Here is a 121197-nt window from a genome sequence, read left to right as displayed (position 1 = left end):
GAGTAGAGAAAGAAAACAAATAAGAGAAATAAGGAGAGGGGAAGAAAATAACGTTCAAGTACTTAAGGTTGGGTACACTAAACGACACCGTTTTGGTCAAAGCTTTTAAGGTTTGAAGATAAGCTCAAAACGACATCGTTCTACAGAGAGTGAGACTGCCTCTCTAGGTCTTTAAACGTGCGTCTTGCAGGAAGGGCTTGGTGGGCTGCAGTAGCTTAGGTCTCTTTCACAGGCCAATAACTTGGGCTACTTCTAGCCCGATAAGGTAAAAACCTTTTTCCTTTCCTTTATGGATTTGTTGTGGCTTGGGTTGTTTGAGTCTAGCCCTTTTCATTTGGTTAAAAATGTATTATTTGATGATATAGGATTAATTTAAATTATTTTAGCATAATATTCTAAAAATTTTTAGATGATATTTTAAGGTCAGAAAAAAAAAAACAAAACAAAAGCTATAAAAATAATAATAATAGCAGGAAAATATTAAAAGTGTTTTAAATATGTTTAGCTATAAAAAGAACTTAAACTTAGATGAATATTTATTTATATAAAAAATATAAGATATATATAAAAAGAAAGTGAACGTTTGGATAAAATATAATCATGGCGCTAGATTTAGCTAAGATAAAAATATAAAAAAAGAATAAAAATGTTTAGTAAAAAAATAACAATAAAATAAAGTAAAAAGAGACTTAAATAGAAAATATCTATTAAAAAATAGAATAGACTTTTATAAATGAAAAGGAAATAGAAGAGAAAGAAAATACGTATGTTTAATCATAAATAAAATAAGTTAGGAATACAGTAGAAATAAAATACTTAGGTATACAAATTTATATATATATAGGTATATGTAAGAAATAAAAGAATATAACATAGTATAAAATTATAAATATAAAAATAAAATGATTGTTTTAGGGTCAATATCGATAATAGAATATTTATTTGGAAAGCGAGAAGTTGCAATTCCGAATAAATGTTTCTAGGCTTGGGATTTCGATTAAAATCCCACCAGTACGATGGGTGGGTTTTAATTTCGAATCTCGATGTTTATTGATTCTAAGCAAATGAAAAACCTATTAACTTAATCAAATAAAAGCATAGAAACAAAAAGAAACAATGAAATAATAAAAATGATAAATATAATAATACAATAAATACAAAAGGGAATTAATGAAAGGTTTAGTCTTAAAATATATAGGACTATGGAAAAAAGGATAATGTTCATAATGATGAATAAATAGTATAAAATAAAATTTTCAAAGATAATAAACTCATAATAATAATGAAATATAACTAAAATATAGAAAACAAATGCATATAATCATAAAAAATAGATTTATAAAAAAATAATAAAAAATTTTAAATTATAAGAAATATATGCATAAATAATAATAATTATAAAATAAAATCTTTGATTAAAGAAAAAACCTTTAGGTACAAGAGAGTTCCAGGAAAGTTAAGAATGAATACTGAAATTATTTAGGCATGTTACACATCATCATTGTACTGTTAAATGTCATGGCATGTAGACATATTCTATATACGAGCATAAACCTAGATGATGAGACTTTTCGAAGGATCTTGCGAAGGTGAGTTTCTTCAAAAAATTTTCTAGGTGAAGAGATACTTCCGAGTCTTACTAGTACAATAAGAGGGCTCGGAGAATATCTTTAATAAAATACTTTTGCTCGTAATAGGTTCGCATTCATGAAACTATTATTTTTAAAAAACACAAATGATTACCCCGATGATGGGATTTATTTGTTAAACTTGCGAATGCGAGTTTTTGGATAATTATCTAGGTTAGACAATATCGTCAGATCCCACTAGTATGATGGGCGAATAAATGAAATATCCTCAATAAAAGGTTTTAGTCTGATATTATTTGGATTTTATACCATGCATTTTATAATTAAATCATGTGCACGCCACACTCGTAAAACTAAATCAAATATTTTAATTTGCTAATAAAATAAAAGATAATATAAATAAACAATAATTAAAGGAACATAATGAAATAAATTTAAGGATTAAGGCTCCAATGTGATAATCATTCATGAAACGGGCGTTATAGGATGTTAATCCTTCCTAATGCGTAATTGTACTCTTGGACTCAACTCTAAAAATCGTAGACTAGTTTTTAAGACCTGAACTCAACTCTTGAACTGAACTCCTGAACTTTTGGTAGACCTAAAGTCAAGTTAGGATCTCGTACAAAGTTAATAAGTGATCAATCGCACCTAGATAAAAAAAAGATTGATGGTGATTTTTAAATTTTTTACATCTAACGGTCGAGTTTTTGAACCGATACGTTACGACAGGATTAACTGCAATCTATTGATCTGAAGTTCCCTATAGTTTATGAATTTTCATTTTGCATTACACAACATTACCACTTATATTTTGGTATTAAACAGCATAAATTCAATAATTGACTAGTAAGAAATATGTAAACATTTAATTGAATCATACTCTTCGACTGCAAGTGCGTTGAGATTTTAGATTTCAAAGCGTGGTTGTTTTTAATTTTAATATTAAAATTAAACATTTAATTCAATGGTTGGCTCTCTTTATATCCTTGGAAGGTTTGATAGAGAAAAAAAAGCGTACTCGGTGAAGTCATCTTCATTGGAAAAAACAAAAGTAAAGTACGTGTAATTGTGAAGGAAAATGTTGATTCAAACCAAAATGAGTAAATGCATTGGAGAAAAGATTCAAAGAGGGAGGCTGCTGCCTTTGTTCTAAATTAATTATTACTACAAGACAAACTTAAATAAGAAATATAAGACAAGAATTTTGCACAACAGATCGTTTTGGAACTTGTGCCATCTGTCACCTTATGATTGGGATCACGTGTCCCTGGCCCCCACCTGATATGAGCGCGTGTGCGTGTGGAATTCCACTCAAACGTATAACGCATCAACCTATTGTAGCCACTGTTACATTGCTCAGCTACGCACTGTGTTTGATTCAGTAAGGGTTGACACGTGGAATAATACTATTTGATAGAGGTTTAGACCCGGTTAAAAGCAGCCGCGCATTTCCAATAGCCAGGGTGTCCAAACACTAATTGATCCTGATTTTGCTTGTTGTGAAAGGAAAAAATGTGGTGCTGTTATTATTATTTCAATGATTTTATTACTCATAAACAATAGCTATTTATAAACTTATTATTTATTACTCTTTTTATGTCATTTTGTGAGAGATTGAATTGAATTGTATGGGTATTGAATAAATTAATCCAAAATTGCAATAAATACAAGAGTTTTTTTTCCCACTATCAAATTAAAATAGTTTTGAATTGAGTTCAAAAAACTACTTATTGATAAAGGGTACATTGATTAATGGAGTTTTATTTAAAGATGTTCATAGATAGGGCATCCGTTGTTTTAGATATATCTTATCTTAAACTTTAATAGACATGGTACTTAAATCTTATAAATATTTGATTCAATTTTAAAATTATTACTCAATATTTTAAATTTATCTATTAAATATTTAATTAAAATAAATTTAAAGTTATTTTTATGAATATTATTGATAAAAATTAAAATTTAATAAATGAAAGCTAATTCATAAAAGTAAATTAAATTTTAAAATTATATTTAAAATAATTAATAAAATTTTAATAAGTATTACCTTTATTATAAAAATTATATATATACTAAAATTTAATATTAAAGAATTATTATTTATAATCGTGTTTGGGTAATGGATAACTTAAGACCACTACCCAAACACTACTGAACTTGTGATTTATGGTAGTTTTACTACACGAATCCTACCACAAATTGATTATAGAGTATCCTAATTTCACTTAATCAAGTCAAGTAATACAAAACACTCATATTACAAGATATCCGTTGACATCCCTAATTTACTAATAACCCTTCTTTGCAAATAGCAATATTTGGAGCATTTTGACTAAAAAATATATGTTATCAATAACTTATATCAATGGGAGCATAAGAAACCTTTAGCTTAATTGCTGGTAGTAATTTTAAGTTTCATTAGTACTTTTTAATGTGAATAAAATAATAAAAAAATCATTTAATCTGTTTGGATATATAGTTGTTGTTTTACCATTAAAAGGGAAAATATGTTAGGGCTCATTCTTTTATTTTTGATGAAATGTTAGGGCTCATTCTTACTTATATGTTGACATGTTTCAAAGGTGCTTGTATCCAATTTAATAAAGAACAAAACACAACTAGCCAAAATCTTTCTGTTATATGTAAGAGTATAAAGAATGTTAATTTTCTAACTTAACATTTATACTTAAACTGCATTTCCCTTATCAATCACAATTGGTTTAATTTGGAAGATTGTTAGTTTGAGAAGTAAATAATTACCACAATGTTTAAAATTTTTTTTGAACTATTTGAAAAAAATTAAATTTTTTTTTTATTCTTTTATTACATTCAATCAAATTCATATATTTTTATTTTTAACCAATTAAGCTATTATAATTAATGGTTGACTAACTGTTATTAGTTAAAATATCACTTATTATTTTATATCTACATAACGCTGATATGAAAAATGAAAAATACCATATAGTTATGTTATCATTCATTATGGTATGTTAGCATGCTACGTCAACGTTATATAGTATAAAAAATAACAAATAACGTTTTAACTATGACACTTAATAAACCATTAGATACAAAAGTTTACTTGATTTAAATAAAATAAAAATATAAAAATTTGATTGAATGTAATAAAAAATTAATGACTTATTTTAAATAATTGAAAGACTTTTTTTAACTATCATGCCTAAACAATTTTAAGTGAAATTTTATTCATGATTAATCTTTTGTATTATTTAATAAAAAAATGATTTTCAATATTTTTGTTTTAACTTAAGATTTAAAATAATCCATTGATTTTCGAATTTATTTAAAAAAGAAAAAAATTTGCATTCTATGTTTATCACTTTAGCCAAGCCCTCCACTCCACTATGTTAGCGTCATGAAACTTAATATGAAGCAGGGAAGGAGGAGGTGGAGTCGCAATATTGACTAATTTTTTGTAACAAAAATAATAAAAAGAAAAGAATTTGTGAATTAAGCCATGTAATGAGTTAGGATATTGTTTTAAACAAAATCTGATTATAAAAAGTTAGATAAAGTGGACATCAATAGAAAAACATCCAAGTTATGATAATATCTCAATATGAGTGGCTTTAAATCAAGCATGGAAAGGAAAAAAAACAAAGAGGATTAAGGATTCTAAGTATTCACATTGAAAACACAAAAACAATAAAAAGAGAAGAAAAAAAATGGGTGGCAAGAGAGCACACGCGCAAGGCTTGAGGGAGCAGATAATAAATAGGGGAAGGGAAGAGGGAGAAAGAAAGGGTGAGAGATGGTAGTGCCACGTGGGACACTACCTGGCGTACAGCCTTGGCATCATTCCAAAATTCCCCCATTTTTCCCCCTTTGCCTATGGCGCTCCTCTTCCTCCTCCTGCACCTTCACCTCCACCAATCTCTTCTTTCCCCAATCTCTCTCTCTTTAGATCAAACCCATATTATCATTATTCGTCCTTTGATCGAAAACTAGCCTCACCCGATCAAGCAGAGAGAGAAACCACAAATAAAGTTTCTATCTTCTTTTTTTTTCGAGCCCCATTTTTCAGGTACTTTTTTTTTCTTTTTTTTAGCTTTGGATTTAATTTATCTCTGACTAAAGCTGATTTAGGTTTCTTTTATTGAATCCGGAACTGCTAAATTTGGAAGCTTTGCTGGGTTTTGTTTCAGCTGTTGTTCATTGATTTAGTTGAGTGGTGGCTTTTTTGTTTGCTTAGTTGGATTCAATTTAGGTTCTTTTTCCTTGGCTTTCTGGGTCTCTGAAAATTTGGGAGATTTGATGATTTCTGGTACTCTTCTTGAGTTACCGGATGGAGAATCAATCTGTTTCTGGTGTTAAAATTAGTGAACTTGTATATTGGTTTCCATTTTGGTTAGAATTTTGGACACTGTTAAATTTCATGGTGTGAGTTGAAACCTTCCCATGTGTAATAAAGGAATAGTTGATCACCAACAGCAGCATAATAATCAAGCTGTGTATTTGATGGATTCACCTTCATCGACCCCAGCATCTGCCCCAGCTTCCACCCCTAGTTCCAATGATGAAACCCCACGTGTAAAATTCTTGTGTAGCTTCTTAGGTAGCATTTTGCCTCGACCCCAAGATGGGAAATTGAGGTATGTTGGGGGAGAAACGCGAATTGTGAGCGTGCCGAGAGATATTAGTTATGAGGAGTTGATGACTAAGATGAGGGAGCTTTATGATGGAGCAGCGGTGTTAAAGTATCAGCAACCTGATGAGGATCTTGATGCTTTAGTGTCTGTTGTGAATGATGATGATGTGATTAACATGATGGAAGAGTATGAGAAGTTGGATTCAGGCGATGGGTTCACTAGGCTTAGGATTTTTTTGTTTTCACATCCTGACCAAGATGGTTCATCACACTATGTTGACGGGGATGAGAGGGAGACTGAGAGGAGGTATGTCGATGCTTTGAACAGTTTAAATGAGGGTTCTGATTTTAGGAAGTGTGACTCTCCTGTGATGGCTCCAGTAGCCGATGATATTCATTTAGCAGCAGAACAATTTTTTAACAGTATGAGTATTGATGGTGGCCTTCATAGTCAGAGGAGTGGTGAGATGTCGATGCCACCATATAACTTACATCATCTTACGATTCCTCACGTGGGGTCTGGGCAACTCCAGCAACCAGTTCCTCAGAGGTACAATGAAATGGAAGGTCCATGGAGTCCTGCTTACTATTCTCCTAGGCACCATGGACACCATGATCCTAGAATGCTATCAGAGTTTCCACCTTCACCATCTTCTGCTCGCTACCGGGTACCATTTCCAGAGTTACCAGACAAATGCTTGGATAGAATGCCTGAAGAATATGTGAGGCAGCAATTAAATCATCATCCCCAATACGAACACCAGCCACAATTTTCGGATAATGTAGTATGGATGCCACCTGGAGCTATTTCTGGTGATAAGGCTGGTGGTTTTCCTGGTAACATACTTCATGGTCATGGTGTTTACGAAGGGAACCACATCTGCGAGCACTGCAGGGCTACTTTCAGCAGAAATCAACCACCACATTTGGAGCATCCCAACATGGGAAATGGAGTTCCCCAGGTTAATAATCCATGTGCTGAATGCCCCCCAAATCGGGAAGCTTTCTTGCTGAATGCAGATGGAAAATTGCATCATGGGTTTTATTCCAAAGATCAAAGTGATCCCCGTTCTGCTTATGGTGAAACAAACAGTCATGAAAGAGGATGGGTTCTGCAGCACCAACTGAACCCTCGTGTTGAGGAAGCAAGAAATCATGTACCTGGAGCTGGAAGATTGAATGACCACTATGTTGTAGATGGTCCTGGCATGAGTTTACCTCTTGGGCATGCTAGTTTAGCTGATGGCCATCATCTGCCCTCAAATTATGTTCATCACCGAGCTGGACCTGAATTGGGGAATGAAGTCTTTCATGATCAAGCTGTGGTTGCTTCATCCCACCTGCACATTCCTCCTGAAGAACGCGGGGTTCGATATGGGAATTATCCTTACCCATATGGAGGTGATAATGTTTACCCAGCGTCACATGGACATGTACACACACAGTCTTTATGGAGAAATGTTCAGAACCCAACTCATGGTGCTCCTGCTTATGAAGCATCTGGCTTGCCCCAGCAAGTAAATGGTACAGTTAACTCAGCATTTGTGAAGGGTCCGGTGGAAGCTACTGCAAGGCTTTGTCTTGGAACAGATAGTCAAAATCCTTGGGTTGAGTCGTCACCAAAGATGCTGGGTTTTGATGGGACTGCTGTTTCAGACAATGCTTATGCTCACCCTCTCAAGATTAACGCTGGTCCTCATGGTCAGGAAACTCGACACTCTGTCACTATAGAACCAGTTCGATCCCCACAAGATATGCTCAACTTGGCCACTTCTATAGAACCTGTGCAGTCATCAGATCAATCTTCAACTTTAATTCATGATAAATCTGTTTCTGGTAACAATCCAACATCACGAGATGATTCTAATGCAACCGGTGCATTGAGGATTGAGGAGAAAATTGTTCCAATAGAAGATAAAGAAGCAAATTATGCAGCAGAGATTGAAAAGTCTAATGTTCCCAGTATGTGCTGTCCAGAGCAAAACAAAATTACTGAAAATGAATCTAAAACACCATTCCTTGATTCTAGCATTTCAAATTGCTTAAAATTTGCTGAAAAGTGTGGTGACCAGTCACAAGCTGGTGGAAAAGATCCTAGTGCTGCTGAAAATTCAAAGCTATCTGTAAACCGTCTGAGTTTCATACCAGAATTTGTTGCTTCGGTTAAAAAAGCAGCTTTAGAAGAGGTAGAAGAAGTTAAAGCAAAAGCTGAAGATGGTGACTCCGTGAAGCATGATGCAGTTGAAAAAGAAGCGGCTGCAAATGAATCTGAATCGGTGGTGAGATTGAAGAAGATTTTCTTTATTGAAGAACATCTTGTAATGTTATATTTTTCTTCTTCTAATATCTGTTTGCACTCTAGAATGCCCAAGGCGAGTTGGAATTGGATTCTGATAATGACAACATAACCCCTTCCAAAATTGAGCCAACAAAGGCTGAAGCTGAAGCTATTGCAAGAGGCTTACAGGTAATTGTTTTTTTCTTTTTACCCTTGTAATTAACTTTATTTTTTTCTCATTATTGTTTCTTCTAGACCATTAAATTTTTTTACTTTTTTATACATGTTTTGTCACCATTTTGGGATGGTATTTGCATTGTACTTGCAGACGATAAAGAATGATGATCTAGAGGAGATCCGAGAATTAGGCTCTGGAACATATGGGGCTGTTTATCATGGCAAATGGAAAGGTTCTGATGTAGCAATCAAGAGAATTAAAGCCAGCTGCTTTGCGGGAAGGCCTTCTGAAAGAGAACGTTTGGTAATAATTAGTATATCTTTGTATTTTTCTTTCATACCTTGTTTTTAGGTTTTATCCCCTTGAAGTTAATACCCGTGTGTGGTGGCAGTTAAAGCAAGGATATTTGTGGGACATAGTTCAGTTGTTGGTTTTTATTAAGTTCCTCTTAAGGATTCTATTTTCAAGAGCTCTTATGATGAATTCTTTATAACATTTGCTGAAATGATCTCATTTATATGATATTTTTATTCTTTTCATCAAATTGATCAATAGAATCTCTTTCTTTTTGCTGCCATAGATTGCGGATTTCTGGAAAGAAGCTTTGATATTGAGTTCATTACATCATCCAAATGTTGTTTCTTTCTATGGTATAGTACGTGATGGCCCTGATGGATCCTTAGCTACTGTTACAGAATTCATGGTTAATGGATCCTTGAAGCAGTTTTTACAGAAGAAGGACAGGTAACCATGTTGGTAGCTATGTGGTCAGGTTGCCTTTTGAGCATCTTTATTGCAGTTTGTTCTAAGAATTGTTGTTGTTTGCCCAAGAATACACCTTTTTTTGTTTATAGTAGTAAACAAGTCAGAATGTAATATATTCTTTAAGTAATATGTGTGATATAATACTGTTATTGAGCAGGACTATTGATCGTCGTAAGAGACTTATCATCGCAATGGATGCTGCATTTGGAATGGAGTATTTGCATGGAAAGAACATTGTCCATTTTGATTTGAAATGTGAAAATCTGTTGGTAAATATGAGAGATCCACAGCGTCCAGTGTGCAAGGTATTTTGTCTTATAAATTGTTTCTGGAAGCCAAACTTTAATTTGGGTTAGGTTTGGTTGTATAGAACGTTTGTTCTTGTTTATTTATTTCTTTTGTTCTGCAAAACTTTTATGTTCTTCCCAAAGTTTCTTGAAAATTCTGGATGTTATTGTCAGCTTGCTGTGATTTCTTTAACAGTGGAATTTTGGTAAAAGTTTCAACCTGAGATCATTTCTTCAGCATAGGCTCTTCTCACCTTGGTCTTCAATTGTTATATATATATATATTATAAATTTTCTTTCAAGCACAGTAGTGTTAGTTTTCCTCTGATGGTCAATGGAGTTGGAACTCATACAGTGCATGCATACCCTCTTAGATTGGCGATTTGGGCTTGTCAAAGGTTAGACAACATACATTAGTGTCAGGAGGTGTTCGCGGAACTCTACCCTGGATGGCACCTGAGCTTTTGAGTGGTAAAAGTAACATGGTAACTGAAAAGGTATATTATATATAGACTACAGAAAATCTGGGAACAGATACAGCTGTTTTCAACATGAGTGTTTGTTTCCTTTGCTTTTTAGGGCATATTATTTGACAAATATATTAATGTTTCATTCATTTCTGTGCTTCAGATTGATGTCTACTCTTTTGGGATTGTTATGTGGGAGTTATTGACTGGTGAAGAACCTTATGCAGATATGCATTGTGCTTCTATAATTGGTAAGTGCCATAAATCTTAGTATCTTGTATGTTGTGAGTGATTTGCTACAGTCTTCTGTGCATTCTGCACAATCTATGTTACTTCAACTCTTTACTTTATTGTGACACATAGTCGGGTACACATATTGGACATGTCCATCAACTTATGCATTTGGCTGTGAGGAAACTCTTATGGAAAGTCGAACATTCCTTTGTTGGATGTGGGTATATGCCTGACACTCCTAACCATGGCCAAGCACTGTGGCAATGATTATTTCTTGTGTAATTGTTAACTAGGTTTTATTTGGATTTCTCTCGTGTGTTTACTGTTTAATTTTGTTTATCAACTCTTTGTTTGATAGCTGCGAAAAGGGGAGGAAAAATAAAGAAAAATATTTCGGAGAGATGTTTATATTATCTTGTATCTGAAAAACTATAATGGACATACTGGTGGCATATACATGACATATTTGTCTCATATTAGAGATAACAAAATTATTCTTCTTTACATGTTGGCGTATCTGGACTGATTAGATATATGTTCTGCCTTCTTGGAGGCATATAAGTTTGGATTGGATACTAATATAGATTGGATATAGATCGCCATGTAGGCATCATTTTAGTTTATGTTTGAGGGAAGGGGAATTTGTGCAATTTCTTGAACACATTCAGAAGTTGATCTCTTAGTAAAGCATCAGTTTCTGTGAGGATATGCCAATGTCACCATGTATGCTGTGCAGCTTTGGGTTAAAGTTTTTATATCTAAGAAAAAATGCAATGTTGTAATTGTCTGTTGCCTTTGAACAAAGTCTTGATCGAAATGCATGTCTTGTGACTAGAATTAGATCTTCAATAACTAGAAATGACCTGAATAATGTTCTGTTATTTCAGATTATCTAAGTTTTTGGTTACTTTGATATCTTATGCGACGTTCATTTCTTGAGTTCTATGCATGGATAACATCCATATTTGCACACTTCACATGCATGCGGAGAAAGAAAAGGGGAAGGGTCTTTGGGGTGGGGGGGTAGCTATGCAAAGTATGGGGAGAGGAGATTCCTTATTAGGGAATCTGAATCCCTTGCTGATTCTGAGTTTTTCTTGCTGTCTTTGCCTTTAGGCTTAAGGTCAAAGCTACCTTGTTCTGTTCTTCAATAGTAATTGCTTAGTATATTCTTGTATAATCGATGCTATCCCTGATTTGCTGCTATTGGACCATGAAACTTTTGGTTTATTATCATGTTGAACTTATACTTATATATAATCTTTAGGTGATGTTTTTCAATCCCCTTTTAATACAGTACAGGAGAAAGAGGGCAAGGAGAGAAGAGAGGGGAAAAATAATAGAAAGCAGAAGGCAGAGAGAAAGAGAAAGAAACTAGAGGGGAAGAGACTGCTTTCAATGTCTATTTATGGGAAACGTTTTGAAACAATGTGTTAATAAGCATTTCTAATAAAAGCATAGCCATCCTTCTAACAAATAGGGGAAGTCCCATTGATTACCCTAAACATAAATGAAACCCTAAAAATGCCTTAAAGGTGATCCTCCAATATTGATTTGTAAAAGCAATGGCCCTCATCGGAATTATCATGTCTTTGTCAGGGACAAAGTTTTAAATTTTAACAAATTAGTTGTTGAAGCATGGTTCACAATGGTAACACTAGTCTGTAAATCTGGCAAATTTCTGATGTCTTTTGCACATATGCTTTTAAGAGGTTAAACAATGAAAATTGTTCTTAAGTAGGAGTGTTTTCATTTCCATTGAATTAAAGATGCCAAGAAAGGTTAGCTTCAATATCATTCATTTACTGTTCATTGGAGGATCTGTCCTGCTGATCAATCAGCAATTACTTTCTATGAGAGGAGAAAAAAGTGACTACTGTTATTTTGGTTTTCTTTTGTTTGTAGGTCTGCGTTTGATGCAGTTCCTTGATAAAAGAATTTAGTATTAACCTATGAATGGATCTCTATTTGTGAATATTTCTGAAAATAACTACTAAGTTGTTTGTTATATGAAAGGAAAGGGAAATCAATATTCAGATGAATGAGTCTGGACTTGTAACTCTCTTTAATATAGTTGAAAGGATCTTTTTTCCATTTAAGCAAGCTATTTCTTTAGTATGCATGTTTTTGGAAGTCGCATTCAGATTATATTTTTAGATGTGAACTTGGCCTGGTAATAATATATTGACTTGATCTCTTCCAACATTTTCTGTTATTATGCAGGGGGAATTGTAAACAACACGTTACGTCCAAAAATACCGTCATGGTGTGATCCTGAATGGAAGGCTTTGATGGAAAAGTGTTGGGCCTCTGATCCAGCGGAGAGGCCTTCATTTTCAGAAATATCTCAAAAGCTTAGGAACATGGCTGCTGCAATAAATGTAAAATAAATCTAATCTTGAAGCAAGGAATTTCACTTTCGCACCATCATACTGGGAAAAGTTAAAATAAGAAACCCAGTTGCTGCAGTTTAAGTTCGTCCACTGGTTAAGCTAATAATTACACTATGCCATGGTTCTTCTTATTGTACTGCCACGAGTTATTTCAAGAGTGCAAATATATACACTCTGGGCTGATTATACTCAGGGAGACTACAAAACACACAAAGGAGAGCCATGAACGTACATTTGGGATGTGAGTTTCACTTACTACAATCTAACCTTAAATCTTGCACAAAATGGTTTCTCATGATCATTAACAGGTTTCAACTTCCCCACTCAGGACCCTTGCTATTTTGAATGTGATCAAGATGGTGTTACTGTGGGTGAATGCATCTGTCCGTTGGAGGTGGGACTCTGTTTTTTTGAAGATCTGTATAGTTTATTCTCACTAATAATGCATAGCACTGGCGAATTTCAGATACACTAGGAACCAAATTTGTTATTAATCGTTTTGCCCTTATTATTATTATTTTTAAACCAAGAGTTCATATTTGTATGGTGTAATTGGTTCTCAGATGTATATGGTTACTTTTCCAGGCAGGTCCCATTCAAATACTGATTCTGGCTGTGTGAACCTGGAATGCTTCAGTACAGCCCTTGCTCAGATGTTAAGCGTTTTAAGTCTCCATTAGTATTTAACTTATTTGAGAACTTAAAAATAGTGTTCCGTATGAATTTGCACTGTAAAAATTAATGAAACATTGAACTATTGTTTGCAGTTTTATGGAATTCATTTAAAAACTGCAGAGCTTCAGTGTACAACTCCACATTGCATAATTCTGATGGCAATTGTATCTCTGGTTATAACTTGGTGCTTGTTCATAGAAGAGAAGAGGGTATTCAGGCAGCGAATGCTTATAAAGATCAGAGGATTGTTTGTCTAACACATTAGTTGATTGGTGAGTGACACTTCTTACTTCCAAGTTAGGTTACTGTTGTCCCAGCAAATATTGAAAGAAGGAAAGATCGTAAAACATACTACTACTTGACAGTAGGTACCATGCGTGGAGAAAGGGCCTACATGCCTTACCAGCTCAAGTCAAAGTTAACTAAGACATACATGAAATAACCTCCATTACAGGGTGACAAATAAGACTACCTCGATTACAGGGTGACAAATAAGACTGTCTTATATCAAGACATTTACATTATTAATTTGTAATAGCATATAAGATTCCCCACCAAAAAAAAAAAAAATGCACAATATCAAGAGCAAATCCTGTTTGGTTGATGTCTGTACCCTGCATGTCCCACTTTCACTGACCTAGGTTATAGCGATACTAACTAAGAAGCACAATCAAGAGTGAATATTCAAACATTTGATTGACTTTAATTCTTTCTCTTGAGGTTCTTATTTTATGGAAATGAGGCATTGATATGATAGGTTAGAAGGGTTTTTAAAGCTTTCGCAAATGATTAAAGAAATGAGGTGAAGTAGGAAGCATGGCATCACCAACTCTGCAAGCCAAGCTAAACTCCAGAGGGTCAAATAGTGTGACACCATCATCCCCAACCCCAACCCCTTTGGCCCTCTACAAATCCTGTGTTGCTATCTTATTCTCATGCACCTAACACGCGGGGAAAGACTTTTTGTTCACAAGTCAAAATTTCCATGTGCCATTGACTTGTTGCATTTATATTCCCTGCAAAAGTATGACCTCAACGTACTTGAGGGCTACGGATGTTAGGTTCTGGACTGTGAATATGAAATTGCAGAGTAACACCACTCGGCGGATTCTGGTTTGTTACATTCGAATTCTCGGAAATCCCCCTCTTTTTCTTACCTGTTGATTTTCAAAAGATTTATCCAAGCCAACCACTATGTTAGTTCTTTGTTCTTTGTCCAAAGGTCAGAAAGAGTCTCAATTTCTAGTACTCGAAATTATGGTCCCATGACTACTTAAACAAGTGTGATGCAATCTGGGGCATTTTTCCATTGAAATTAAGCATGCATTCTCTTAAGGTGAGTAACCTACTACTGTAACCAGACAAGAAATTAATCAAAAAGGAAAAAAAAAGGAAAGAGCTCAGTCGCAATGCTCCACATCATGAAAATGTAAGACTAATTATCTCTAGAAATCAGTCTCCCGTGGACAAAATTTGTTGAACTTTTGCAAGGAAAAACAACCAAATACCAAACTAGACGCAATTTCTGGGAAGAGGTCAGGTCATGTCAATTCCTTGGATGCTCAAAACGAATCGGTTTGTACCCAAAAATAAGAATAAAGAAAGGAACAAGGGTTGACAATTGTCGGTAACTTAAGGCAGGGGTTAAAGATTGGAAACCCATTTGAGATCAGCAGCTGCGTCCGTTTGTTGCGTCGTTTTCCTTTATTTTACAAAAAGTGCATGGAAGATAATGACAGCTTCATTGATTAACTTGAACAAGTCGCTAGTACATATTGTTAGGAGATAAGCAAGTCATTGCTGTCTTATTCCAAACAAGAATTAGCCACTAATTGCATGCATCATTGTCAACTTGGCTGACGATGATATTAACGAACTTTCTTTCTTCTTTCCGGAAATTTTATCCTTGGTAAATTCAATCTTATCTTCATCTTTGGTATTAGAAAAGATGATTCTAGACAGCACAGGTGGCTTTAGACATCAATAAAGTAACATGAGCATCATGTCATATAATATGATACTAGTTAGCTTCTTTCAACTTAGTTATTGTCCTTAACATCACGCCTAACATTCAGCCTAATGGTGTCCATTTTTCAAATACCGAGACAAACCAATAGTATTACTTTCAGGTTTAACCCCTTTAATTGTGTTAGACATGGATTTGAATGTCTTTCATATTAAGACACGTGGCACTATCTTGACCATCCTCGTGGCATTATGCTTTCAATTGAAGCATCACACCTAGATATTCACACCAATATTAATTGGTAAAAGTGTTGATTGTGAATGGATAACGGATTTATATTTGATGTAATATTATGTAGAGAAAATTATGAAAAATAACCTTCTTCGTAAGCTCAATTCAAAAATATCATTTTTTATAATTTTAATTATTTTTGATCAATTTTTGGCATGATTTGATAATAATACCCTTTAAACAATTTCAGACAAATTAAAATAGTTTCAGTTTCCTCTCTCCCACCATCCAGATAAAAATTTCAAAATTAAATCTCGATTTCTCTCTCTACTCAAATAAGTCTATCTCGTCATCCAATTCGCAGATGACATCAAACTCTTTCTTATTTTGTTTTATTTTTGTGGATGGTGGATCTTGAGGTTCTTAAGGGCGAACAACGATTTTGCTCTTTGCAAGCAGCGATTTTGCTCAGGGAGAAAGAACAATTAAAGCATGTTTGATGGGTTTTATGGTGGTTCACTATTTTGTTGTGTTTGAGATTGAGATGATTGTTAAGCATATTTGCTAGGAATTTTGATTTTTTTATGAGATTTTGAATTGAAATTGTTCGGGAAATATTTTGTAAAGAGGGTATATTTTGTTTTTGTATAAGGAGAGTGAGCAAGGCCTCCCGATAGGGATATATTTTCTCTTACTTTGGAGGGTTATGGAGTTTTGTAACCTATCTTTTATGAAATGCACAATTTCATGGCTTAGCAAAAAAAAAAAGTATGTGTTTTAAGTTCTTGAGTTTATTGGTTTATTTATAAAACTCTAAAATTGAGTTTATTGGTGTTTAGGTATTGCATGACTTAATCACCGTGTGATTAGCTTTTAGTTATTACGTGATTGGTTTTAGACATTACGTAATTAGTTTTTAGGTATTGCGTGACAGATTTTTAAGTAATGCCTAAGTCATGCAATGCCTTATCAAAAACTAGTCACGCAATGCCTTATCAAAAACTAATAATGTAATGCCCAAAGTTAGTCACGCAATGTCTATCAACTAGTCATGTAATGCTTTATCAGAAACTAGTCACGTAATGCCTTATCAAAAACTAGTCACGCAATGCCTAAAGTCAATCACGCAATGCCTTATAAAAAACTAGTCACGCAATGCCTTATCAAAAATTAGTCACGCAATACCCAAAGTCAGTCACGCAATATCCAAAGTTAGTCACGTAATGTCTAAAAACTAGTCATATAATTTCCAATAATCACTAAAACTACTGAATTTCATTTAACAAGATCAACAATTTCAAACGATACATCATATTCCATTTAACAACATAATTAACGAATATGAATGCTCAGAATGTTCCAAAGTTTTTTTTCATATATCAAAAATCACTCTAAAATACTTAAAAATGCTCAAAACGCTCACAGGTTTTTTTTGTGTATCAAAAACTACTCCAAAATGCTCAAAATGCTTAAACGTTTTTCTTTCTGATAAGGAATACTCCAGAGATGAATAGTTTGGTGAGAAAAACTCAAAAAATATGAGTCAGTTTGAGGCGTAAACCTAAACATACTTGACCCGTTAATAGGTTTCGGGTTGAGACGCGGAGCCTAATAAATGGATTGATTTCATTAAGGGTAATTTTGTCCAAATTTTAATTCTCTTGGCTAAAAACAGTTAAAATTATGAGAAGGTATATTGTCAAAAACACGTTATGCATAGAGCCTATTTAAAAAAAGAACTCTATTATTTAATAATAATTATTTATTATCTTTTAATTATGTATATATATCACTTTGTAAATGTGTAAAAGTAAAAGTTTAAACTTTTTTATAATAAAATTTTCAAAATTATGAGTATTTATTTTTCAGTGTTCTCAACTTTTAAATTTATTAATTAACAAGGTGATAACATGGGGTTCACTACTTAGTATATAGAAATTATATATCGACAGCGCATCAAATGTAAACCCCATTGTGAATAGGACTCTTTCTTTATGTTACATTACTTCTCTCTCCACCCTTATTACTCTTCTTAAACAATTACTGACTCGATTGTTGGAGAAGGTGTGTCAAGCCAACTCTTACACTACCACTCACTTTTCATTGTATCATAAGGCTCCAATCATCACATAAGGACTCGTCTACTTGCATTTTAGGTATAAACTTTAAACATGGTCTTTCAGGCTTCAGGTTTAATCCTTAACATTTGATATTTTCATTGAAAGTCGATCTCAAGGATTCCTTTTTACAAAAGAGCACTCACAGACATCACAAGATACCTTGACCAAGGTGCCAACATGGATGTCATCCTAAACAAATGAATTTGAGCACTCCTATTATCCAAAATGGTCAAGATCTAGTGATGGTGGAGGACATTACAAAACTTCAAGAAGAGGCGAGAAACTTGACATAAGTACAAAATTTGTTGTTATTCACGAAATTGATGTGAATCAAAATGCCTTTCACTAAATCTATGTAAACTGAAATCACCTTTACCAAACTTATGCAAATTTAGGTGCTCTTACAAAATAATGTGAATGAGGAGGAGAGTGTGAATATGATGTGGAAATCCAAAAATGTGATGGGAAAGGGCCGACCGTCCATGCATCATAATGCAAAATGAACATAAAAACAAAATAAAAATGTAGCAAAAATAAACAATCAAAGTTAGCCTTTCCACCTAAGGTCACTTGCATGGTTTTTGGATGATATGCAATATAATAAAACACATATGTGATCTAGTCATTACGTTGGGGACAAAGGAAAGTTTGATTCCTTGTTCAAACTCCACCAAACAGCCCCTTTGAGAGACCTCACACCAAGCCCGATTGTAGCAAACCAAAGCTGTCCAAGACATTCTTATACAGCCTCTAACGAAAGTCCACATGGTGAATGGAGAAATCCCTACAAGAGGGTGGGTTGCCAAGCTTTCAACGTGCTAGCAAGGATGTGTTTTGAACACTTTTCCCTTCCTTTCACCCTAGTCGAATAGCATAAGAGAAAAACAAATTTTCCTTTACACACATACAAGGGGAGGCAACACTACACACTAGTAAAGAATGGTAGCTAGGTTACTTTGTATGAGTAGCTTAAGCAAGGTATTTATATCTTAGACCAATTTCAACCCTAATAACTCTTTTTATGTAATTGTTAATTGGTCCTTGCACTTAATTAAATCTTTTAATTAAGTTTAATAGAAGTTCATAACTTTTAGTTTTGATTAAGTCTAACTTAATCACCTTTCCCAATTTAATTTCAATATTCACTTTTTGTGTGTGACCCATTAAGCTTCCAACATGTTGGCAATGACCTTAAAATGTAATCCATGAATTAAATTTACAATTAGATAAATTCAAACTACTTTGAATTTATCATTGATCATATAAATCACTTTATGATCATTGACTAGGAACGAGATCTAGCTACCTAAATGTTAGAAGAATCAAGATGGTTTGACTCAACCTTTTAGTTATTAGTCTCTCAATGCCATTCAATCCTTTCATCATGTATCTTAGAAAGCTTAAGAACATGGTGAAGTGTCAACTTCTAAACCTTCCATGTTAGTTATGACATTGATTAGCCATCATGGATTATAGGAAACACGTTTCCTAAAATCCATTATGCTCTAGCCAGAGTTTTCATATAGGTGAACTTAAGGCATAAACAATTGAGATACATATTTTTAATCACTCAAAGTGATGAATCCTATTTTGACCACTTATTTGCCTTCATATGTCTCATGCTACACCTAAAAGCATATTGTTTAAGCATCCTTGGTAGGACTTGTAAGGATGAAATCAAACTATAGTAATCCTCGCATAAGACAACCTGGTGTCTCAAGTCTGAGGATCACTTGTATAACTCTCACATGAACATATACTTCATTGACACTAGAGTGAAGTGCCAAATGGAATCCTCATGTCGGATTATGTTTAAAGAACTTGTTCCTAGAACAAGTACCTTAATTCTAGTTTCAAGTATCCCTATATTTCAATCTATGAGATCGATTACTTATTTTTGAAGTAAGGAACATAGAATAGTCTTTAAGCATCATTGATGTCTAGTCTTAATGATACATCTAGGAACAGTTTAGAGATTATGCTTTGATGCATAAGAATCTCATAATTGTAACACTTTACAATTCTCTTACAAGGTATGTTAATCTCATGGATTGCATCCAATAGATTTATAAGCATAGGCTTATTGATGAAGGAAAACTTCTAATCATTTAGTATGAATAATATGATTGTATGATTGGATTTAAGCTTTAACCAAACCAATTGGCTACAGGGCTCATTCCAACAAGATGCAACTAGTTGGAAACTATCACCATTGAAGTAGGCTCTCAACAACCCATTAGTTCACAAAGTTAATACATTCTTACTAGCACTTCAAAAACAAAACTTGTATAAGAAAAATTTGAACAGTCTTAATATGAGAAATTGTAACACATACTAGATTTAAAGGATAAGTTGGAAAAGAAGAGAGAAGTTGATTAGATGGACAAGAGGCTTGAAGATGTCAAAAGAAAAATGGAAGTAATGGAAAAGAAAGTAATTTCAAACAATTCTCATTTCTTCGATTTATAAATATTGAACAACTCCCTTTTACCAAAGAGATAGACAAAATCTTACCTCCAAAAGGTTTTAAACTTCTAACCACAAAGACTTATGATGGCATGTCAAATTTGATTAGTCACTTGGAAATGTTATGAGCTAACATGTCTATCCAAGGGGTAAATGATGCCATCATGTGCAAGGCTTTCCTAGCAACTCTAAAGAAGGTTGCCGGATCTTGATATTCCTCATTTAAATCGAGGTTCATAAGTAGCTTTAAAGGATTGATATATCACTTCGTGAGTGATATACATCAAAAGAAAATCTCCATTAGCCTCATGTCAATGAAGAAACAAAAAGGGGAATCTTTAAGGAACTACGTCGATAGGTTCAATGTTGAATCACCTCAGTTCAAGGATTTAGATCACATCAACTTTTGTGAAAAGATGCAAAAATTTTGGCATTCAATTCACTTTGGTTAAAGACCTCTTTAAAAGTGACCTAAAAATATATGCATATTGTCAATGAAGTTTTGTTTCAATGGCAAAGAGAGGCATGGAACCTTGAAATCTTAGGTCCAAATCTTATGATATGTGGGTTCGGCCTAAGTTAGAATTATCCAAATATATGTTAGTTGGTTTGCCTATTTGATTTATAATTTAATTGATTTTTTATATAAAATATAGCACTTGATTATAATTGATGATACGATAAAAGAAATAACGGAAATCCTAGGTTGTAGGGTGAGTTCTTTACATTTAAAATATTTAGGGATCCTTATAGGAGCAAATCCAAGGAGTGCTAAAACTTGGGAACCAATAGTGAGAAAGTTCAGAGAACAATTGATAGGATGGCAAAAGAAATATTAGTCTTTTAAAGGTAGAATATTCTTATTAATTCGGTATTGAATTCTCTACCTATATACTACCTTTCTATTTTCAAGCACCTAAAGGTGTAATATCACAAATAGAGGAATTAAGGAGAGCTTTTCTTTGGGGTGGAAGTGAGAATAATAAAAAGCTTGCCAAAGTTAAAATAGAAGTTAGTGTGCTTAATTTAGAAGAATGGTTGGTTTATTAAGGCTTTCAAATTTGGTGCAGAAGAATATTGCTTTGCTTTGTAAATGGTGGTGAAAATATGAAAATGACCAGAATGACTTTTGGAATAAGTTGATTTGTGAGAAATATAGAGAAGGAGTTCTGTGTTGGTTACCATCATGTAATCAAATAGGGAAAATGTCTAGTGCGTGGAGAAATGTCATTTGTTTGCAAGAAAGGGAGAGGATTGATAAAGTAATAGGAAATGAGAGTTGTTGGATTATAAAGGATGGACGTAGAATCTCTTTTTGGTCTGATAAATGAATCTTTATAACTTTCCCTTAGAGGATTTTTTTTCAAGACTATTTGCAATTGTGAAGAATAATTTTTTTTTTTTTTTTGAAAATCAACTGTGAAGAATATATTTGTAAAGGTACGAAAGTTTTGGAATGTTAATAGTGAGTGGGAGTTAGATTTTAGGAGAACTTTTTTTGAATAGGAGAAGGAGAGCCTACAAGAATTGTTGGAAATATTGCAAGGAGTGGTTGCTGATGACAAGAAAGATGATATGTTAATTTGGGAGCTTGATAAGAAAGGAAAATTTTCGGTGAAGGAAGCTATAAGTGCTTTAGGGTATCAAGCCCATGGGAAAATTATAGTTTGGTATTCATTTATCTGGAAAATTACAATTTCCCCCGAAGTTCAGTGTTTTCTTTTGTTGGTAATGTTGAATAGTATTCCTACAAAGAACTTTCTTAAGATTAGGGGAATTTCTTTTGAACAGGATAATGTCTCATGCTTGCGGTGTAGACGAGTAGAGGAAGAATGTGTGTGTATCCTTCTAGCATGTAAATTTTCATGGGAAATGTGGAGCTTGATTTTCAGTTGGTGGAACTTTCAATGGGTGGCTCTTGGCTCTATACGGTCTTTAACAGAGATATGTGAAAATCTTTTCTCCAATAGCACATTGAAAAAGAGATGGATGGTTGTGATGGGTACTACATTGTGGTCTTTGTGGCTTGCAAGAAATGATATGGTGTTTAACAATAAGAAATGGGGGAAAAGTGAGGTGATTTTTCATGATTAAGATGAGATCCAAGTTTTGGATTAATGCTTTTGAGAAGGAAAATTCTATTGAGGATGTTTGATGGTGGAATATGCCTTGGATAATTAAATGGCTTCAAGTTGTCAATAATCCGAGAAGAGAGGTTGTTTGGATTCCACCAAATGAAATTTAATGTTGATGGATTAGTTAGGGGGAAACCAAGGGCTGTCAAGGTGTGGGGAGCACTTAGAGATTGTAATGGTAATGTACTGGGTTTGTTTTTTAGTCCTTAAGGAGAACAAGAATCTAATTATGTAGAAATTTTTGCTAATCAAATTGCTTTATTGAGTCAAACTCATGTGTTGCACTTTCATGGGTTCTTAACTTGGATTCTAGGCTATGGACTTTGTAGAAGTTTTTTGTTGATATTAACAGGTTGTGGAAGCTGATTGGTGACGTCGAATACAAGCAAATTTACAAGGAGGCTAATCATTCCGTAGATGCACTTGCAAAGATGGGAATGGATTAACTTAACATGATCAGTACGTGTTGGTGATTGGATATGTGCGGTAAACAAGCATAGACAAAGGTGGAGCCTCCTTATAGGATGCCCCCCCCCCCCTCTCCAAAATTTAAAAATTATTTACGTATTATATAAAATTTTTTAAATTTCTTATAAATGTTCTTAATTACCCCCCAAAATAATTTTTTATTTAATAATTAATACAAATAAAGAATAACAAAATAATTTTATATGCTCGACTTAATTTTAAAGTTTTTTTAGTTTATATTATTATATTTATATTTATTTTATTTACTCATATATTCTAAATCTCTATAGATTTTTTTTTCATAAATTTCTACGAATCATCAATCATATTTTTTTTATTATGTCATATGTGGATTCTATTTTCTACTTGTCATGTTTTTCTTTTTTCTGTTATGTGAATTTTATTTTTTATGATTTTAATCTTTAGAAATAAATAAATCATTATATAATTCTCAAATATAAATTACAATATTGTATTGTTGCTTAGAATTTCATCAATATATTATTTTTTATTTAGAATAACTAATCTATTCTAGCATGTATGTTGAAAACTTTAAGTAATAAGGATAGACATACAAATTGATAGAATGAAATAATTGTATTTTTTTCAATACAATTTTATTTATTATTTATTTTTAATGGCTCTCAAAATAATTTTTTATTTAATAATTAGTTTTATTCTTCAAACTATTTTGATAAAATTAGAGTCATTATGGTTAGCATATTGCTAGTTAAGCCCAACAAATAAATTCTAAATTAATATGTTAAGCCTATCAAAATTTAAAAAAAAAAGTAAGTTTACTAATCCAAATCCATTAAGTTTTAATATAAATTTAAGCCTATCTTAATATATTATATCTTAATAGTCCAACCTAATAGTCTATAATAACATATTATATCTTAATAGTTTAATCCAATAACCCAATATGTTAATTAATAATTTAAGAGACAAATAGAAAATAAGAAGAGAGCTAGAACACACAAAATAAAGAGGTAATTCATTTGAATTTGAAAAATTATTTTCTCTTCCACTCGTATGCCCAAAGAGTGAGAGAGACTTGTTTTATAGTTCCATTCAGTCATATATATAAATGACACCATCATTCTTGTTAATGCGTATTTTTTTGTATGTTCAATGTTTTTTGAATTTTATTTAATTTTTTAAATGAATGATAATTGAATCATATTTAAAGGTCTCTTTAACTGTTTAATGTCTCTTTCTGTTTAACCATTCTTTTGAAAATGCTCTAACTTTGCCCATGAGCATAGACATATACTTGTTCAGGACCGGTATGCATAGTTGTTTTGGATTTAAGATGCAGAATGCTTCATGGCTTTAGGTGGTTATATTTTGATTCTATCATGATTTTTGTGGCCTTATGTGTTATGGAGTTATTATAATTTATTCATATGTGGACAAAGATGTGTTTATATTAGGTGTTTTCTTTTCCAATTCATTGTTCTGAATTGTGATGCTGCACAAATTTTTCCTATTCATGAAAGTAATTGTTTGTGTAAAAAAAAAAAAATGAATTAACTTGTATTTGCAACTTCATGAAAAGAATGCAAAGGGAAAATTTGTGAGCATGCACCAAAATGAAACAAGAAATCTGATAGAAGTGGATTTTTATTTTTTTTGGAGATATACATGGGAGAAATCCGAGAGATATAAGAGGACTAAAACCATCGACCCCATCCCTATCCCTCTTAAAGAGGAGAATCAATTGTTAAGCTAAATTAATTTGAATGTTATAAGAAGTAAAAGTTACAGCAATAATGTAGCTAACTAAATATGTATTAACGCTGGATTTGGCCATTGTGGCTTAGTTTGAGTACGCACACTGTGTTAAATGCATATGCATAGGTGATATAGGTCTAGTTTAGATCCTCAAAGGAGGGGTCAAAAAGCAAAATGGATGACCCAATCCCTAGAACATGAAGGCCTAAAAAATATCCATTAACTATCTGACACTGCTTCTCATAGGGATTGGGAAGAAACTTTAGATCTTTACAGAAATGAGGAATAATTTTGAGTTTATTACTCTAGAAAAAGCATTCGAACTTCAGTTCAGTTTGGAAGAAGGAACACTTTTTATTAAAATATGCAAACACTTTTCATTTTGAAATAGTAGACCCTTTCAATATAATAGAAAGATTCAATTCGTGATCATTTTCAACTACCAACAGAGTTTATTGGTTAAAATTACATCTTCAACTCTCAATTTCCACAGGTTCAAGTTTTGTTGCTGCAATCTTTTGTATTTTGGCTAGCGTTTACCAGTTCAATTTTTGGATTATTTGAGATACTTTAATACAATACTTTGGCTTGTAATTAACAAAAAAAAAAGAAGCATTTGCAAGTCTTAATTTCCTGACTCTAAACCCTGTTTAAGATTGCTTTGTGTCTAAAGTATAGACTTATTTGCCTGGGCTACAAATGTTGATACTTTTTTTTTACCGACTAGTAAATCTTGCGAGCATTTCTTCGTTTTAGTATATATAGCGTTATCATTTACTGGTCCTATCGACCTTTTTGTATTTAATTACTGTGGCTAAAGGTGATAAGAAAACGCATCCAAAAGCTAAGATGAATACATCTGCTATTTGCATTAACCAATGCACCTCGAAACTATTTAATCAAGTTTTATTGAAATCTCAAACTACCCAATTCCCATATTGTTCCCAAAATGCAAGTAGCTTATCCATGAACTTGAATCAACAGTACAGGCAACAGAGCCAACCAAGAAGAAATTATTATCCAACAAACGAAAGTCAACCAACATTTTATAAGTATGTTATTATGTAAAATCAAAGTTAAGTGCCCTGGTCTAACTGATATACATATAGAAATCTTCACTAAAGCAACCAATTATTTTTGCACTTTGCATCAATCATTAATCCATATTATTATTGTAAGCAGCCAGTAATCATCCAAGCTTATCTTCTTCTCAAAGGAAACGCCCCCCCCCCCCCCCCCCCCCCCCCCCACCCCCTCCCCCACCCACCATCTTTACCAGCTCTCACTCAAGAGTCTTAAGCTTTGGTCTTATTGATGATGAAATGCAAGTGTATGTCAATGCATAGATTCTAGAGTTAAGGGAAAAGACAAGCAGAAACATGTTTTTTTTCCATCTCTAAAAGATCTGAGTCCAGATTCATTAAGATATTAGTATTTTAAGGGTGTGAGTTGCTTTTGAATTTTGATTGTTTTCCTCTTGTTATTTCTATGTAGTTGAGGTTCTGGACATCCTTTCTTTCTTCTCCTAGCTTAATAAAATCCCCAGGAAAATATTATAGTAAGGAACCCAAGGTCAATGAGTGGTGCTACTTCTAAAAGGTTTGAATACTCAATTCTCTTCCCTTTGGCATTTTCTTCCTTACTTTTTTTAAAGTATTGCCTTCGCCTATTTTTTTAATTAATTAGACAGCAACCCTAGCTAGCCAACTTGTAGTTGTAATAGTTAGGCCTTGATAAAATTATTAGTGCAATAATATCAACAGGCGTCAGGTTCTGGTAATATTCTGACTATTTACTTTTAACTGTGAGATGATACAATAAATTTGACCTTAACATTTTTCTTTTGTTTTAAATACAATTTGTCTTATTAAAATCCATTTTAGAAGAGCTTATTATATATTTTATATTTTTTTATTGTATTCTTTAGCAATATTTTTTATTGTAATGCATGCATTACAACGCTTCAGTATAATATTTTAATAATAATTTCTCTTAAAGGTATATTTAGATACTATTAATTAATTAGGTAATACTTATATATAGCTACTAAAGATGAAGAAATGCAAAAATAATATATATAATACTATAATGTACTCTTTAAATTTCATAGTAAAAAATTTATATTATTGAAAATAGGTGAGTGAAATCTCAACTTAGTTGTATTCAAAAATTAATATGAACCGGTCTTAATTTATTTTTTCTATTGGCCAAAAGTAAATTATAATTTTAAGTAATCTAATAAGTACATCATAAAAAAAAGGAGAAACCCTTGCAACCTTGTGTGCAGTTGATTGCTTATTCTATACAAGTAGAGAAGCAAGATATATACCTTGATATTTAGACAATTACCATCAACAAAATCCTTTCTGAGACTTTTTATAACCATTTAATCAATACAATTGACTTTTTTTGAATAAAAAAAATCAACAAAAGCCTCAAAATACAAAAACAAGAAGCGGGAGAGACGAGGAACCATTTGTCGGCTTTTTCTCTCGCATTGACAAAGTGCATAATGAAAGGGGAAAATATGTTTATAAAGTTTCACATGGCACTCTTTATAATTAGTCATCACCTGCGAGGATGATGTCTATGGCTTTGATGGACTTGGTTGCTTTTATAGGCATTTTTCTTCTATATGTCTGCGTACTTAGATTAGATTTCAATGGTAGCTAAGTTGTTTTCTATGACTATCATGTGTCCACCGTCTACCATGATTGACACTTGGAGAACAATAATAGTACGAAGAATGACGACATGGTTTGGGGTCGCTTGGTCATATTTTGGACTTGATTGTAGTCGCAAAAGCAGTTTCTAGCTAGATTGGCAACTGCTTTAATGTTTCCCAAGTGCAATTCACCCAAACATGTATATTTAGCATTGGAATTTGTAGTTTAAATGGTGTTTGAGGTCTCAAACACAGTTTCAAATGGGAACTAAGCTCACTGCATGCGTGGTGTCCAAAAAAGCATGATTTAAAATAATAATCACCTGGTTCAACTTTATATTGAATTTGTTTGGTTGTATATATGTTAGTTGTTGATTGATTTGTATGTTTAATGGTTTTTTATTATATGAGATGTAATATTTTATTTATAATTATAATCACTACTTATACATATAACTTTGTTAAAAAAAAAAAGAAATTCACTATGTGGTTCTATATCTAAGCAGCCATTCCAGCAGGGTGGCAAGGCTAGCCAGCTAATTCAAAGCAGTATTTTCACCGCATCAAGATTTTTTCTTTGACTTGAGGATGCCCGAAAAGGTGTTATAGCAATATGAGTTGGCTACACCTCTTAGCAAGTCTAAATCGGGTTGTAATTAAGCATATGCTATCAACTTTATTAGGTACTAAAAAATAATATGGAAAAATAAAATACTGCACATGTTTATCAAAAGAAGATGTATCTTGTACTTGCAAGTAAAATCAAGTGGATGGCAGAATATGTAAGAAAATGAAGTTTCTTTTTGTGGAACAATGAAAGTTGTTTTGCTTTACTTGGTGCAAGAAGAAAGAAAAGTTAATTGTTTTGAGAAAAGGATCTTAGAAAAATGGTTGCCAGTCTCAAATCCTGAATTTGCCCAACACTGGTTTAATTACTGTCGTCATAGATTGTTACTTTTCCAACTAACCTACGTACCTTGCTCTCATAATAATATACCATTTGACCACAGATCTTAACAGTTGGCTGTCATTCCAAGAAAGTTCCCTGTACAAATCAATGATCAAATCATTCATGATACTTGGCCTCAATTCAAGTAGCTCTCTCTTTGTCTGTTGATGTAATTTGCATATAGCAGCCAATGATGTGTATTAATTAATTTCCCATATACAATAGTCTAATTAAGCATAGGTTAATAATGGAACAATTCAACGACATAGAAGACAAACTGAGAGAGAGAAGGCCTTTTTTTCGTCAAGCACCTGCAGCATATTGGGTCCATATAATAAACTAATGAAGCTGAGGAAAAAGCAGTGCAATTTAAAATGCTAAAGAAGAAGAAAATTTGTGATATACATTGTCTACTTGTACGAATAGTTTAATTACAGAATAGATGAGCAAACTAATCCAAAAAGGAAGAGAGAGAGAATAAGACCTTGCTCGAACCCTAGAGAGAAGAGAAATTGGGTTGAATAATGAGGGTGAGAGAGGGGGTAAGGTGTGAGACTTTTTGTCCTCGTAAAAGCCTCACGTCACACGCTAATTCTTACCTATAAATCTTGCTCTTTCCTTTCCCCATTTTCCCCAAACACCTAAGCAGCTTTTCCTTGCTATTCTTTTGCTTCAAGAGAGGAAAAGAAGAACACTTTTTTCGGACGAGATGGGTCGAGCTCCTTGCTGTGACAAAGCCAACGTGAAGAAAGGACCATGGTCACCTGAAGAAGATGCTAAGCTCAAGGCTTATATCGAGAAGTATGGCACTGGAGGCAATTGGATTGCTCTTCCTCAGAAAATTGGTACCTTCCCAACATAATTTTTCTTTTCTTGTTTCTACGGGGGAATTTATTTGCATGTTCCTAAAGATTGATTAGCTTGACCTTTTTTTTTTGTTGGGTAATAATCACAGGCCTCAAGAGATGTGGAAAGAGTTGCAGGCTCAGATGGCTGAATTATTTGAGACCAAACATTAAGCATGGAGGATTCTCTGAAGAAGAAGACAACATCATCTGCAGCCTCTATATAAGTATTGGAAGCAGGTACATATCTTCATTTTTTCCTCTCCCACTTTTATGCTTCGGTGGCTTGTTTTTTTCTTCTTTGTCCTCGATACCTTCACAAACATATATGCAAAACCTGCACCTTGTGCTTTCTTCCTAGCTAGGGTTTCTACAATTCTGCTTTTGTTATTGCTTTTTCATCTTTGCCGGTTGAGGGTGATATTGAACAGAATTGGCTCTACTTTTTAGGTGGTCCATAATTGCAGCCCAACTGCCTGGACGAACAGATAATGATATAAAAAACTACTGGAATACCAAACTGAAGAAGAAACTACTTGGGAGGCGCAAACAATCTAACATCAATAGGTTGTCGTCCTCGAATCAGGACCCCGACGAGGTCAATACTGCAAATGATAGTCAATTCTCACAGGGTTTGAGCAACTCAGCCTTGGAACGACTGCATCTCCACATGCAGCTTCAAAGTCTTCAGAATCCTTTCTCTTTCTACAACAACCCTGCTCTATGGCCTAAGATTCATCCCTCGCAAGAAAAGATGATCCAAAGCATCCAGTCCTCAAATGGAAGCCCTAACCTTCTTATGCAACCTCTCCTGCCAAACCCTCAACCTGAAAATGAACGAACTGCTGATTTCTATGACCAACCTACTGCAGCTTCTGTGGCACATCAGCAAGATTATCCAAAAAGCAGCAATACCAAGGGACTTGAATTGGATAACTCTTTGGATGGGATAACTACATCCGATGGCTCGGATCCCTTTGGTACCGGGAACAATTTGATGGACTCAGCCACCGTGCAAAAGGCAGATGGCCATCATCATGGAACAGCACAATCAAATGCGGCTGTTCAGCCAGTTTCAAACTTCCAGGCTGAGCTGGATGAGTTTCTGAATAACAAAACAGCTGGTTATGTACCACAGGAAGACCAAATGACTGAATTTGATTGCTTCAAGGAGATGAATGGTGCAAAGGACAGCCTGATTTGGTGGTCTAATGACTTTGATGCAAAATCAGCTTCTTCCAACTCTTGGGATTCAACTTCTGTGCTTCAATCCAGTGGAATGTTTCAAGATTATGAATTAGCGTATAATATGTAGCGAGAGAGAAAAAAAAAAAAAAAGAATAGGGATTGGCTCAAGTTTATTTGTGGTGGACATAAGATGTGGAAGACTGGATTTCATACAGAGGTCTTGTAAATTGTGTGAATAATAAAAGTTAATTTCCTTCTCAGTGTCTTTGCCAAATCTGAATATGTATGGCTGTAAGTGCAGTTGCTTTACCTTCCTTGTAGAACTTCAAACAATAGTAATCTATTCTATGCTACTTGAGTATGGTGTGATAACCAATATAGCATCAGACTTAGTACGTTCATCTAGGGATTTTTTTTCTTCAAGAAAAAAACCATACACCAAGATCAATCACATGGCATACATTAATTTTTCCTGATAACAAAAGGTTATCTCATTTTGATTTCAGATATGCAAAATCATTAGAAGTTCGAAATGCTTCGAGACTACTGACAAAGGTCTTCCATGGAATATTCGAAAATAATAGAATGAGTGGTTTTTCTGGCTCCGCTTTGGAAGAATCTATAAGTTCATTTTTGATATTTATGTTGGGTTTATAGCATGATCAGCTCAAAGAAGATAAACATATGTCTTCATGGATATGGCAAATAAAACACGAGACAGACATCGTATTCAAGCGTGACTTACCATTTGTTATAAGACCTAAACAAGTTTCTTGTTCTGTATATGTATGGAAATCTTTGAAATTTGCCTTTAAGTCTGTAGATCAAATAGTTACCAGGGCATGGAATGTTCCAAATAATCTTTAGAGTTTCTTGTTTCATGGAGAATCTCATGAAGTTAACCTAAAATCTTTTATCTAAGTTCCATGGATTCAAGTTTAACTTGAACGACTGCTATCCTTCATTAAAATAATTGAAATTCAAAGTTTACCAAATCTCCTCTCCCCATTCCTTATAGCAAAAGAAGAGAAATGTGTTAGAAGATCACACGGATTAAAAAGAAGAAATGAAATAAGCCGGTGCATTCCAAAAAGGAAAAAGGTAAATTAGAAGGAGCATGTGTTCATTCCCCCAAGCAAGAAGTAATACACTTTGTAAAATAGGAGGGACCTACTACCCTAGCCTGGTTTGCGTTGCTGCATCATGTGCAGCAAGGTTTCAACTTTGAATAGAATAGATAAAACAATAAGCAAAGCCATTTGGAACTCTAGTGCAATGGCCTATTGTCTTGTTCCCTCTCTTCCAAGATTCCGTGGAGAGAATAACCTGATTCACATTCGCATTTCAAGGAGTTTGAGTGCCTTTCCTGCCTTTGGAAATATATATGGACAATATATCCATATTTAATTCAGTGGCGGAGTAAGGGCTAAGCTTTTTTTTTTTTTTCTCTTTTTTGGTGGTGTAGAAGCCAGAAAGTTACTGGGCACTTGAAAATTTACGCAAACAAGGTAGTTTAGAAATTTTATTTACTTTTTGGTCGGCAAACCGTATAAATGAGATCACTGGAGCTCATAGTTTATTTCACCTTTGTACTGCCAATGACAGAGAAGAAAACAAACTGACTTGTTGCTTGCACAAGGAACATGCATCTTCCCCTAATAGCCTAGCTACTCCAAATGTGCATTGTTATTATGGATCTTTACAGTTTGTTTGAATAAAGGAAATGTTATAGGCTATCACACTTAATTTTTCAATAGTTGGAAGGCATGGGAATCTGCCAAGGGACCTCTAATTTTTAGATGTAATTAATGTTTTTATTACTATTTTAAAAAAGAAAAACTTTTATAAAAAAAAGGAGGCATGAATGTTTTACAAGTAATTAAAAATGAACTTCATGATATCTCACTTTTCTTCTTTTTAATATTCGTTTGATGAAACAATTGGGTTATGAGATGATGATTCATGAAAGCTGTTCTGTCCTTACTGATGTTCATATTACGGGCGCTTCTCTGAGGCTAAAACCTTGTGGGCCTACATTTTTTGTCCACCTCTACTTTTGGACTTTTTAAAAGTCCAGAACAATGGGCTGGGCTACTGAGAAATGCGGTGAGCGTGGATCGAACACGCGACCTTTAGATCTTCAGTCTGACGCTCTCCCAACTGAGCTATCCCCGCTTCTTGATAACATTTAGCTTAATTTTTTTATTCAAACAAGCCACCATGAAGGGTGATTAATTTTTGATTAAAATCAAATTAAACGAACAAAATTTTATTAATTTGGTTAATGATCTTTGTTGGTTCAATTAATTCACTCAGTTTCAATTTTGATTTTTTTTTCCGAATAACTGAATTAACCACTATAAATGACCAATCAAAAAGCGGTGGTTCATGGAATCAAAGACTCTATCAACCGAGCCAAGACAACTTGTTTTGTTTAACTTGCTGTGCATTAGCCTTTATAATTAAGCGTCCAAGTAAAGTTCCAATTAAGGAATAAACTTTTTATTGTGTTTATTAATCAAAATTTTAAAACAATCTTCCTATAATTAGCCCTTAACTACAAGTGTAATCCTATTATATTCATCATGTAATCAAAATATTTAATAAATTTTTTTCACTTCAATATCTTGACAAAAAATATAAAAGAGTTATGTATAACTTTAATCAATATGTAATTTAAAGTAATAACAAGAAAAAAAGTAAAGAAAATAATAGGAATATAAATTTTGGAGGAACTTTAAATTAGATTAATAAAGAACTAAATCATTTGAAAATCTTAAAAATCTTATTGAGCTTATACCAAATCAAATACTAACATTTTAAAAAAATTAGAGTGGATGATAAGTGAAAAAAAATGAAAACACTTATTAATTAATTAGTACTTGTATAGTAGATGATCTTGTAATTAAACTGTTGATGGAAATTATGAATCAAGTTCTAAAAATTCAATTATTACTATTTATACTCTGCATTTTAATTTTAAAATAGATTATTTAGATCCTATTAATAAATTAAATTACCAAAATAGTTTCTTGTTGTGTCTTTTTTACTTTTCCTCTTTTTTCTTTTGTTATTGATAAATATTTTTTGATACTTACTTTTGTCATTATAATCTACCTACTACTACTTTTGTTTTAAAAAAAAATTGAGATTGAAAAGTGAGGAATGAAAAAATAATAAAGAAATTTAGGGGAAAGATATGAAAAACTCAAAACATCGTTAATCTTTTGTTTAATTTAGATACTGAAAATTAAAAATTTGATCTAAAACATAGTATTGCATACTTTCATAATAATTTGAAAAATTATAAATTTAAAATAAGAGTTTTGGTCTATAATTTGGAGGTCAAGAAGCACAACTTAATATGGTTAACATTTTAATGTATTTTCATTTATGTTTGTTGTAACATCTTTTTAATGTGTTTAACCATGTTTGTTGGAACTTTTTAATGTTATTAGGTGTTAGGTCAAAGATAATGAGTTATCTAAAAGAGGGGATGAATTGGATTTCTAAATTTTTTTTTCAATAAATTAAATTTACCATGAAGATATATCAAAAGTAAATTGATTAACAAATCAATGAGCAAGTAATAGAAAGCAAATGAAACTAATATAAAAAGTTAAGGGCATGCTTGGTTGGGGGGAATGGAATAGCCATTCCTCTCCTATTCTCATTCTTGAGATAAAACTGCATTTGGTTTAATGAAATGGCTATTCTTCAAAATAACCATTCCTAAAGAAGTCTAAATAGCCATTACCAAGGCCCTCCTTGGTAATAGCTATTCCAAACAGTTGGGAATATGAAAAGAAGTTGATTAGACAAATATGTCATTTTATAAAATAAAAAATTACCTTATAAAAAAGTACTAAACTTATTTTTTTTCTCTCTTCCTCACTCCTCTCTCTAAAGCACAAACAATAAAATTTTTTTTACTTCATTTTCAAAAAAAGAGTAATGAAAATATTTAAATATTATTTAATATATTAATATTATTTCACTATAATAAATATTATAAAACATATTACTTAATATTATTATTTGAATATAATAAATGTAATAAAGAATATTATTAAGTATTATTTAAATTTAATGAAGAATATATTTTATGTTTTAATATTAAATATTATTTAATTATAATAAAAGGTTTAACTATCTTTTAATACAAAATATTATTAAATTATAATAAAAATATATTTGTATTTTGATGAAAATATTATTTAATTATAGTAAAAGTTATTTTGATTTTATTACTCATAATATTTTTATCTTTTAACAAAACAAATTTTTTAATTTTAATAAAGAGTATTTATTTCTTATCATAGTTTTTTTGTTTTTTAATTAAAAAATCTTTAAATTTTAATAAATGGTATTTTTATCATTTACCCATTATTCTTTAACCATTCTTAAAATTATTCCTGTCAATCAAATAATGGAATAAGTAATAATAGCAATTTCTATCCTAGTTCATTCCCATGAATCAATTTATATAATAACTATTCTTCCTCTATTCTATTCTCTTGGAATGGCTATTCTATTCTCATTCTATTCTTTTCAGTGAACCAAGCATGCTATAAGGGTAAAGAGAATTACAAAACTGATTTATAAAAGTTCAACCCTTTCTCTTAGTGACTACATCCTCTTTATACAATCCACTATTAATTTCCAATAAATACAAATACCCTTTCAAGGTTTAGATACGACCCTTTTTTCTCCCTTAACTTGTTAAGGAGTCTAATTCACTATTGATTTCCAATTAATACGAATACCTTATCAAGGTTAAGATAGAATTTTCCTATCCTTTCAAGGCTAATATAGAATTTCACTATCTTTTCAAGGTTAAGATAGATCATCTCTTAAAAAAAAAAAAAATAGAACATCAACCCTTTCTCTTAGTGACTACATCCTCTTTATACAATCCACTATTAATTTCCAATCAATACAAATACCCTTTCAAGGTTTAGATACGACCCTTTTTTCTCCCTTAACTTGTTAAGGAGTCTAATTCACTATTGATTTCCAATTAATACGAATACCTTTTCAAGGTTAAGATAGAATTTTCCTATCCTTTCAAGGCTAATATAGAATTTCACTATCTTTTCAAGGTTAAGATAGATCATCTCTTAAAAAAAAAAAAGATAGAACATCTCTACCTTTTCAAGGCTAAGGCATGATAGAAACTCTCTACTTTTTTAAAACTAAGATAAAACCTCTCCTATATTTCAAAGTGAAAGGCAAGAAGCATTTCAAAAAAAAAAAAAAAAGTGGAAAGCAAGAATACATCTAATATGTGGATATTACTTAGCGAGTACAAATTTTAAAGAGATAATGGCAATAAGACGAATAAAAAAAATTAAGAGTGAAAACTGTAATGAAATTTTGATCACTTGAATACTTAAAGGCTTAGAAGAAGGATATAAATGCTTGCTTTTAGCTTGGTTTTTCTTTTTTTCTCTTCTTCATAAATCTCTTTACTTGTTCGTGTGTTTCTTTTCTTCGCTTTTCTTTTACATAAATGAGTTGAGGAAGAGTGAAGATCTTTTTATAGTTAGAAAGAGTGTTGGAGCCCATGGAGATCATTAAATGATGAAGAAAGTCGATGCTTGGCCGAAAAATATGTTTAACAGTTATATGGGATTGATCCCTTCCTCATGGGATCAATCCTCTCTTGCAGAGTTCGCAGTTATGTGAGTGGGGGATCAAATCCCCTTCCCAATAAAAAGAAATTTCTAAATCTAATATGCTAAAATAAGTCTCAAGCATGAACAACTTTTATGACATTGGCCAAAAAAATAAAAAATTTTAGGAAAAAATATCGACAGATCTTAAGTTTTAATTAGAATTTCACACGAGTCCATTAGTATGGAAAATGAATATTTTGTCTCAAAAATTATTTTTCGTTGGACACATAAATTATTGGTGGGAAGGGGGGGTTTTATACGGAATTCAAGAATAGGCAAAATTGGCTTCAAGGCGAGCCTTTCAAATAGACGTCTATCTTTAAGACATATTTCGCCCTCACCACTCGGTATGCAAAGGAGAATAATGCGAATAGTCTCAAGGACACAATGAAGCCAACGTCTAACTTCGTATTGCACTTACGAAGTAAATCGCTACATACACCCAAGGGCTTGCAAAGTTGTTTGGCCTTAGAACTGACTTTTTGCAACTAGTAGATAATAAGAAATTCAGAATATCTTGAAGATGGTGGAAACTTTAGTGTTTATGTTTATAATAAAGCATAACACTTTTCTTGCTATTGCTCTTGCTTTGCTTCTGATTTTGGTGTGTCTTGGTGTGTTTTGGTGTTTCTTTTTTCTGTGTCTAAAATGGTTGGCACCAAGCCCTTTATATAGGCTTACAAGTGTCTTTTCTTCAAGGACACAACCTTTTCATAAAGACATCTCTTTGTCTAGAAAGCATCTTTATGATTTTTGCCAACACAAATTTTAGATATAATTATTGTTTCAATAGTCATCTTATGAATAAATAACTATTCATCCTACAAATTATAACCTTTGATTTATATCTTGAAACAATAATTATTCACTTTAACTTTTGAGCAATGGTGTCTTTTCAATCATGTCTCCTAACTTTTGGATATGATTTTTCAAGAGATATAACCATTCACATGAAAACATGTCTATATCTAATAGACACATTATGTCAATTTTTGTAACATAACTTTTGAGCTAATGATAGCTTTTCCATCATGTGAAATAACTTTTAATTTTGAAAATACACCAACAATCCCCCACCATTTTTAAAATTTCAAATACCAACAACTTTGGGAAACTTGTGCATAAATGAAGGTATCCTGCAGATTTGAACCTTCACTTAGTGAGTGTGGTTGGTTCTAGTATGAATTGAGTGGTTGACCAAGCATTGAACCATCGATTCTTCATTGACTAGTCGGGCCACTAAACACACACAAGCTTCCTTGCTCACATTGTATCTAGTTTTGCCAACACGTTTATGGCCATGTATTTTGCATCCATTCATGAGTGTTGTCAAAGTCAAGCCTTTAACTCCTAGAAGTGGCCGCACTTTCACTCATATAGGTAGCCCTCATCGAAAGTACCCTGTAATTATAGTACTTCAACATAAACATTGTCATGACTCGAAACTCCCATCGAGCCCGTGACAATCACCGCGAAGTCTCATCAGACATTATTTACCCCGAATGCTGACCGAAACCTTGCAAGGCTTTCGGATAAGTTTTCTTACCTCCCTTGTGATCGACAGTAACTAAAATCGTGTTTTGAAATGATATGGACCATTTTCTCATCCAAAAACAATGAAAATTTATTTTTGTCTCACAGGGATATTTTAGTCATTTTTCATCGAAAATCTCAAAACTTGCTAAAAATATAGTAAATAAGCAGAAAATATATATTTAGTGATTTAAAAATAAATTAAGTATCTAAAATGTTCATTTGAAGTGAAAATTTGACCATTTGAATATAATAAAAATATTCAATAAAATAAACTATTTTCTTGTAAAATAATTTTTATAAAGCTATCGGTAAATAATTCTTATAGCGTAAAAGTTAATTATATTCATATATACTATAAAGCAAATAACCAAAGCATAAAATTACTTTTACAACGACACGTGGGCCCACATCCAACCAAAATGCATCAGAAGCTAAAAACCTATAGCTTTTGCTTATTCAAGTCCAAATGAAGGTCATTGTCAAAGTCAGCTAATTATGAAATTCCCTGAGCTTGAAATGTGAGGAAAGGAGAGTGGTGAGATTATAAAATTCCAGTGAGTAAACAATTACCATCAAAAGCATCTAAAGCCGAGTAGATAGAGACAATATAAAAACGTTATATCTTAATAATGTTCATAACGTAAAATTCGTTTCAATCTATACCAAACAATTTCTTTTCGTCAAAATTTCCCGGCTTATGAATTTCTTAAACTTGGCCCCTGCCAGAATCATTCTCGCGAGTACCTTCATCAAGGTATCCCACTGAGACCGTCAAGGCAGTTAAATGTCCCATACCCATAAACATATTTTTGCATCTGACACACAACCGTTCCTTGGCGTTGGCTGAGTCTCACTCTCACGTGGTGGCCCGAATGTGAGGTGCACTCAAATCTTACCTCAGGAGATACTTCATCCAACATTTCCCCTCGGAGGTAGGTATATAATTAGGTTACCGTGCCCCTCTCACAGGCAGTCCACGGAAACCCCCACCATTGTAGTGACCGTTTAATATACCACCAGACCTATAAAATTTTCAGTAGCATAATATGGCAAATAAAATGTAATCCAGTCTACCAATACTAATCCAAAACTGTTCATATATTTCATGCCAACCCCAAAAATTTAGCCATCATGCTACCATAGTGTCATAAGCCACAATTTCAATAACATATAAAATCATAAATTCAACACAGTCTCCATATACTCAATTTTCCCAAAACAAGATTTGATTTCAAAACCAATATAAATATTATTTTTATTAAAAACCATTTTAATTGAAAAACATAATATTTTATAATTTAAACTCACCATTCAATAAAAGTATCAAACAAGTATAATTACTCTAGATATTTAAGACGATAAATTGTTCATTCATAGTATTAGGAGTAAAAATACTCCTATTTTCAGTCCGTAGGTACAGTCATTTACCCGTATCTAATGGCTCACCACCTAGCCATAATCTATGACACATATTCCAAGTAAATTGTGTCTAACAGTCATAAGCTATTTCATACTCGATATATATATGCATGATATGAAATGAAAAAAATGCACGGGTAGCCATCTAGACTCAGTATTGGCCTAATTCGATTTTTCATCCGATAAATTGGCCAATGCATCCAATTTCACTCCAATTTGCTCCATTTCTTTTTCAATCCCTAAATTCACCAAAAACTATTATTTTTAATCAAATCACCTAGAATAACATCTCATTCTTCCTCATTATTCACTTAAAGAATTCGGCTATTGATGGGCACCAAACCTTTGGTGGTTTTCTTCACTTATTTTCATGCTACACATCATTAATCACCTAAAAACACTAACATACCTAAAAATCAAACCAATCCAAGATCATTCTCTCTCCATACCCATTTTGACCAGCCATGAATTCACCATGAAAGCATGTTTTTCAACCATGGAAATTAAGGGAAAATGCATGGATAAGGTAAATCACTAGCAAAATCAAAGAAATTTTACCTTTGCTTGATCAAATCCTTGAATTCCAACACTTTCTTTTTGATTTTTCCCACCTAAGGTTTGTTCTTCCTTGGTTTCTCTTCTCTTCTGGTTTGGCTGACCACTATGGGAGAAATGGGCTGATTTTTATGCCTTTTTATAAAGAAACAATAAAATAATAAAAGCATGACACATGGCATTTCCTTATTGGTTCAAATTTTAAATATTTGACTTTTAATTATTTAATTCTCCACCACACATTTCTCATATTTATCCATTTCCATAATGAATAAAATCCCTTGGTCTTGACAGGTATCGGGGGTGAAAATTTACAGTTTTGCCCCCGGGGTGACAAAATTACCATTTTACCCCTATACTCTAAATTATACCGGAATTAAAATTTTTCACTTCTAAACCTCAAATCATACTCCAATAAGTCAAATGGGACCAAAAAATATTTTCTAAAAATTGTCATTTTGTTCCCAAGTGGTAAATGACCATTTTGCCCTTAGATAGTGAAAAATCCGGTTTGACTCCAAATTGATCCTTGAATTCCAAATTACCATTTTGAGTCATCCCTGGACTGTGAAACTCTTAATTTCACCTTAAAATTCCTATTTGAACTAGTTCGAGGCTTAATCGATTTAATGGTACCATTAGGGGCAATATCATCTTTTAACGATTTCTCAAACTTCCTAAATATGCAAACATTCTATTGAGCATGTAAATGACGTCGTAATTATTTTATAGAATAGGGTTTGACATACATGTTATGGGTCTATTAAGAACTTTCCGTTCAGCCTTACCTTATACATTACGGGAACTAAGTACTATACACCTTGGGATGGAAAATATAATTTAGTGCTTGCAACCACCATGTGGTAGAATGGTTAGTACCCTATCATAACGTGCCGGGTCCGGGAACCTGACCGCTAGTCGTGGAGTGATTTGGGAGTAATATAACTAGGAGTCACCACTAATCATATTTTTTAGGTGCGATTGGCCACCCTATTTTATTCTTATTCAACGAAATCCTAAGTTAATTCTAAGTTCGTCCAAAGAACGATAAACTGGTCTACGTATCTTTTAGATTTGGGTTCGGGAGTACGGTTATGCACAGGGAAGGGTTAACACCTCTGTGACGCCTGTTCCACGAACGACACCATTTAATCATATATTATCTTGACCCATTCTTATGTTTTCTTAATTATTATTTATTTATTTCATCTTTTATTAGAATATTTTATTTCATTTTTTACGGGTTTAACATGCAGATGATGCAATTGTGAAATGCATGACATATAATCGGGATAATGCCAAACGAAAATCTTTTATTAAGTGTATTTTCTGAATCCTCCCATCATATTGGTGGGATCCGGTAGTATTCTCTCACCTAGGGAAATACCTTAGCAATTAGTTTTTACAAGTTTACTAGGCAGATCCCATCATCGGGATAGTCATTTGTGAGTAAAAAAAAAAAAATAGTGTTTTCATGAATGCAAATCCTAATACGGGTAGAAGCCTTTTATTAAAAATATTTCTCCGAACCCTCACATCGTACTGGTGGAGCTCGAAGGTATCTTTTCACCTAGGGAGTTTACAGATGAAACTCGCCTTCGCAAGCTTTCTCGGAAAGTCCCATAATCGGAGCTTATACTCGCATACAGAATATATCTATATGCCCTGACATTCTACAACGCAACTATGACACATGTTATGCTTATGAAATTCATTATTTTATTCTTGAGTCCTCATGTATCCTTCTTTATTTCCTTTAGACTTTCCTTTTCTATTATTTTTCTTTATAAATATGTATATCATGGATTATAAATATGTTCATGTGTTATTTAAGTGTATACTTAGTAAGACATGTTATTTCATAATTATATACAATTTTGATTCAATGTCACCCTTTTTATATATATTTTGTTCACCTAGTGTTTACCATAAGTGCACTCATTATTATGAATTTCCATTATTAAATATCTTAATATTTAATTAGTATTATCTTGTAATTTTTATATTTATCTTTTGACAAGCATATGCTATTTGTTCTTTTATGTTTAATATATTCATTTCTATATTTTGACTAACTTATTGTATAATAATTTTTTTGCCTAAAAATTAGAAACACTAGGATTTTAGAATTAGGACCCTCCCATCATACTGGTGGAGTCCCCATTTAATTCCCAAACCTAGGGAGAATGCCTTTCGGAATTGCCACTCCTTGCGTTTCGAAAGACAATCCCATCATCGGTATTGATCCCCAAAACAACCGTTATATTTTATATGTTTATAATTTTTACTACATTATATCTTTTTATCTTCTACATGTACCTATATGTATATAAATTTGCATAATTAAGGATCTTATTGCTATCACATACTTTTTTTTCGAATTTGCATAACTAACTACGATTTTACTTAGTTTTATTTTTCACTGCCAAATATTTCTTTTATTTTTTTCTCATATTTTTGTTTTTAACTTTGATATGCTATTATTATTTTATACGTTAAACATTCATTATATATATATTTTTATTAAATCTATTATTCTAAAATTAAATGTCTATCCATCTCTTTATTTATGGTTTTGTCTACTTTAAGACATCATATAATTTTTATAATATATTTTAATTTAAATCAAACAAAATTTTAAACACTAAGTTTTTTAGATTACAAGTGGGCAAGCTCCAATAAACACAATCAAACCAAACAAAAAGGGTAGGGCTTTACTTGATTTAGGCTCGGATTAGCCTAGGAGCGCCTTGGCTGTGAAGGGCCACAGCAGCCCACCAAAGCCCCCAACGAGCTTCTTTCAAAATGCACAGCTTGGTGCTTCAAGAACCCCTCTAAACGAAGTCGTTTTGGCACTTCCTCCTTCAAAATTTTTATCTATGAAACGACATTGTTTTGAAGCCCTAAAATGTAAGTATTTAAACTCTTTTTCTCTCTTTCCCTCTTCACTTTCACTATTCATTTTCTCTCTCTAAAACCACTCTCTTTGCCTTCTCTATAAGAATCCCAAACACCCCTCCTTCTCTATCTCCGTTGCCGTCACTTTCACCGCTTCCTTTATCGTCGACCGGTAAAACTTCAGCCCCCCTCTCTCTTTTAAAGCCTTTTCTCCTTCAGATAGGTAGATCTAGCCCGGATCTCCCCCTTTTGTGCCGTCGACCAACCAAAATCGGGCATTTCCTCTCTCTCCCTTTCCACGCCGGTCACCCAACCCTCAAAACCCACTAAAAAAAACTCACAAATCTCCTTTACCCAAGCAAACCCGAACCCAAAATCCTAATCCCCTGCCCATCCCCCTTATTTTTTTTTGTATATATATTTTGTACTTTGTTTTTTGGTTGTTGTTTTGGTTATGCAGGCTGCTAGAATTTTAGGATTTGTTTTTTGATTGATTTTGGGTATGATTTTTGTGGGTTTTTTTTATTTGAATCTTTTTTTTTTCAAATTGGCTCTTTTTTTTTGAATCGTTTTTCTCTCTGGTTTTTTTGTTTTGACAAAATTGTTTTTTTTTCCATGGCTTTCAAATCCTCTTTTAAAGGCTGGATTGTCCAAAATTTTGGACAATCCATTGGAGGCTCTGGCACCAGGGAGTTGGTAGCCAAAGCCCCATTCTTCCCTATTTACCATCTTTTTTATTTTTATTTTTTTATTATTTTAAATTTATTTATCATTTTTTTAGTTTTTTTATTTCATTATTATTTTTTTGATTTTTTTTAAATAGGTGTCTACAGTTGCCCATTTTTGTACATTCATGAGAATCAAGAATAGTGCAAAGACGTAAACACTTTCCTTGAACCAGATTGAATCTTTTTTTTTTCTTTTTTAATAATCAAAAAGCTCCTCATCTCAAAACGAGGCTATGTAACTTAAAAAGAATCTTGAAGCTAATTACCCGAAGGTTTTAGGAATGCATCCGGAGGTTTTAAAGATGTACCTGAAGGTTTTAGAAGAAAAGATTATTCCTTATCTCAAAACGAGGCTACGTAACTTTAAACAAATCTTGAAACTAATTACCCGGAGGTTTTAGGAATGTACTTGGAGGTTCTAGAAGAAAAGATTGTTCTTCATCTCAAAATGAGGCTACGTAACTTAAATTCTCTCGTGCCAAGATAACTGGGCTTAGATGTCTTGGATGCCAGCTCAATTGGGCTTAAACATCTTTTTGTGCCAACCATAGCTAGGCTTAAACATCTTGGATGCTAGCTAAATTGGGCTTAAACTCCTTTTGTGCCAACGTAACTAGACTTATTCATCTTGGATGCTAGGTAAATTGGGTCTAAACTCTTTTGCCAATGTAACTGGACTTAAACATCTTAGATGCCAATTAAATTGGGCTTAAATCTCTTTGTGCCAATATAACTAGGCTTAAACATCTTGGATGCCAGCTAAATTGGGTTTAAACTCCTTTTATGCCAACGTAACTAGACTTATACATCTTGTATGCCAGTTAAATTAGGCTTAAACATCTTTTTGTGCCAACATAGCTAGGCTTAACATCTTGGATGCTAGCTAAATTTGGCTTAATCTTCTTTGTGCCAATATAACTGGGCTTAAACATCTTGGATGCCAGCTAAATTGGGCTTAAATTCCTTTATGCCAATGTAATTGGACTTATACATTTTGGATGTTAGTTAAATTGGGCTTAAATCTCTTTGTGCCAACGTAACTAGACTTATACATCTTGGATGCCAGTCTAATTGGGCTTAAATCTCTTTGTGTGAATGTAACTAGACTTATACGTCTTAGATGCCAATTAAATTGGGATTAAATCTCTTTATGCCAATGTAGCTAGGCTTAAACATCTTGGATGCTAGCTAAATTGGGCTTAATCATCTTTGTGCCAATATAACTGGGCTTAAACATCTTGGATGCCAGCTAAATTGGGCTTAAATTCCTTTGTGCCAATGTAATTGGACTTATACATCTTGAATGCTAATTAAATTGGGCTTAAATCTCTTTATGCTAACATAGCTAGGCTTAAACATCTTGGTGCTAGCTAAATTGTGCTTAATCGTCTTTATGCCAATATAACTGGGCTTAAACATCTTGGATGCCAACTAAATTGGGCTTAAATTCCTTTGTGCCAATGTAACTGGACTTATACATCTTGGATGCCAGGTAAGTTGGGCTTGAGACTCAAATCTTTCTTCACTTAATTGCTTGAAAACTGCATTAGTTTTGATATTTGTTTGAAATTTTCAATTTTGATGATGCATGGTCGTGTGCATGATTGGGCATGTATGCATGATTGAATGGTGGACAAATGATGCATTGCTTCCCTTTGTTTTGCACCATATATTCCTCACTTGAAAGATCATTTTTCTCAGCTTCACATCTTTTGACAATGTTTTTGTGCAATTGCCAATTTCTTTGCTTCCAAAGAACCTTTTTGCTAATCTCATCATATTGATTTGGATTCTTGAAATCACTTTCACACAATGGATGTGAGCAAAAGATCACCAATTCAAATTAGATTTCAATGCTTCTAAACCTCTTGTGGTGAAAGCTCTTCCTTGCATTGCTTTTTCTCACCCTCTTTCTTTTTTTTTTTGAAAAATGGATTTGTCTTTTTCAAAAGTGCTTGTCTTATCTCTCAATGATTGAAAGATTTTCCTCACAAAGATCGTAAGGGCTCTGTTTTTTTTTTCTTTTGCTTTCAAAAACATCTTGATTTTGACAAAATCACAACAAAATTGCCCCACACAATTATTTTCATGATAAAAAATAGCTGAATCTCGCAGCAAGAATGCATCAATTCCACATTTTTCATGTTGAAGTGATAAAATATCCATTTTCGAAAAAACATGTGATATTTGGATCTCTTAAAAATTAGTGATTACTATTTTAAATGACTCGGATGGGTCAAATCATAATTTGATCTTTATGGATTGAAAGGTTTAACCAATTAAAGTCTTGCGTAACAAAAAAGTCTCGTCATTTAATGGGAAAAGCAAGGATCGAGGATTCTTTGTCTAAGCTCACAAATGTTGCATAATTTTCTCAAACTTATACTCTTTGAAAATCAAGTTCTTTACAAAAAGGCTCATTTCAAATCACAGTCAATTTTGACACTCCCCTAGTTTCATGATGTGTGGCATTTTGATAGATGTCAAGACCAACTTTAGAGATTTAAGATTTGTAAGGTTATTTTGGAAGAGAATGGTCCAAAGTTCAGCATTGGTTTTATGACAAATCTTGAATTTTCATTCTTTGGGCATTTTGGGGATCTCTAATGCACTCTGGTTTCTTTGAAATGATCTCTCTACCGTGCTTCTCATCAGTCAAAATCGTGAGTGGCTTCACTAGTTCCCATTATTGCTCTAGGCTGCCTTTTTAGGTTTTCACCCTAAAGCTCATTTTTCTCTCTTTTTTTCTCTTTTTTTTTTTTTTACTTTTTATCTCTTTTTTTCTTTTTTTCATTGATCGTTCCACCATGCACTTGAGAAAAATCCAAACTCTACCCAAAATGGATTGATTGATTCACATGGATAATATTGGCAAAGAAAAAAAAAAAACCCAAGGCCTTTTTGATTTTATGATGCCTTTTTCTAGAAGAAAACTCTTCAACTTAAATATCCACACTTGATCAAAATGGGTTTTTTAAAGCACCTAATGTAGGTTAAGGTTAGGGGCTTTGATAGAATGGGTAAAAAGGCTCAAAACATGTATTTTACGGTAATCAACCAAGGATCATTCATGTGAAAATCTTCTGAGACATTTGTCTTTTTGATTTTTCAAAGCATGTCATTCCATCAATTCCCCCCCCCCTTTTTTGATCATTTTTTTGCATTTTTCTTTTTGATGGGTTTAAAACTCAAAATCTTTTGCATTTGCCTCTTCATACAGGGTGTTTTCTTTTTTCAAATGATATTTTATTCTCCATGTTCCTAGACAAGATTCTCATGCATATTTGCCTTTCCAATATAAGAGGTGATCCTTGGTTAAGGTACATTCAGAAAGAATTTGATAGGCTCAAAAGGGTAGCAATCGGATAATTTCTTATTTGTGAATGAGAAAATCAAACATGGCCATTTCTCATCTCAAATGTGGTTACTTGCCTTGAAGAACAATCTCTAGAGTTGATGAATTTTGAAGTAAAAATTGATTTTTCTTTGTTTTTTTGCTTTCTTCTCTTTCTTTGGCATTGTTTGAATGTCTCAAGTACATGATGTTACTATCAACTTCTCTCACTATTCTCTTATTTTTTTCTTTTCTCTTCTTTTTTTTTTCATATCTTCACAACTCAAAGCTTGACTCAAATTTTCTAAAATGAAAGATTCACTGAGGATGCCTTTCCTCTATCAACCACTCAAACGAAGGCTTAAGCAAACTTTGAGCAATTATGACCCTTTCAAAGCCTTCAAAGATCTCATTTCAATCCTCAATTTTGCAAATTGCTCCTGTTAGCATTTCTAAATGAGGGAGAAATAAATGTTTTTTGCAAGTCAAATGTCTTGGAGGTATTGAGAAATTTTTCTTCTTCTGGTCATCTTGTCCCAAAGTATGGATGAAGGACAACTTTAGGCAATGGGTGGAGAAGCTCACATTTTGGATCCAGTTGAAAGAGGTTGAGTAGTTTTGATGTATTTGAAGCTCTGGTTAGTCTTGACAATTATCAAATTACCAAATTTAGATTCTTTCCAAGAGTGCAAGATTTTCTTTATTTTTTTGAAAAAGATGAATTTTACCTTGTCATAACATTGATCATTACTTATACAAAGACCATCATCCTTAGATGTCAAATGATAAGACAGATGAAGTTTCAGAGCTTTTGCTTCTTTTTGGATTCTACCCTTGAATGGCTTTTATTCACTTGGTTAAGGCATTGAGAGTGTTTGAAGGTATGGTTTGAGAATGTTTATGAAAATGAGTTCATTTGCAAATAGCAACCACCAATTCTTTCGAGATTCTTTTCACCATTTATTTTACAAGAACCTTTTCTTTTTCTTTTTTTCATGTATGATTTTAGAAACAAGCAGTATGGGGCTTTATTTTTAAAATTGCTAACATTCAAAGAACTCATTTTTTTTTTCTTTTAGAAAGAAAAATAAATAAACAAGAACCAAAAGAAATTTGAGTAATTTTCAAACTCAATGCAACTCATGACAGCATGTGATGATGAAAACTAAACAATCACTCGTCTCAAATTACATGATCATGCTTGAAAGACAAAAGTCCATATTCCCAAGAGTTTCTACCTTCAAAACATGTACACGACTAGAAAATGATCAAGGATTGCCCCCGAATTGGCATACCACTCAATTGTTCCAAAACCCTAACCTTGCACCCATCACCCCTGATTTCTATAGTTGTTGACAAGTTCTTTGAATTTAGCTGGGTCTTCATCGATTAAAGCTTGAACTTTGTTCTTGAATGTAATGCAATTCCCTGTGGAATGACCTTCAACCTCAAAATGGTAATCACATTTCACATTTGGGTTATACCATCTTGGGTAAGAAGGTTTCCTAGGCTTGGCAGGAATAATGGAGATCTTATAGTTTTGTACGAATAGAGGGAAAAGCTTTGCATAGGGCATTGGTAATGAATGGTACACTTTGGCTTTCTTTCTCTTGTTGCTTTGAAAGCAATCCAGATTAATTTCTTGGTCACCTGAAGTGGACATGTAAGGTAGAGGAGCCTGTGTAAGTGATGACTGAATGCAAGAAATGAAAGGTCGAGGTAGATTATGGACATATGGTGATGGGTGTGAATGAGCACCCATAAGATCTCCTCATTTGTCACAAAATTTCCTCTTGTTTCTTCTTTCGAAAGTCATTGCTTGAACTCCTTTATCAAAGGATCATATGCTCTTTTGACAAGATCATTTGCTCGAGAATCTATAATCCTTCCCTTTTTTATTCCTTCTTCAATCCTTCTCACGGAGAACACCAAATCCATAAAATCTGAAAAAGCATTACCCACCAATTTGTCGTAATATGGAGGAGGAAGAGTATCAACAAATAGAGAATTTAATTCTCTACTAGTAAGGGGTGGTTGGACTTGTGATGCGACTTCCGTCCACCTACAAGCATACTCCTTGAAACTTTCAGAAGGGTTTCTTTCCATGTTTTGGAGGGTTATTCGATCAGGAATTGCTCTTAGCCTGTGCATGTATTGTCCCAAAAATGCTCGGGCCAAATCTCTCCATGTGCTAATATGATCTTTCTCCAACTTGAAGTACCATTTAACCGCAGCTCCCTCCAAACTATTTTGAAAAAAATGAATGAGCAATTTCTCATCATGGACATATGGAGCCATCTTGTTGCAATACATGATCAAATGTGCCTTAGGGCATTTGGTTCCATCATAATTTTTGAACTTCGGGACTTTAAACTTGGGTGGGATAGCCACATTAGGCACCAAACTTAATTCCTTTGCCTTAATGGAATCATAGAGATCCATTCCCTCTATGGCTTTAAAGCGCTCTTCTAAAAGATCATACTTTTGTTGCGTTCTCAATTTTTCTCTTGAGCTTGATAAGTCAAGTGTAGGAACCTGATTATAAAGATTTGCCCCTGGAATTTGCATAGTTTGCCTTTGTGCCGATGATTGACTTAATCCTTGAAAACTTAAAGATCCTTCGATAGTCACCCTCCTTTCATTGGCATTCATTATCTCCATTAGCTTTGCCAACTATTTTCTCATCTCTTCTTGGGTCTTCTCTATCTTGTCTATCAAATTTGATTGTTCATCTTCCATGATTCTAGCTTGAGCCCCTGTATTGTGCCAATCGTAAGTGGGCTCCCTCGAGCTTTTCTCTTTTCACAATATATAATTAGAAAGAACCTTTTTATTCGTGAAAATCAACAACAATCTTGCTTTTTCTTTCATGGAATGTAGTAAAGTCAGGTGATGCTACTTGCAACAAAAGAAGATGAATGATGCATGCATGTGTATCTAGATTGAATAATGTTTGAATGCATGATGGGATGATTAAATGTATGATAAGTGATTTGAAACACAAAGACACTTGATTATGAATAATGCACCAACACGATTACATTTCAAACGAACTTTCTTTTTTTCATTTCTTTATGGTTTTTTTTTTTTTATAAAACAACATTTAGGAAAATGTCTCAAAAGTTAACATAATTCTTCACAAACACGAACCTACTCTTACAAGATTCAAAAGAAGTTAAAGATTAAAATGTCCTAAGGTCTTAACAAAAACTTTAAAAAAAAAAAATCAACACAGTCAATCCTTCTTTCATCCTGACACTTAATTGTGCTCCCCACAACCATGCCCCATCATCTTTGCTGGATCGAACCATTTGGCATCTATTAATGTTTGCACTCGATACTTGAAGGAGTCACAATCTTCAATGGAATGTCCCATAGCTCCACCATGATAATCACATCTTGCATTTGACTTGAACCACTTTGGGTATGGAGGCTGCAAGGGTTCCAAAGGCACTAGGACAATAAGATGATCATGAACTAATTGATAAAAGAGTTCTTTGTAGGTGACGGGTATAGCGTCAAATGGTTTTTTCTTTTTGGATTATTTTTGAAGGGTGCCTAGGCTAGGAGTGGGGGTGATTGATAATTGTGTTCGTGGTTGGCTTTGAAAGGCCTGTTGAAAGGGAGGTCGAAAAGTGCTTGAACAAGAGTAAGAATTTGGCTGTAAACTGATTTTTGTGGGTTGAAAAGTGGTGGGTGGAGAATACGACCTTGGTTGCAACCCATTGTTCGGGGGTTGTGTAGCATTTGGAGATCCCATCTTGGTCATGAAACTTTTTAACTCAATCATTTGCGTATTCAACTCATCCATCCCTTTTACAATTTTTTCCAAACCTTGATCTTTACTTGAGCCATTGAGCAATGTGTTGGGTTCATCAAGGACAAATTGAATTTTATTTAGAGATTACTTTTAGTGTGGTTCGATTTGAAGCGATGGGGATTCTAGAGGGTGCTTTTCTTCAGCTTCGTTGAGACGTTCAACCATTTCTATCAATGTGGCCATCTGTCTTTTCATCTCTCGAAGGTCATGTCCAAATTCTTCTTGATTGCGTTCCAATGCACTTATCCTTACTTCCAATTGATGTTCCATATCGTTCAATCCTAGCTTGGGTTCACATGATGACCCAAACCAAAATAAATTAGAAACAAAAATTTGAAACTTTACTAAAAATTTTTCAAAAAGGGATTTATTTTTTTTCCTACAAAGCTAACAACAGTGTAGGGTTCTTCTTTATTAGAACATATATGAAATGAATGCATGTAAATGAAAATATGATATTTGCATGTATGCATGAAATGCTATGATGCCTTGATGCATGGATGGTATGAAATGAAATGGAAGAGCATATTATTGGAAATCATATATAGTGGGAGGTAGAAAACTTTATTCAAAACTAAAGTCCCTTTCTTTTTATGGTTTTTTGAAGAAAATGGAAGAAATAAAAAAACATTTTTATGTTCTCTCTTCTTGCTGCTTAAATGGAGAACCGTTTTCTTTTTCTTTTCTGTTTCAAAAGAAGTATCATTTTCTCTTTTTACCTTCCTTATTTATTTTGTAGGAGAAAAAGCTTTTCTCTCTTTTTCTTTTATTTTTGTGCACAAAAGGAACTAAAGACCTCTATTTTTTTTTCTTTGAGAAGACCTCACTCGAAGGAAATGCCTCTCTTTTTTTGTTTCCTTTCTTTATATTTTTGTTTTTTTCTCTTTTTTTTTTTCATGAAAGAAGAAACATTCTCCCTCTTTTTCATGTTTTTCCTTTATTTTTAGGAAAAAATAAAAAAGGCTATTCTTCTGAGATATTTAAAGTAAAAGTAGAGAGAAAGTATTCCAAAAATAATGAATGTTAAAAATCTTGCTCTTCTCTTTCTTTTTTTTTTATGGAAAAAGAAAGAAAATTTTTTTATTTTTTTTAAATCACTTTAACATGTGTTATTTTTTTATTTATAAAAAAAAGTTATTAGGATAGATTTGTTCCTTCACATGTCCTAAATTAGGGTATACTCCTTATGACATGTTTGGCAAGGTTCTGCCTATGAGATGGCTCTTCACGGCTTTCTATATGCTAGGTTTGGTTTTGAATGAGGCTAAAGGTTCACAAATTGTTCCTCACTGTTGTCCACTCGGACTAGTAAGGCACCCAAGTCCTCACCCATTATAGGTTTCGAACGGACTAGGTTCAATTTGAGTGGGAATGTTCACTAGCCCATGCGGAGGTTATCACCTCACGAGAGCGTAGCTACTAAACTCCCTTGTAATAAAGGACAAAGCACGAGTAGAAGGCTTATGCATGAATCCAACATGTGTCGTGTGTGTGAAGGAGCATACCAACCTTTGATAGACAATCTCACATCCCTCTATCATAAATTCCCCACAATTTAAAAAATTAATAAAATAATGATCATAAAACAATTAATGCACAAAACAAATATTCAGATTTAAAGGAAACCCTAAATTATTTAGGGCTTAAGATAACCTATGATTAATTATGACTCGACTCTCTTTAGTCTCCAGTGGAGTAGCCAAACTGTCATAATGTGCCGGGTCCGAGAACCCAACTGCTAGACGTGGAGTGATTTGGGAGTAATATAACTAGGAGTCGCCACCAATCGTCTTTTTTAGGTACGATTGGCCACCCTATTTTGTTCTTATTCGACGAAATCCTAAGTTAATTCTAGGTTCTTCGAAAGAACGATAAACTAGTCTATGTATCTTTTAGATTTAGATTCGGGAGTACGGTTACGCACAGGGAAGGGTAGCACCCCCGTGACGCTCGTTTCACGAACGACACCATTTAATCATATATTATTCTAACCCATTCTTATGTTTTCTTAATTATTATTTATTTATTTATTTCATCTTTTATTAGAATATTTTATTTCATTTTTTACGGGTTTAACATGCAGATGATGCAATTGTGAAATGCATGGCATAAAATCGGGATAATGCTAAACGAAAATCTTTTATTGAGTGTACTTTCTGAATCCGCCCATCATACTGGTGGGATCCGGGAGTATTCTCTCACCTACGAAAATACCCTAGCAACCCGCTTTCGTAAGTTTACTAGGTAGATCCCATCATCGGGATAATCGTTTGTGAGCAAAAAAAAAAAATAATGTTTTCATGAATGCAAATCCTAATACGGGTAGAAACCTTTTATTAAAGATATTTCTCCGAACCCTCCCATCATACTGGTGGAGCTCGGAGCTATCTTTTCACTTAGGGAGTTTATCGATGAAACTCACCTTCGCAAGCTTTCTCGAAAAGTCTCATAATCGGAGCTTATACTCGCATACAGAATATATCTATATGCCATGACATTCTACAACACAACCATGACACATGTTATGCTTATGAAATTCATTATTTTATTCTTGAGTCCTCATGTATCCTTCTTTATTTCCTTAAGACTTCCCTTTGCTATTATTTTTCTTTATAAATATGTATATCATGGATTATAAATATGTTCATGTGTTATTTAAGTGTATACTTAGTAAGACATTTTATTTTATAATTATATACAATTTTGATTCAATGTCACCATTTTTATTATATATTTTTTTCACCTAGTGTTTACCATAAGTGCACTCATTATTATGAATTTCCATTATTAAATATCTTAATATTTAATTAGTATTATCTTGTAATTTTTATATTTATCTTTTAACAAGCATATGCTATTTGTTCTTTTATGCTTAATATATTCATTTCTATATTTTGACTAACTTATTGTATAATAATTTTTTTGCCTAAAAATTAGAAACATCGGGATTTAAGAATTAGGACCCTCCCATCATACTGATGGAGTCCCCATTTAATTCCCAAACCTAGAGAGAATGCCTTTCGGAATTGCCACTCCTCGCGTTTCAAAAGACAATCCCATCATCGATATTGATCCCCAAAACAACCGTTATATTTTATATTTTTATAACTTTAGTACATTATATCTTTTTATCTTCTACATGTACCTATATGTATATAAATTTGCATAATTAAGGATCTTATTACTATCACATACTTTTTTTTTGAATTTTCATAACTAACTACGATTTTACTTAGTTTTATTTTTCACTGCCAAATATTTCTTTTATTTTTTTCTCATATTTTTGTTTTTAACTTTGATATGCTATTATTATTTTATACGTTAAACATTCATTATGTATATATTTTTGTTAAATCTATTTTTCTAAAATTAAATGTTTATCCATCTCTTTATTTACGATTTTATCTACTTTAAGACATCATATAATTTTTATAATAAATTTTAATTTAAATCAAACAAAATTTTAAACACTAAGTTTTTTAGATTATAAGTGGGCAAGCCCCAATAAACACAATCAAACCAAACAAAAAGGGTAGGGCTTTACATGATTTGGGCCCGGACTAGCCCAAGAGCGCCTTGGTTGTGAAGGACCACAGCAGCCCACCAAAGCCCTCAACGAGCTTCTTTCAAAAATCACAGCTTGGTGCTTTAAGAACCCTTCTAAACGACTCCGTTTTGGCACTTCCTCCAAAATTTTTATCTATGAAATGGCACCGGTTTGACGCCCCAAAACGTAGGTATTTAAACTCCTTTTCTCTCCTTCCCTCTTTACTTTCACTCTTCACTTTCTCTCTCTAAAACCACTCTTTTTTTTCGATCAGCACTTGGGGCAATAGACACTTTGCATTCTCTTCATTTTTTTCACTCACCACTCTTCTCCACAAGCTCTCTCTTTCTCTTCCGTACCTCCAAATCCATTTGCTTAACAAAGCCCTATTTTTTGTTTGTAGGTCAGCGATGCCAAGTCCCCCTTCATTTTTCGATTTGCAAACCTTATCCCACCCTATATAATGAATCCTTTTATTGTTTTCGTTCCCACCCCAGAGGAATCTTCATTGAATTTTTTCAATTTCATTGCTCACACCAATAGGCATGGGGAAAATGGACATGTGATAAGTGGGTAAATTAGAGAGAAGTGACCTCATCAGCGTGATCCTTCCTCCCATAGACAGCAGCTTTGATTGCCAACCAGCAAGTCTATTTTGAAATTTTTAGATGACTGGCCTCCATACTTGCTTAGATCTATGATTAGAGTCAAGAGGAAGCTCTAAATAAGAACTAGGCAGCGATTCATTTTTACATCCAATCAAATTCGCCCAATCTTCAATGATATCGAGCTCCATATCAATCTCCAGAAGGCTACTCTTGGCAAAGTTTATCTTAAGTCCAGACATCGATTGGAAGATTCTAAGAAACCTTTTGATGTTCCTTATTTGCTCAAGGTCAAGGTAGCAAAAAATCATGGTGTCATTCGCGAATTGAAAGTGGAATATTGTGAGTCCGTTCCTACCCACAACTATACTCGTCACGACCCGAAACTCCCATCGGGCCCGTGACAATCGCCGCGACGTCCCTATATGTACTCATTAGCCCGAATGCTGATCGGAACCCCGTAAGGCTTAACATTAGCTTCCGCATCTCCCCGGTGAGCAATAGTTATTAAATCTTGCATTTCAAGAAATCATAAGTCATTTCCAAATCAAAATAATAAAATATTATTTTTTGGCTCACAGGGGCATTTTCGTCATTTTTCTTCGATAATATCGAAACTTGCCAAAAACATGGTGTAAAAGCTAAATATGTTCATACATATTTTAAATCAGATAACTAAAGTATAAAATTACTTTTACAATGACATGTGGGCCCCTAACTAACTAATAAGATGCGAGTCTGTGAACTTATAATTTTGACAATGCAAGGCTAACAGAAGTCCTTGATGCAATTGGCTATCTACCGGCTATCCCGAACTTGAAATGTGGGGAATTGAGGGTGGTGAGATTATAAAATCCCAGTGAGTAAACAGACACCATCTAAACTATCTAAAAATGAGTAAATGAAGACAATTAAAAATAATTAACTTCAGCAAATTTTTCACATCATGAATATTCATTTCAACCAAATAATCAATATGGCTCGTGAATTACTCAAAACTTGGCTCATGCCAAATCTTGAACTCGGGGACACTTGGACCAGGGGTATCCAACCGAGTCCGCCAAGGCTGTTAAAAATTTATATTTCACATAAATCATATTTTTATTTTGAAACATAGTCGTTTCTTGGCGTTGGCTGAGTCTCACTCTCACACGGTGGTCCATGTGAAGTGCACTCAAAAAGCCCACCTCAGGAGATACCTTACGCGCCTTTACAACCGAGGTGAGAATATAAAGGAGTTTACCGTGCCCCTCTAATAGGCTGGCCCACGGAACCCCCCACAACTGCAGTAGTTAATCTTTTATTTACCACCTGATTTATAAAATCTTTTTTCGCATGACATGACAATTTATCGCAACCTAACCTCTCAAGGCTAAATACACAGTACAAATAATTCTAACACCAAAATCAATTTAGCCATTCATGCTCATTTATTGTTATAAGCCATTCAATTTTAAACTATAAATTTACAACACAAGCAGGCTGTCTCCAATTACTCTATTTTCAAAACCAGTATTCTATTTTTCAGAAAATTTATAAAATCATTTTATAAAATCACAATTTGTCTTGAAACATAGCAATTTACCATTTAAACCCATTTTTCATAAAATCACACAATTGTATAAAACTACTCTAGATAATTAAGACGATAATAAGTTTACTCATAGTTTCCGAAAACTAAATTTGGGTACTCCAACTATTACTCCTCGGGTGCATTTTCTTTGCCCTTGCTAGAGGATTCGTCACCTTGACAAATTGCACAATTAAGAGGTTTACTACTTTGGTACTAAACCAAAATAAACTAATTTATACTACTAATGCATGATATGAAGTGCAAAATGTCTAAATTTTGCCTAAACGCGATGTTAGCCTATTTCGATCTTTTACACGATAAATCGATATACGCGTCCGTTTAAACTCCAAATTAATTTTTTTCAGTTTCTATACCTCAATTGCACCCAAATTGACTTAATGTTCCTCAGTGTGGTGCAAATTATCAATCCCGATAGCAAATTACGAAAATACTCCTAGTGGATAAAAATTTGTATTTTTGCTCCGAAAATTTCCATTATTTTTCTAGGCTCATAATTCATAATTATTTATCATAATTCCTCAAATAAACATCAAGATCAGTAGCCAATATTCCCCTAGAAAATTCAGCCAATAATGGTAATGAAGGAAAATGAATTCTTTTCTTATTGTTTTGTTTCTAAATATGCTAAACTAACTGAAAACACAAACATAACTTAAAATCAAATTAATCTAACTTCATTCTCTCTCCATACCCATTTGCGCAGCCATGAATTCACCATGAAAACATGAAATCTAACCATGGAAAATAAGGAGAAAAGCATGGGAAAGGTAGATCACAAGTTAAAATCAAGAAATTTTACTTTTGATTGCTTGATTCCTTGAAATCCACCAATTTTCCTTCAATTTTCCCACCTAGGTTTCTTGATTTTTCCTTTCCTCCTTTTGTTCTTCCTTTTTCTTTGTTTGGCCGGCCATATGAAAGAGAATTGGCTGATTTTATGTTTATTTTAAAGTTAAATAAATAATGAATATAAACTTGACACATGTCACCTTATTATTGGTCCATGTGTCATTTTTTAACTATTAAGCTTTCTCTCTCCACCATACATTATTCAAGGGTCAAAAATGATGATGGGTGAAGACCTTGTGCTGGAAAAATGCTCTGGGGGTGCAAAATTACCGTTTTACCCCCGAGGTGGCAGAATTATATTTTTGCCCCAAAAACTGAAAAATTGCCCATAGACATATTTTTCATCCCTTATACTCATACCATTCTCCAATTTATCAAATGTGATCTAAATTCTCTCAAAATCTCAAATTTTGTCTGCGGGTGGAAAAATTACTATTTTGCCCCTACATTCCAAAAATCATCGGAATTAAACTTTTTCATTGCGAAACCCTCAAATTATACTCCAATACTCAAATCATACTCCAATAAGTTAAATGGGGCCAAAAAAATCTTTTCTCAAAATTCTCATTTTGTTCCCAAGTGACAAATGACCATTTTACCCTTAGATAGTGAAAATTTCGGTTTGACTCCAAATTGATCCTCGAACTCCGAATTACCATTTTGAGTCATCCCTGAACTGTGAAACTCTTAATTTCACCTCAAAATTCCTATTTGAACTAGTTCGAGGCTTAATCGACTTAATGGTACCATTAGAGGCAATATCGTCTTTTAACGATTCCTCGAACTTCCTAAACATGCAAACATTTTATTGAGCATGTAAATGATGTCGTAATTATTTTATAGAACAGGGTTTGACAATACCATTGAGAAAACCTTTTTTTTCAACTTCTTTCATTAGATAGCTAAATACTTCAGCCACCAAGTTGAATAAGAAAAGGGACATCGAACACCTTTGACATAGGCCTTGTTGCATGCAAAATTTTTTTAAGGGTGATCCATTCACAAGCACAGACATTCGAGCAGTGGATATGCACTCATGAATCCATCTTTGCCACTTTTCGTGGAAGCCCATCTTAGACATTATGAAATCCAAAAAACCCCAATAAATGCAATCATATGCCTTTTCGAAATCAACTTTCAAAATCAGTCAACCAGTTCTTTCTTTTTTGATTAGGTCTACAAGTTCATTGGCAACAAGAACAACGTTCGTCAGTTGCCTCCCTTCCACAAAGGCAAACTGATTATTTACTACCACTTGGCAGATCACCACCTTGATTCTATTAGCAAGGATTTTTACCATAATTTTGTAGAGACTCCCAACTAGGTTTATGGGTCGATATTTTTTCATTTCCATAGGGTTTCTGACCTTAGGAATCAGCGTGATAAAGGAATTGTCGACACCGGCTTCAAGTTTACCGATTGTGAAAAAATGGTTGACAAACTCCATCACACTCCCTTTGATGGTACTCCATTGTTTCTTATACCCATCCAAACTTGGGGTTTTACTTCCATCACAGTTATTAACTGTCTCTCATACTTTCTCCTCCGTCACTGGTCTTATCATCTCATCCGTACCCCTCTGATTGATCTGCCTTACTCCACAACTTAATTCATTAACTTTCAACACCCCACCGGGCTTAAATAAATTTTTGAAATGAGCTGCAATAGCGTTCTTGACACCATCAGGATTCTCGATGAACTCTTCACCAACCTTGACTTTGTCAATATAATTACTCTTTCTTCTAAATAAGGCCATACCATGAAAATATTTTGTGGTTCTATCTCCTTCATTGACCCACTTGACTTTAGATTTGTGCTTCCATTCCCTTTCCTGAATCCTATATAGGTTCCATAGTTTTGTTTTCTTAGTCACCAGATTAGACCGAAAATCCTATTCATTTTAACTACTCAAAAAACCTTGGTTCAGATTGGTTAACTCCCTTTCAAGCTAACCGATTCTTTTAGAGGTATTCCTAAATTCTTGCGTCTGTCATTCCTTGATTTTGGGCTTAAGGTCTCTTAGGTTTTCCCACACCCTCGCCTTTCTGGCCTATCCATTTTTAGGTTGATCCTAATAGCTCTTAACAAGCTCCTGAAAACTTTTTTCTTCCAACCAATAGTCAAAACACCTAAAAGGTTTGGGACCTTAATTTAAATCTTTTACCCCAATTTTCATTGACTAGTGATCAGAAATTGAGCACGAGAGACAAGTTTGAAGAACGTTGTCAAACTAGTCCAAAAAATTAACATAAACAAAGAAACGGTCTAACCTGCTAAATGCTGCTAGCTGCCAATTATTACACCACGTGTATTTTGGCCTTGTCAGTGGCATATCGACCAGCCCCGTGCAGTTGATGAACTCGTCAAATTGAGCTGCTAAATGGCCTACGTTCCCCATCCTAATCCGTTCGTCCTCAAATCTCATCGTATTAAAATCACCTCCTATTATCCACCAAACCTCCATACTGCTCGTTAGTTCACTCAATTCATCCCACAACTCCTTCCTTTTACCTTCGTCATTGGGATCGTAGATGCTGATGAATCCACATCTGTAATCAATTCCCTTAACTCTCCCAATCAGCATTATAAAATTTTTTTCTATTTTGTACTCTTCTAGCTCGAAGAACTTTTTCTGCCACAAACTTAAGATGCCACCCGATCTGCCTTCAGCCTCAATTGCTTTCCTTTGAACCTTATCCCCTCTCCATAGTTTGTCAAAAAGGCTCCCTGTGATCTTCTCCATTTTGATTTCTTGGATAAACACCATGCTTGGTTTCTCAGCTCTTATTAGTTTCCTTAGAGCTCTATTTTTTTCACCTCTCCCTAAACCTCTAATGTTCCATGTTAAGAGAATCATGAAGAAAAACAACACCCACTTATACCTCAATCCCGCGTTCTTCTTTCATTACCTGCTCTGAACTTCTTTACACATCTGCCCATTAACTTCCCATTTCCATCTTGTGGAAGAATTTGACTGCCTCTGCTCTGTTCACTATGTATTGGACTCCTAATTCTCTGCTAAGATTCCAGATTGCTTCAACCTCCTCCATCGCCTGATTGATCCCTCTAACACTGCCACTTGTAGACTTTACTTTGCTTTCTCTTTCATTTTTTCCTTCATTCTCCTTTGTACTTATGATTCCTCTGATTTCTTTTCTTATTACTCTCCTCTAATCACTTGAGGTACAACTTGTGATCCAACTGTTCCCTCTTGACCGACCCATGCACACTCTCACCTCTTCACTGAGTTCTGTTATATCCTTCCAATTGTACTGTAGCCTATTTGAACATTCTCCTAATTCACGGTCATTTGATTCCACCCCTCTTTCAACGAATCTATAAGTTATGTGACTTTTCCCTTTGTCTTTTTTGGGGATATTCTCTCCTATCTGCTCCGCCTCTTCCACAGCATAATCAAGCTTGACCCCATTTCCTCTTCTAGCCTCCTTTTTCCACTTTCTCTTACTTGAGCTCTATTTCTCAACTGACTTCAGCACATTATCCTTCACCGTTTCTCCTTCTTTTTTACCGTTTTAGCTGTCTCCGTCTTTATGCTTTTCCCCACCCCCCCCGAACATCGTGATTCCATTGACTGAGTTACGCCCTACCCCGTCAGTCTCATCCCCACTTCTGTTATTAGTTAAACTTTTACACTCTTTGAATCCATTAGATAAAATATTATGAGCTTTACCCATACTTCTGGCCTCAGGTCTAACAATTATGTTTATCTGGGCTTTAACCACTGTGTCCCCTAAACTCCCCTCAGCTTCACTTAGGTTGGGCTTTCACTCACCTTGGCCCTGTTTAGCTCTAACTTCCTTGATCATCTTCCTTTTATCCTTCGCATTAAGCCTCTAGATTTTGTATGGTCCACCACCTAGGTTGAGCCCAACACCCTTATTTCCCTTCAGGCCCTCTTTTTTTCAAAATTTGAAAGCTCTTCCACACTGCCTTGCTCTTTCGACTTGTCTACATCACTCACCTTAAGGTCAAGTCTAGTCTAACTTCCCGCTGAAATTTGTCCCCCTTGCCTTATTCCTGCAAGTTGGCTATCACCACGTGTCATCCTTACCGTTTCCCAGAAAATTGATTTTCCTTGGTTTTTTCTTTCCCTCTAGTTGGCCTTGACACTACCGGAATCTGCCTCTTCCTCATCCGCTAACGATGGAGCCGTTTGTTCAAGCACTCTATTTTTCCTTTTCTCCATTGAGCTTTTGTTAGCCTCACTATCCGCGTTAATGATCCCGACTGTGCCAATGATGAACACCCTAACCCAATAGTTAACCCCCTCAACACTGACTCTATTCATCGATGTTATCTTAAGCTTGCTAGTGACCTCCACCAGAATCGAAGCAAAGTCAAGTCTACCTTTTTCCTCAGTGTCTTTATCCATTTTGACAAACCTTCCCCAGCTATTACCGATCGCTTGAAAGAAGGATTTCTGCCATAAATGAAGTGAAACATCTTCAAGTTTGACCCATACACAAACTTTCTTCTCCTCCGTCTACTCATGGTAGGGTTTGATAACTTCAAACCAAGTATCAAAGATTTCTTTGTACAAGCTTAAGAAGCATTGCATTTTTTCCGCTTCGTCAAAAGAGACCACATAGCATCCTCCCCCCCGTGGTTCTGACTCTGACCCATGCGCCTTCTGACTGGAGGGACCTCTGGATCTCTTCGGGACTAAGGCCTGCTCTTGGTCTTCCCACTGCACTGCTTTTCAACCATTCATTCTTTGCTTCCACTATCTGCACTTTGCATTCAATCCATGACTTAAGAGGGGCAACCTCATTTCCATCCTTTTGCTCCCCCATTTTCCAAGCTAGTTCCTTAGGGCGTTCAGAGTCTTTTTTACTTTCTTTGTAGGCTACCACAAGTTCTGCTTTCTCGTCAGCATTATTTTCCTCTCTATTCGGTCTTTGTTTAATGCTATAGTTGTCATTTACTCCTGCCCTTAAAACGTCTCTGTAGGATATGGGTCCTACCTTCTCTTTAATAACATTTGCTGTATTTTGTGCTTTATCTGCCACTTTGACCACCAGTGTCCTTCCTTTGATTTGAGCCCCTTTTCTTGCATTGATAGCTCTCCATAACTCCTCTTCATTCCTAATTTTGACAAAGGCACATTTTGCGATGCCTCTGTTCTTAGATCTAGGGAGATAAACATCCATTACGACCCCAACTCTGTCAAACCAGTCCTTAATCTTCTACCAAGAGATGGACGAACATAAGTTCCCAACAAAAACTGTGTAAAGTCTGTTTCTCTATCTTTACATCTCCATTCTTCTCCATTTCCATTGGTTGATTTTGTCATCGAAACGTGCTACCCCAGTGAACTTCCCTCTGATCTTATCTCTTCCAGCTCTGACAAAGTGTTTACTGTTCTTGTGCCTATTTCGATATTCTCTCATCTCTCTTTTTTAATAAACAAATGTTGATCATTAATTATGGTTAAAACTTAAAAACCTCCTAATATTTTACCTAAAATTTTAGGATCTTTACAACACATTCGGCAACTTTAAATGAAATACAAGAAAACTAAAATCCTTATTTTTTGAAAACAAAATAAAAATGAAATAGTTATTAAGTAATTTTAATTTGATGTTTTGAAGCATTTGGGCCTCGTGCAGGCACCCGAGAACGGGGTCAGTTGTACCAAATTTTGTCAATATTCTTACACATTAATGAAATTAAACCCAACCAAGTTTTGTTAGTAAACATAGTTATAATAATTGATATATAAAATTTAATGCATTTTCTTATTTTCTTATTTTTCCTTTCTCTTTTTTCCATCTTCTCTTTCTTCTCTCCACCCAGTTGCTGGTGACAGAAACCACCTCCACAGCTCTAATGGTAAATTTTGGAATTATTTTACCTACCAAAGACGCAATTAGTTCTTTACCACCCAAGTTACTGATTGCATAAGAAACGTCCTTGACATTAAATGGCCTCCCATTAAAGAATAAAAATTTCTCAAAACGGTAAAACGTTAATTTTCTTTTCCTACATAGCCGAATTATCATATATTTTCTGTTTGTTTTTTAGGATACTGGGAATAACACAAGTAATCGAACGTAATGATTGCTAATATTTTTGCAGGAGCATTTCCAATGGCTTTAAGAGCCAACAAAGATTTAACCAGCTTTCAGAGCCACTCAATGGGGCCGCAGCCACCAACACTGCACATCATCATATTCATGGCACAATCTACTACTCGTCCAGAGTAGAACCTTTTCTACCAAGCACTCTTAAAAACCATAATACCATGTCTACTACTCTCTTTAAACACCAGGAAAATACCAAAAGTACTTGAAAGCATCGATCGGGAATGAAAAAGTTCATAGGTAACACAACACTTACGAAGAGAACATAAAAGCATACCAGACTCCATGGAACTACTAAGACTTTTAGAGACCAAACATCAAGATAATACTACTACTTCAGATACTTGTTGTTCCATCCACCACTGTTGTTGCCCTTGTTGCTGCTGCTGTTTCCACTATACTTGACATTTCGAAACCTCTCCTCCACCTGATACTCAGTATAGCCACTTTTGTCCCCAACCTTGTAGGTAGAAGTGGTCTTGTACTCATCCTTGTAACCAACTCTCCCCGTTGATCTCTCCTTGAAAGTCTCTCCAGTGGATACAACTTCCTTGTTTGTTGCACGAGTATAGCTACCAGTTTGCTTGTCCACATAGCTTGTCTTTGAAGTAGTTTGATTGCAGCTGGACTGCCCTCCTTGCTGTGACTGATAATTATAGCTAGAGGTCTGCTTGCCACCATAGTCCTTAGGTACAACAACACCACAATATGCATATTTCTTACCATTTGAATTATCCGCCATTTTGAAATATCCTAAGGCATTTAACACAACAGGATCAACGAGTAAAAAAATTGGGTTTAGACCATCTGGAATGATATGAATCAATACCAAATTCAAAACTACACGTGCTCATTTCATTTTTCCAATCATAGTTGGCTCCGAAATAGGAAAAATGGTTCATTTTCTTGATGAATGAAAGGAAAAAATGGGTAATTATGTTTAAAGTGTGTTAATTCGGATAAGGTCAAAAATTGATGCTACTCTACTTTCAAACGCATACTCTATGGTTCAATCACATTGTTGACGTGCAACAATGCATTTATGTAAAATGTGCTTTCTTGAACAGCAATTGACGGTAAGCCCAGTTCATATAAACAAATGACATAGAATTAAGAAGTTACAAAATAACAATAAAATCGAAAATGACGGAAACAAATAAAAACAGATTCATATCCCAAAGAAAATTAGCAATAAAATAAGGGCCAGTAATCATTATTCACTAAAATCGGCAATAAAATTATTCCAAAGAAGAAGAAAATAAAATCCTGACGTAATGTCATACAGAAAATCATAACCAAAAGTAAAATAAAATAAAAAGAATGCCCACAACAAAACCCCAAAAGACTTGATCCTGACACTAAAAACTACACACAGATTATGATAATCTAGCTTCTTAACAAAGAAGCGATAATACTATTGCGCAAGCTGTAGATATTGGGTTTTCTTGGGTCCCAAGGAATAGTAGAAACTTTACTCCCTTTCGTTTTTCTTTTTCTTTTTCTCTTTATTATGAAGGGAGATTCAAACCCAAACCAAAGTCTACGTATCAAACCCATCAGAGAAACAAAAACAAGAGAGAGAACCTATAATCTAATACAAAACATAGAAATGTACAAGTACAGATTTGAAGCGTTTAACAATATGCAGTTATATGAACCCAAAATGAAGAAATATAAAAAAAGGGTTTTCAGCCGATCTTACCTTGGCTTGGAAGAGAGAGTAGTGGGTAGAGAGGGTGGAAGGGTTTGATAGGGGTTTTATAGGCAAATGAAAAGCCTATGAAAATGAAAAGTTACTGTGAAGAAGACTGAGTCGTTTTTTCTTCTGTATCATCATTTACTGCCTTTGATTTGACGTGATAATTTTTACTCTTCTTTTTCATTTTTACCGGAAGCTTTTTTTTTTTCTAATTTCTTTTTGAAATATTAATTAAAACTTAATGCATTGTTTTCATGCTTAACGACGAATTTTTTATGATTAAAAATAGTATTGTGGAGTTTTGGTAAGAAATATTCTTTATTTAATATATTATTTATATGAGTTTAAAACAGAATGCATTAATTATGAAATTTTTGTGTGAATATCACTAAACAGTAATCAATAACTGATATAAATAAGATTTTTTAACATAATACAAGATATTAGCTAAAGTTATTATTTAATAATAGAAGAACACTCTATTCAGTCTAACCTAATCATACTATTATTTATAAAAATTATAAGTAATGTAAAATTTTTAATGAATTCATGTTCAGAATTTTTGAAAAGCTATGTTGTAACTTGATTTTTTTCAACAAATCACAATTCCTTCCTAGGTAAAGCATTGAAAACTATTGACTTTTCTTTCTAGACTTAAAACGATTATCACATAGCAATAAATAGGATATTGGATTTTCAAATCAATAATTAGAATCAAATTGCAATCTCTAATCTCGGCTACAGTATAATGTTTGAATTAAGATGCAGGCTGAAGATGAATATTATGTGATTTATTCCTTTTTTCTCATTTTCTTTCTTTTTTATTTTTTCTCGACTTTTCGAATTTAAATAATAATTATTATCTTTTTATAAGAAAACACCTTTTTATTAAGAATACTTAACTGCATAAAACATATGAAAAGAAAAAAGAAAAATTTGTATTATTTGTCAAAGAGACAGGAAATAAAGATAAAATTATGAATTAAACCATCTCCGCTATTGATCTATTTGTATATTCTTTGTAATCCGATGCACACGAAACCTTACCTTATGACCTGACTGAGATGACTGAGTATCTTCTTGGGAAAAGTCAGTTTATTTTTGGTAACTTGAATACTCTATCGGACTGAGTTTTCTAATTGAAAAGATGGCACACTCAGACTGAGACCATGCATTTTTATTTGTTTCTTTTCAGAAGTCTCGTCGCAGCCTGCTTGTATTGAATGCATGTCATTGCTGAGGCTGAGGCTGAGGGCTAAAACCCTAAAACCAGCCATGGTTGGTCTTGATCATATATAAATTTTTTATTGCTTCTCAAATTTGGAAGAAAGATTTTAACTCAATGTACTTTTATTATTTGATTATTAAGTTAAATGTTTAAATATTTTTATATTTTTATTTCATTTTTGGAGGACATCTAATTCGTTGATAATTTGTTAATTAACAAATTGACATATAGCAAAATAAGTTTAATATAAAATTGAATCAGACTCAAACATAATGTAAAAAGTTGTTACTTTTCAAATTGCTTAATGATAGATCGTAGTTTTATAATTTTTTCAAATTAAAATGTAATTATTTTTTAAAATTATATATCATTATATATATATATATATATATATATGATGAAGTTTATGACTGCAAGGGAATCAGCAACCTTTTTCTCTGATCTTGATTATGACTATGGCTCTTTATTTATTATTTCAAAAGTTTAGAAAATGCATTTGATTGATTTCTATTAAATTTAATTTTCATTCTATTTTTTGTCGATAAACATAGGAAATGAATTTCTTTACACTAGTAGAAAACTATTTACACTAGTAGAAAACTACAAGTATGGATTTGTGTTTGATTCAATTGTATAAATGAGTAAATGACTTTTGCTTTTAAAGTAGTTTCTCTCCTTTTTTCTCCGATTACAACACTATCCATTGTAGTTGCCATTATTGCCGTCGATCCTGCCACTATATTTCTCGTGTTATATACTACTCTGGTTTCCATTGTTGTTGCTTTTGTTGCCACCATAATTTTTGTACCATCCACCATGACGACTTTATTTGACCCAAGCTCACCAACAAGCCATAATCTTTTCTTTCCCTTCTTTTTTTTTTTTTTGTTGCTTTTCATTCCCCTAAAAATATCCCGTTTTAATCTTAAAGACCTACAACTTTTTTTTTTCACATGCTTTAAGGTTTTCTCCTATTCGTCTCATTCTTTCTTTCTTGCCCCATGTTCCTTTTGTCTTTCCACAATGACATTAGTGTTTTGGGTTTATGGAGATTTAGACCCAACGACTTTGGTTTGTATGATTGGTAAACGTGGCTTACTTGAATTTGGTTCTATGTTCTACTATTTTGATCTTGTCTTCTCATGGCAATCGTGGGTCTTCAATTGTCATTGTCGGGGTTGTTTAGGAGGTTCCAAAAGTGTAATAAGGTATTTTCACTCTTTCATTTTCTTCTTTCTTATGTTTGTATTTTTTTCTTTTACCATTTGTGCTTTTATGTGTTCTTGTGTTTACTGCTTCAATTTTGCCATTTGGAGTCCAGCATCGTTTGTCTCCTTTGAGTATTATTTTCATCTTACCATCTGTACTTTTATATGTTCTTGTATTTTTTTGCACCATTTGTCTCTGTTGATATTTTGTGTTTGCACAAACTTCAAACTCTTATTAATAATTTTCAATAATCTAATTTGAAACTTTTTAAATATATGAGTATTTGAAAATTTATTACATGTTAAAGGGTAGGAATTTATGTAATACTAATATTCCACTAACCAGATATTTAACTAACTTAAATTTAATAGTAGTAGTTCATCTTATTTTAATTGTAGAAAAGGTATCTTGAATTTAATGGAAAATTAAAGTTATAAGTATGCATTTGTAACCTAACTTGTTACTGAAAAAGTTAGATTTTTTTTTTAAATAGAATAAGGTAGACTTTGTAAAGGCAAAGTTTTATATTCTAGAAACAAGTACTCAATAATTTATCATATAATCTGTAATGTGGTTTAATAGACATGAGAAAAACAAATCTGGCATATATTTTCTAAAATATATTACTCAAGCGTTGCATAAATGTATCTAACTTCTACTTTTACTTTTAATATTTTGCATAAATGTATTTAGCATTATACTTAGTTTGCAGTTATGATTGAGCCTTCTTTGTGTTTAGTGCTTTACTTTATTACTCAATAATATTTGATTTGTTTGTACAATATAATACATATTTTTTTTTGCTTATGTTTTTTATTTGATGGTGGTTAAAAAATGTCTTTTTATAAAATAAAATTTGTTTCATCTGTTTCTTGAGTTGGAGTTGAAATATGTCATTGGTTGTAAATATTGGTTCTGTCAATATTATCATGCTTTTGGATTGAAAATATGCTTGAATTCGCTGTTTTATGGTATTCAAACTTTAGACCTATTGATTAGTATTGATTAATTTAAGTTTTTGTAATTGCTTTCTTTTCTATTTTTTGGTTTTGCAGGAGACTTAGATAAAAAAATTGATTATTCAGGTGAGGTTAAGTTTTCTATCAAGTTTTGTTTAGGGTTTTTTTGTTGTTGTATTTTTAAAATCAAAAGTTATGTCACATGATGAAAAGCTATTTTAACTCAAAAGTTATATCACAAAAAGTGACATAATGTGTCTATTGGATTATAGGCAAGTTTTCATGTGAATAGTTATGTCTTTTGGTAAAATAACATCTAAAAGTCATGAGACATATTGAAAAGACACCATAGCTCAAAAGTTAAATATGAAAAGTTATTATTTCAAATCATAACTCAAAGGTTATGATCTATGGAATGAATAGTTATCTTTTCATAAGATGATTATTGAAACAATACCTTTATCCAAAAGTTGTGTCTGGCAAAATATAAAGATATCTTTTAGACAAAAAAGTGTCTTAATGAAAGGGTTGTGTCCTTGACGAAGAGACACTTACAAGCTTCTATAAAGAGCTAGTTGTCAACCATTTTGACACATCAAATCAGACACAAAGCAAGTACAGAAATATCAAGAGCAAGAAAAGTGTTGTATTTTTTTAACATAAACACTTAAGTTCCCATCATCTACAAAAGCTTCTAAATTCCTTATAATCTACTTGCTATAGAAAGTAGGCTCTAAGGCCAAATAACTTTACAAACCCTCGGGTGTATTTAGCAGTCTATTCTCGTAAACTGTAATATGAAGTTAGACGTTGGCTTCATTGTATCTCTAAGGTTATTCACATTATTCCCTTTTGCATATCGAGTGGTGGGAGCGAAATAAGTCTAAAAAATACTGTTTATTGAAAGGCTCGCCTTGAAATTAATTTTGTCGATTCCTTGAATTCCATCTAAACCCATTTGCACCAACATTTTTTAGTGTAACTTATATGTGTTTCATGCTAACTATTTGTTCTGTTTGTAAAACATTATTATGTTTACCAAAATAAAGTTTACTTTAGCATCATTTTCTATTTAAGCTTACTCATTGTGCTTTATATGTGTTTTATGATTTGTTTAATTTTTCCCTTTGTTTGTAGAATATGTCTATGCGATATGATACACACATTTTTTTTGCTTACGTTTTTTACTTAATGGCGTTTAAGGGATATGGTTTTTTTTCTTTCAAAAATTATAAGCTTTTCTTCTGATTGTTGAGTTGGAGCTGAAACATGGCATTGGTTGTAAATGTTGGTTCTATCAACAATGTATTGGTATTGTTGTTCAATTTTCTACTCACGCAAGTGTATGTATTGCAAATAATATAGAGATGAGTACAGTGTTGATCCCACAAAGAATTGAATTAATTTTTACTGTTAATTACTAAAATTATCACACCCTAATTTTATTTAAACAATTAAAAAGAAGGGTTTGAATCTAATAACGAAACCTAAAACTAATCTATGGAAATTTACTTTATTAAATATGAATGACTACTAGACTTAAGATTATGATATTCCTCAATACTTATCTGATTATTGTTTCTCTCTCTTAACTTAGTTTAATAGATTAAGTTGCTAACCTAAAGTCCTAAATTATTTACAAGTCTCTGTTGAGTTTCTCATAAAAATACTGCCACGACCCGAAACTCCCATCAGGCCCATGACAACTATCGCGACGTCTCGATAGGCACTCATTACTCGAAATGTCGATCGAAACCCCGCAAGGCTTAGCATCAACTTTCGCACTCCCGGGTGAGCGACAGTTATTAAATCTCGCATTTCAAGAAATCATAAGTCATTTCCAAATCAAAATAATATAATATTATTTTTTGGCTCACAGGGGCATTTTCGTTATTTTTCTACGAAAATACTGAAACCCACCAAAAACATGGTGTGTGGGTGAAAAACACATGTTTCATAATTAAAAGTAAATTTAAATGTCTAAAATAATTATTTGAAATGAAATTATAATTGTTTGAATAAAGTAATAATATTTAATAAAATATTCTATTTTCTTTAAAAAAATAATATTTATAGAGAAATCCGTAAATAATTTCTATAGTGTAAAAGCTAAATATATTCATACGTACTTTAAAGAAGATAACTGAAGTATAAAATTTCCTTTACAGTGACACGTGGGCCCCCAACTAACCAATAAGGTGCAAGTCTGTGAACTTACAATTTTGTCGATGCAAGGCTAACTGAAGTCCTTGATGCAATCGGCTATCTATCGGCTATCCCGAGCCTGAAATGTAGGAAATTGAGGATGGTGAGATTATAAAATCTTAGTGAGTAAACAGATACCATCTAAACCATCTAAAGTCTAGTAAATGGAGACAAGTAAGATATTTCATTCCAGTATGTTTTTCATAACATCAATAATCAATTTACTCAAATAATCAACTTGACTTATGTATTTCACAAAACTTGGCTCTTGTCAAAATCATTCTCGAGGATGCCTTGGCTTAGGCATCTGATCGAGACCGTCAAGGCTGTTCAGTGTAGTGCACACATGAACATATTTTTACATTTGAAAATCTAGCCATGCCTTGGCGTTGGCTGAGTCTCACTCTCACACGGTGGTCCATGTGAAGTGCACTTAAATCTTTACCTCCAGAGACATCCTCCACACGGCTCTCCGATCGAGGCAAGGTATATCTGATTCTGTGCCCTCTCTCTTAAGCTGGTCCACAAAACCTCCACTGTAGGAATTATGGATTATTTTATCAATCACCTGATTTATAAAATCATTTTATTTAAACACATTTTACTTATAAAACATAAGGATTTACCATTTAACTCATTTTTCATAAAATCACAAAATCGGATAAAAACCACTCTAGATAATTAAGATGATAGCAAGGTTACTCACAGTATCAGGAGTAGAAATACTCCTAATCCTGGTCTTTGATGTAATCTCTTTATCTTTATCAAATAGCTCACCACCTATACATCACACATGACACAAAATTTAATAATTTGTGTCAATTTGTCATAAACTATTTTAGGCCCTCTAAATCTAAATGAATGCATGGAATGTCGGTCAACCGCTCAAACGCAATGTTGACTTAATTCGGCCTATCACCCTATTAAATTACTAACGCATCCAATTTAATCCCAAATTACTCCATTCTTTTCTAATACCTCAATTCACCAAACATTACTCAAATAACACCAATTTCAGCATCAAAACCCTCTCATTTCTTCATGAAAAAATTCGGCCATTACAATGCACTAACACCTTGATTTTTCCTACTTAATTTTCTCACCATTATTCATCATTTTCTAAGCCATTTCTCTTGAAATAATAACAATCCATCACCCACACACATCAAGGAAGATTCGGCCAATGAAGATTCATGGGGAAAATGGATTCTTTTCTTGTTGTTTTGCTTCTAAATATGCTAAACTAACCTTAATCACTAACATAACTTAAAATCAAACAATTCCAACATCATTTCTCTCACCATACCCATTCGGCCTACCACTTATTCACTATGAAATCATGCTTCTCAACCATAGAAATAAGAAAATAAAGCATGGGTATTGTAAATCTCAAGTAAAAATAAAGAATTTTCACTTTACCTTGCTTAATTCCTTGGATTTTCACACTTTCTCTTGAATTTTCCTTGGCTAGGGTTTGTTTTCCTTATTTTCTTTCTTTCCTCTCTTGTTTTCTTGCATGGCCGACCCTTATGGTGAGAATGGGCTGATTCTATGCTGATTTTTATAGCTTAATAATAAGATAATAAAGCTTAACACGTGGCACTTTTATGATTGGTTCACACTTTAAATATTTATCTTTTAATTCTTTAATTCTCCACCACACATTTTCTCATATTTATCCATTTCTATGATGAATAAAATCCCTTGGTCTTGACAAGTGTCGGGGGTGAAAATTTACCAATTTGCCCTCGATGTGGCAAAATTACCATTTTACCCCTAGATAGTGAAAATTTCGGTTTGACTCCGAATTGATCCTCAACCTCCGAATCACCATTTTAAGTCATTCCTGAACTGTAAAATTTTGAATTTCACATTAAAATCTCTATTTGACTTAGTTCGAGGCTTAGATCAACTTTATTGTACCTCTAGGTACAGCACCGACTTTTGTCGATTTTTCGAGGCTCTCCTACTATGTAAACATGCTATCCATCACATGTATGTCCTGACAAGTATTTTATAAGGTCAGGCTTTACAAATACCTTTCTCAATTAATTTACTATATGTTTATGCAAATTATATTGAAGAAAGATTCATTAAGTTTGTGCTCTAATTTTAGCTACGTATGGTTTATAGGTGTATGTCTACCCTATATGCAAATTAAATTACCTAATCAACTAAGTGCATTCGATCATACGCTATTTTGTTCAAGGTCTACCTAAATTTCCTTCGTCAAGGTTTAACTTAGGTTTCCAATTCAATCTAATTGATGATCAAGCAATTGGAAGCATTAATAACGGAATAAAATAAACAACTTAAATCTATCAAACATAAGTAAAAGAGAGATAAATAATTCAGACTATATATTGACTTCAATCATAATCTTAGATTAAAAACTTAGTTTCCCATCAAGTCATACATTATCATTGAATAAAGTTTAAACAATAAAAACAAACTAAGAAAATAAAAGAATAATCAAAAAGATAAAACTCAAGAATTATAATCTTGATCTTCCAAATCTTCTTAAATCCTTCAAAATCTTCTCAGCTTCAATGATTTTGCTGCTCGACTCTGAACTTTCAATATGGTATTTTCTTCGTTCTTTTATGTATTCCTAAAGGTTGTTTTTATAGGCTTTGAAGTTAGGCCACGTTGGGTGAAGAAAGAAATCAATTTCAGCTGGGATTTCCTTATCAGACTATGTAAGTCGCAGTCTTGCCCAATTAATTAATAGAAATCGTAATTGTTCTAGGACTGCTGTAATGGGTCAACTTCGACAAGATTTTTGACTATCTTTCAGGCCGAACTAGGTAAAGTGTTAAATATGAAGGTTGTAGATTTTTCTCTTATCTTTCTAATGGTGCAAGAATTGCTTCATTTGTAGCTTTGTAGAGAAAGTTTTGACTTCCATTAAAATTCTTCTTTCATCAAACACTTACAAAAGCACGAATAAATCAATAACAACCTATCTTAACCACATTAACACCAAATTAAGTATAAAATTAACCATGATTAAATTGACTCACCTAAAATAACTAATTTAAAATAATTAAATAATATCTACTAATTTTTATGCATTATTACAAAAACTAAGCTAAATTTTTATCGAAATTAAGCCCAAATAACTCTATGTCATAGAGTTATCAAGTATTGGTATGGAATTTTTTTTGGGTACAATTCACTATTTAATGGTGTTCAAGTTAAGAGAACCTAATTAGTATTAATTAATTTGAGTGCAATAAGGTTAAGTTTTGTATCGTATTTGGTTTATGCTTAATGATTGTGCCTTATATATCTTTTATGCTTTATCTTATTGTTGAATAATTTTTGGTGTGTTTCTATATTTTCTTGACTTTCTAGATTTAAATCGGTTTTGTTTAATTACTATATTTGTTGTATTTTTTCTATTTACTCAATTTTCATTCTTCATGCGTCTTTGTAACTCATTTCTTTCTTTTTTTTTTTTTGTTTTGCAGAAGGCTTGGGTAACGAAACCGATTATTCAGGTAAAGTCAAGTTTTCCATCAGATTTTGTTTAAGGTTGTTGACTGTGCCTTAGAATGTATTTCATATTCAATGTTTGGTTTGTCTATAGAACATGATTATCTTTATTGAAATAATGTTAAGTTCAACATTACATTCTGTTTAGAATTAGTCATCAATCTGTGCACTATTCGTTAAGCTACCAGCATATATTGTAAAGTATTCCCGTTTGCTTTTCTTTTGAATTGTTGCATTTTATTTTATTTTCTGTTTTCTTCGTTTATTGATTTGCTTTGTTTTTTTAAATCAGTACTTATATATTGCTTGTTTATAACTATTCTTTGTGTTTTGTGATCGTTAGCTGATATTTATGATCTAAATTTGACTTAACAATTCATCATTTCCATTCTTTTTGACGTTTCTCTTTTACGTTCAGTCTTTGCTTCTATTTTGAGTGATGTGTCTATCATTAATTGCTGGCCATCATGTAGTATTTTGTTAGTTGTCCATAGTTTCTATATTAAAGTTGCTTATACAAACACTAATTCTATTGTTCTTGTTTTTTGGGTTTAGTCATTTTGTACATTAAGAACAGCTAATCAATATTAATTAATTTGAGTGCAATAATGTTAAGTTTTGTATTAGATTTAGTTTATGCTTAATAATTGTACTTTATATGTCTTTCATGTTTTGTCTTATTGTTGAATAATGGTTGGGGAGTCTGTGTTTTTTTTTTTTTATTTACTAGATTTAAATTGATTTTCTTCAGTTACTATATTTGTTGTATTTTTTGCATTTACTCTATTTTCATTGTTTATATGTTTTTATAATTGATTTCTTTGTCTTTTTTTTTCATTTTGCAAGAGACTTAGATAAAGAAACTGATTATTCATATCAGGTCAAGTATTTCATCAGATTTTGTTTAAGGTTATAAATCCTATTTTGATTTAATGTTTATCTGACACAAATACCATCTTTGGTGTTAATTTTTTGTTCACTATTATGTAGGATACATTAATTTAGTTTGTTCTACTTCTAAAATATTATTATGTATTTGTGCTACCAAATCACGCTTATACCTTTTAAGTTAGGTGCCTCCATTGTCATGTTTGTGTGATTTAGTCTATGCTTATTATCTCATTCTACATATAAATTTTTTTTTTGGTCAAATTAAATGTTTAACAGTCTTTAAGGTTAGAGTAGCAACATTTTGTTTTGTTATTGATGGCCTAATTTCAGTGTGAAAAAAAATCTTTTTTATTGTTAAAAGAAGGATTAGTTGTCAAACAAAATCGACAAGCTACAGTATGACTTTTTTTTCCTTTAGCAACAAGAAGAATGATTTCTCCATCTGAAAATTGGACCATCCCTTGACAATGCAAGCATTGTTAACTTAATGCAAGTAGTGGCAAAGTCAAGTAGTTAAGGAACTTTTCCCAGAGTCTACATGCAAAAACAATTCACCGTCAACAAAGAAAAATAGTCACTTACCATGAAATACTAAACCAGGTACAATTGATAAATTCTTCTACTTTCTCTTTTACTATCACTTCACATCAACTTACATCCTATTTAGTCTACTTTGTTTGTTATTGTTTGAAACTAATTCATTCCATGAGTTTTTCTTGTTAAACATGTTATATAAAAAAATTCAATTTGATAGTAAAGTTTAGCTTGAATAGGATCATATGTTTGTTATTATCAACGAGTTCATTTTTTCCTTTTTCTTCCCCTATTACTGTCTAAAAATATTGGTTTGACACTCATTACAATATTTGATCAAAAAATTGAGTGATCTTCTTTTGTAGATTTATTATTCATAATTTTATGTTTAAGAAATTGTAAAGTTCATGCTCTAGAAAAATTTCTTTATTGATGAAGTACAATAAATCTACTATAATTTGATACCACTGATTACCATTACTTCACAGCATTACATGTTAACAGAATATATATCTCATCTCCATAGTTGTTTATTTTTTATTCTCTCTCTCTCTCTCTCTCTCTTTATATATATATATATATATATATATATATATAATTGACTAATATCATAGCTGATCAACTTATTATGATGCCTAACTTTTTATCTCTTTTTTACCTCTACAGAAGATCCTTTAAGACTGCCGGTCATCAAACACCAGCCTCACTAAAGACTCTCCCACCCCCCTCAATAACAAGAGATTCTGGAACTTTGCTTACAATGATGCCCAGCATTGGCTTATATCTTTTGTTGAAAGGCGACACCATGAATTGAACACTTTATTGCTAGCTTTTGTGTATATGCAAAGATTTGCCAAAACACATCAGATCATGATCCTCATTTTGTTCAAGGGTACTAAGTTTTCTTAAGTGGATAGCAATGAATGTGTACAATTAGAAACACTGCTTGATATTTTTTATTCACTAGCAATATTTTGAATTCAATATTAAAATGTCAACTTTTGTATGAACAAATATATGCAAAAATACACCAGCAAATCATGATCTTAACTTTATTTGTAAACAGTGACTTTTGCTTAAACTGATAGCAATAGAGTAATAAATTCAACAGCATATCATCATCTCAATTTTATTTATAAGCATTCACTTTTTCTTGAATATATGCAAATGAATGCATACAATTATAAAAAACAACTATACTTTCTCACATAGCAAAACTATAACAACTTTTTTGTATATATTTTTGTCATCCATGCTACCATCAATGGTTTTTATTTCGTTCAAGCGCAACGTACAAGGCTAATTCTAGTTAATTTAAGAAGGAATGTAATTGTTTAACGTAACATTTAAAATTTTAATTTCAAATAAATTTCAAAAAATAATAAATATTTGAATAAAAAATAGTAAATTCAAATATTATTATAAATGGTACTAGTATTGATCATATTAAATATAAATTGCAACTTCTCATTTGTTAAAGCACCTATAGTAATTCATTTGCTTCTCATAAATAGCAAGTGGGGGGGAGTTCATGAACCTTTAAATTATGAATATCTTCATTTTCAACAAATCTACAGTATCAAATCAAATTTAGTTAGTAACCTTAAAGTGGATATGTTTATTCTTATTCCTTGTGTAGACATTAGATAGATATGAGACAAGTACTCAATAAAATTTGAAGCTAGCACATTTTGCAAACAACAGAAAAGCTTTTTGGCATATCCACTTTGATAAAAGAAAACAAACCAAGTATTGTTGAATCCTTTTCTAAAGTTAACCCTCATTTGTCTTTTAGTAATACTACGTGTTTGAGAATTGAAACCATCTAATTCTCGTTCTCAATGCAGTTAAATAACTTAACTTTGTTTCTGATAGGAGACTAAAACTTATCACATAATCAATGTAAGGAACCGGTTCCCTGTTTTGGTCATCAAATTTCTTGTTGCTTCAAAAGAGGCCTTGGAATTTTGAAACTAATAATACTGAATTTAGAGTCATCTTTTCTCTTTATGATAATGCATCTGCTAAATTTGTTGTGCTACACACTCTATTAGTAGCTTTGTTTGCCTACAAGTAAGAAAAGTAGAATTTTAGATGGAGCTTAAAAGGGAGTACTATATATGCATGCATGACTTCAGAACTTGCAAAAGAGCGTTACTTCTTGCTTCCAGTTGGTGTTGAGAGTTACAATGGCTAAAGATGATGCTTGCACAGAAAGTGCCACTATAATTCCTGTCTAGAGTCCCTGTGAACAACATTTTAAATAGGGATTTATGCCATAAAAGTGTATAAAGCTAAGCAAAGATACTGGAAAGCCTTGAACACAATTAAAATTTAAATTATTACCTTCCTTCCAATATGGTAGACAAAAGCTAGTATAATTGAAGAAGGAATACTCATAAGATAATATGCTCCGAGATTAATCAAGGCCCCTATCCTTTGCCAACCACATCCCTTAGTAGCGCTTGTAATTTCTTTTTTCATTTTTTGTGGATAAATATCATAAATTACATGGAGCCAAAAGCAAAATAACATGCAGATAGTTCTAACAACACAAGTACAAATAACCCAACTACTGGCAAAGAAATGCATATCTTTAATTATATTGAAATGAAATCCCAAAAGGGCTTCAAAATTGAGATACGTTCAAGCTTTGTTTTTGCTCCACGTAGAGTTTTAATCATTTGACACGTGGTTTATTTTTTTGGTTGTAGATTTGAGATTTACGGGGCACAGTTGATCTTCTAAACTATTCCCTCATCTTTTTGCTCCTTTTACTTGCTCCCACATGTGGTTGATTTTTTAGGCTCTAGCCTTCAGATCTGATGAGGCACGATTGATGTTTTTCATTTTTCTTTCATCTTTTTGCTTCTTTTACTTGCTCTTCTTTTAGTCAAATTGATTGCACTTTTGGGTTTCGACTTCGTTGGCTATGTATGACAACTGTTTTTGGCTCTACTGTGGTTCTTATTTTAGGGGCTTGGCTGTTAATTGCAAGCGTTTCTGGCTTACTCAACTTTTTATTTTGAGGGCTCTACTTTTAGCAGATAATGAATGTCGAATGGCTTTTTGCTACACCGTCTGTTAGTTGTGCTTTACTAACATGTTTAATTATTTTTGTAATGTAGGGCCATGTTGGATATGTGTTGGGATTTGTTGAAATTTTTTAAAGATTTCAAGTGTCTTTTGGTTTTTTGAAATTTTTTCTTTTACTTTGCCTAGGGTTCTTTTGGGATTTGCAAAAACTAATTTATACATTTTGGTATTTTTGCTTTATTTAATTCATTTAAGAACCTTTCTCCTTACTATTTTCCCTTGACTTTCTTGCCTGTTTTATATTTTGCTCTTATTGCCGATGTTATGGTTACGGTTTGGTTTTGGTTTGTTGTGCATTATTGGTTCTTGTATGTTGCATTCCTTTTGTTTTGATTTGCTTATCTTGTTTATCTTCTCTACATGTTTTGGTCTTTCGTTTATTGTTTAGTTTTGTTCTGTAGTGCCATACTGAATCCGTGTCAGAGTTTGCTAGAATGTTTTAGTGACTATAAACCAGAATGCCTTTGTTTTTTTTGTATGAAGGTAGTAGTCTTGCACAATCCCTGTTAAATATACATAACTCTATTCCAAGCTTTTGGATCAACTTTTGTACATAACACTATCAAGATAGTCTTGCCAACTACCAAACAACAAGCTTTCTCCTTTTTGTATCAAGGCACCAGCTTTTCCTCAACAATATAATCATCACTTTTGTTTAAACATCCGACACTAGCATAATGGCTACACTTATACCGCATGAATTATTTGTAAGAAAATGCTTTATATAGCCTAAATATTCACTAGCAGTTTATATACTAATACAATTAACATTACACATTTACATGTCCATTACACCAACTGCTCTAAATTGAATTAAAAAAAAAACAATTATCAATTTCGAGCACAATGCATGGGCATCACATTAGTTTATATTGTAGCAATCATCTATATTGTTTCCTCCTTATATTATACATTCCGTTAGGGTAAAGAAATTAATTAGATGGGAAACAACTTGTTATGATAGTTTTGATTTTTAGTTAGACTATGATACTTTAATTTTGTTTGATTAGGATAAAATTCTTATACTTGGTCCTATAAAAGGGTCATAAAGGATTAAAAAAAATCATTAAATTAAGAGAGTTTAGCTTGACTTCTTATGCCATTAGAAATTTTTAATCTACTAGATTTAAGGCTTGTTATGGCTTGCAAGCTTTTGGAATTAATAAAATTTCTATTTAAAAAAAAAAAAGAATTTAGTAAGAGCTTAAATTTAGAAGAAGAGATTTGGGTGTAAGTGGGACAAAAGTTATGAGTTTGAGACTAATCTTGTAATCTTTTGATTTCTTCTTAGTGAATTTTTTTTGTTGTGTCCATGGACATGGGTCATCAAAGATTGAACCACATAAATTTCTTGTATTCTTATGAGAGTGATTTCTTTCTTTCTTTTTGCTTTTTATTCTATTGATTGTGTAAGAGTTTGGTAGACCTTGGTGAGATTATTTCACTATTTTCACAATAAATTGGTATTAAAGCTTCAACATCCTAAGTGATTTTGAATCTCGCAATGACAACTTCATCCACTAAGTATGAGATTGACCAATTTAATGGAATAAACGATTTTAGCCTTTGGCATTTAAGATGTGTTCATTACTAGTGCAACAAGAACTTTTGAAAACATTCAAGGGAAAAGACCATTTTCTCACAAATCTATTGATGGTGAGAAAATTGATTTTATAGAGAAAGCACATAATGGTATTCTACTAGCTTTATCTGATGAAGTGATAAGAGAAGTCACAGATGAAGAATCCTCTATTGCAGTATGGCTTAAACTTAATAACATTTATATGATTGAGTCCTTGACGAATCGACTTTTTATGAAGCAATGATTATATGCTCTTAAGATGCATGAAGTTACGTTAGTTAATACTCACATTGATGAATTTAATAAAATTATTCTTGATTTGAAGAATATTGATGTTAAAAATTGATGATAAGGATCAAGCCCAAATTTTTTTGTATTCTTTGCCAGCGTATGGAAACCAAACCTGTTAAGGCATACCTAGATACCAAGCGCAAATTAGATTGATTAAACCTAGCCCATAAACCTCCTTCTTAGCTAATGCAAAACAACATCGTATTGAGATTCTTATCCCATACCCTCCTTCTTTTTAATTTTCTTTTTCCTATATCTTTCTTTAATTGGAATAGTTTTTTTAGAAACTAAACCGATTCTCTTAGATCTAGAAAAAAATAGAAACCCAAGGACCCGAAAACTCTAAAACTATTTTCTCTCTTCTACTAAATACTTCTAAGGCTTAGGTATATTTAGACCTAGTGTGTTCTATTTCTTCTTGAATTGGTTTCTTGAGTTTTGATACAATCTAACTTAATCTCTTATAAATTTTTAAGTTCATCTAGGATTAGGATTGATGCAAATTGATCCTTATCCTTTTTCATGTTTATTTCCTTTTTTTGTTATTTTTTTATTTTCATATATTTTCTTTTGCTTTCAAAATTCAATAAATACCTTAAACAAAATGAGGTGTCTATACATGTGGTTTGCTAGGTGGTCAAAAAATTGAAAAGCTAGATTTATATGAGCATTACGTCTATGGCAAATAGCGTTGATGAGCTTTATCACTACAACGCATCGAATCGAGAATACGTTGGACTATAGCTATTCAAATTTATGGGATCCTTCTTCAATGGTATCAAAAAGAGGATAATTGTACATGTTGACCTTCATTGATGATTTCTCAAAAAAAGTGTGGATGTATTTTTTGAAGGCAAAGAGTGAAGTTTTTACCACATTTTTGTAATAGATGGAATTGATTAAAAGGTAGACTTGGAAAAAGATCAAGCGACTTTAAACAAAAAATGGTTTGAAATTTTGTAAAAGTGAGTTCGGTATGACCTATAAAAATAAGAAATTATTACACATTGCATTATCCCTTGAACACCATTATAAAATAGTATTGAAGAGTGGATGAATAAAACACTTCCAGAGAGATCAAGATGCATGCTCTCTAATGCCAATTTAACCAAAGTATTTTGGATAGAAGCTACCAACAAGACTTGCTACTTGGTAATTCAGTTTTCATCAACTATAATTAAATTGAACACTTTTAAAGAAGTTTGGTGAGGTAAACTTGATGACTATTCAATTTTAAGAGTGTTTGGTTTCCCTATTTATGCTCATGTGAGTAATGGTAAGTTTTAGCCAAGGATGAAGAAATGAATATTCCTAGGCTATACATTTAGGGTGAAGGGTTGTTGATTGTGCTGTATGTTAGTATGAGCCTTGCAAGCCAATCTCTGGTCGTATGGGAATTACATTTTGAGCTATTCATGTATAACATTTTATTAATTTATAATAATTATGAAGTAGTTCTTTATCCATAAGTTTGTGATTTAATTACTTTTTCAACTTGTGTAGATAAAGCCCATGAAACTATATATGCCTTGCAAAGGAATTGTATTAAGATCAAATTATGAGATCCTTATGCATCAAAGCATTGTTACTAACAGTTTTTGATTTTTGTATTATTGAGACAAGGCATCAACAACACTCAAAGATCGGCATATGCTATAATTTTTACTTGTGAAGTAAGCAACTGCTCTTATAGGTTGAAATATATAGGTACTTGAAACTAAAATGTGGTTGCTTGCCATAAGAGAGCAAATTCACTAAACATGACCCGCCATGAGAAGTGTATTTGGTACCTCACTTAAGTGTCTATGCAATACTTCTTATGTGTCAATTGTGTAACTACTCCCTAGATTTAAGGCACCGAGTTGTCTTGTAAGTGTAGTACTATACTTTGATTTCATCCTTACATGTGCTTAACCAAGGATGCCGATATAGGATGTTTTTAAGTATAGTATGAAGCATATAAAGGTAAATGAATGGTCAAGATTGGAATCATTGCCCCAAGTTATTCAAGGAGAAATATCTCATTAATTCTTGGTTGACATTAGCTCAATCAAATCCTTGGCCAAGGTGAGGTGATTTAGGAGATTATGAAATGAGTTTCATAAGTCTCCATAAAGTTAATGATTCAACTGCTGGAACAAATATGAAGGTCAATAAGAGTAGGTATTGTACTAAGCTCTTATCATTTTCGAGATATATGATGAAGGAATAAATTACACTGAAAGGTTGTCAAAGAATCCTTTGATTCTTTTAACAATTGGGTGACCATGATACATTGTTAAATCCCAATCTTGATCTATGAAATTGAATTAGTTAATTTAAAATTGAATATGATTCATTTAAATTAATTAATTAATACAATTATAATTCAATTCCATTACCAATAAGTTAGGAATCTAATAGGTCACATACAAAAGTTGCAATTTAGATTAAATTGAGAGTGTGATAATTTAAGTTAAACTTAAATCAAATTCTAGGTTTTAACTACTAATGATATAATTAAAAAAGTATAATTAGGCATTAGTTAAATATTATAATTGTTATAATATTAAGGACTTATTTTGCAAATTTTAATAAGTCTAGTAATAAAATTAAACTTAGATATAAATATTACATTATAGCCACTTTTTTCTAAGGCAACAAAAGAAAATAAAAACTAATAGCTTTTCTCTTGAGTGTTGCCACTCTTGAGAAGGTTTTCCAAAAAACTTTTCGATTGATTCTTTGTTGGAAATCAAAGAAGAAAGAGGACAAATCGTTGTCCACTTGCTAGCACAAGTCGTGGCATAAAGCTCTTTTCTTTAAAAGGATTCATTGCAATTGTATGTACAACATTGAAGGTCAAGCGATTGAGTAGCAAGGATTCTTTCACACAAGAAAGTGTTTATGTTTTTCAGCACCAAAAGGAATCCATTTGATTTTGATATCATTTGGAAAGGTAAAAACCTTTTGTTTTTTTCTGATTTACTATGGTGTTTAACTTTGCATTAAACAACTAAAGTGATTCTAAGGTAGGAGGCATGGTTTTTATTTTTGTTTCAATTTTCGTTGCGTTGATACTCTAATCATGCCGTTCCTAACTGTGTATTGATCCGAAGTCTCTTAAATTCATTGTGATTCAAGATGTTACCTTTGATAAGTCAACGTTACTTTTTGAGACAAATTATATAATTGAAATCACATTTGGCCAAGAAGTTAGTGGGCAAGTGGAGCTTGAAATTAAGGCTCCAAGGATAGTGCAAGATGGTAGTGAAATCTTGAATGGATTACAAAAGGTACAATAATTGGTACCTCATATACAACAACGAAGCATTGCTACAAACAAACCTAAAAGGGATATAAGAGCACATTAAAAGTATAATGTTTTTTTTTTTTACTTGTGTTGATGGTGATTTAGATTTTTATGTTTTATTGATGGCTAAAGACGTAGAGATTGATGAGTTTTACTTCTATCATGAGGTGATTATGTGTGTCGAGTCTTCACAATGATTTTACATACTACAAATAGACTTAGAAGGAATATAAGAGCACCTCAGAAGTATAATGATTATGTTACTTGTGTTGATGGTAATTTTAATTCTTATGTTTTATTGATGGTTAAAGAAGTGGATATTAATGAGTCTTACTCCTATCATAAGGCGATATATATGTTGAATTTTCTTAATGGTTTGCTACTATGAACGAGACACAAAGAAAGGGAATTAACTATAATGATGTATTCTCTCTAATTGTGAAGAATAGTTCAATCCTAGTGTTTCTTGTTATAATAGCCTAGTTTGATCTTGAGTTGTAGCAACTTGATGTCACAACAACATTCTTAAATGGTGAGTTTGAATGGAGGATCTATATATAATAACCTAAGGGATTTGTTGTATTAAGTATGGAAGATTGTGTGTGTTTACTTAAAAAGTCATTATATGGCTTGAAACAGTCTCCTAGGCAATGGTATAAAAAGTTTGATATGTTCGTGGAGGCATAAGGGTATACTAGGAGTGCATGTGATAGTTGTGTTTACCATAGGAAGGTTCTTGATGATTTATTTAGCTATTTCTCATTTTATTTAAATTACATGTTTGTTGTAAAGAAAATATTGGATATCAAGATTATTAAGGATAAAAGTGTTTTTAGGTTATATTTGTCATAAAAGAAGTACATTCAAAGGGTGTTAGAACTTTTTGAGATGCAAGATGCTAATTATGTGAATATTTTATTAGGGCTAAACCTAAAACTTTCAACTGGTTTATAACCACTGATAGAGGATGAGAAAGAGTACATGACCCAATTCCTTATGCCAATGTAGTAGTAGCATTATGTGTGCTATAGTGTGCAATAAGCTAGATATCTTACATGTTGTTAGTGTGGTTAGTAGATTTATGGGTAAACCAGGCAAAGGAAATTAACTAGATGTGAAATGGATCCTTTAACATTAAAGGGTATTATAGATGTTGGTGTAGTGCATAAAGGAGGTGTAAACACTAGTTGCAATGTGGTTGGTTTTTCAATTTTGATTTTGCGAGTGACTTATATAGTAGAAGATCTAAAACTTAATATGTGCTCACTCTTTTAAGGTCTGCATTAAGTTAAAAAGCAGTTCTCCAATCAACAATTGCTTTGTCTACAACTGAAGTTCAATATATGGCTGTGACTGAGACAATGGAAAAGGCTTTATGGCTTCATGACTTAATTAGTGATCTTGATTTTAGACAAGCACATATAGTTGTGTTTTACGATAGTCAAAGTGTCATACATTTGACTAAAAATCAAATCATTCAGGAGAGAACTAAATACATCCAATTCAAGTGTAAGTCATTTACCCCCACAGATATGTTGACTAGGTCATTTTTTGGGATAACATTCTTGAACTTGATCAGTGTTCGTAGTACTTAAGGCCTTTCGTGGGACTAACGGTGATGATAGAGATTGGTTCCTAAGGTGAAGCTTGGTGAATTTAAGCTAAATGTGGATATTTTTTTGGATAGTCTTGAAATCTAGTTGACTAGGATATTTTAATTTTAATTAGATTAGGATAAGACTCTTGTACTTGGTCTTATAAAAAGGTCATGTAGGGTTAAAGAATATTATTAAGCCAAAAAAGAGTTTTAGTGAGTGCCTAGATGTAGAAGAGATTTGGGGGTATGTGGAAAAAGGATTGTGATGTTATCTACTAATTTCTTTTCAATGAATCTTTTTCTAATTGTTATGCTCGTAGATATAGGTAATTAAAAAACTGAACCATGTAAATTTTTTATATTTTTATAAGTGTACTTGATTTTTTTTCTTTTTTTGTTTATTTTATTAATTGTGTAAGATTTTGGATGACTTTGGTGAGATTACGTTGTTAGTTTCATCACACAAGCAAGGTTTGAAAGTCAAATGTAAAGAAAATAATTGTAAACAAAGTAGAATTAAAAAGTTGTCACTTACTACTCACCTGTAAGCACAGATTGAATTCCATCAACAAAATGGGAGGCCGCAATCAACAATAACATTTCTCCCACATATTTCACTACTTGCTCATCTTTGCTGTAGAAATAACCCCAAACTTTGTGACCCAAAATCATGACAATACCTGCCAAAATTCCTTCAGTGGCCACCATGGCCACTGCAACACAGACTGCTAGATAAGCAGCTCGCGGTCATCTAGCTCCTAGTTCATTGGAAGCTTTAGTGCTAATTAGGAGAGAAAATAGAATTATCATGAAGAGGGAAATAAGCAAGAGAAGAAGATAATCATACGAAATTTGACAGATCGTATCAACCAAATTAACTTGAACTCACCTCACTACAGCACTAAGCCCAAGAGGTATCATATAAATCGTTGAACATGTATTAAGGCTGGAATATCAATCTCATAATTTGTCAATAATATTGATGACAATACCATTTATTATACATTTAAAGCTACCGCTTATGTCCTCAATCAAAATGGGATGGAACACAAACCTGATTGTCAAAACTGATGTTTCAAGCTTTGGATTGGGAAGAAGGCTAGATAATAGAACCATCATCTCAAACGACCAGACTTCCCAGCTATTCCAAGAAGTGTAAGCTATGAGAGGGGAAAATTGATCGATTAGAGACAAAACGGTTAGTTTACCATTTGACGATAAAATGGAGATTTCTAACCAAGATTTGATCACATTTGACCAAGAATAATTATATGAAATATAATTATGATTATTGGAGTATAAAATGATGTTTAGTAGTGAAAAATTGTGATTCCCGATATTTTTGGAGCATAAGGGCAAAATAGTAATTTTTTCATCTCGGGGGCAAATCGGTAAATTTTTCTCCCCAACACTTGTCAAGACCAAGGGATTTTAATTGTGGTAGGATTGGATAAGTACCAAAATATTTGTGGTGGAAAATTAAGAAGAAAAAGTCAAAAAGTTAAAAAATTGGGCCAATAAGCATGTGACACGTGGCATGCTTGATTATTTTATTATTTTCTATAAAAATCAGCCCATTCAATCCCCATTCTCTCACCATATTCTGCCTAGGCAACCAGCAACAAGAACAAAGGAAGAACAAAGGGAAAATCAAGAAAACCTAGGTGGAAATTCAAAACAAAAGTGAAGAAATCAAGGAAACAAGCTAGGTAAGTTAGAATTTCTTTAATTCTCCTTGATACCTAGCTTACCCATGCTTTTGTTCTTGATTTTCATGGTTGAATATTGAGTTATCATGATGAATTCAATTCTGAAAAATGGGTATGGAAGAGGAATTATTGTTGGAATAGTTTGATTTTAGACTATGTTAGTGTTTAGGGATAGTTAAGCATGGTTATGAACAAAAATATAAAAGAAATATTCAATTTCTCTAGGGTTCCTTGTTGGTCGAACCATGAGGGCTGAATATCAATGAGGGATTGTTTTTATTTCAAGGAAAATGGCTTGAAAAATGATGAATTAAGGTGAAACGATTATGTAGAAAAAATTTTGATGCTAATGCACCAAATGACCGTATTTTTCTATAAGGAACTATGAGGGTTCTAATGCTGAATTTGACTTTATTTAAATGGTATGTAGTAAACTAAGGCATTAGAGGAGAAATGGATTAATTTGGAGGTGATTTGGACATAATCGTCAATTAATCGGGTGATCGATCGAATATAATCGATACCGCGATTAAGCGATAATCGGACGTATTTTTGCATTTACGTATCAAGCATTAGTAATTTAAATTAGTTTATATCAATTTAGGGACAATAGAGTAAATTCCTTGACTTTGTTATTTGTCAAGGTAGTGAGACGTTCGGAAAAGACAAAGGAATTGCGCTTGAGGGCTATTAGTCCGAGTGCACCCGAAATTCGGATTTTCGATACCGGTAAGTGGACTTGCATTTCAAACTTGTTTTGGAAAATATGAAAGATTCTATCTAACTTGTCTTAGAAAATGTACCTTGGGAACAAGCTTTTAGTAAAATGATTTTATATTATGAAAATGTGCTATACAATGGTTTATGTGTTATCACAATATGATAAAATGCATGATATGCATTGGATGCTTCTTTGCATGTTGATTTGGACCCGGCTATGCGCGAGTAGGAGTGCACATAAGCCGTTGTTGATCCGGCTATGTGCGAGTAGGAGTGCACATAAACCGTTGCATATGAGATGATGATGATGGGATGGTGTGCATGTTGATGATGGGTATATGGTTGTAAATGCAAATATGTAAGCGTTTGTTTTGTTAAAATTTGGAAGTTTACATGTGTTACATGTTGCTATTGTTATTTTAGCAGGATGACTTGTTTTAAGGGAAAAAGGGTTTGGAATAATAGTTAGATGAAAATGGCCTTATTTTCAACTGGTGCATCATGATTGTCAAATTTCCTAGTTGAGATTGTTTGTTCCCTTCTAATATTCACTCATTGAGTATTGTACTCATGTTTTATAAAAATTCATGTTTTTAGATCAGGTGACTGTTGGACCCTAGATCGAGGAGTCCCCATAGTGCATCTCCTAGGTATGTGTCTGGCATTCGATAGTAATCCCTTTTATTGTAAATGTCTCCGCTGGAAGTCATGGGTCCTTTTGTATTGTGAATACAATCTAATAATGTGAATATGTGTATGCAATGTAAATTGCTAAATACATGACTGGTATAGTGCATGTATATCATTATCGATAATGCCATTGTGTTTTGGCTATGTTCACACCCGGGAAAAAGTGTGTGTGTATGCATGATATGATAAATTTGTTAAGGAAAAGTAAATGGATAGGCTTGCTTGGGTTTAGTGAGCTATGCTTATTGAGCTCATGCACCGGTCATAGCCCGAGAAATTGGGTCGTGACAAAGTTGGTATCAGAGCCCTAGGTTGTTTAAGTCCTAGGGTGTTATGGTCAGGTCCAGCAGAGAGTCGAGTTTTTATGTGGGACTTTTAATTATGAACTGTGAGCCGCGGCACATTTCATAATCGAGGAACCGCATAAATTCTCAAGCTTAGAAACCACCTTATCTCTTTAACTGTGGTTAATGACAAGTGTTTGCTCTTGTCTAGGTAAGATTTCCACCTAAGACACGGGCCACCTTAAGACAGGTAGGGGAGCAAGATGCCCCTACTAAGATGACTAATAGGCCGCGGGCACCCACCCTAGGGGGAGAGGTAGATGTGGTAGGGTCGCTAGGCTGGTGAGAGCGAGTACGCCTATGAATAGGAGAGAAGAATACTTGGTGGTACCTACTTCTTTAAAGGAGGTGTTTGTGACTGAATAAGAAAATAAATCCTGCGTAGCTCGAATCAAGGATAAAAATACCTTAGTGAATTTAGTAGTGTTAGACACCTTAAGGAGCTTAAGGATCAGTTGGAGGATCCTTATGGAAAGAAAGAAAAGATGTTTACCAAAGGCACGGATGAAATGTTAAGGTATGGAAATAAACTTTATGTGCCGGATAATGATGAATTGAGGAGAGAGATATTGGAGGAGGCGCATATGGCAGCCTATGTGGTACATTCAGGAGCTTGGCAACGAGGCTGAGTGATACTGCTTGCCAAATGCTTTGATAGGTACCCTTTGTTGCTCATTGCAGAAGGGAGAAAATGTTGCCCTGAAGGGTGGAGCCACCCCTAGTGACAATATTGGTATCAAAATTTAAAGGAGGTGACGTGGGAAGTTGAGGATGAGATGCGGACAAAGCATCCACACCTCTTTGATATGTAAAGGTAAGCCACTCTACATTGAATTTAAATTCGGGGACCGAATTTTTATTAGTGGGGGAGAATGTGAGACCCTATCAAGCACGATTAAAAGACGATATTGTACCGAGTGGTACAACTAAGTTAAATCGAGCCTTGAACTAGTTCAAATAGAAATTCTAAGAGGAAATTGAAAATTTTGAAACCCACAGAATGACTTAGAATAGTGATTCAGAGTTCAAGGTCCAGTTTTGAGTCCATCAAGAAAATTGACCGATTAGGGACAAAACGATCATTTTACCATTTGATGATAAAATGGAGATTTCTAGCCAAGATTAGATCACATTTGACCAAGAATAATTATATGAAATATAATTATGATTATTGGAGTATAAAATGATGTTTAGCAGTGAAAAATTATGATTCTCGATATTTTTGGAGCACAATGACAAAATGATAATTTTTTCATCCGGGGGCAAATCGGTAAATTTTTCTCCCCAGCACTTGTAAAGACCAAGGGATTTTAATTGTGGTAGGATTAGATAAGTACCAGAATATTTGTGGTGGAAAATTAAAAAGAAAAAGTCAAAAAGTTAAAAAATTGGGCCAATAAGCATGTGACACGTGGCATGCTTGATTATTTTATTATTTTCTATAGAAATCAGCCCATTAAATCCCCATTCTCTCACCTTATTCTGCCTAGGCAACCAGCAACAAGAACAAAGGAAGAACAAAGGGAAAAACAAGAAAACCTAGGTGGAAATTCAAAGAAAAAGTGAAGAAATCAAGGAAACAAGCTAGGTAAGTTAGAATTTCTTTAATTCTCCTTGATACCTAGCTTACCCATGCTTTTGTTCTTAATTTCCATGGTTGAATATTGAGTTATCATGATGAATTCAATTCTGAAAAATGGGTATGGAAGAGGAATTGTTGTTGAAATAATTTGATTTTAGACTATGTTAGTGTTTAGGGATAGTTAAGCATGGTTATGAACAAAAATACAAAAGAAATATTCAATTTCTCTAGGGTTCCTTGTTGGTTGAACCATGAGGGCTGAATATCAATGGGGGATTATTTTTATTTCAAGGAAAATTGCTTGAAAAATGATGAATTAAGGTGAAACGGTTATGTAGAAAAAATTTTGGTGCTAGTGCACCAAATGATCAAATTTTTTTATAAGGAACTGTGAGGGTTCTAATGCTGAATTTGGCTTTATTTAAATGGTATGTGGTAAACTAAGGTATTAGAGGAGAAATGGATTAATTTGGAGGTGATTTGGACATAATCGCCAATTAATCGGGTGATCGGTCGAATTTAATCGATACCGCGATTAAGCGATAATCGGACTTATTTTTGCATTTACGTATCAAGCATTAGTAATTTAAATTAGTTTATATCAATTTAGGAACAATATAGTAAATTCCTCGACTTTGTTATTTGTCAAGGTAGTGAGACGTCCGGAAAAGACAAAGGAATTACGCCTGAGTGCACCCGGAATCCGAATTTTCGATACCGGTGAGTGGACTTGCATTTCAAACTTGTTTTGGGGAATATGAAAGATTCTATCCAACTTGTCTTAGAAAATGTACCTTGGGAACAAGCTTTTAGTAAAATGATTTTATATTGTGAAAATGTGATATACAATGGTTTATGTGTTATCACAATATGATAAAATGCATGATATGCATTGGATGCTTCTTTGCATGTTGATTTGGACCCAGCTATGTGCGAGTAGGAGTGCACATAAGCCGTTGCTAACACGACTATGTGCGAGTAGGAGTGCACATAAGCCGTTGCTGACCCGGTTATGTGTGAGTGGGAGTGCACATAAGCCGTTGCTGACCTGGTTATGTGTGAGTGGGAGTGCACATAAGCCGTTGCTGACCCGGCTATATGCGCATAAGCTGTTGCATATGAGATGATGATGATGGGATGGTGTGCATGTTGATGATGGGTATATGGTTGTAAATGCAAATATGTAAGCGTTTGTTTTGTTGAAATTTGGAAGTTTATATGTGTTACATGTTGCTATTGTTATTTTAGCAGGATGACTTGTTTTAAGGGAAAAAGGGTTTGGAATAGTAGTTAGATGAAAATGGCCTTATTTTCAACCAGTGCATCATGATTGTCAAATTTCCTAGTTGAGATTGCTTGTTCCCTTCTAATATTCACTCACTGAGTATTGTACTCACGTTTTATAAAAATTCATGTTTTCAGATCAGGTGACTGTTGGACCCTAGATCGAGGAGTCCTCGTAGTGCATCTCTTGGGTATGTGTCTGGCATTCGATAGTAATCCCTTTTATTGTAAATGTCTCCGCTGGAAGTCATGGGTTCTTTTGTATTGTGAATACAATCTAACAATGTGAATATGTGTATGCAATGTAAATTGCTAAATACATGACTGGTATAGTGCATGTATATCATTATCGATAATGCCATTGTGTTTTGGCTATGTTCACACCCGGAAAAAGGTGTATGTGTATGCATGATATGATAAATTCGTTAAGCAAAGGTAAATAGATAGGCTTGCTTGGGTTTAATGAGCTATGCTCATTGAGCTCATGTGCTGATCATGGCTCGAGAAATTGGGTCGTGACAACGAGAGTCTGACATATATTATTAGAAGTAAAGCACTAATCCAGTAAGAGAAGGTGTTTGCCAAAGCAGCGCCTTTATTTCCAAGGCCAAACTTGAACACCAGAATCTAGCAAGTAAATATGTGAAGCAATGTTGTAAATCCTGAGATAACCATCATTGGAACTACATTGTTTTGGGTTTGTAAGAATCTGATATGGCATTCTTGGATAGCGAAACCAAAAATGCTTGGCAGCATGAAATAAGCCTATTGTCCTGCTTCAGCTGATATTTCAGGATCTTGTTTGAAGAACAAAAGAATGTCACCAGCATTGGCCCGGATAAAAGCAAGGGGAATGCTAACCAATAACATAACAATTAAGGCACTTTGTAAGCGAATTCCAAGCATGTGATACTGTTTTGCTTCATAAGATTGACCACAGAATGTATCTAACGCACTTGCCATTCCTCTCTAACCATAAGGAAAAAAAAATATAGAATCAAGGGCTTATAAGTTTATTGTACTAGGAACAACAAGGGGATTGACCCTAGAAAATATCACAAAATAATTGAACTTGTTCTGAAAGCTGCAAAGATTGCAATTGAAAACAATGTTATTGTTGAATGCTAATATAAAATGGCTAAAATTCCATAGAGATAAAAATAAGGATTTAAAGTTACAGAGGTAACATTATGAAGCTTCTAAAGTGTAGAACTCATTTTTAATATTAAACAATAAAAATAAATGAAAATAAATTCAACTAAAAAATACAAAAAAAAAGAAAGAAAAAAATTAAAAATTCTAGAAGATTACCAAAAAAAAGAGAAAATACAAAAAATGGTGAAAGTTCTCGGTTTGGGTTTCTTAGAGTTTTAGGGTTTTTTAATTGGTGGAATTGTGGAAATGGTTTTTATATCTTGAATGGAGGTTTTGGGTTTGGAATTTTTTAGAGGTTTTTTTTTTTTTGGAACAAATTGAGTTATGAGAAGTTCTGACCTCCTTGTTTGAGGGTGAAAATGTTAAAAAATAAAAAACAGGTGAAGAAGAAGAAAAAAAAAAGAAAAAGAAGAAAAATGATGGAAACGTAAGGTGATTAGGAATGTGAAAGAATGCCAAGGCTAAGGCTAATCCGTGATGAACGCAAATCCTCTGTCTCAACCTGTGCCCCGTTCCTGCCTCAGTCCCAGAATCATGTCACCTGTCCAAATTATTAGAATTCTAAATGGACAAACCACTCATCACGACAAGGCTTGACCCTACTCTAATTACTTAACAAAACATGGGCAACTCATCAAACCACCTCAAAACGAATGTTAGTTCACACCAGTCACCGATTTCGGCTTGCAAAACACTAGCCAATAAATTGGCATGGCCTGATTTTTGCGACCGAAATCTCGACTCGAGTTTGGTAGTGGGATGAGAAAGTGGAGGAATGCGGAAAAAATAATTCTCTGTTTATTATCAGCGAGTGAAAAATGTTTTAATGTGTTGAGTTCTATGTTTTTTCTTCTCATTCTCGTTTAAATTTTTTAGGGTTTTACCTTCAATTGTTTGTTAATTGCTCTATACGATGATGCTCTTGAAAAATAATAAAAATAAACTCGACACGCTTGGGATTATTTTGCTGATAACATCATCCGACGTGCAACCTAATGTGCTTGTATTTTGCTTTAGTCAAAAAATCCCTTCAGTCCTTATACTCTTTAATTTTGTTCAATTTAATCTTTATACTCAAAATCAAAGCAATTTAATCCATTGATTTTGAAAATTACATCAATTTAGTCACTCTCTCTAACAGTATTTAATTTTACCGTTACACCGAGTGATGATGTGACAATGTCACGTGGCACTATACGATGATGTGACAGTGTTGACTTGGCATTGACATGCTAACATGTCAGTGTCATGTGGCAGATCAAAAAATTTTCAAAAAAAAAAAATCTACCACGTCATAGGAATTAAATTGAACAAAAATATATAGTATAAGGACTAAATTGAACAAAATTGAGATGTTGAGAGACTAAATTGAAAAAATTATTTGAAAAGTATAAATCTTTAAGTAGATTATTGATATGTTTATCAATAAGCTAAATATTTAAGTGTAAAAAATTTATAGTGTTAAAAAATATATATATATATTTTCTTACTTGATTATTTGGTTATAGAATATGTAAATTCATTTATCTTTTTTACAAAAATTAAGTTTGAATTCTCCTTCTATAAAAAAAATTTTTGAAAAATTTTATACCTAAAGTCAAATTTAAATGAATAACTTGCATTACGTTAAAATAAAATAATATAAAATGACTAATTATGTTGATTTAGTTACAACTTTCACAATTTACAAATACACATTCTTTTGAAATTATTCAACTCTTATCCAATTAACATTTTATTTAAATTTACTCAAATTAGCAAAATATGTTGATTTAGTTATAACTTTCACAATTTATAAATACACATTCTTTTGCAATTATCTAACTCTTACCCAATTTACGTTTTATTTAAATTTACTCAAAATTTCTTATAAAACGATTTTATATAAATTCAAATACAATAATCAAATTCTGTTAAATTTAAATTTAAATTATTAATTTAGATCTACAAAAAATTTGTTAAAAAATAAAATGGTACAAATATTTACAATTATATTTAACTTTATCAACCATAAATGCAGTCTTTAATCTAAGAAATTTTAACTTAAAAAATATAACTTGAAATATTAAACAAAGTAAAAACATAAAAAATAAATAAAAAATTGAAAGGGTGGAGTTCAAATTTTATGATTGTAATAAGAGATTTGTTATATCCAAATTAAGTAAGTTAAAACGAAAAATTATTTTTATAATTATCACTAACTCGATATCTCCGTTCTTCATTTTTTTTAAAAGAAAAAACTAAATCAACATATTTTGCTAATTTGACTTTAGCTCAAGTTAAAAACTAAGTTAAATAAATTTTAAATTTTTATACTATTATAAATAAAAGAAAAAAGAATTTATTTAGTCATTTTATATTATTTTATGTTAATGTAATATAAGTTATTCATTTAAATTTGACTTCAGGAATGAGATTTTTTTCAAATTTTTTTTGTAGAAGAAGTATTCAAACTTAATTTTTGTTAAAAATATAAATTAATTTACATATTTTAGAATCAAATAATTAAGTAAGAAAATATTTATATATATATGTATATTTTAACATCATATATCTTTTACACTTAAATATTTAGCTTATTAATAAGCATATCAATAATCTACTTAAAGAGTTGTATTTTTCAAATATTTTTTTAATTTAGTCCCTCAACATCACAATTTTGTTCAATTTAGTCCATGTACTATATATTTTTGTTCAATTTAATTCCTATAACGTGGTAAAATATTTTTTTTCTAAAATTTTGATCTGTCACATGACACTGTCATGTCAGCACGTTAGCACTGCCACTCATTGTATAGTGCCAGGTGGCATTGCCGCGTCATCACTCGCATGCCAGATGGCATGCCACGTCATCAAAATGTGACACGTCAGTGTTGATGTCATCGTTGTCATTATTTTTTAATGGCAAAATTGGATGCCGTTAGAGAGAGGGATTAAATTGACGTAATTTTTAAAATTAAGAGATTAAATTGCTTCGATTTTGAGTACAAGAACTAAATTAAATAAAATTGAAGAGTACAAGGACTGAAGGGGTTTTTTAACAATTTTGCTTTTGGCTAGATTTGTTCTTGGGATGGTGTTGGCTGCCTTTAATCTCTGAGGAAGTGTAAATGATGGAGAGGAGGGAAGGGGATATTTTGGTTTGATTGTACAGAAAATATAGAAACTGGTTTTGATAGGATGCTAGAACACTAAGGAACTGCTTTCTCAAGAAGTTACGCATGAATGATATTGTTATGTTTCTTGGAATTTTTGTCACATTGGGGACTTGTTTTACTGTAAGTCTGATTAAATGGGAGTCCTAATTATTCTTCGCTTGCTTTGCTTTCTGATTTACGTAGTACAAGCTATTTGGGGATTTTAATAATTTGAACAAGTGGTATAATGTTGGGATTGGGGCAAGAATGAGGGCGCCAAGTCGGGGTATAGGATTTGCGTTCATGCTTGATGCGACAAAAAATAATCCTATGGTTTAAAATCCTTCAAATATACATTCTGGACCTATTTTACCCGTTCCTTCATAACCCCTAACCCTAACTTATATTACATGTTTTGAAAAGTCTATTTTAATCAAATGTGAAGACTTAGAATTAAAGAGTCGTTCATTGGATTATGACATGCTTGTGAGGCAATCAAATACAATAAGATTACATCCTTTTTCCATTCGATCCCATGTTTTGGATCAATTTGAAATGCAAATGCCTAATGAAACTATCAATAATAAAGCAAGCAGGCAAGGAAAATCAGAAACAAAAGAAACATGGGAAGAAGAAAGAATCAAAAAACAAACAAAAAAAGAATACAATAGATTTCATTTATTTAACAAAATTGATACTAAATAAACACTAAAATAATAATAATAATTAAAAAATAGAAATATATAAAGTTTAAAATCTAGACACTCTTTCATAAAATACCAAATCAATCTGAGTAGCCTTTTCAAGAAAATAAGCTTATTTTCTTAAGAATACTTTTAAAGTGAGAAAAAAATTCTCCAATATTTAATAACGGGTAAAAATAATAAAAAGATAAAAGATAAATTAAAAAATATATAAGTAAATATGAAATAAAATATCATTAATTAAGGTTAAAATAAAACAACAAATGATTAATTTATATTATTTTTTGAGTCGGTATCTTTTGGATATTAAAATTTTTTCAAATATAATTATATTCCTGAATCTTAATTTATTTTCCTAGATCGAAACTTATTCTTTTTAACGAAAGTTTAAGATGTTATTAGAAATGGTAGATTAGGTGATAAATCAAATAGGATTTTCAAATACACAAGTTGTTAAGGCATAAAAGGTAAATGAACATCGTGTCCATTTACAACTTCCTGTATATGAATGAAAATGCTTTGAACGGAGAGCCTCGAGACTCAAAGTATTGAGAAAACTACACAATCTTTGAATAAGAGTGCAGGATGAAGAAAAGGTGAAATTGTCAGGCTCATTTCATCTTACTATCGAGTTAAAAAGAAAAAAAAAGAGTGCTTAGATCGGAAACTTACCAGCAAGCTAAAACCAGTTACTGAAGCAAAGGAAGTTGCCATCAAAGCACCAGAAAGTGCTACGTTCTCAAGATGACCCACAAACATTACTTAGATAACCTGCAAAGCAAATATCAAAAAGTTGACTGACACAAGAGGCCCTGCTAACAACAATTGCTTCTTCACCTCCGCCAGGATCTCATCTTTGCGAGATCTCTTTCGAAATTCGAATGCATTATCTTGAGCAAGCAGTGGTGACTCAAGGCACACCCTTTGTTATTCAATGTTCTCCATATCTTCTACCCCACTAAAATCCAGCTTTGAAGTTATCGAGTTAAAGGGGGAAAAAAAAATCAGCTATTGCATTACAAATCCAAGCATTTAAATATATTTAAGCAGTGGGAATCGAGCTCACTAGCTGACACAACATTTTGTCATAATTTGACTCAATATTCTCAACCAGTTAACTACAAGGTTGCCTAGAGGTCAATCGTGGACTGAAGAAGTATAAAAGAAAGAATCTCCCTAGTAAATATCTTCCTATCACTGACAATGACCGGAATGCTTGCTTATCTCCCATCCAATTTGCTAATATATATATATATATATATTCTCAACTAGTTACCTACAAGTTTGCCAAGAAGACAATTGTGAAATTAAGAAACACAGAAGAAAGAATCTCCCAAGAAAATATCTTCCTCTCACTGAAAATGACTGCTATACTCCCAATCTCCCTTCCAATTTGCTAAATGGATAATATTACCAATAGCTTTTTTCTTTTGTAATTTCTTCCATTTATTTTCTTAATAAATTGCAATTTTTATGTGAGTCTTTTTTTACTCAAAATAGACTCCATCTTCAACTTAATTTTACTCCCAAAATAGATTCTGCTTGAAATTTTTACTCATTGTCAATCTAATTATACCATGTTGAATGGTTGATGCACGTATATATACATTAAGCCTTCATTTGTTGTCTAGATATGGGCTTCCGAAAAATAAATTTCGGAAACAGTTGATGTTTTTTGTTATTTGGATGATCCTGCAGAAAATATTTTCTATTATTTGGTTATTTTTTGAAAAATTTTCATTCATATCAACATAGAATTATGAAATAATAACTAAAATATTATTACAATTATTAAAAATTATATTTTTAAAACATGAAAAAATTTATTGTCAAGATATTTAAAAACAGCAATATTTATTATTAATGTTTATTCTTAAGAGTAAATAGTAATATTTATTATTAAAATAATAATAAAAGTATTTTTATTATATTAATATTAATATTTATTATTAAAATAGTAATATAATTTTATTTATTATTGAACTATTAAAAGTAGCTATTTTTTTTAAAAGGTATGTTCTTATTATTGCCACATGCAATGAGCTAAAAAAAGCTTATAGGCTTATTAGTACATGCGGAAAGAAAAATAACCCCATTAAAGCTAAATTGTGCTGGACTTGGCGAGGTCCACCAATCCTACTACGAACATACGGATCTCTATCTCCAAAAAATTGGGCACATGTATGTTGTTCAGCTATGTCCGAATGTGGATAGCCTCCATGTTTCTCAATTCAAGCTGAAGAACTCTTTTTTAAATTTAAGATGAAAACAGTCCACTGCCACCATCTCTGTTTATAAGATTCCAACTAGCCGTTCTAATACTATTAATTGTCCCACTCCAATTAGTGACGGAGTCAGAATTTCATGTTTGGAGAGACGAAGACTCAGGAATGTCAACATTTTGTAAAAAACTCCTTTCCTTGAAATAAGATTCAATTCTCTTCACAACAAAATATTTTTATAATTCAAAAATTTTTTAAATTATTCAAAGGAATCAATCTTAATAATTTACTTAAGATAATTAACTACTATAATTATAAATAATTTAATAATGACAATAATCCCAATTCCTAGATAAAATTTAACAACAAACAAAAATTAAGAAATATAATAATAAAAATCTTAATAGGAAGCAATACCCTAAAAAATATTAAGTTCTATCAATAAACAATTCAATGGGAAGCAATTTCCTAAAATTAATCACAAAAATTAGACACAATATCAATAAACAATTCAATGAGGAAGCAATCCTCTAATAAAAAATTTAATTGTTTACAAGAATCTGAGCAAAAAAAAAAAAAAATAATTTGTAGGAAAACAATCAAGCAATCCCTAAATAAATAAGTAATAATTAACTTTAGGTGCTTAATCAAATCCTTATTTTGTTGTTTTCAACAAAAAATGACTAAGATGGTAAACCCTAAATCAAAATCACAAAATAGAAACTATTAAATAAAAAAAAAGTTTAAAGTTGAAAATATTAAAAAATAAAATAGCAGTAAATAAACCAAACTTATCAATGATCATGGCATGAAATTTAAGTTATTGACTAGAGGTTTTATGCACAGAGAGTGCTCAAACAAAAAAGTGTAAGAAAAAAAGCTAACTTTTTGTTTCTATTTTTGGTAAGAAGAAAATAGAGCAAGAGGTGATGGTTGCGAGGTTTTGGGAAGTAGAGTTTGGGTATAATTCTATTGCAATAGATTTTATTTTTAGTCCTAAGTTTATTAAAATTAGTTGTTGACTAATTGTTGTGGGGCATCTCACCAAATAAAAAATTATTATGGGGGTAAATTATAAAATTTTTTAAAAAATAAAAATATGTTAAAAAAATTTTAAAATTTTTGTAAGGGTGAAATGGAAAATTTTTAAATAAAAATAAAGGTAAGTATAAAATTTTTAAAATTGTTGGGGGCACGAAGGCCCCCACTAGCCCCCTTTCCCCTCTACCTTTGACTCCAACCCTTCAATTTATACTTCAGCCTTTCATTCCAAAAAGTAACACAGTGACACAAGAATTTTTACTGGTCTTGGGATCTTTGTTGGTCATGGAAATATTTCTAGTAATGCACTCCCAGTTTTGCTAAGGTATCAACTTCATTGTTGGTTTCCCGTAGAACATGCGAAAAATGTCAACTTTTCAGTTTGTTTTTCAAGCTTTCCATGTGTAGTAACCAAATTGAGGCAATTGTGAAAAATAACATTTCTCATAAGTCTAATTAAAAAATGACCCTTATAATAATTTTTACTATTTTTACCCAATTTTTGGCATGACTTGACAACAATATCCTTTAAACAATTTCAAACAAACTCCAAGTTAAATGGTCCTGATTTTCTCTATCTCATCATCTCGAAAAAAATTCTAAAATTATTGTTTATCTCGCCATCCAACTTTTTCTCCTAGCTCTCTCTCGCCATCCCCTTTTCTGTCTCTTGCCAAGTATTATTTATCTCGCCATCCCAAAAAGTAGAGATGACATCCAGATATGTGTTTAGAGATTTATATTCATAGAATAGAATCCCCAAGTTGACAGGTTGAAATTGATTAGACATATCTGTAAATTAAAAATTTGTATGACTTTGGCAACTTAAACTTGGCTTTGGTAGGCAAATCAATTAGTTATTAGGTTGCATTACTGGTTTTTAAGCACTGAGTCATTGGTTTCTAAGCATAGGAGAAAGGTTTTTAAGCATTGCGTCACTAGTTTGTAGGCATTGTGAAACTAGTTTTAAGAGATTGTGTGATTGGATTGTAGGCATTGCATGACTAGTTTGTAGGCATTGCGTGATTAAGGCATTGTGAGATTGGATTTTAAGCATTACATGATTGGGTTGTAAGCATTGCGTGATTGGTTTTTAGGCATTGTGAGATGTAGGCGTTTCGAGACATTATAAGGGTTGATTTTTAGGCATTACGTGACTAGGTTATAGGGGTTACGGGACTGATTTTTAGGCATTGCATGAATGGTTTGTTAGGCATTAAGTAATTGATTTGTTAGGTATTACGTGACTGGTTTATTAGGTATTGCTTGACAAATTGATTGAAGCTTATGATTACATATGTTTGTTTTGATAAATTGATCAATTGTGATACTTATTTTCTATTAAATTTCAATAGCATGTCAAATGTTAAGCTTAAGATTACGTACGATGGTCATGGGGTCGATGACACTTACAAGAGTGGTGAGACACGAGTGAAAGGTGTTAAGATTGATTTATCGTTCAGGCTTAATAAAGCTAGTTGAAGATATTGTTGGGGTAAACTCACAAAATCATGAAATCGACCTACATACATTGTTCAGTCATGTCACAAGGGTTTCATACAAAGTTATCAGGGACGATGAAGATTTAGCAAGCATTCTGTGAGATGAGAGGGTAATTGTAGTGTTTGTGACAATTAAAGAATGAAATGCAAATGTTATGCCACATGATGGTGCTTTCCAACATAGTAATTACCTAAATCAGATTTATACTTCAAACATACCACACCATGTAGTCCCTAACTAACAACAATGGCAATCACCATTGACATATGCACATGAGTTTGAGCAGTCCGGTACACACATAAGGTGTCTGCAAATGTTGTTTGCACAATTATGATATGTGCATCGAACCAAAAGCTTCGTTCTTGCCAACAAATGCAATCGTCGCTTGAGAATGCATTGGGTCCATTGCCATTTGCAAAAGATATTGTGACGGTCGTGAGTGATGATGATGCATCTGATCAGATGGATGATGACTATGTAGAGGATGACATTGCTGATTGGAATGATGACGATTACATTAGCGGCATGATGATTGTTCAAAGGAGGATAGGGGTGACAATAATGACATTTTGAATTGCAATCATGCGGATGACAGTACAGAACATGCTACAACTGTTGTCTTAGAAGATGTTCAGTGTGATGACCATGCCACAACTATTGTCTTAGAAAATGTTCACTACAATGACTCTATTTACGACAATGCCATCGCTAGTGACAACGGGATTCGTTCACTCGATCACAATGATTAGGAAAGGGTAAATGTAAGGGCATCTCATCAATGGATTATTCTAGGTACAGATATGATCTCCTTTCAAAACGTTGCCATCGAGGAGTCTAGATCAAGCGATGACCACTTATATTGCAAAAAAGTGTTTCCATCCAAGGCCGAATTGAAATGAGCTTTGAATATAATGGCACTAAAAGAGCATTCCAAGATTAGAGTTTAAAAGTCATGTCATGCTCATTTTGAGATTGCTTGTAAAGACAAGGCATGCAAGTTCGCTGTGCGTGCAACAAAGTTACTTGAAGGAGATTATTGGCAAGTTTGCATGTTTCATAAGGTATACACGTGTATTGTTGATGGTTTGCAAGGTGGGTACTGAACAACGAGCATGAGGTTAATTGGTGAGTTTATGTCCCTCAAGTTGCAAGGAAATAATGTAACACCATTGAGACTTAAGAAAATAATGGAAGAGATGAATCACAAGTGGGGATTGCAATGCTTGTATGGTAAGGCTTATCAAGCGAAGGAGTATGTGAATAGTATTGTTTTTAGTCCCTAGAGGAGTCATTCCAACTCATACCCTCATATTTTCATATGTTGGAATGTGAAAATCTCGATACAGTCATAGTTGTGGCTATCAATCAGGAATAACAATTCAAATATTGTTTTTAGGCTTATGGGGCATGTATTCGAAGATTCAAGGCTGCAATGTGGCTTGTAATTGGTAATAATGCCACACATCTGAAAGGTAGATTTATGGATATTCTGTTTGTTGTTGTTTGTAAAGATGCCAATAAGTAAATATATTTGGTTACATTTGGCATTAGCCACGTTGAGGACAAAGAGTCGTGGTCATGATTTCTTACCCAATTGCGTCATGCGATTGGTTGTCTTGAAAATGCAATATTCATTTCTGATTAGCATTTTGGCATTAAGAAAACAATTGAGAAAGTGTGCCACGACGCACACCACGGTTTATGCGATTACCATTTGGGAAAAAACGTAAAAGACAATTTCAAACACGAAGATGTTACAACGATTTTCACCCTCGCAACCAACTGTTACGGGGTCACCAATTTCAACAGACATATGAATCAGCTGAAACAGCTTTGTAAGGATGTTTACGACCACCTTGTGAAATTACACCTTAAGAGATGGGCACGTTCACGGTCACCGGTAAGGTGCTACAAACTCATGATATCCAACATTATGGAATGTATTAACTTGTGTTTGAGGCAGGCAAGAAAAATGCCAATCACAGTATTGATGGAGTGCATTAGAGGCATGTTCCAATGCTGGTTCCATTACCAACACAAAAAGGCCCTGAATTTGACCACGCCTTTTAGCCCTTGGGCTACCGATTTGTTGAACACACAGTTCAATGAAGCATGTCACTTTTTTACATAAGCAATTGATTGAGTAAAGTTCCAAGTTATTAGTGGGAGCAAGGACAAAGTCGTAAACTTGTCCACCAAGACGTGTTCATGTGAAGAGTTCCAGACCGATTTACTCCCCTATAAGCACACCATGAGAGCAATAAGGTACAAATATCCATGTTTGCTTATTTGCTTTGTAAGAAATTGAAATTTTACATGGTTCGTCTAGTGTGATTTCATTGTCTTCATAGTAAGTGTAAACGTGCAGCCACTGAATTCTGCTCAAACTATAACAAATTTATATGTTCATGTAAGGTTGTTTTTTCAACAAAGTGAGCCGTATAACAAATTAAATTGACATGAATGATGATGATGATGAGAGCATTCCATTATTCCATAAAACTATTACTTCAACATTTTTTTGGTCTATTTTTCTTTTTTAGATTTTCAAGATTATGTCTTCTAACATTTTGGAAATGTTAATACTCTTACTCTTTTACAATTCAATTTTATTTCTATAGTTTGTTTTACTTTTTGACATTAAAAACCATTGAGCAATATCATATTTATTAAGTATTAAAAATTTAATGTTCAATATACTAATATATTTTGTAAATCTTGTAAAAAATAAAAAAATGAAAGTATTATCATTTTAGGGTAAAATACCCCCACACTTTTAAGTTTTAATTGAAATTTCAAACAAATCCATTAGTTTTTGAAATAGACACTTCGCTCCAAAAAGTATAAACACTATTAACAAAAATTATGGAAGGACTAAAATGCCTTTTTTTCTTTATTAATTTAAAAAATTATTATTATATTTGTTTTGAAAAAAAAAGGGAGCACCAATGGCTGATGCTCTCCTATTTTTTTAAATTAATAAAAATTATATAGTAGTAACTTTTAAAATTAATAAAGGGTGAAATTATCATTTTAATATTGTCACATCATCAAACTCATAGAAACACTAATGGTGGACTAACAAGTGGACTTATGTGTCTAGTAGAAGATATTTTTTAGGATGGAGTGTTAATTTAAAAAACTAATGAATCCGTTTAAAATTTCGATTAAAATTTAAAAGTGTGGGAGTATATTACCCATCTTTTTATTATTGATGTGAATGACTTTTTACTAGCTGTAAAAGGGATAAATCTTATTCAACTTTGTACTTAAGAAAAGATTTAATGTAATACATGTACTTGTAAAATGGTTATTGTGATATATAAATTTTCATTTCATATATAAATTTTTCTCAATTCATAACGTCGTGAAGGAGACAAGATGATGTGATCTACCTAAACGTGTAAATCTTTTTTTCTGTTTTTATTATCATCATGTTTTTGTAAAAAAAAAAAAAGAAGGCTTTTTTTTTAATTAAAGAAAAAGAACGGAACCAAAAAGCAAAAATTTCAAATTCGTTTTGTTTTTTCAATATTTTGGCACTGTCAGTTTTTTCTCTCAAAAATTTAGAATTAAGACAAGTTGCTTGAACCACAAATCTCATGCTTCAACCTACTTGCCCATGTCTGCTATTTTTTCAAAATTTTCTCACGTCTTAACAAATAGTATTTAGACCCAAACGTATGTTTCATTTTATACATATATAATAAAACGAAAAAATCAAGAAAACATAAGAAAGAAAATAAAATTGATAAGATATATATCAAACTCCACCTCAAAGAAATAAATAATCACAAATAGAACCCAACAGCATCATGTTCATGTTTGACGAGTGACAGACTCTAGAGATTATTCTTATTCTAGCACTTAATTAATTGAGTGCTGCCATTCGGCGCGAGAAGTCGTAGTGACAATTTTTACCAGTGTTTTGAAATTTTCAATAGAGCTACCATTCGGCTGAACTGCCTTGAAAGCAAGCTCTTTCTGGACTCCAATTTTCTCTCTCATTCTCTTCCCTTCTTCTGTCGACAATATGAACTTGAGTGCTTTAATACTTCCGTCTTTTGTGAAAGTTCCACCCTCTAACCCCAAACCAAATCCCCATACAGCTTCAACAGTCCGAGTATTCAGTCTTTGATCTCCAAAAAATGGTCTGAAAATCATAGGCACACCTCCAATGATACTTTCCAATACTGAATTCCATCCTCCGTGAGTTACAAAAACCCCAACTGACGGATGTTGTAGAAGTTTCAGCTGGGGAGCCCATGGAACTATCTTCCCTTTCGAGCTCGTTCTTTCCAGGAATCCTCGTGGCAATTGCTGCTCAGGATTTCCCCTGAAAGACCAAAGGTATGGCAAATCACTTTCCTCCAAGGCTTCAGATAACACTGCTAGCTCGTGGGGTGGTGGGCTTATGACGCTTCCAAAGCTGATGTATACAACTGATGCTGGCTCATGCTTGTTCAACCAATCCAAGCAGCCATGTGTGTCATCCATCGGGGGAACTGATACCAGATTGAAGGGACCAACGTTGAGAAACTTTTTGAAACTTGATTTGAGCATGTTCACGACTGTATTGTCCAAGTCTTCGTATGAATTTGCGGTAATTGCAGTAGCGCGTGACAGCGCCAGTCCCATTTTGTGCAACAATGCTGGAATTGGAGCATCGAAGCTTCCGGAGATTATTCCATCGGGTAAGTCAGCAGCACGTAAAGCAGAAAAATCTTGAAGAAAATCAAGTGCTTTGTCTTCAGGAGCTGCGATGATAACAACGTACATTGAAAATAAAGTACATCATGATAAAATTAAGTTAAAAGGAAAACTAGATTTTATCTTACGATAAAATTCTTCAAAATCTCAGGGAAAATACGTAGAGGACTACATGGATATCAAAGGAAAAAAATCTCAAGAATAAGCTTTGGTAAATTCACCATGCCCATTAATTCTTTACTCAAATTTCTCATCCACCGATTCTTGTGTTTAAAACTATTTAAATTGATTTTAGCTTGTATATTTCTTCTAGATAAGGGTTAATGTGCATAAGTATTTAACCATCAATCTAACTTGCCAAAGCATATTAAATGTGATTATAAAAATTGAATCACTTCGTGATAGCTTAAAACCTTTTACAGCAAGTGATGGTTCAACTATTTGTAGTTGAACTTGTGACACACAAACCACTATTTTATTAGGCCCCTCTACCAATAAACTAAAAGCACGCCGCATCCCAAAGGCATATTCCACGAAACTTAATTTACTTTTCAATTCTACATTAACTCCACCTAGAGGCTATCGAAATCAGAATAAATTGTATCATTAACTCATAATTTTAGTAATGTTTTATTTTCACTCGCAATCCAAAAAAAAAAAACTCGATTTTTATATTTGTAAAATTTTGAATTTATTTAAAACCGTCCATCCAAAAAATAGAGCATTAGAACGTGGATGAAATTTGACATGTGGTGCTTTGATAATCAGATATTTGACAAATTCCATTCATATTTTAGTAACGTTTTAAAAAATGGAGAGAATTAAAACAAATTTAAGAAATTACAAGTAAAAAGAAATCAAAATGTTATAAGTTACAGATAGAAATAAAACATTTAAAAAAAGTCATAGACTAATTGTGCAAAATTTATGCACTCGTTGAAATTAACTGGAATTTGAGGTTGTATGAAGCAAATTTCTATAAAAATGCTAATGAAGAAGATACTATATTTAATCTTCGACACTATATTTGGTAGACACATAAAATAACTGTCCTTAATATTTTATTTATAACAAGCTATATCATTGTGTCTCTTAGAGCATAATTATATGGGACAATAAATGTAGGACAAATTAGTCGGTGCTTATTTACAACTTCTCTTTCATGGGTAAAGTGGGAAAATAAAGTCAAAGAGATCCGAAAGAAAAGCTAGCTAATTGTCAAGTAGCCTATAAAACAGTCCTTGTGATCCTAGAGAAGAGGAAGTAATTTTTTGTTAACCACATGAATTTGAACAACTTAAATTGGAGAGGTGCAAAAATGTAAAAGTGAACAAATTAAGCATGGTAGGTATAGCTTGATTCAGTTTAAATAAATCACTTTAACCATACTCTTAAGCATACACTAAAAGAGAAATTAAATATCCTTACCGTTGATCCCTACATGCTGGCGAATAATATCGGTCTGGACATGAACCAAGAGTGCCCGAGGGCCAGCTGTCCAAAGCGCCACCCAAGGGACATTCAATTCATCTGCAATATCACCCCCAAACCAATAAAATGCATCTGTTATCAGACAATCAATACGCTTCCCTGTTTCAGCCACAAGTGCATCTATCGCCTTCCTAAAGTTCCCCGGTAACGCCTTTATGAAATATTCCACGGGCTCATGAGGATTGCCCTTAAAGCTATAGCCCTCCGGCAATCCATCCCAGACGTTAAAGGGCCTAACATTGTCAAGTTTCCCATCTTTCGGAAACGTTGAGCTGTTCGCTTTTTCCGTGCTAAGGAAGGAAAACATGGTCCCCGGGACAGCTGCCGATAGCTGACGGATAATGCTGAGAAGAGGGGCTGCATGGGTGCCGAAGGGGAAAGCCAGTACCGCTATGTGTTTGGAAGCATTCTTGTAGTTTTCCATTGTTTTCTTTTTCCTTTAATCTGCAAAATGTATAGGCTTTTTGTTGTCCAAGCTTGTGAACATGAAAAGGAATACTTATAGATCAAAAGGGACTGAGTTAGGTAGCAAGCATTAAGATGGTGAGGTTGGGGACTTGAATTCGATCATGAAAAAGAACATGAGGTGGGGAAAATTTTTTGAGGGGATTGAGGAGGAAAAGTAGTAGTAGTAGTAGATGCTGATCTTATTTATTTGTTTTAAAAGCATTTGTCCTTTTTTCTTATGGCTAGGAGTTGGCAAGTGTCATTCACTAATCAACGTGTGGACGTGTACAGATTCGCAGGAAAAGACGGCCCTTTGCGGCTATAAATAGATTACAGTCTATCAATCCTACAACTAACTGATGTAACTGCATTTTATTTTTGTAATAAATAAATAGTCTATTTCGCAAATTAATTTACATATTTACTATCTGATTCATTTATATAAATGATAAATTAATATTAACTTATTGAGCTAACATATGTAATTATCATTTCTTTTTTATTTTTGTTTAAAATATAGTCATTACTTTTTTACTTTTACTTCCGAAAACTAAATAATCAACCAAAACAACAATCAAATGAAAAGATAGTAAAACATATGCTTTTCCCCCACCACTTTTAAAGTTTAAACCAATCACTATATATTTATCATTTTGTCGATTATCTAATTAATGTATAATTTAATTGTAATCACACACTTTTTTAACACATGAAAACGATAACATTAAACAATAACATCAAACCTAATTACTAACTATAACAAGATAATAGTACTCTTGAATTTTTTTTTTTAATTTTTGTCCTTTAAAAATTTTACCACCCCAATTTAATGAGAGAAAATAAACTGTGTCTCCGACCACCACAAAATAAATAAAGCAATTAAAAGGAGGCCCGTGTATTAAAGAGGAGCACGTACATAGTTATACAGAAAGTGAAAAGGAAAAGTTGAGTATTCCTTTGCTTTATAAAGAGCACATGAAGGAAAAGTCCAGTACTGAATGAAGGGTGGCGGTGATAAAGAGACCGGTAGACAACAGAGATGGGAGAAGTCAGAATCGATTAGGTTGGGGAGCCAAGGCAAAATGGCTATTAATATTATTATTATGTATGAAAGTAGTATCATAAAAGAAATTAATCAAATGTTAACAAATTAATATTGGGGGCAATATAAAATAACTTTATGATGCTCAATTTGGTCTAAATTTAGAAACATAGTCCCCTTTTCTCCTAACGTCGATCCGCATCTGTGGGAAGAGAAGAACGCAAATATATAAATATAGCAGTTACATCAGGCAGTTATGAAAAGGCAAACAAGAGGAAATCTCTCTTCAAAGAATCCCTAGTCATGCTAGACGCCTTATTCTTTCTATCCTATTCAATAGAACAAAACAAAATTGATGCAAGCAACAAGCAACTACAAACTCACAAAAAAATATAACAAAAAAAAATTCATTAAACTACAAATTTTCTATCATAAACGTACTTGTAAGTGCAATTGATAAACTTTTCATTTATTTTAAAAAATATTCATATTTTATTTTATAAATTAAAATAAATACTTATATATATATATGCATATTATATTTGTAATATAACATAAAATAAATTAGGATTTAAAATCATTCACAACAGTTATATATAAGTAACTAACATTAATTACATATTTTTATTTTTTTTCTTACTCATATTAGTGATATTATTGTTGATATATTCTTTTTAATTTGTTCATTATTCTATTACTAACGAAATTTTTCTTTAATCAATTACTGATTTTATTTTTTATGATTTATTATCTCCGAAAAATAATCAAAGCTTTTTTCAACTAACTTACCAATTACCGAAATCTTTCGTTTACTCTATTTCTAACAACAATAATTTAATTTTAAAATTTTTTAATAAAACAAAAAAAACGAAAGAGTTGAATAAATACAACAAATTAAAAAAATAAAAAAGCATCAAAACATTTTTTTTACCTAATCTACTAATTAACTATTTTCTCTTTTTCTTTCTTCTTCGCTTTGTTTCTTTTTCTCTCCCTCTCTCTCTGGCCTCTCATCTCTCACAACCCAAATGGTCCGTCAACCAAAACCAATCCACCATTGCAAGGTACAAATGACCTAAGGTCCCGTTCGGTATCAGGAAGTTAAGCACTTTGCAGAGAATTTAATTGGATGTAATGATCATACCACTTTTGGTATGGTACTTTGATGGGAAGATTGCTTTCCCAACATAAAGATATTGGTGACCTTCCCATTCAGAGGTGGAGGGAGGGGGAGCTAGCAGGGACCCGCCCCTACAAAGTTTCAAAAGTTTATAACTTTTTCTTGGCTTTGTTTTAAATATTTATAAATTTATTCTTCATTTTTTAAAAATTTTATAATTTCATCTTTTTAAATATTAAATTTTTTATTTTTATTCTCTCAAATTTGAAATTCTGATTTCATCACTATTTTCATAAAAGAGGGAAAGTCTAGAAAATAAGTTGGGTAAATACACCCCTCCCAAGCTGAAAATCCCTTTTTCACTAACAACCTAGAAGGAAAGGTATTTGTATTATGAAGCTTAAATCTTTACAATGTTATACATATCTATTTATACAAATTTGTGATTATCAATTTCTATATAACGGTTGCAGAGAATTATGGTGAGGCAGATTTCATGAAGGCAAATTCATGTTTGACAGATTTTGGCAGATTTCATGCTTAAAGTCATTAATTTTGTGATTTGCATTGATGCTAGAAAATATGGTGAGTTAATGTTGTGCTGTTACTTCTTGTCTTTCCTTTTGTTGTCTTTTATATGCCCCCGCAACATGGTGGAGCCATTGGTGACACCAATCTTGGACCGTAAGTGGAAAAACCTTTGCTTAACCAGAGGCTTGGTGAGTCCATCTGCAAAATGATCATTTGTTGGAATGTAAAAGACCTTAAGTTGTCTATTTTGAACATGTTGGCATACAAAGTGGCAGTTAAGAGCTAGATGCTTCATTCTGTTGGTCCCAAGTAAATGTGCTAGAGGGGGGTGAATAGCACAATTTGGCTCTTTCTAAAATTGGCTCTAAGTGGGAACAAATGAAAAGATAAAAGAAGGAAAGAAAATGAAATAAAAACAGAATAGACAACACACCAGAATTTAGAGTGGTTCAGTCTTAGACCTACATCCACTACCTTGATTGTTCAATCAAGGATTTTTCAAACAAATCCACTATGAATGGTGAAATTCACAAGCTTTCACCAAGCTTTCACCAAGTTTTTATCATGACTTTTACCAGGCTCAGCCAAAACCTTTCACAATAGTTTTTACTGAGATCAACTAAAACCCAACACTTAACTTTTCAAGGCTAAGTTAGAACATATACTCAATCAAACAATTCTAGCTTGAATCAATCCCTTAGAGTGACTTGCTCACTCTAAGAATACAAGGAGAGAAGTGATAAAAGTGTACCTATAATCACAAGGTTGATCTAAGTGGTATAAAGTGAAGTGCAGATCACAATTACAAAGATAGGAGTTGAGTGCAGTAAATGAGTAGAGAGTATTTGCTAGTTTTTGAGCTTTTGTTGGATTTGGAAGCCTTAATTGCATTTTCAGCCGTTGAAAGCCTCTTAATTACTTGAAAAATCAGCTCTGATAGGTGTTAGGTAGTTTTTGACCATTGAAAACAATTTTATTACAGTTCTGGTCGTTAAATTGTCTTCTAGTGCATAATTCAAATTTTCTGGCAGAATGCTCTTAGTCGACTAACATATGTCTTAGTCGACTAAGTTGTCTCTGTTTTCTGTTTCCAGTTTCTGACAGTGAGCACTTAGTCGACTAACTTACTTCTTGGTCGATTAAGTTGGTTCTGTCTTGAAGTCCAGATTTCTGACAGTAGACTCTTAGTCGACTAACCCATTTCTTGGTCGACTAAGTCTTTTCTGTTTGTCAATACTCTTGAGCTTGCCAATTTCTGATTTGAATCTTAATTGACTAACCCTTCCTTATCCAACTAAGGAGCTTCTGTTTTGTTAATTAGTTATGGCTTCTGATTCATACACCTTTTTGATATGTCCTATGGAATTATTTATTTAACATTGGCATACAATTCTTGTTCTGCACACTCAAGTAGAAATATTAGACACAAATGAATGAGAATGTTTTATTATCATAAAAAACTAATGGAGCCAATAATCTCTCTCTTTTTGATGATGACAAAACATTCATTGATTAATAGCAGAGTGTCCATTTAATTTTTTTAGTTCTGCACAGAAAATGAGGATTTCTCCCCCTAAGTGAGTGCTCCCCCTTAGTGTGTGCTTATTTTACTTATTTATTTTAGCAAATTTTTATTCATGTCATACAGACAATGACATTCTACATTCAGAATATATTTATGCAGACAGTAGGTAACTATTGACAGATTTTCATCAATATTTCGAAAGTGTCAATCAATAGTGTATTGTTATCAGATTTTATTTATGTCATTAATTATTCAATAGATATAATATAATTAGCATTCATATACATCCTCAGCCATTTTCCATTCACATTATCATATTAGAGATCAATCATCAGCATGACAGCCCAATATCAGCACCAAAGCAGAATCAAAAACTCAATGGCAGAAACTTTAATAACAAATTTAAATATTCAGCCATCAACTTGTCAACATCCAAAAACATAACCAGCAATGTTTATCAACATTCAAAAACATCTATTAGTAAAGTCAAATTTAATTGTTCAACTGTTAAGGCAAAAACAACAAGAAAATAAAAATAGTAGTCAATATTCCTAAATTACCCTTAATTACCCCTAGTTATTCTTTAGACTCTGTACCCTAATAGTACCTTAATTCTCCCTTTTTTTGTCATCATCAAATCTTAAGGATAATTAAGCATCTTCTAAAGAGGATGAGGGAGAGGATTCATCAGTAAAATATCGCACATGAAGGGGTTTAAGAGGTGGTTTTAGAGGTGATTTCTATGGTGAGGGTTCAGGGGATGATTTATCAAAAATTTTAAGAGGATCCTGAGGAGAAGAAATGACTGATGGTCTAACTTTTTCAGCTATTCTGGAGGATTTTCTTCTTTTGAGGAATTTGGTCTTGGTGGCCATTGTTTTCTTTCCTTTGCTAAGTGGTTTTGATTTGGCTTGTGGAGTTGCAGCAGCTTTTTCTTTTCCTTTACCCTATTGCTCTTCTGTTGTGGAAGCTAGTTCAGTGGATGCAGACTTCTATGCTTGTGCTTTAACTGCTTCCTTTTCTACCTGCTCTTCCTTGACCATCTGATGGAAAATGTCCATGATTGATACTTCCTCAGAATGAAGAGGAGAAGGCTGCTCTTTCTGAGGTTTTGGAAGAGACGGAGGATTTTAATCTAGTGAGCCAAGCACCTCAGTTCCTTATTTTGATTCAGATTCCTTTTGTGGTTTAGGTGAAGGGGTTTTCCTTGATTGATCTACTTTAGGTTCATGACCTTGGCTTGGAAAGCAGAACCTTCAGCACCTTATCCTTTTGCAAGACTTGGAGTTGTAGAGGTATCAACAGCTGCAGGTTCATAAGGCATTTTTCTTTTTTTCCTTCAATACCTTTTCCAGTTCTGCCAATTTCTTTTCAATTTTTTGCATTCTTACTACTTGGTCAATCAGTTTTCCATCAATCCTCATAAGTAGGTTGAAAAGTATTTCATTAAAGAACTGTGAGGGAGCTATTTCTGGTTGAGCAGGGAGAGAAGACTCTTTTCCAGAAGTGGCCTTGGGGGTTTTAACATATTCTCTTTATCAAGCTTATACCCCATTTTAAGCAGACTCCCAAGGTAAATAGCTTGGTCCTTGCTTTTTACTAAATCTATTTGATACCTTGAGCTCCATATTCCCTTTTTCTGAACCAGGGAAGTAATGACATTTCCATAAGGCAAATTTATTTTGTCTCCTCGATAGGCTCATCTCATTTTATTTTTCAGCTTGGCGGTATTATCTGCCCATTTTCTTCACCCAGTATACTATTCCTGTTTTATGTGTAAAAATTAAAAAATTTTCTACAACTCCTGCATATTAATCATCCCTAAATTTCTTCTAATCTCACAAAATCTATCCTCATTTAAGCGTTTGGTGAAGATGTCTGCTAATTGATGCAAAGTATTTACAAACTCAATTTTAATGTAACCTTTCACTATATGATCTCTAACAAAGTGATGTCTAATCTCAATATGCTTAGTCCTAGAATGTTGTACAGGTTTTTTTGAAATGTTGATTGCATTTGTATTGTCATAATATATTGGTACGTTATGCATTGATATTCCATAGTCTTTTGGTTATTGTTTAATCCATAAGATTTGAGTACAACAGTTACCTAGAGATACATATTCAACTTTAGTTGTAGAGAGAGCAACTGAATTCTACTTTTTGCTTGACCATGACACAAGCATACTACCTAGAAACTAGCAGGTTCTGCTAGTGCTCTTTCTATTTATTTTGCTGCCAGCAAAATTTGCATCTGAATATCCAACTAAACTAAAGGATGATTCCCTAGGATACCATATGCCTAAAGTTTGTGTGTCAATGAGGTATCTAAAAATTCTTTTAATAGTAGTCAGGTGTGATTCCTTGGGTTGAGATTGAAAACGAGCACACAGACATACACTGAATTGGATATCAAGCCTGCTGGCTGTTAAATAGAGTAGTGATCCGATCATACCTCTATAGAGTTTTTGATCAACATCCTTTTCTTTTTCATCTACATCAAGTCTGATGGATGGACTCATTGGTGTGCAAATTGATTTCAGCTTTAGCATATCAAATTTTTTGAGCATGTCTTGAATATATCTTTCTTGGTTGATGAAGATTCCTTTCTCACTTTGTTTGATTTGAAGCCCCAGAAAGAATTTCAACTCTCTTATCATGCTCATCTCAAATTCACCCTTCATTTCTTCAGCAAATTTCTTGCATAAAGCCTCATTAGTTGCACCAAAAACAATATCATGCACATAGATTTGAACAACAATTAAATCATTTAAGCATCTTTTAACAAACAATGTTGTATCAATATTTCCTCTAACATAACCTTTCTTAACCAAAACTGCTGAAAGCCTCTCATACTAAGATCTAGGAGCTTGTTTCAATCCATACAAGGCTTTATGTAGTTTGAAAACATGATCTGGTTTTTCAAAGTTTTCAAATCCAGGAGGTTGTTTACCATATACTTCCCCTTGAATGAAACCATTTAAAAATGCACTTTTTACATCCATTTGGAATAATTTAAAATTCATAAAGTATGCAAAAGCAAGTAACAATCTTATGGCTTCTATCCTAGCAACCGCTACAATGGTTTCATCATAGTCAATTCCTTCCTCTTGGTTGTATCCTTGTGCTACCAACCTAGCTTTATTTCTAACTATATTTCCTTGCTCATCTACCTTATTCCTAAACACCCATTTTGTGTCGACAATAATGTGGTTTAAAGACCTAGAAACTAATGTCCACACATGGTTTCTTTTGAACTGATCAAGTTCCTCTTGCATGGTGATAACTCTATGATATAGAGTTATTTGAGCTTAATTTTGATAATAATTTGGCTAGGTTTTTGTAGTAATGCATAGAAAAGTGTAGGTTTTATTTAATTATTTTAAATTAGTTATTTTAAGTGAGTCAATATAATCTTGGTTAAGTTTATGTTTAATTTAGTGTTAATGTGGTTAAGATAGGTTGTTATTGATTTATTTGTGCTTTTGTAGGTGTTTGAAAAAAGAATTTTAATGGAAGAATGAGAGCAATTTCGAGGTGCAGACTTCCAATGCATATATTTTGGTATTTTAACCATAAAGGTTTCTACAAAGCTTCAAATGAAGCGATTCTTGAGCCATTGGAAAGATAAGAAAAAGATATACAACTTTTATGTTTACCACTTCATCCAGTTTGGCCTGTAGAATGGTAAAAAATCTTGTCAAATTTGACACACTGTAGTAGTCCTAGAGCAATTGCGATTTCTGTTAATTAATTTGGCAAAGCTGCGACTTACATAGTTTGATAAGGAAATCCCAGCTGAAATTGACTTCTTTCTTCACCCAACTTGGTCTAACTTCAAAGCCTATAAAAACAACCTTTCGGATAACTTAAAAGGGAAAAAAAGAAGAAAACACCAGATTGACATTGGAGAGTCAAGCCATAAAGTCATTGAAGCTAAGAAGAATTTGCAGAATTCAAGGAGATTTGGAGATCAAGAACACAATTCTTTGAGTTTTTCTATATTTCTTTTATTCTCTTATTTTCTTGGTTTTAATTTTAATGTTTATATTTTATTCGATGATGATGTGTGACTTGATGGGGAGCTTGTTGGCTCCATTAGTTTTTGATGATAATAAAACATTCCCATTTCATTTGTGTCTAACATTTCTATCTAAGTGTGTAGGACAAAAAGTCATATGGAAATAATAAATCAACCTTTCAAATGTATATATCAGGAATCATGAAAATGAAGAAAAATGATTGATCAACTAAGAGGAAAGTCTTTAGTTAAACAATGAAGAATGTTGGTTGACTAAAATTTAAATTGGAGAAATGGTGGACTGAAGAATATTGAAAAACAGAACCAACTTAGTCGACCAAGATAAGGGTTAGTCGACTAAGTACACACTGCCAAAACTACCAGATACAGGGAGCAGAAAATAGAATCGACTTAGTCGACTAAGAGCATTCTGCTTGCAAGTTTGAAATCTACACTAAAAGACAGAGTAACGGTTAGAACCGACTCCCAACTGTCTCCAGTGGCTAGAAAACTATCAAATTCTCATCAGAGATGTTTCTCCAAGTATAAAAGGGTCTTTCAACAGTTAGAAACAAGTTTTTTGGAAGTTTTGGAAGGGATTTGAGTAAAAAAGAGTTAAAAAACCAAAAAATCTCTTTTACATCTTGCTGCACTAAAATGCCCATCCTTTGTATTTGTACTTTGCACTCAACCTTGTACCATTTAGATCAACTTGTGATCATAGATACTTTCTTTTACTTCTTTTCTTATATTCTTAGAGTGAGGGAGTCACTCTAAGTGGTTGTTTCAAGCTAGGTTTGCTTGAATGTGTTAAGGTTCTAACTTAACCTTGAAAAGTTAGGTGTTGGGTTATAGTTGAGCCCGGGAAAAACTAGTGTAAAAGGTTTTGGCTAAGCTTGGTAAAAGCCATTGTAAAGCTTGGTGAAAGATTGTGAATTTCACCGGTTCTTAGTGGATTGGTTGGAAAATCCTTGGTTGGATAATCAAGGTAGTGGATGTAGGTCTTGGACCGAACCACTTTAAATTCTGCTATCTTGTTTTCTCTGTTTTTGTTTTATTTTCTTTCTTTCATTTATCTTGCATTTGTCTACACTTAGAGACATTTTTTGAAAGAGCTAAATTGTGCTATTCACCCCCTCTAGCACATATTATTTGGGACCAACATAACTAAATTTCTAATCTAAGATTATGATTGAACTCAATATATAGTCTAAATTATTTATCTCTCTTTTACTTATGTTTGATAGATTTAAATTGTTTATTTTATTCTATTCTTAATGCTTCTAATTGCCTGATCACCGATTAGATTGAATTGAAAATCTAGGTTAAACCTTGATGAAGGAGATTTAGGTAGACTTTGAATAGAGTAGCGAATGATCGAATGCACTTAGTGATTAGGTGGTTTGATTCGCATATAGGGTAGACATACACCTATAAGCCGTACGTAGCCAAAATTAGAGCACAAACTTAATGAATTTTTCTTCAATTTAATTTGCATAGACATATAGTAAATTAATTGGGAGAGATATTTTTATAAGAAACTTGACAAAGACTTGTAAATAATTTAGGACTCTAGGTTAGCAACTTAATCTATCAAACTGAGTTAAAAGAGAGAGACAATAATCAGATAAAGTATTGAGGGATATCATAATCTTAGGTTTGGTAGTCATTCACATTTAATAAAGTAAATTTGCTAATCGATTTTAGATTAAGTTTTACTTTTCGTTATTAGTCTATTAATTTAAATTTTCCTTTTAATTTTAATTGTTTAGATAAAGTTAAGGTGTGTTAATTTTAGTAATTAACTGTAAGGATTAATTTAATTCTCTGTGAGATCGACACTCTACTCATATCTATACTAACTTTGCGATACGTACACTTGTATGAGTAGAAAATTCAACAATAAGTTTTTGGCGTCGTTGCTGGGGAATTGATTTTTAATTCTTTTTTGTTAATAGCAATACTAAGCATTCTTAATTTTAATCTAGACTTTTCTTTTCTTTAATTTTCAGGTACTTTTGGTCGTTATATGCGAAGAGCCCGAAATTTAGAAATTGTTCCTTTTGATCCAGAAATCGAAAAAACTTTTCATAGACTTCAAAAGAAAAATAAAAAAATTTATGCTTCAAGTAAAACAATGTTTGATCAACAAGAGGAAGAGACCAAGCCTTTGAAGGATTATGCATGTTGGTCTTGTTAATATGTGCTAGAGGGGGGGTGAATAGCACAATTTGGCTCTTGACAAGATGTGAAACTAATTTTCAGAACTTAAGAAAGTAAAAACAAAGTATAAAGTGCACAACAATTTAGAGTGGTTCGGTCCAAGACCTACATCTACTACCTTGATTATCCAACCAAGGATTTTTTCAATGATTCACTAAGAATCCGATGAAATTCACAAGCTTTCACCAAGCTTTTACAATGACTTTTTGTAGGCTCAGTCAAAACCTTTACACTAGTTTTTCACGGGCTCAACTAAAACCCAAAGTGGTTTTCCAAGGCTTAACCACAACCTATAACATTCCAGCTTTCCCAAGCTTGAACAACCCTTTAGAGTGACTCCCTTACTCTAAGTACACAAGAAAGGTGGTAAAAGAAAGTACCTATGATCACTTGATGATCTGATTAGTACAGGATTGAGTGCTAAATACAAATGCACAAAGTAGGTGTTAAAGTGCCAACAAGTGCAGTGAAGCTTTTCTGGTTTTTCTTCTTTCTAAAGCTCAAATCTCATTCAAGGCTTCAACAAAACTAGTTTCTTATTGTTAGAAGACCCTTTTGTACTTGGAGATGCAACTCTGATGGCAGTTTGACAGTTTATAGCCGTTGGAAACAGTTGAGGATGAGTTCTAGCTGTTAATCTGTCTTGTAGTGTTTTGGTTCAAATTGCAGACAGAGAGCTCTTAGTCGACTAACTTGGTTGACTAAGTTGATTCTATTTCTGGTTTGCTGATTTTGGCAGAGAGCACTTAGTCGATTGACTTAGTTGACTAAGTTGGTTCTGTTTCTCAAACTCTTCAGCTCGCCATTTCTCCAATTTGAAAATTTGGTCAACCAATGTTCTTCCTTGTTTAACCAACAAGCTTCCCCCTTGTTTTTCAGTTACATATTGTTGATTTTATTTCTCTTTTTCTTCCAAAAATACCATTTGAAGAGTTAAGAAATTAATTTCATGTATTAATTTCTTGCACACTTAAATAAAGGAATTAGACACAAATAAATAGGACTGTTTTATTATCATCAAAAACTAATGGGGCCAACAATCTCTCCCTTTTTGATGATGACAAAACACTCATTGCTCCCTTTAAGTATAAGCTCTCTTTTAGTGTGTGCATATATTGCTTATTTTATTTTAACCAGTTTTATTCTCATAATATAGAAAATGATATTGTATATTTAGAGAATATATATGTGCAACAATATAGAGTGATTTGCATCCAGAGATTTTCAGCTGCAAGTTTTAACAGATTTTTATCTATTGTTCCAGTAACTGTCAACACTCAATTGATTTCAAGTTGTGTCTACATCATTCACATTTCAATTGATATGTTATATACTTCATCTATAACTTATTCTCATCAGACATTATATAAATATCATTTATCATCATGTAAATCCATATCAGTATATTAACAGCAGATTTTGTTTATGACAGTCAACATATCAAAATATCAGCATACTTTAGTTTACAGCAATTAAATATCATAAACATATCAGCATTCATATTTCACATACATCCATATCAATAACAAAATTAGAGCTGAGTGTTTAGGTGCCACCAAGGCACAAATAATAGTTGATTAAAAAGTATTTCGAAAATGCCCCTAGACTAGTTTTGCTTCCTATATCCTATTTCTCTAATTTCATGCACCCTTGGTTCTACTTTCTTTTCTTTCCTAGGTTCTTGGTGTCACGACCCAATTCTCGAGCCATGATTAGCGCATGGGCCTAATGGACATAGCCCACTAAGCCCAAGCAAGCCTATCTATGTGACTCCATTCATCGATTTCATCATTCATTCTTACCACTGTATTTCGAAGTTCTTACTAACGAGTATGTCAAAACTTTTCTATCGAAACCATATATTCACATTTATATGATTCAAAATGATATAATCCTTGCCATTACATATTGGCAACATTAAACAATATAAACATTTATTGCTTAAGACATATATATGTCTTAACAATTTACATCAGGGCACGTGTGTTCAATAAAAAGGACTCTAGACTTCCAACGGAGCAACCATAGCGAAGGTGCAGCTACTGAATGCCATTGATACCTACCAAAAGATGGATACAAGTCTACGAGGACACCTCGTCTTAGTTACTGGTTGCTTCTTGATCTGAAAACATGAAGTTGAAAATGGTGAGTATAAACCTAGTGAGTGAATATAAGAAGGGAACAAGCAATCAATAGGAAGAATTTAGAAATCAGATGCACTTGTTTCAAAAACAATGCAATTGATTTAATTTTTTACCAAAAACCCCTCATTTCAAACTTTGATTAATAACCTCATAGTGTTGCGAAAACCCATAATCAATCCATGAAGTTAAATGGGTGAAAAGTATGTCAAAATCAAGCAAGGTAGTAAGCATGGCAGCAAGTTTCTCGTTGCAGCGAGATTCGGGCGGCCAAAATAGAAAATTTCTAGCTACAGCGAGAAAACAGTGTTAGTTTGCATGTGTTTCCATTTTTCTATCATATCTCCCGCTACAGGAGACCAATTGACCTGATTTTGAACCATTAGAAAGACAAGAGACAGGGATACAACTTTTATGTTTACCACTTTTCCCAGTTCAGACGGTAATGTGGTCAAAATCTTTATCAAAGTGAAAGCATTGTACCCAAACTCGAGAGTTTCTTGCTGCAGCGAGTTATTGGCTGCCAAAACAAAATGTTTCTCGCTACAGGCAGAAGCAGGGCACCTAAGTGTAAAAAGGACCTCCTTTGCACTAAAAATCCATTTGGTGTTGCAATAAATATCAATTTGCAAGAAAATGGGAAATTCTCAAGATTCATCATCTCAAATTTCACATGCATTACATCCATAAACCATATTCATGAGCTTTCTATAACACACACATTTACATATACATACATCGTCATCATGTGTGCACTCCCTACTCGCACACTCTATCATCATCATATGTGCACTCCCTACTCGCACACTCAACATCATCACCCAACATCATTCATCAATACATAGCACATATTCATA

The 121197-nt window shown here is 32.9% G+C and overlaps 4 protein-coding genes, 1 non-coding gene and 1 pseudogene across 12 annotated transcripts; 2 read left to right on the top strand and 4 right to left on the bottom strand.

Annotated features, from left to right (window-relative positions):
• The first annotated feature begins 5318 nt into the window (after nt 1-5318).
• LOC18589217 (kinase superfamily with octicosapeptide/Phox/Bem1p domain-containing protein) lies at nt 5319-13458 on the top strand. Of its 7 annotated transcripts, none has more exons than XM_088809571.1 (10): nt 5327-5640; nt 5762-8483; nt 8567-8671; nt 8811-8963; nt 9241-9404; nt 9583-9730; nt 10087-10209; nt 10343-10430; nt 12637-13047; nt 13135-13458. In XM_088809571.1, the coding sequence occupies exons 2-9, from the start codon at nt 6015-6017 to the stop codon at nt 12801-12803; spliced, it is 3417 nt and encodes a 1138-aa protein (XP_088665697.1). In that variant the 5' UTR covers nt 5327-5640; nt 5762-6014; the 3' UTR covers nt 12804-13047; nt 13135-13458. The 7 variants fall into 7 exon arrangements, with proteins under 7 accessions (XP_007014150.3, XP_088665697.1, XP_088665696.1 ...); XM_088809570.1 differs by having other exon boundaries at nt 5741-8483; XM_007014087.3 differs by having other exon boundaries at nt 5327-8483; nt 13135-13200; nt 13392-13458.
• A 15362-nt stretch (nt 13459-28820) lies between these two features.
• Nucleotides 28821-30511, top strand: MYB36 (myb domain protein 36). The gene is made up of 3 exons (XM_007014083.3): nt 28821-29063; nt 29174-29303; nt 29514-30511. Exons 1-3 carry the CDS (start codon nt 28928-28930, stop codon nt 30376-30378), a joined length of 1131 nt encoding a protein of 376 aa, XP_007014145.3. The 5' UTR covers nt 28821-28927; the 3' UTR covers nt 30379-30511.
• Nucleotides 30512-32353: 1842 nt separating this feature from the next.
• TRNAF-GAA (transfer RNA phenylalanine (anticodon GAA)) lies at nt 32354-32426 on the bottom strand. The gene has a single exon. It is a non-coding gene; the product is annotated as a tRNA-Phe (tRNA).
• A 25919-nt stretch (nt 32427-58345) lies between these two features.
• Nucleotides 58346-59557, bottom strand: LOC148760725 (uncharacterized). Its single transcript, XM_088809673.1, has 2 exons — nt 59085-59557; nt 58346-58652 (listed from the first exon to the last, which is right to left on the bottom strand). The coding sequence occupies exons 1-2, from the start codon at nt 59555-59557 to the stop codon at nt 58346-58348; spliced, it is 780 nt and encodes a 259-aa protein (XP_088665799.1).
• A 17340-nt stretch (nt 59558-76897) lies between these two features.
• LOC18589211 (protein DETOXIFICATION 16-like) lies at nt 76898-97426 on the bottom strand (annotated as a pseudogene). The gene is made up of 8 exons (XR_016028328.1): nt 96997-97426; nt 91852-92297; nt 86054-86140; nt 85889-85945; nt 85538-85780; nt 77488-77605; nt 77300-77386; nt 76898-77208 (listed from the first exon to the last, which is right to left on the bottom strand). The product of XR_016028328.1 is annotated as a protein DETOXIFICATION 16-like (transcript).
• Nucleotides 97427-104828: 7402 nt separating this feature from the next.
• LOC18589209 (flavonoid 3-O-glucosyltransferase-like) lies at nt 104829-107920 on the bottom strand. Its single transcript, XM_018126602.2, has 2 exons — nt 107229-107920; nt 104829-105847 (listed from the first exon to the last, which is right to left on the bottom strand). The coding sequence occupies exons 1-2, from the start codon at nt 107713-107715 to the stop codon at nt 104958-104960; spliced, it is 1377 nt and encodes a 458-aa protein (XP_017982091.2). The 5' UTR covers nt 107716-107920; the 3' UTR covers nt 104829-104957.
• Nucleotides 107921-121197: the final 13277 nt, after the last annotated feature.

Source organism: Theobroma cacao, chromosome 9, assembly GCF_053813885.1.
Source record: "Theobroma cacao isolate CCN51 chromosome 9, ASM5381388v1, whole genome shotgun sequence".
NCBI classification, from domain to species: domain Eukaryota; kingdom Viridiplantae; phylum Streptophyta; class Magnoliopsida; order Malvales; family Malvaceae; genus Theobroma; species Theobroma cacao.
Note: the sequence above shows the minus strand (reverse complement) of the source record. Positions and strands in the feature narration are given on the sequence as shown.

Excerpts from the sequence above, each read along its gene's own strand:
- LOC18589209 (XM_018126602.2), bottom strand. The coding sequence starts at position 107,715 with ATGGAAAACTACAAGAATGCTTCCAAACACATAGCGGTACTGGCTTTC. Across the intron at positions 105,848-107,228 it reads CCAGCATGTAGGGATCAACG|CTCCTGAAGACAAAGCACTT; the intron begins GTAAGGATATTT and ends TTATCATCGCAG.
- MYB36 (XM_007014083.3), top strand. The coding sequence starts at position 28,928 with ATGGGTCGAGCTCCTTGCTGTGACAAAGCCAACGTGAAGAAAGGACCA. Across the intron at positions 29,064-29,173 it reads TGCTCTTCCTCAGAAAATTG|GCCTCAAGAGATGTGGAAAG; the intron begins GTACCTTCCCAA and ends TAATAATCACAG. Across the intron at positions 29,304-29,513 it reads TATATAAGTATTGGAAGCAG|GTGGTCCATAATTGCAGCCC; the intron begins GTACATATCTTC and ends TCTACTTTTTAG.
- LOC18589217 (XM_088809571.1), top strand. The coding sequence starts at position 6,015 with ATGTGTAATAAAGGAATAGTTGATCACCAACAGCAGCATAATAATCAA. Across the intron at positions 8,484-8,566 it reads CAAATGAATCTGAATCGGTG|AATGCCCAAGGCGAGTTGGA; the intron begins GTGAGATTGAAG and ends TTTGCACTCTAG. Across the intron at positions 9,405-9,582 it reads TTTTTACAGAAGAAGGACAG|GACTATTGATCGTCGTAAGA; the intron begins GTAACCATGTTG and ends GTTATTGAGCAG.
- LOC148760725 (XM_088809673.1), bottom strand. The coding sequence starts at position 59,557 with ATGGAGAAGATCACAGGGAGCCTTTTTGACAAACTATGGAGAGGGGAT. Across the intron at positions 58,653-59,084 it reads CAGCTAGCAGCATTTAGCAG|GATTCAGGAAAGGGAATGGA; the intron begins GTTAGACCGTTT and ends GAACCTATATAG.